Source organism: Prionailurus viverrinus, chromosome C2 (assembly GCF_022837055.1).
Source record: "Prionailurus viverrinus isolate Anna chromosome C2, UM_Priviv_1.0, whole genome shotgun sequence".
Classification (NCBI taxonomy): Eukaryota; Metazoa; Chordata; class Mammalia; order Carnivora; family Felidae; genus Prionailurus; species Prionailurus viverrinus.
Genome location: NC_062569.1, coordinates 155,238,876 through 155,369,946, shown reverse-complemented (window position 1 = coordinate 155,369,946; position 131,071 = coordinate 155,238,876). Strand labels below are relative to the sequence as shown.

Below are 131,071 nucleotides of genomic sequence, written 5' to 3'. Positions count from 1 at the left end.
CAGTTAAGTGACTTGACTGTGGGGTATGCTGTGACTCCTGTGCTATGTATAAATCCTGTCCCTTTGAAGTCCCGATCTTCAAGAGCCCCATGTTGGATTCAACTGGGAGAAATAACAAGGTAGTATTTGGGGCACCACACTTGTGGCAGAAAACAATGCTTTGCACTCCTACCAACCAGTAAACTGTAATTTGGGTTCAGGCCACAGGGATCAGGAAGGTGATGTTACACCTTCAATTATTCCTGTCATCAGTGTTGACAGGTAAGGTGTGTTTGATCAAGGATTTGGCTGGAGGAAAGCTGTTTTCTGAGAGAAACAAAACCAGTAAGTTCTTTCTCACAGTTTGCTCTTGATCTTAGTGAACGAAACAAGTCAGAAGGCCTGGTTAAGAATGCAGAGCAGGGGCGCCTGGGTGGCTCCGTCGGTTAAGCATCCGACTTGGGCTCAGGTCGTGATCTCACGGTTCGTGGGTTTGAGCCCCGCGTCGGGCCCTGTGCTGACAGCTCGGAGCCTGGAGCCTGCTTCGGAGTCTGTGTCTCCGTCTCTCTCTGCCCCTCCCCCACTCATGATCTGTCTCTCTGTCTCAAAAATAAAATAAAACATTAAAAAAGGTTAAAAAAAAAAACGCAAAGCAAAAAGTCCTCGGTCACATTGCCTTAGAGCAGCCGTGCCAAGCAGCCTGGCTTACTTTGTCCCGATAATGGTAAACCTCCTTTGAGATGCGAGCAAAAAAGCTCCTCTTCCTTTCTAGAATGACACAGTGATCGGCAGTGGTTAAATTAAATACGCATGCACACGTCTTGCTTAGAGGTGACGAGAATTTTCAAAACCTGGTTTTTAAATATTTTTTGTTTATTTATTTTTGAGAGAGAAAGAGAGAGAGAGACTGAGAGCGAGGGGGGGAGGGGAAGGGAGAGGGGGGAGACACAGAATCCGAAGCAGGCTCCAGGCTCCGAGCTGACAGCACAGAGCCCAAGGCGGGGCTCGAACTCACAAACCAAGAGATGGTGACCTGAGCTGAAGTCAGATGCTTAACGGACTGAGCCACTCAGGCACCCCACAACCTGTTTAATAAGAACGCCTGCTTTCCTTCTAAAGGGAAAAACAAACGAAGTTTTTACTCTTTCTCTGATTCAACTTCTTCCCATCACCGTGCACCTTCTCTTCCGCCCAGTGTGGTAGAGAGGCCGTGAGTGGATGAATCGACATTTCCTGCAGACCTGTCGCTTCGATGATTTCAATTTACAACCACAACAGTGCAGGAGAGCGAAGCTGCTGTACCCATTTCACAGATGAGGCCGCTGAGGATCAGAGAGGTGCGGTGAGTTGCTCGGTGTCCCACAGCTGGCAGGATGCAGGCTGAGGGTGGCGTTGACGGTCCGCTCCTTTGTGGTCCGCCAGGGGCATCCATCACCCTGCATCGTAAGGATCGGGTCCCCTCATCTGCGTGAGCACGAGCTCTCCAAGCCTTGTTTGTCTGGCCACTGGAAGGATCCTTGGCACACACTGCAGATTTTTCATGCGTCTGAATGAACAAATGAATGAACGAATGAATGACCGCGTGAATGAGCGAACAAATCAATTCTGTGGAAAGTGGAATAACGGTGGAGATTTCATGTGATTCGACCGTATAAGTTCCAGGTTCTGATCCCAGCTCTGCCTGTTTTCTAGGCAGCCCAGCCCGCTCTCCCGTGTGCAACCTCGCCTGTGCAACCACACGAGGATTGTTGTTATTAACCATTCACCCCCTATTTTCATAAAAATGAGGTGAAAACTCCCGTGTAGTGAATGTGCTCCGGGAAGCCAGTCACGGCCAGGGGATGGGGGAAGGGGGCAGCAGGGGACCCGTCAGCTCTCCCCGGGGTGGAGGCTGAGCCCCCCCCCCCCCCACGCACACAGAGTGGCCCTCGGGGTTTTCCCAGGTCCTGACGGAGCAGAGCACAAAACTCGGTTTGTGTTCGGGCTGCTCCACACCCTGGCAGCTGATGTTAGTAAGAACGTGTGCTGTGCAGCCAAGCAGAGGGCGTGTGAAAAGTCCCAAACACCAGCCCTCGCCCCCAGCCCACGGCTTCCATCGCAGCGGTCAGTGCTGGTGGAGGCCTGCTTCTCAGCCGGGGTTGCACAGCGGACCCCCGAGTGCATCTGACAAGTACAGAACCAAGGTCTCACCCCCGAGATTGTGATGTCATGGTCTGGGAGAGACCCCGGGAACCGACATTCTTCGAAGAACCCGAGGTAACTCTCATGTGTCCACGAAATTAGGTCCTACTGAGTCGGGATGTAGGACCCTATTTTCAACCCGGACACTATTGATAGATTCTGTGTCCCCCTCTCTCTCAGCCCCTCTCCTGTTCGTATGCTCTCTCTCTCAAGGATAAATAAACACTAAAAATAGAATGAAGGATGGGAGGAGAGAGACTACCGTGGTATTTGATTCTCAGTGGGCCACCCCAGGTCCTATATCACCTGGGAGCTTGTTAGAACTGCAGACCCCACCCCCACTCCACCTGAAGGGGGATCCTCACATTCTCAAGATCCCTGGTGACTCACGTGCCCGTGAGTGTCTGAGAACGCGGCCAGGGCTCCAATGTTGCGATCGCTGGGAAGTTTGTCCAGTGGCTAAATGTTTGTCCAGTGGCTGGAGACAGGAATGGCAAATAAGGTAGACAGGCATCATGTTGATTTTCATAACTGCGGACGCCGCCTCTTCCTCCTTCCTCCGATGACTTGCTTTTCTTTATATTTCCCTGCTTTTGTGAAGTTAGTTTTAAGTGTTTATTTATTTGAGGGGGAGAGAGAGAGAGAGAAAGAGAGCAAGAAGGGAGGAGGGGGAGAGGGAGACACAGAATCCGAAGCAGGCTCCAGGCTCTGAGCTGTCAGCACAGAACCCGATGCGGGGCTTGAATTCATGAACCATGAGACCATGACCTGAGCCGAAATCGAGTCTGATGCTTACCTGACTGAGCGAGCCAGGCACCCCATTTACCTGCTTTTTAAAAAGTTACTTGAGGGGCGCCTGGGTGGCTCAGTCGGTTGAGCGTCCGACTTCAGCTCAGCTCATGATCTCACAGGTCGTGAGTTCGAGCCCTGCGTCGGGCTCTGTGCTGACAGCTCGGAGCCTGGAGCCTGCTTCGGATTCTGTGTCTCCCTCTCTCTCTGCCCCTCCCACACTCATGCTCTGTCTCTATCTCAAAACTAAATAAACATTAAAAAAAATTAAAAAAAAAAAGTTACTTGGGAGGAGGCACCTGGGTGGCTCAGTAGGTTAAGCATCTGACTTTGGCTCAGGCCATGATCTCACAGTTTGTGGGTTTGAGCCCCAGGGTGGGTTCCCACAGAGCCCACTAGGATCTTCGGTCCCGTTCTCTCCTCTGCCCCTCTCCACCCTTTCTCAAAAATAAACAACTACAATTTTTTTTTAATAAAATAAAAATTTTTAAATAAACAAAATTAATTTTTTAAATAAATTAAAAATTTTTTAATAAAATAAAAGGTTACTTGGGGTTTCCCTAGCAAAGGTGTCTCCATCTTTCTGTTGCCAGGGGCCAGGGGCCGGGGGCCAGGGGTTTGCTTGTATTCATTCTCTTCTCTTTCAGAGACGTTAAAAACTGCTTGTAGGTGCGCCTGGGTGGGCTCAGCCAGTTGAGTCCGACTCTTAATCTCAGCTAGTTCATGATCTCATGGTTCATGGGTTCGAGCCCCGAGCCAGGCTCTGTGCTGACGTCGTGGAACCTGCTTGGGATTCTGTCTCTCCCTCTCTCTGCCCCTCCTCTGCTCTCTTTCTCTCTCGAGCGCTCAAAATAAATAGCTAAAAAAAAAAAACTGCTTGTATTGGGGTGCCTGGGTGGCTCAGTCACTTAGGCATCCGACTCTTGATTGCAGCTCAGGTCATGGTCTCATGCTTGGTAATCTCTCTCTCTCTCTCTCTGCCCCACCCCTGCTCACGTGCAAGCACAGTCTCTTTCTCCCTTTCTCAAAATAAACAAATCCTCTTAAATAAGAACTCCTTATGTCAACACTTCCTATTTCTTCTAAGAGTTCAGCTTAGCAAATGCTTCCATCCATCCATCCGTGTATTCAGTGACAGAATAGGGACAAAGGTGAGGAAAAGCATGCCCCGGGTCACCTACGCCTGAGCCGCCACGGGGAGGCGGGTGTTGTATCCCCATCCTTCAGGGAGGGGTTATCAGACGGGCCGTCCCCTTCCACTCACACAGCTGCTCACCGGGAGCCTGGGAGGCCCAGGCCTGAGGCTTGGAATGGGGGCCAGTTTTAAAGGATGAGGGAAAGAAAGGCCTTATTGACAGCCGAGGCAGGGATCACGACACAGGCCACCGGGGCCATGACAGGCATAGACCCGGGCTCACGGCCTCCTTCCTTCCGGAGGGTTACCTTCAAAGCGCCGATCCCTGCTAGATAGCGGCTGGGTGCGTGGGTGGGCGTGGGGAAGGGGCTGGGGGGTAAGCGGAGTCGTGGGGAGGGCCACAGCTTTTTTTTTTTTTAATTTTTTTTTACGTTTATTTATTTTGGGGACAGAGAGCATGAACGGGCGAGGGGCAGAGAGAGAGGGAGACACAGAATCCGAAGCAGCTCCAGGCTCTGAGCCATCAGCCCAGAGCCCGACGTGGGGCTCGAACTCACGGACCGCGAGATCGTGACCTGAGCTGAAGTTGGACGCTCAACCGACTGAGCCACCCAGGCGCCCCCACAGCGCTTTCAAGAGTGGAACCGACAAGTTTTTGCCAAGTGCGTGGCACAGAAATGGATCTCAACACACGCCCCTAGTCCACTGAGGGTTTTTACCGTCTGGAGACTCAAAACGTTTTAATGAGGTTATAAAAAGCATAGAGAAACCCAGATAAGCTACCATGCACTCACTGATCTAGAAAAGAGGCATCATCTACCCCCAGCCAGGCATGGCGCCCGATGCCGCAGCCTGCCTCCCACCAGGCTGGACACAGGCCCAGCTAATCAACATCCTCCGGGGGGAGGGCTTGGTTTCTGTCCCATCTCAGGTCCTGCCGAGATGGCCTTCCTTCCAGCAGGAGGTGAGACCTGGCCGGGGTCTGAGAATGAGGGGCAGCAGCGTGTTTCCTGAAGGCAGGGTTGGGGGTGAGGGTGTAACCTAGGCCTTGTTACTTAAGGGGGACCCTATCAAGGGAGCTTGTCACAAAGGCCCCGCCCCTCCTGGGTGGCTCAGTTGGGTAAGTGGCTGACTTCAGCTCAGGTCGTGATCTCACGGTCCGTGGGTTGGAGCCCTGCATCCAGCTCTGCACTGACAGCTCGGAGCCTGGAGCCTGCTTCGGATCCTGTGTCTCTCTCTCTCTCTCTCTCTCTGTCCCTCAAAAAAAATGAATGAAAACGTCAAAAAACATTAAAAGAAAAAAAAAAAAGAAAGGCCCCACCCCAGACACAGAATCCAAAGGCGAATTTTAACAAGATCCTGCCACGATTCGCGTCATGTTAAACCCCGAGAAGCTCTGACCCAGAGAATTCTGTGCAAACAGCATCTGCGGTCTTGGGGGTGAGAGAGAGTCTGGGGCCATTATGAGAACGAGCACTCCTGGTGAGTGGCAGCCAGGAGAGGTTTGAAAACCACTGTTTCCTCCATCCGCCCTCCTGAGGGGCCAGCAAGCCGGGGACTGGAGCGTCCCTGCTCCCAGCCAGCTCCCAGATCCTTCTCCTCCTTGGCACGGGTGCTTGCTCCCAGTGCATGGAGTGCAGTCAATAAACAAGATGTGACTTAGCGACTCTGAGCAGAGAGATCTGCTCCTTCCCCGGCCTGCTGGGCTGGGACGTGCACTTCTTGAACGTTCCTTCCTCACACGTGCAGGGCTCAGCCTTCGTGCTCATCCAGCACAGCAAACCTGAGACCCCGAGTAGAAAATGGACCAAGAAGGGGCGCCTGGGGGGCTCAGTCACTTGAGCATCTGACTTTGGCTCAGGTCAGGATCTCATCGTTCGCGCGTTCGAGCCCCGTGCTTCTGATCCTCTGTCCCTGCCCCCCTCTGCCCCTCCTGGCTTGTGCACTCTCTCTGTCTCAAAAAATAAAAAAAGTTAGAAAAAAAGAAATACTAGTTTTAAAAAATGGACCAGTGAAAGGAAGCAACCGTTTGCAAAATACGTGACACACAGAACACAAAATGTAATGTTGCCAACAAGCGGATGCCTCTAAAACTAGGCGGGGCTTGACAGATAATATTAATATATGTCAGGCGACCAGTTTCATCCCACTGCCGAGAGGAGTATGAATTTGGGCATCTTCCCGGAAAAGTATCCAAATACCGACAGAGCGGACAGACCCTCTGTTTCCCAGGACCCAGGGCTGCTGTCTGCACTATCTTACGGCACTGCGAGAGGGATCCAAGGAGAACGTGGGGTCCAGAGAAAACAAGCCCAGAGACGACCGAACACGAGCGTTTCCCGCTAACACGTTCAAACGATCAAAACACGAACTGGGTGCTATAATGGTTGGCACGCAGGAACCTGGCGTTCCTATTCTCCCATGCTTCTAAGTTAGGACAAGTTACCATTTTCTTTTTCTTTTTTTTTTTAATGTTTATTTATTGGGAGGGCGGTGCAGAGAGAGAGGGGGAGACAGAATCCGAATCCAAAGCAGGCTCCAGGCTCCGAGCTGTCAGCACAGACCCTGACGCGGGGCTCGAACCCACGGACCGTGAGGTCACGACCTGAGCCGAAGTCGGACGCTTAACCGACTGAGCCACCCAGGCGCCCCACGACAAATGACCATTTTCTAGCATGGCTTAGAACTGGTTCTGTCTGGACCCGGGTGCTCCGTGCTTCCTGCAATGCCACGACCTCAGTAACAGGTCCTTCCCCTGAGCACCTGTTAGGTTCTCGGCGGGGCAGAGTCAGCCAGCATTGGTTCTGGTTGCTGGGACGGTCACGTGGACCCAGGAGGGTGCCACAGGGCAGGGTATACAGAGATGGGAGTGCAGCGGGTGTGTCATGGGATAGAGATTCGGGTCAGGCTGAGGCTGGCCTTGAGTGCTTGAATTTGCCTTTTTGCTTCCTGCTGCTGCAGTAAGCCAGGGGCAGTGTTTAGGCTGGAGGTGATTCAACCCAGAGAGAAGGCGGTGTCAAGGTGGGACAGGCAGACGGCCAGGGTACAAACAAGGAGACCAACTCAAAAGCCCAGTAGACAGGGGCGCCTGGGTGGCTCGGTCGGTTAGGCATCTGACTTTGGCTGAGATCATGAGCTCGGGGTTTGTGAATTCGAGCCCCTCGTTCGACTCTCTGCGGTCAGCCCAGAGCCCCCTTCGGATCCTCTGTCCCCACCCCCCTCTGCTCCTCCCACACTTGCATTCGCTCTCTCTGTCTCAAACAAACATTGAAAAAAGAAAACCCTAGAAGACAGATCACTGGAGCACCTGAGTGAGAGGGGGATCGATGAGGCCTCTAGAAGGTAGAACCAAGTGACTAATGACCCACCCAGGGTGGGGAATGAAGGACCAAGAGGACAGGAGAATGACTCAGGTTTCCTGCCCAGGCTGTGGTGGGGCTGCCATTGACCAAGACAGAAGGAAGGATCGAGGGAGAGGGACAGCAAGAAATCAATGGGCAAGATTTTCAAATGTATTTTTTCATGGTACTTGCTGATTATAAATATATATTTAGGAAGTACACAACTTGTAAAAGTTTAAATCCCCTGTAATTCCTTTGTCAACGTTTTGGTGTTTTTCTCTCCAGTATTTGGTCTGTCTCTGTCTGTACGTGTGTGTGTGTGTGTGTGTGTGTGTGTATACATTTAAGACGGTGATCTCACTGCATAGACAGTTTATATCATTTTTCTCTTAGTATAATCATTTCCTGACCTTAAAATTATTAAAATAGATTTTTAAAAGTTGCCTTGCATTGTACCCTATGGGTGTATTACAATTACTCTATTCTGTTAGTGCTGGACGCTTGGATCACTGCCATTTTTTTCCACCTTGAAAAACACAACTGGGGGCGCCTGGAGGCTCAGTCAGTTAAGCGTCCAACTCTTGATTTCGGCTCAGGTCATGATCCCAGGGTCGTGAGATCGAGCCCCGCGTCAGGCTCTGCACTGGTGTGGAGCCTGCTCTAAATTCTCTCTTTCTCTCTCTCTCTCTCTCTCTCTCAAAATAAAAAAAAAAGAAAAAGAAAAACACAACAATATGTTTGTAATAAAATCTTTATTTACGTTTCAATAAAAAGGTTTAAAAATATTTAAATAACCAAACGAAAACGTTCCAGTAGTAAAAAACAAAAACAAAAACAACACCTCCCCCCCGCCAAAAAAAACCCCATTGAAATGATATAAAAATATATACAATAAATGGCAAAGGCCAGACTCCCCGGCACGTAAGTCAGCAACTTGTCCTTCTTGTCCTGGGAATCACAGAAGCAACATGAGAAGCACGAAAGAATGGGAGCCACAGAGCTTTGAACTCTGTATTTCTCCGGAAACCAGGAGCGGAGATAAGCCCAAGGAGAGATAAGCTGCCAAGGTTAGAGCCAGGAAACCCAGGAGGCTGTGTGAACTCACATGCTCTGTCCCAGTGGGACCTCCTGTGGACAGCTGGTCCCCTGCTCCCCCGTGAGGGAGTGGTTTGAAAAGGAAATCGAGGTGCGCCTGGGTGGCTCAGCCGGTTGAGCGTCCGACTTCTGCTCAGGTCGTGATCTCTCGGTTCCTGAGTTCAAGCCCCACGTTGGGCTCTCTGCTGTCAGCACAGAGCCTGCTTCAGATCCTCTGTGCGCCCTTCCCCCACTCATACTCTTTCTCTCTCTCTCAAAAAGTAAATTAAAATATAAAAAAAAAAAGAGAAAAAAGAAATAGAGCAGAACCGATGAGCCGATGTTACGAGAAATAACATGTGGGAAAGCTTCCCATCTAACAAAGAACGCTTTCCAGAAAAGGGTCTTCAGAGAGCGGATGACAAATGCGAGCGTGCCTTTCATCACCAATTAAAACAAACAAAACCAAAAACACCTCACGGAAGCAATTCCTCCAGTGAAGGAGACCCGTAATGAAGGAAAGCAAAGCAAACGTTTGAGGAGAGCAAAATAATAGGAAGAAATGAAATCCAAGCTGACCAAACTCAAGAAAGACGCAGGAGAAAAAGACAAAGTCATCAGAAGACACACACGTGGGGGAAACAATGCTTAGGAAAACAGGTGCTTAGGAAAACAGAGTAGGCAACATGGTTGGAGAGAAATGAGGCCGGTAAAAAAAAATTAGGGAAATAAAGCAATATTTTTCAAGTATTATAAAGTGATGGTTATCAAAGACAAGCAAGACAGAGATCCCGTATGTATAACTGAAGTTCACATACAATTGGGGAGGGGCCAAAGCATCGGATCGGAAGAAACATTTAACTTTCCTGGACCCCAAATGGTCAGCATGAGACAGGTCATTATATACACATTAGAGAGCTTTTGAGTTAAGAGTCTTTAGGGTAGCTAGGGAAAAAAATGTCAAGTCATATAAAATAGGAGGGATAAAAAGCTGGTATCGGTTTCCCCCAAAGCCATGTTCAAAGCCAGAAGGCAGCAATGCTGTGCCATAAGTGCTCAAAAAAGAAAGGGGCGCCTGGGTGGTTCCGTCAGTTAAGTGTTAGGACTCTTTTTTTCCCCCCAACATTTATTTTTGAGAGAGAGAGAGAGGCGGAGGGACAGAGAGAGGGAGACACAGAATCTGAAGCAGCTCCAGGCTCCGAGCTTGCAGCACAGAGCCCGACTCAGAACCTCAAGATCATGACCAGAGTCGAAGTCGGTCGGTCACTCAACCCACTGAGCCACCCAGGCGCCCTGGTGTCAGGCCTCTTGCTTCCGCCTCAGGTCATGGTCTCCCAGTGGGAGGTCAGGCGCGCACTGGACATGAAGCCTGGTTAAGATACGATTCCACCCGCACTCAGAGGAAAACGTATTGCCACAAAGCTTCTATCAAGGAAACAGAATGAAAATAAATGCATTAATCATCAATCAAGAAGATATGTAAGCAAAACAAAGAGAAAAGAGATTCATAAAACAGAAATGAATAAGGAGAGTAAACAGTCGAATTAATCGGTAAAACCTTTAGAACAATAAGCCCTTCAAAAAATAAAATGGGTAAGTCATGAGCTAACCTGACATAATAAAAAAAAAGAACACAGGGAGGGGTGCCTGGGCGGCTCAGTGGGTTAAGCATCCCACTTCGGCTCAGGTCATGATCTCACGGTCTGTGGGTGCGAGCCCCGCGTCGGGCTCTGTGCTGACCGCTCGGAGCCTGGAGCCTGCTTCAGATTCTGTGTCTCCCTCTCTCTCTGCTCCTCCCCCATTTGTTCTCTCTTTCTCTCTCTCTCTCTCTCAAAAATAAAGAAACAAAAGTAATTTTAAAAGAAGAGCACAGATACACAAAATGAAGAATAAAGGAAAAACAAGTTACAAAAACAGGCAAAATGGAGAAAGGAACCATAAGACTGTTATGCTTAACTTGTAAGGATAATTTGGCACCCTGAATTAAAATGCATAATTTTATAAGAAGATATAATTTATCAAAACCGATTTTAAGTCAAGAGAGAAAAAATCTAAACAGACTGTTTCCGCAGAAGACACAGAGAAAGGAGTCAAGGTGCTAGTTGGCAAAACACCAGACACAGAGAATTCTAAGGAAAATCTACCAAACGTTTCAAGAGCCAGTAATCCCATTACCACACATAAGCTCTCCCAGAGCGCAGGAAAAGGGTAAACATCCAAATTATCTTTATGAAGTGAGTGCAGCATTGATAACACCTGGCAGGCTGCAGAAAAAGGAAATGATAGACAAAACACAGTTGTGAATATGGTTCAGAAGGTGTTAAGCAAAACACGAGCAAACGGAATCAAAAGAATCAAAAGGAAAAACACGTCACAACCAAATACAGGTTATTCCAGAAGGGCAAATCGTTCACTATCAGGAAATCCGGAAATATAACTCACAATATTATTAAATCTAAGGAGATAAATCACGGCGTCCTCCATAGATGATTAAAAAAAAAGTACCTAACATAATTGTAAAATTTATGATAAACTTCTCAATAAGATAGAAACAGATGGAGGCACTGTGGGTGGCTCAGTCAGTTTAGCATCCAACTCTTGATTTTGGCTCAGGTCATGATCCCAGGGCCATAGGATCGAGCCCCGTGTCGGCTCTGCGCTGAACGCGGAGACTGATTGAGATTCTCTCTACCTCTGCCCCTCCCCAACTTGTGCACACATGCGTACGTCCTCTCTCTCTCTTAAAAAAAAAAAATAGGTGGTATACCAGTTGGGGTTCTCCAGAAAAACAGAACCAAGAGGATGGATAGATACATAGATTTATTTTAAGGAATTGGCTCACATAATCGTGGAGCTTGGCCAAGTCCAAAATCTGGAGGACGACCAGGCAGCCTGAAGACCCAGGAAAGGGTCCATTGGCAGTTTGAGTCTGAAAGCTGTCTGGAGGCAGAATTCCATCTTTTCTCTCTTAAGACCTTCAACTGAGTGGGTGAGGCCCACCCGCAGTATAGAGGGTAATGTGCTTTCCTCAACGTCCACTCATCTAAACGTTAATCTCATCTAAAAAAATACCTCCATAGCCACACTGACACAAATTATGAGAAATGGATACTTCCTCAACATAATAAATCATCTCTTTCTCAAGTAGTATCAGGTTTAAAGTCATGAAAGAGGGGTGCCTGGGTGGCTCAGTGGGTTAGGTGTCTGACCTCGGCCGAGGCCATGATCTCACAGCTCCTGAGTTTGAACCCCGCATCAGGCTTTCTGCTGTCAGCGTGGAGCCCGCGTTGGCCAAACTAAGGAATTCACTACGAAAGCATGATACAAAATCGGTATATAGAAACGAGCAGATTTGGGGGCACCTGGGTGGCTCAGTCAGTTGGGCGTCTGACTTTGGCTCAGGTCACGATCTCACAGTTTGTGGGTTCGAGCCCCACGTCGGGCTCTGTGCTGACAGCTCAGAGCCTGGAGCCTGTTTCAGATTCTGTGTCTCCCTCTCTCTCTGACCGTCCCCCATTCATGCTCTGTCTCTCTCTGTCTCAAAAATAAATAAACGTTAAAAAAAAAATTTAAAAAAAAAAGAAAAAAGAAACGAGCAGATTTCATATTCAAAAATGACAACCGGTTAGGAGATGTAACTGGAGAAAGATCTCATTTGCAGTAACAACGACAAAAGATTAAACACCCAGAAATAAATTTAATAAGAAATTGGCCAAGACTTTTACCAAGGAAACTTTAAAACGTCCCGAAGGAACAAAAAGGGAGAAATTAATGACTAGGAACACATTTCCTCTTCTTGGATAGGATACCTCAACAGCAGAAGGGTGTTGAGTCTCCCTAAGTTCCACTGCAAGTTTATGAGATCCCAATAAAAATTCCAATATACGTTTGGGGGAGGCATCTATACAAACTGATTCAATTGCTCATATGAAAAAATAATAGGAAACGTTTGAAAAAGAAGGGCAGTATGAGGGACTCCTGGGTGGCTCAGTCAGTTAACCATCCGACTTCAGCTCAGGTCACGATCTCACGGTTCGTGAGTTCGAGCCCCGCGTCGGGCTCCGTGCTGACAGCCCAGAGCCTGGATCCTGCTTCGGACTCTGTGTCTCCCTCTCTCTCTCCCCCTCCCTCTCACTCACGGTCTGTCTCTTTGTCTCTCTCAAAAATAAATAAACATTAAAAAAATTTTTTTAAAAAAAGAAGGGCAGTATGAACACAGTAGCCATGACTATGAAAACTTGTGTAAAATTATAATACAGAGGGGGCGCCTGGGTGGCTCAGTCAGTTAAGCATCCAACTCTTGGTTTTGGCTCCGGTCGTGATCTCACAGTTCGTGAGACTGAGCTCCGCACTGGGCTCTGCATTGTCAGAGGTTGGGATCCTCCCTCCCTCTCTCTCTCTCTCTCTCTCTCTCAAAATATATAAACATTTTTTTTTTTAATTCTAAGACTGAAAAAGAAATTGTAACACTGAAACAACCAGGTGCTGGCAAGTCACAGAACAGACTGATGGAAAAGAAACACAGGGGAAAGAAAGAGAACGCACAGCACAGGGAACAGACAGTCCGGAAGGAGGCACAACCCCACGCATCATTGGAGGCACAACCACACACAATGATGCGTGCGATAAAAAGGCATCGTAAGTCAACGGAAAGGGTGAGCTATTGAATAGAGTGAGAACTGGGTGCACCTTCCAATGGAAACGCCACACCTCACACCTTGCATGAGTTTCTTCCAAATGGACTGTAGGTGAAATGTTTACCAAAAAAGCAATCCACAAATATAATCAGAAGAAAACATGTGTATAAGGCTCTTTATAAACACCCAGGTGGGAAGGCTTTTCTAACAGACTTAAATCCAGAAGGCTTATCAGAAAACATTGTGTAAAGTTGAGTATGTGTGAGTGTGCACACCTTTCTCAAAGGCAAAAATAAAACAAAACACAACAACCCAAACCCGTGATATTCAGTCAAAAGATGCGACGAACTGGAAAACAAAATTGCGACTGATGAGAACCCCCCCCCCCGCCAACCTGTCTACTTTATTATTTTATCTTATTTTATTTTCTTTATTTTTAAGTAGGCTTAACACCCAGCACAAAGCCCAATGTGGGGCTTGAACTCACGAGGCTGAGACCTGAGCTGAGATCAAGAGTCGGATGCTTAACCAACTGAGCCACCAGGTGCACACCACCAGCCCCTCCCCTAATATCTTAAAAATGTTAAAAGCCATCATTTTAAAAAACCATCATCCCGGGGGAGGCGAGACTTCTTATGCTACCAAGATTAGCTCAGTTACTTTGTATACCAACCCTGGGAGGGAGCGTTAGTATTAACACCATTTCACAGCTGGGAAATTCAAGCAGGAAGGGTTAGTTTGCCAAAATCACACAGCATGAAGTTAACATGTAAGGAGACTTCGGTATGTAAATCCTGTAATATGCACACCGATACACACGTGATGGTTCCCCAGAAATTGACCAACAAAGAGTTCTATGGAAAAATGGCCAAAAGATGTGAACAGCTCATAGGAAAAGAACTCAGTTGGCTTAACAAAATTTTTTTTAATGTTTATTTTTCAGAGAGACAGAGACAGCACGAGTGGAGGAGGGACAGAAAGAGAGGGAGACACAGAATCCGAAGCAGCCTCCAGGCTCTGAGCCATCAGCACAGAGCCCGATGCAGGGCTCAAACCCATGAACCATGAGATCATGAGCTGAGCCGAAGTCGGCCCTCAACCGACTGAGCCACCCAGGCGCCCCCAAAGAACTCAGTTGGCTTTGAAATGCATAAAAAGATATCAAAGTTGCTCATAATAAAAGACATGCAAACGAGAACTACACTGAAATGTCACCCTCCACCCATCAGCTTGGCAAACATTCTGCAAGTTAAGCTACCAGCTTCCTGATGAGAGAATAGGCACACTCATGCATTACTTGTGGGAGCGTAATCTGGAATAACCCTTCAAAAGGGCAATTCGACAGCGCTTGTGAGGGTGACACATGTAGCTGTCTTCTGACCCAGCAACTTCCCCTCCTGGAAACTCACCGTACACGTGGACCTGCCCACATAACGATGTTTGTACAAGGTTATTCATTGCAGCCACGTTTGTAGAAGCAAAAGAGAGCAAACAGCCCAGATGATGTCACCGAGGGACCAGTTGCATCAGGAATGTACATGCATACTGCAGACGTGGAGCATCTGGGAAATACACGGGAAGCAATCTCCCAAGGTGAGCTACGTGGGGGGCAAAAAAAAAAGAGAAGCAGAATGGCGTATATACTTACCTTTTTATATCAAAAGGAGAGAGAAAATAAAAGCGTGTGCTGATCAATGCCTAAAGAGAAACTGGAAGGCTACACGGCAAACTCCTCTAACAGGTTACGTTGGGAGAGGTGGAGAGCAATACGGAAGAGAAAAACCAGGCGGATGAGGAGTCGGGAGTGGGAAGGAGACTTCTCATCACGCTGTGTTTTGGTTTTTGAACTCTGCGAACATACAACCTATGCAAAAAGTAGGGAAAACGACAGCTCAAACATTGTATTTTATGCCATAACACACACACACAAAAGAACACAGAAGACACAGATCTCAGAAAGGAGATAAGATTACCATCATTTGCAGATGACCTCATCGTCTTCCTGGAAACCCCCCCAGACAAGTCAAAGCAGAACAAAACGTGTGAGAAACAATAAGTTTACTGATGTGGTCAATTATAGGATGAACATAGAAAAACCCCATTCATAATGATGACAGAAAATTCAAAACCCTGGGGAATTAAGTTATCAAGAAATAGGTGTGGATCTACATGAAATAAAGTCTGCTCGGGACGGGACAGAGGACAAGTCGAGACAAAACGACCCGTTCCATTGGGTTCAAGGTCTTCGTTTCGTAACGATGTAAATTCTCCCCAAATTTATCTATACATTTAGCACGGTTCCAAAACAAATCTCAACAGGATAGTTTTAGAAACATCACCCAATATTTCTAAAGGATATCTAGGAGAATCTGTATACAACGTTGAGCAGGATGACTAAGGGAGGGGGGGATATTATATATTAATTCTATATTAATTCCATTAACCATCCTATATGTTAAAACCATATTAATAAGTGTAGGGGTGAGTCGGGGACCACTGCTTTTTGTGAAAAGCCTCCTGAGATTATTTGAATTTTTAATAATGATGCCAATGTAGGACTTGAATAAAAACTAATTAAAAATCCCTAAACTATTCCTTTCACCCAGGATTCCCGATTTTTGAGGTAACAGGTTCGGGTGAATGTCATATACTCACTAGATTCTTACATTTCACACACTCGCGTTCCTATTCGTTTATTTCTCTTGAAAAATGGATGCGATACTGGCATATCATTCAGCAAACCGCCTCTCTCTCTGCATCATTTCCTGGTTTGTCCACATTGCTATTTCTTGAGGATAGATTCCAGAAGTATCCATTCAGAGGGGACGTGGGTATTCTTCAGGCTCACTGGAACGCCTGCCCCAGCTTACACGCTGCCCCAGCACCGTAGATGGCTCACCTCGTAGGCAGCGACTGGTCATTAAAACCTGGGTTCACTAGGGGCGCCCCAGTGGCTCAGTTGGTTGAGCGTCCAACTTCAGCTCAGGTCATGGTCTCGCGGTCTGTGGGTTCAAGGCCCGCGTCGGGCTCTACACTGACAGCTCAGAGCCTGAAGCCTGCTTTGGATTCTGCGTCTCCCTCTCTGTGCCCCTTCCCCACTCATGTTCGGTCTCTCTCGATCTCTCAAAAATAAATAAATGGTTAAAACATTTTTTTAAAAACTGGGTTCACTTGATTCCTAAGTATGTAAACTGCACACATTGTAAGATCGATCAAGCAATTTCACGTTTCGTGACCATCCCCCCCCCCCCCATTTGCCAGCTTTTGTGTGTTTTTCTTCTCGGCTCTCATGTTCTTCTTTGGTGTTTAACGGGTAGCTGAGGTTTGTTTTAATGAGGTATGGTAAGACAGCAGAAGCAGAAGGGGCTGTCATGAAGGAAGAGCCCTGGAGACAGGAGGTGTGGCATGCCATACAGGGCCACAGGGGGAGGCAGAGGGAGGAGGAGGGGAAAACAAGAGCCTTCACTCTGGTTTCCAGAGGAAGGAATGGGCAAGGCAGGGTTAAAAGGGGCTGTCTGGCCAGACTGAATGATCTCAGCAGGCTCTGGGGCACAGAGGTTGTCCTTAATTGTCTGGTGGTACCTGACCCTGGGGTGATCTGGGCGGCAGGGGGGGTGGGGAGAGAGTGGCCCAGAGTGTGGGAACCAGATAAAGGAGACCACTGCGGGGTATGGGCTCTGGCTTGCTTGGGTCACATTTGGAGCCAGTGTCGTTTACTCTGGAGTGAGCTGCTTGCTCCCTCTAGGAACTGGCGAACTCCAGGAGCCCAGTCTCTCCACCGCCAATAAGGTACCACATGTCTGAGCGTCGGAACACAGAAAATAAAGACATGGTTAGTACCTTTGGCTTTACTGGTATGAAATTTTGTATGCGAAGGGCAGCAGGTCTTTTGCTGTTATTACTATTTTTTTTTCTTACCATGATGACACGCTTAAGACCTTGGCCTATGGGCAGCTCTTTCTGCCCACGGGTCCTGTCCCCGTGCTTTAACAAAATCACCCCTTTGCACCCCCCCCCCCCAAAAAAAAGACCTTGGCCTACGGACTCTTCTCCTGTGGGCGAGAGCTTCCTTTCCCCAGACCTCTCAATTTCTGTCATCTGTCCTCTCCGTACCCTTGCCTTCCACGCACAGTTCACAAGATATTTTTAGTAACGATGTGTACCTGCTAGGGCCTGATCTGAGGAAGGAAATGTCAGCTCTCTGATCAGCCAGGCCAGAATTCATCGTCCAATAGATGTTTGCTTCATCCTTGTATTTATAAATACATACATATATGCCAATGTGTAAATACACAAATATTTCTCCCAATATCTACCCAGGTAGCGTTTTTATTTTAGCATACATCAGTTCCCATTTTTAAAAATAGTTTTCTTTTTGATTCTCCATGTTTAACCTCATGAAAACAGTAGCAGAATATGGTTGTGATCACAGGTCTGGTAATCAGACAATGTGGTTTTTCAAATCTGGACGCTGCCACTGACAGCGAGAACCCGGAGAGCTTACGGCACCTGTGACTCAGTTTCCTTCCCTGTGCGGCAGCCAAATAGGCTAGGAGGTGAAAATGCACATGTGGGGATCAACCCCCAAGATGTACTACATTTTCTAGCATCTTTCGAAGATTCTACTTCAGAGTAGAATGGAAGAGTAAACATCCTTGGATAGTTGTGGGGTATAGTTTCATTTCACGCGCACACTTGATGAAATTTGCCAACAAAGGTACACAGAATGAAAAATAAATAACTAAAAGCAGAAATGTTATTTCACAAAGTTTTGCAACAGCACCACCTAGTGATGAGCACACAAAACCACATCTTCAACACCACCCACCGCTTAAGGAAGGGCAAAATATGATAAACCAGCATAGCAAAAAAAACCACACTGAAATCAAATGATCTCTTTCATTATAAGGAAGCAAACGTCCTGTTCTCTTTCTCCAGTGACTATTGCTTCACTTACTAATGGCTTCAAATTCCCTTTCCCCGCCCCCCCCCTCTTGCCTAGGTATCCCCAAACGCATCTATCTAATCATTGAAAGGGGGTCTTTCAAGGTTTGGCGTAGCGGCTAGATCACAGCTCGCAGGTGACATCTGTCTTCGTTCATTACTTCTGCTTCCCCCAAGTTGGCAACATCCCTGTCTGGAAGCTGAACCCACTCGGCTGGCCCCCGATGCTTCTGGAAGCTATGGCTCGGCACCGCACCTGGTGAGACAGTGTGGTGCAGATTTGCTCGGCAGGTGGACAGACCAGGGTCCCTTCCCAGGCGAATACTTTTCTGGCCGTGTGTTCCTGAGCGTGTGACCTGGGGCTGGTTGGTCTGTCGGATTCGGACACCATCTCCTTGCAGGGTGAACAGAGCGGGGTGGCCCGGGGATCCTGTCCAGTCCTTGTGACCCCTTAAACATGCTGATCTATATACATGGTTTAGATGGTTAGATGTGGTCTCACGTCCCGAAGTACTCTATTCTCCGCCAGGTACATCATCCCCCTACCCTCAATTTTATCTTTCACGCTTCCCAGGAACCCATCTGGCAGCAGTGGAGGCGAGCGGAACATGACACGCGCCACGGCCAGCCACGTCGGAAGTGTGACTCGAACAAAAGCATCAAAACGACTCCAAGCCCAGTTAAGTCGAAAGCGGTGTTTATTTAAACAAACCAAGCTCCTCTGTTTCCTTCCCAACGGGATACATCTTAAAGTGGGGGAGCCTACAAGAGTAAAAAAGACAAGGGCTTTAGAAAACCCAACTGTGAGGTGCCCAACCACGTGGACCGTGGCCGGGGCTGCGAAGCCACTTCCAAGGCGGGGCGCGTACCTCCTCCCGCCAACTGCTGGCCTAGCGCGCCCTCGGTTTCAATCACCGTGGCACGCCCCCAACGGAGGGACATCCCAAGAGGGACACAAAAAACAATCTTCAGCCTTGTCAGAAATGCAAGTTGCACGGAGCCGTGCACGGAAGATGTTCATCTGAGACACGCACGCCAATTCGGTCTGCGAAGTGCTACGGTCGGCACCAGTTGAGAATCCGAGGTTTGCAGCTTCCCAGCCAGAGCAGGCACACCCCAAGGCGGCAGCAAAGTCACCCTTCTTACGGAAAAAAAAAAAAAAAGTCACCGCCTCCAGGGACCGGACGTGGAGATTTTAAGCCTGAAGTCTCCCTGACTGTGCAAATGAACAGGAGCAGTAGGAAACACCTCATCGCGGATGGCAAAAATTCACCTTTCATTCACGTGTAGCAGATCCCAGCCATTGCTCCGGGGTTGAAACACGCTTATTACCAAAGTACAGCTGGCCTACGGGCACTCGCTCAGGCCGCCTCCTCCCGGGTTCCAGGTACCTCCCAGGCTAAATAGGGTTGCCAAGCTCACGGATACAGGAATGTTACACGTGACACATTAGATAGATGGTCCATGGCCTCCAACTAGGAAAGTGAAAAAATGATCCCGATTGTGACTCCCAGCCACAAAGCACACACGGTTATTTAGGAAGGCGGATGGACCCTCCCGGCCCAGCCTTTGGCTACGGGCAGATCTTCAAGAGAAAAACGTGCGGCCACATCACCCAGCACGATGTAGTTTAGAAACGCCAGACACGTGTACGTAACACTGACGCTAAGAAACCCAGAGAAGGCTCAGGACTAGGGAGAAACGCTGTACTGATTGGCTGAAGTCACGTGTCTTTATGACACTCGAAATTCACCCCGGGAACTCACGAGACTAGAGGTTCCGCAGACAGGCTGGCCTCACTACAATCCGCCGACCCGCCCCCAGGATGACATTCTCCCCGAGGCAGGGCGTGGGCTCAAGCGGCGGCTGGAGTTCACTAGACACGTGGGGAGCCTACGGAACTGCGCTGATTCTGAACAGAACCAGGGTGAGCTGCGAGATGTATGGCCTGTGAGATGCCACAAGGCCACGCTTGTGCACAGGGTACAGGGGCTGACGCTTCTTTCTGCAAGTGTCTCTGACAGCAGGCGTCCCCAGAGGAGGAGTGCGGTCAGGGACCTGTCGGGATTCTTCCTGAGTCAGGGGGCTGCCCGGCAGGGTTGGGCGGACGTGACTGTGTCGGAGTCGCTCTGGCTTTCAAGGCAACTGTCTGATGCCCACACCCCTAAGGTAACTGCCGACCACCCGCTCTGGCTGCGGCCCCTCGACCCTGCCCTAGGAACATCCCAGTGTACAACCTTGAGTCTACAGCCTAAGGATTAGGTCTTGCTTGGGAGTTCATGTGTCTCTAGTTGCATTAGAATACAGGTGTTCTAATATGGCTGTAAAGCAAGTTTCCCTTTAGAGGTTCCTTTGGAAAATTCTTGGGAAGTATGGGTGCAAAAAAATCATTTCCAGGGGGTGGAAATGAGTTGCCTATGACATCCTGGGACGTCCCCAGTTTGCCCAGCAGATCCTTCACAGCCATCTGCCGACAAAGGATCCGGCTTCCTACCCCACCTCCCTTCTCAGATTCTAGAAGCTTCGAAGTCCCAATCACCCCCTTCCCTGGTCCTCCAATGAACCAATCTTCACCTGGCTTGGGCAATGCGAAGTGTAAGGGGCCGCGTTATCACGTTGCCCATGCTGACACCTGACCCGTGACTCCGGCTTGAATGTTCTTGAAGTTTCGGGCTTGCTGCTGTAGAGAGTAAATCCCGCCCGCCACCGATTCAGCAACTCTAAGGGTAAGAAACGTGAGGACTCCCGGAATTAATGCGAGCAGCTTTTCCCAAACTGCGAATTCCGCTTGTGTGGTCGCCATACTTGGGATTACGTGTTTATTTCCCTTCCCCACTCGCAAAATGTATTTTTCCAGCTTTGCCACGTAATTGGTCAACCGACAGAAGTTCTGATCGGAAATTCTTAAAACCCACTACAAATGTATGCGAGAGCTTCTGCTGTATGGAGTCTTCCTGGCGCTAAAAACCTCGTCCCTCTCTTGGCAAAACCCAAATTCTACATTTTATGATGTTTAGTTGTTTTTCCTAAAACAGAAAAAACAAAAAAACCTCTCTTGGTGGCAAAGTATTGGCTCTGAACAGTTGTGATAGCAATTCTAATGAGTCTGTTCAGGACAAGAACATCTGGGGAGTCCACCCAAGTATCTGGTTTCCACTAAGAAGAATAAGTTGGGGAAACTCTATTATTGATGCTTATGGAACAGGTTTTTGGGCGGGGGGAGGGCAGGGATTTATCTCCCGTGTCATCACGAGGCCCTGGGCCAGAACTCAGAACTGAACTGTGACGGTAACCCACCACACGGGGGACCTGGAGAGAAGAACGTGACAAATTTTCATTTCCACGGGGACCTATTAAACGATCAAACAGTCCTTCCTCACTTCTTAAATAAGACAATGCTAAGTCAGAACCGTTTGCAAGATCTATCACCCACGGCTCTGCGGAGATGTCAGCGGTGGGGGCACTGCTGGGGATCACGTTCGTGATTCTGAGCCGTAACTGACCCCACCTTGATCTCCAACCACAACACTCTGCATTTCACAGGGAGTCTGGTTCCAAGTTTTCAGGAGTGGGCTGCATTCACGAAGGACAGCATTCCCAGAAGTCTCATGTGAGGAACCCGTTTCTTTAATGCCAGATACTGGTTTTTGGTTTAGAAAAAATACAGAATAGTGTGGTACCAATCACTGTGGCGCTTTTTAAAACTCCTGGCGGGGGGGGGGGGGGGCGCCTGGGTGGCGCAGTCGGTTAAGCGTCCGACTTCAGCCAGGTCACGATCTCGCGGTCCGGGAGTTCGAGCCCCGTGTCGGGCTCTGGGCTGATGATGGCTCAGAGCCTGGAGCCTGTTTCCGATTCTGTGTCTCCCTCTCTCTCTGCCCCTCCCCCGTTCATGCTCTGTCTCTCTCTGTCCCAAAAATAAAACAAAAACAAAAACAAAACTCCCGGGGGTGGGTGGGGGGAGGACTCAGTCCTCATCTTGTTTCTTGCTAGTTTTCAAAGAGGTCTAGAGACTGAAGACAGGACTGCATTTGGGGCTTCCAAATAACTTACCGAGAATATAAAATATCACCCTAGTAAAAAAAACAAACAAACAACAAACCTATGGTTCACGAAGAAGTATCCCACTTCTCATGGGAGGGTTGACAAGGTTTGACAAAAGCATAATGCTAAGTTGCAGCTTTCAAGAAAGGACTGTCTTCCAGCATTTTCCATGGTGTGGTATAAGGTAAAAATGACACGGACAGACAATTGCTACTTCCCTTCCTGTTCAAAGCAGGCCTGCTAGAAGGTTTCCCAAGCTCCGTATCAATTTACATAACTCGAGGAGGTGGGTGTCACGAACCAGGGTTTTGACTCAACGTCCAATTTTCGACAGCAAAGCATGCCAGAAAAATGTCCCACATTCCACTGTCTATTTCATTCTGGTTGCTAACTTACACTTTTGTAATCTAAGCATTTCCATTAAAATGTCACATCCCATGACATCTGGGATGAAAAGGTGGCGAAATCTGATAGGAAACCCACAGCATTACAGCAAACTTCATCAGCTACCCTAGAGCTTGAAACTGACTTGCTGTCATCATGCATTCTGGGGACAGTGCCTGCTGGTCTAACACGAGCCCGGAAACCCAACACGAGAGACTGGAACAGAAGATATCCGTGTGAAGGACGAGGCAGCAAAACCGCCCGGGTCACCTCTGTAGTTCCCTCGTTTTAGTGCACGAGCTTGGATTTTCACCGCCAAGGGAAGACCCGGTCTGGGAGGACCGCCATCACTTCCGTGAGAAGCGGACCACAAAGCGGGAACCCATGAAAAAGCCAACAGGACAAGAGAGTTAGGCTTCCAGAGATTTCGAACTCTGAAATGTGCTCTGCAATTACTACCTGTCACCTAGCCGAGACCGGACCTGATGAGTATCCGATAAGGGAACCCCCCTCCTGCCATCCCATCTCTAGAGGGCCTCGTAACCCGCCATGTTCCAGCTGTTTCCTGAACATAGCACAGAAGATTCACGCTCTAAGATCAACTCAAACCTTCTGTTGCTGTAGTGTCCACAAGGACACCACGACATGTATAAGTGGCCCCACATCTCTGTGGTTGTCTATTCCTCAGGACGGATGTGCCCTGGTCCAGTGAGCAGAGCAGATGGCTGATGTAGCCTACCCCATCATGTACCCACCTCGATGTAGCCTATTCTGAATATACGTGACGGTCCAGCCAGAGCAGAAACTCCAGTTAGCCCTCCCAGTAGGATTCCTGCATCCACCCAACTCACCCCAATAGCAATGCAAAGTGAACATGGACTTGGGCACCCAAACAAGAGAGGGGATATTGGCTTTGAACTGTGAACGCTTCTAATTACATCTGATCACAGCAGGCTGACTACAGAGCATGAAGGATTTTTTTTTTTTTTTTGCGAAGAAATTAGTTTATCAAATAAATGATAGCAAGAGGGAGGTTCCCCAAATAAAGATCGCACTGCACACCCACCTCGTCGCCGGAGACCGAACACGCCAAAGGAGAGCAGCGCGCAGGTCACGGATTTGTTCTCGCGGGTTCAGATGGCTACACTGGAGTCTAGGGGTTCTGCGGACGCGGACACATGGTCTGGAAGCACGGGGAAAGCCGAAGTTCCTTCGAGTCCTCCGCGCATCTTGTGTCTTCCTTCCCCCTGAGTGTTGGTCACAAGGACGGGCATTCGGCCATTTCCCTGCCTTCCTAAAAGGTAATAACCCAACCTACCTTCAGAGATCTGGAAGAAACAACCAACCAAGCTGGCGAAATAGGATCTGTTTTTCTCACCCAAACCCCACTTGTTAATTTTAAGTACAAGTATGCCTGTGGGATGATGGCCAGCTGGGTGACAGAACAGCACCTGTCACTCTCACCCAGCGGGATGATGATTCTTCCAGCCGAGGGCAACAAGGGCAGCCAGCAAGCTGCGTGCGGCCCCCACCCGGGCGCGGGGCCCCGGGCCAAGTCTCAGCAGAGGTAGCTTCTTATTTTCAGACCCACGGTACTACACAAGCACGAGCACAAAAGAGGAGGCTTCCATTGCACTCTGCCATGATGGACAATAGGCTTCCCGTCTTCAGAAGAGGCTGGTGAAGACCGTGCAGGGATGTTCTTCTCCCGGGGGATTCGAGCTCCCGTTCAGACCACAGAGAGACCCCGAAAAGGGTTCTGTTTCCAACTCCGAAGCGGGCAGGATGGCCATATCATCAGGCCCCAGGTGGCTCCTCCTGCCGCCATATTGCAAGGCTCTCGTACACTCTGATCCAGGTTGAGGCCCGGTGCCAAATACCCTTCCGTGCAATTAACATGAAAAGCTTCCCATCAGCTAGGAGGAGTTACGAACCATACGTACTCCCTTCTCCAGAGACGGGAGGAAGGGGAGAATGAGCCAAAGCCGGTCTTGGCCGCACACTTAGCCAGTCTGGCATAACCAGTCACATAAAGCCTGAAGCCCAATTCACTCTGTTTTGGTTTAGAATGAGGTGTTTTTTATTATAATTTTTCTTGGAAGTGAGGGAGAAGAAGGAAGCTTTAAAATCAAGAATCAAAATACAGTGAATCTGGAAGGCATCTGGGAGCAGAACAGATTTAAGACTAGTGGTTACAGGAAGGAACCCTGCCTTATGACCCCGGCTGCTGCACCTGAAACGGAATTCTCCTAACAGAGAGTTCAAGGTCGCGCACGAGCTCGGACCCTGCTCTTCATTTCCAGCGATGCCGGACGAGCGAGGACTCATCATTGACAACCTCGGGGTCCGGGGGCAGGCGCCGACACCGGAAAGGAAGTAGCAGCAGGACGATCAGGGTAAGAAGGATGATTCCACACACGCTCATGAGAGTGTAGGAGACAATCCACAAAATGGGCTCGTTCAAAGGCAGGGCGGGGACGCAGTTGCTGGCTATGTCGTCTGTTGAGAAAGGCCCAGAAATTTCAGACACTGGAGCACCGGCAATCTCTGGGGAGACAGAAAGGGGGAAAATCCACAGCTGTGAGGGGCGCAGCCCATCTCCGCCGTGTAACGAGAGAGAGAGAACGCCTGCTCTGCGAGACCACGGCCTCACGGGTCAGGAGCCAGTGGCTCGGGCAGGGGACCTCTGCGTCAGCACGTTGTCACGGCGTTCAGTGCCCGCACCCGAGCACGGCACGTCCCGTGGTCTGCAGGTGCTGCACCCACGTGGGGGAGAGCAATGTGCAGAAGGGCGCATCCAGAAGCCTCGGGGGCCCCGGCGAGGCCTGGCAGGGCCGCGGGGCCCGGCGGGCGAGGGTGCATCGCCCAGCGCCTGGGGAGGACGAGCGAGACGGGGCGGCTGGGAGGGCAGGAGGGGAAGGAAGTAGGAAGGACAGTGGTATCTACGGCGAGGAGCTCGGCAGAGCCTGCCCGAAGCTCGGGGATGTCCCCGGTGCAGTCCACCTGACTTCATGCCGCCTTCACGTCTGCCTGCCCCACACTCCCTCCGGGCTCCAAGACCAGCCGGTCAGACCGGCCTGCCCAAGAGAGTCGTCCCTGCCCCGCGTCCCCCCTGCAGCGTATGAAGGGCCCAGAATCAGGAACGGTATGTGAGTGCAACACTGAATTCGCAGGAAATACGACTTGCAGACATGGGGCTAGAGCTCTTACCACAGACGAGGTCAGGAGGGTTCCTCCCTTCCTCCGTTCGTTCCTTCCTTGCTTCCTCACTCCCTCCCTCCTTCCCTCCTTCCCTTCCTCCCTTCCTTTCTTTTTCTTTTCTTTTCTTTTTTTTTTTAAGTAGGCTCCATGCCCAGGGAGCCCACCCAGGTGGGCTCAGTCAGTTAAGCGACCAACTTCGGCTCAGGTCATGATCTCATGGCTCATGAGTTCGAGCCCCGCGTCGGACCCTGTGCTGACAGCTCGGAGCCTGGAGCCTGCTTCGGATTCTGTGTCTCCCTCTCTCTCTCTGCCCCTCCCCTATTCATGCTCTGTCTCTGTCTCAAGAATAAACATTAAAAAAAAAATTTTTTTTAAACGAAAAAAAATTGTAGGCTCCATGCCCAGAGCAGAACCCAACACGGGGCTTAAACCCATGACCCTGAGATCAAGGCCTGAGCGGAGATCAAGAGTCGGATGCTTAAGGGACCTAGCCACTCGGGCGCCCCGGAGAGGATTTCTCAAAGCAAGTCTGGGGGTTATCAGTACTGCATTTCTCTACCATCAGACTTATCTGCCCCTTTCAGAAGCACAGAATTTATGTGGCATTTTACGTTTTACTTGGAAAAAGAAAACGGTCTTGCGACCCACTTCACCCATGTTTAATCGCAGAAATGAATATTGAGCCCCCAAAAAAACATTGTCACTAAGCACTTGATTTTTCTGTAACTGGAAGCCTCAAGACCCTAAGGTCTGCCACATAACATCTTTTTTTGGTGAGGAAAGAAAAAGTCAAACAAACAATGGAATGATGGCCTTAGATGAAGGGTTTAAAATGGGGGAAGAAACAGACGTGATTGGAACATTTTCCTGCTCATGGGGAGTGTGTGTGTGTGTGTGTGTGTGTGTGTGTGTGTGTGTGGACTCACGGCGTCCTCTGAGTCAGCTGGAAGAGCGCAGCAAGGGACCAGAGCCTGTGTGTACCCAGGAACACAGGGGCACTGGCCTCCTGTCCGTCCAGACGGCAGGTGCCGCGGCTGTGGTCACCATTTAAACAACAAACTCTTGGGCCATTTATATTTCTATTATAATTTCTGCCTTTTTCTCCTGAGCTGTAAGAATCCTTCACGTAGTAGAAACAAGTGGCAAGTGCCTTTCCAGAGCAGGTCGTCTGTCTTTTAAAAAGTGTGTTTACTTTATAAACTGGGAAGCATGCTTAGTGCAGGAACCAAAACCAGCACCAGTGCGGAACGTGAGGCGATGAAAATCACCTAAAACCACTTTTGCTTCAAGATGGAGTAAGAGGGGCCACATTTACCCCCCACACACACACCTGAAGCAACTAAAATACTGGACAAAATATATGATGAAACAAAGATTCTGAAGATATTGCAAACCGCGCAAGGAGCCCAAGTCCCGAGGGATAGAGGAAAGTGGCCTTGAGAACGTTTCTGGGTTGTGGTTCAGGGAGGGGGACACGGGCAGAGGTGGGCAGCCTTCTGGGCGGGGGCGGGGCAGGGCTGGGAGGTCCAGGCAGGACCGAGAGGAGGGGCAGGGCAGAGGGGCAGGGCTGCGGGGACAGGGCAGGGCTGGGAGGTGGGACACAGGGCAGGGCTGGGGGGGTCCGGGCAGGACTGAGAAGAGGGGCAGGGCAGAGGGGCAGGGCTGGGGGCGGGACAGAGCAGGGCTGGGGGTGGGGGGCAAGGCAGGGCTGGGGACTGCTGGGGTTCACAAGGGCAGTGAAGGGCAGGAGGCAGCTGTAGACAGAAATTCCACACACCTCCAGAGGGCCCCCCGCTGAGCCTTCAGCAGAGAGCTGACAAAATTGAGCGGAGGGCCCAAGATCCACTTGAAAGGCCTAGAAGGAACAGGGCTTGGGGCTCCCGTGCAGAGCCGACAACTCTATCTACCACCAACTGCTTTCTGTGTACGCCGTGTCCCAGTGGAAAAAAAACCCAAACCCAACTCGCAGGGCATGAATCAGAGTACTAAGGGTCTCTCCTCCATCACGGGGAAAGGAACCATAGACTGCACAGCGCTCTGGTCTGATCTTAGAGGCTTCAAAGCAACACGGGCCACGGGCGCCTGGGTGGCTCAGTGGGTTGAGCGTCCCACTCTTGGTTTCAGCCCAGGTCATGATCTTGTAACCGCTTTTCTAAAACGCGGAGATCGCGTTCTGGCGGATGGAACCCACGATCAAGGCTGACAGCAGTCCCGGCACCCGGCTGATGAGGTCGAGAATGAAACCAAAGGAGTCTGCTACCCGGGAGGGGCTCCTCCGCAGGAGGCCCGTTTAGACAAACATCCAATATATCCGGAGGCAGTTTATCAGCCTGATTAGTAGCCAAACACATTCCGCAAGAGGCCCTGAGATCGGGAGCCCGCTTTAGGGCCATTCACAGCTGGACGCAGGGTACCTCAGTCTACCTGTTCTGCTGCCTGCAGAAGAGAGGACTTCAGGAGTCAGTAGGGGACTCTGATGAAAAATAGTAAAGGCAGAATTCCATCATGGTCCAAGCCACATTCCGACACACATATAGTCCTTACAGACCACTTCCTAGGAAACAGTCCTTGGCTGGGTTTTAAGTCGGTCGGGTCCTAGTTTCGGCCGGCTCCCAGTGGAGGTCCCAGGGCCAGAAGCAGCCAGACCAGGGATGTGGAGGGGATCACACCAGACCAATGAGGAGGAAATCTCAGATGGCAGTCGTGAAGGTTGGCAGCCGTCCTGGTGACTTAGGTGGCTGTCCCGTGCCCAAGACAGACAACGTCGTACAAGGACAGGGATAAAGAGAGGGCATCCAGCTCCTGGGTCTTACTACCAAATCGGCCGGGGTCCTAACTTCCAGCCAAAGGGCGGGCTTTGTCCTCCCCGTGGAGCAGCCCCGGACTAGAGGATTACAGCCCGAGCGATTGACATCAAAGTGTTCCATTAGGACCAAACTTCTCGAAAAGCCCCTGAAATGAGAGTAAACGAAGAAGAGAGAGGACTCACCTAGTTCGCACCGAGGCGCAGAGCCCAGAGGATGGAAAGACTCACAGCCCCACGTAAGGGCGCCGAAACGATGAAATTACGGAGTGGGGTTCGTGAGCAAACGGCTAAGAAAGAATTCTTGCGACGTCTGGTGCAAAAGGTGATTTTCTTCCAGCTCGGGGACAGGACCCGGGGGCAGAAAGAGCTGCACCGGGCTTGTGAGGAGTGACTGGCGATATACTTCTAAGTTAGTGGGGGTGAGGGGCGGCGTAAGTCTCTAAGGAACTTGGAAGCTAGGCTCTCAGGACCTTGAGGGGCTCGCTGCTGCCAAGATGAGGTTACCTTCGGTCTTTGATAAAACAAAACCACCAAGGCAGTAAGGCAGCCAGGAGGTCCCTGAGCAAGGTCACACTCGGCACGTGTCAGTGTCAGTGGGCTGCGAGCTGTAAGGAGATTTAACTTCAGCTGCATTTCTCTTGCTTTTGTTTCCCTCATCAATCTCGGGGTTCCGGGGATCAAGCCCCACGCTATCAACACAGAGCCTGCTTGGGATTCTCTCTCCCTCTCTCTCTGCCCCTCCCCTGCTCCCGCTCTATCTTCTAAAATAAAAAAAATAAGCATTAAGGAAAAAAAAAAAAAAAAGCAAGACAAGGCAGGACTCTAACTTAAATGTGACCCAGGAACACATCTGAAGCATATTTGCAAGAATACGGGAGTATTCAGCACTGTTTTGGATACCTGGACCCAATTTTAACAAGCTGGGGCTTAAGTCACCAACAGGCAATTCTCACACCCCAGCTGGGTGTCCACGAATTCAACTCAATTCTGACACTGTCTACCCGGAAGCAGCATCAGATCCCACGGGTGAAGGGCTCAAGTCCTACAAAGCTGTCCCCCAACCCCCGACCTTCAGACATCAGTCAAAAGCCCAGGTTGTTACCTATGCTTCTGACCGATGAACTACAGACTGGAGGTACCAACCACCCCCACCTTGAGCTTCACTCATTTGCTAGAGAGGCTCACGGAACTCAGAGAGACTGGGTACTTACTGAATTACTGGTTTACTATAAAAGGACAAAACTCAGGGGCAGCCAGATGGAAGAGGTGGCCAGGGCGAGGTCTGGGGGGAGGGGGAGGAGCCTCCGTGCCTGCAGGTGCCGCCCTCACCATATTTCCACACATCCACCTGCCCCGAACCCTCTCCTTTTGGATTTTCATAGTGGGTTCGCTGCACAGACCTGACGGATGAAGTCACTGGCCAGTGGAGATGGCTTCAGTGACCAGCCCCTCCCTCCCTGGAGGCCAGGGGGAGGGACCGGAAGTTCCAACACTAATCACAGGCCAGCCCCACCCTTAGATGCTTTCCAAAGTCACCTCACTAACATAACAAAAGACAACACTCCTTGTTGGAAATTCCCAGGGTTTTAAGGAGCTCTGTGCCAGAAATGGAGGCAAATACCAAACACATATTTCTTGTAAGCTGTAACATCACAAGCATCCAACAAGGTGAAATTCACAATGTCTGGCCTTCAATTAAAAAAAAAAAAAGAAAAAATCACCAAGTGTGCAAAGGAGCAGGAAAACACAATTCATAATTCACACAGAATTAGAAAAACACAGTTCATAACAAGGGGGGAAAGAATCAATCCTATGAAACTTGGCAAGGAATGACACCCATGGTGGAATTCGTAGACAAGATATTAAAACAGCTACTATAACTACATTCCACTCAGGACGCTGGCGGGAATATCGGGCGTGAATAGAGACACAATAGCTATAATCACGTCAGACGTGTTAAACAGACAGACAGAAGCTACGAGACCTAAGTCAAATTTCTAGAGATGAAAACTGCAGTGTGCAAGAGGGGAAATGCACTGCATGATATTAATAGAATATGTATCCGCAGGAGAAAAAGACCAGTCAACTTGACAACTTGAAACTGACCATGAAACACAGGGAGGGCAAAATCCTGAAAACATAAACAGAGAACGTCGGTAAACTGTAGGGCCACACTCAGAGGACCCAGATGAGGGGAGGGATGGGAAGCAGAAAACATATCTGAAACAATGATACCCCAAACCTTTCCAGACTTCAAGGAACCAGCAAGGTCACAGATCCAAGAGGCTCAGAGATCCCCAAGCGTAAGAAGCACGAAGCAGATTACACCAGTGAACTGCTGAAAACTGGTGACAAAGGGAAAACCTTAAAAGCATAGAAAGCAAAACGACACATTCTGTACAAGGGAACAAACAGAATTAGAGCGACTTTCATGTCAGGAGTAACACAAGCGACAAGACTGTGCGGTGACAGCATTCAAGTGCCAGAAGGGAAAACCTTGTCAATCTAGAATTCGGTACCAAGCAACAGGGTCTTTCAAAGTGGAGATAAAGATGTTTTCCGACATACACCAGCTGCAAGAATTTATCACAAGAAGAGACACGCACAGCCTTAAGAAAGAAGGAAATTCTGGGACACGTGGGTGGCTCAGGCAGTTAAGCATCCTAACTCTTGATTTCAGCTCAGGTCATGATCTCAGGGTCATGAGAACTGAGCCCCCGCATCAGGCTCTGCACTAGCAGCAAGGAGCCTGCTTGGGATTCTCTCTCTTCCTCCCTCCCTCTCTCTCTCTCTCTCTCTCTGCCTGTCCCTGGCTCTCTCTCTCAAAATAAATTTAACACACACACACACGGATAAACCTGGAGGACATTATGTTAAGTGACATAAGCCAGACAGAGAATCTGGCTGGATCTCACCTACACGTGGAATCTAAAATAGTTCAACTCAGCAGCAGAGGGTAGAATTGTGGGGGTAGATCTTAAGTGAAGGAAGGAAGGAAAGAAAGAAGAAAGGAAGAAAAGAGAAAAGAGAAGAAGAAAAGAAGGAAGGAGGGAGGAAGGGAAGGGAAGGGAAGGGAAGGGAAGGGAAGGGAAGGGAAGGGAAGGGAAGGAAGAAGGAAGGAGGGAGGGAGGAAAAAGGGAAGGGAAGGGAAGGAAAGGAAGGAGACAGTACCTTTGTGAGGTAGGTGATGGATATGTTAGCTTCCAGGGATCATTCCACAACATACACATCTATCAAAGCATCAAGTTGTATACCTTAAATGCATATAGCTTTCATCTGTCAATTATATCTCAATAAAGCTGACCAAAAAAGCAGGAAACCATCACAGCCAACTGCACCAAAACCACGGCAAAGCCAGCCCTTCGAGCAGAAATCGGTGATGTCGGATGGAAACTGGGATCCACACAAAGGGAAGACGAGCCCAGACTCGGTGACCACACGGGCAATTATAACGTCTCTCCTTTTCATTTTAAACACTGAAGAAGATAACTGGCTGAAAGCAAAAATAACACCAGTGTAGGGGGCGGTTTCTAACACATGCCTAAGTAAAACGTGTGACAGCAACATCGGGGGACAGGATGGCGAGAGACCATGCAAGAACAGTGTAGGTCCCTTTCCTACCCGAAGCGGTCCCCTGTGTCAATCAAAGCCACGGGCTACGAACCCCGTACCACCACCACCACACAACAGCCACAGCTCATGAACTCGCCGAGCTCAAGAGAAATGAAAATATCCAATCCAAAGGCAGCAGGAAAAGGCGGGGAAGGGAGAGAAGAGGCCAACAGAAAACAGGTAGCAACGCGGGAACGGCATTCATTCCCACATGAATCATCACATTAAATATAATCTAAGCGGGGGGGGTCGGCAAACATTTCTGGGAAGGATCGGAGAGCAAATGTGTTAGGGATTTTGGGGCCGCCTAGGATTCCTGTCCCCTTCCGCCCTGATTATTTTCACACCCCTTTAAAAATGTAAAACCAGGGCGCCGGGGTGGCTCAGTCGGTTAAGCGTCCGACTTCGGCTCAGGTCACGATCTCACGGTCCGTGGGTTCAAGCCCCGCGTCGGGCTCTGTGCTGACAGCTCGGAGTCTGGAGCCTGCTTCGGATTCTGGGTCTCCCTGTCTCTCTCTCTGACCCTCCCCCGTTCATGCTCTGTCTCTCTCGGTCTCAAAAATAAATAAGACATTAAAAAAATAAAAGAAGAGAATAAAAAAAACGTAAAACCATCTTCAGAGGTCGTAGAAAAAACCTCCACCCGCCAGATCCGGCCTGCAGGCTGCCATCTGCCAACCTCGGGTCTCAACGCCCCAGCGACAACGCAGACACCGTGGAATTAGATACGAAGCAAGACCCGACTACTCGCGACCCGTAAGAAGCCCACTTTAAATACAAATACTCAAATACGTTGCAAGTCACCGGGTGGAAAAAAGACGGGTCAGGCTAACGGTAATCAAGAGAAATGCAGTGGCCGTGTCAGTCATCGGACGCCGCAGACTCAGAGCAAAGAGGACTGCCAGGGACGAAGGCACTCATTTCCGAAGGGTTCAGGTTCAACGCATGAACAGGGCACAGCCATACTAAGGGTTTACGCGCCTCCTAAGAATTCTGAAATGTAGGAAACAAGAATAAGGAACCTGCAGAAGTTTAGGGAGACCTGCCCTTATCATTCTCAGCAAGAGCGCACGCGGGCAGGAAGTGAGTGCCGGTAGAGGCCACCCCAGCAGCACGACCCGCCAGCTTGACGTCACTGGCAATTACTCCGCCCACGCGGTGCATATTTTTTTAAATTTTTTTAACGTCTATTTATTTTTGAGAGAGAGGCAGAGAGTGAACAGGAGAAGGACAGAGAGAGAGAGGGAGACACAGAATCGGAAGCAAGCTCCAGGCTCTGAGCCATCAGCACAGAGCCCGATGCGGGGCCCGAACCCACGAACCGCGAGATCATGACCCGAGCTGAGGTCGGACGCTCAACCGACGGAGCCACCCAGGCGCCCCGAAAATACCTTGCTTTCAAGAGCACATTTAACCAACATAGGCTACATTCTGGGCCACGAAACAAGTTTCAAGACATTGAAAAGAATTCATTTCAGGGGCGCTTGGGTGGCTCAGTGGGTTAAGCGTCTGACTTCAGCTCAGGTCATGATCTCAAGGTTGGTGAGTTCGAGCCCTGCGTCTGGAGCCTGCTTCCGATTCTGTGTCTCCCTCTCTCTCTGCCCCTCCCCCACTCATGCTCTGTCTCAAAAATAAATAAAAACACTTAAGAAAGTTTTTTTAATAAAAAAAAAAAAAAAAAGAAAAGCATTCAGTTCATACTGTGTTCTCTGACCACAGTGGAATGAAGTAAGAAGTCAGAAACAGAGGGGCGCCTGGGTGGCTCCGGCAGTTAAGTGTCCAACTCCTGACTTTGGCTCACTCAAGTCACGATCTCACAGTTCGTGAGTTCAAGCCCCACACGGGGCTCTGCTTGGGATTCTGTCTCTCTCTCTCTGCCCCTGCCCCGCTTGTGCACGCGTGCTCTCTCTCTCTCTCTCTCTCTGAAAATAAGCCTAAAAAATTAAAGAAAGAAAAATCAAAAGAACGGGGCAGTCAAAAAAGTATGTCAACGAACAGCACACATGATATGATTTCACTTAGGTTAAAAGAGAAAAACCAAACGACAACAAAACCAAAACCAAGCCCAGATCTCCTAGGTATGGGGAGGGGGGGATGATTAATTGATTCTAGCATTTGCTCTTTGCTCTTCAAGATCATATACATTTTTCATATATACACAGATACAATAAGAATACATAAAAACCCTCAACCAACTCATATTTTCTTCCATGTACACGTATTCCTTTTTTTAATCAAAAAACATTTTTTTAAGTTTTTGAAAAAAACAGCACCAATTTAAGGCGGCCAGTCAAAATGTATCATCTGGGAACAGATGCATCCCCACGTATTCCAAGCAGCTGCTTCACGTTAAAAGTCGGGCGCCCCTCTGGCTCAGCCTGGCTCAGCTGGAAGAGAGTGCAACTCTTGATCTCGAGGTTGTGAGTTGGAGCCCCACGCTAGGTATGGAGATTACTTAAGTAAATCAGTTTTTTTTTTTTTTTAAATGAAGGGACGGGGCACCTGGGTGATGCGGTCGGTTAAGGGTCTGATTCTGGATTTCCGCTCAGGTCACGATCTCATGATTCATGAGTTCAAGGCACACATCAGGCTCCGTGCTGACAGCTCGGAACCTGCTTGGGACTCACTCTCTCCCCCACTCTCTCTCTCTCTCTCTCTCTCTCTCCCCCCCACTCTCTGTTCCTCCCCCACTTGTGCTCTCTCATTCAAAATAAATAAATTAAAGTAGTTTACAAAAATTAAGGGAAAGTTGATTTAAAATTACTTCTGGAGGGTATTTTCCATTCACTGGATGATCTGCACATTTCTTACATATACTAATTATTCTATGACCATGGAATCGATTTTAATTTTTTGTACTGAAATTATGAGGCCATCCTACATACTGGTTAAGAGCACGGACCCTGGGGTCAGACTTCTGGGGTTCAAATCCTACTTCCCACGTATGAGCTGTGTCACCTTAGCCAACTTCCTTAACTTCTTCGCCCCTCAGTTTCCTTATCTGTAAAATGGGAGATGGCAATGGTACCCACAAATCACAGTCTTCGTGAATGGGGACCAAGCTAATAGAAGGCACTTAGTACAGTGCCTGGGGTAAGGGCAGTGCTTCCTAAGCATCACTTGTTAATATCTTGTTATTTTAAATCTTTCATCAATGTCTTGGGTTAAAATTGTAACTATGTGTTTTCTCGGTTCTACCTTCCAGAAGACCCAGTTGATAATGAGCACCTGAGGAAGATCCGTCAACTTACCAACTATAAAAATTATCATGGTTGGGGTCTTTTCTGCCATGGCATATGAAATAAAGTGATGGTACCGAGATGCCTTTCGAGCAGCCGTGGTTCACTTGGAAGAACATTCTGGAGCTCCAGGACAGGCATTCTAGACCCAGGGCCATTTTGTGCTGCAACTACACGAAAACCTCTTACTAACTACCCCAGGCCTCCGTGTTCTTTTTTATAAAACAAGGAACGGAGATGCATGATTCATGTCTCTGGGGCCCCTTGGCTTTGCAATCCTTTGATTATATTCTAAGTAGATGGCAGGGGCCTCGCTCTGAAACTCTGTTCTCAACAGCTAACTTTCCTATTTTTAAACACGAAGATGTACCAGATGATCCACTTTCAACCTGCACAAGGAAATTCACAGCGAAACGACTGCCACAATCCATGGTACGTCTCAAGTTGTAAAAGCTCAACTCTATACAGCTCTTGGGTGTTAAATGTCTCAATCTATAAAAAGACATGAGTGGTATTTCAGAAGCTTTGGATACATTAAGAGAGATCTGTCAATCTTAACGCTCTGTTATCCTTCTAGCTCTAGGACACTTGGCCCAGCCAACACAGAGGCATCTCTGAAAGTGCACCGGCCTTGAACGTCTGTCTGTCTGCTGCTGACTGGTGAGACTATCTGTACGCTGAAGCCCCAGGCCGGCCAGCACTATGACACGCGGTGACCACCGCCGTATTTATCCGGCTCTGATCTGAGACCAGAATAGTGATTCTTTGTAGGGGTTGGGGGGGGGGGTGAGGCGAGGAGAGGCAGGGCAGCACAAAAGAAGCATCTGTAGATCTTTTTCCAAAATAACCATCACCCTCCCACCCACCACCATTCTGATACACCCTGGCTGAAAAAGGAGGGGAGGGTGTGGGCCATCATGTATTTTAAAAAGCTCCCCGGCAAAGTCCTCAAAGAGCTCCCACTCGCTGCTCTCCTGCCCACCCTGTCCCAACCCTCAGAGACAAGCCGAATCCCAGAGCCCCAGAGCAGAGTGTGGTGTGACAAACGCCAATTATTACGGAAACCCAATAAAAGACATCAAGAGAAAAGGGAGGCTCCCAAAGGTTTGGGCTCCACCAAGTGCTAGCTGGCACCGAGAGAGAACATCCTCCTCCTCCCACACATAGAAAAGATGATAAACTCATATTTTTAAATATGTAGATGAGCCCGGAAATAGGTGCTAGAACTGGGGATCCAAAGCCCAGGGACAGGGGTGCGGAGGGGGATGGGCAAAAGACTTGACCCCGGCACCACGGAGATGGCTGGTAGAGGCTGGCTCGCTGGGGGAGGGAGCCGGGAAATTTCTGCCAACCCGGAAGCCGGACTCACTCTGCCCGAGGTCTGAAGGGCAAGGAAGAACCTCCTGTGAGAAGCAGAGCTTCCCTGCCACCGCCTTGGAGCAGGGCTGGCATCGAAATTTACACAGCTTGGTGTAGAAATCCTGAAGTGCTCACCGCCTCACACTCAGCAGAAACAAATGCAAAATTGGTTTATGGCAACATTTTTACAACCCAAGGTGCACTGAACTCTCTCCAAAGGGAAAAAAAAAAAAAAAAGGCTTTCCCACTGAAGATAAGCTCACAACAAGTAGTTGCAAACCAAGTGAGAAGAAAATCTGCCACGAGAGAACAGCAGACACAAAACCAAAGAGATCAGCTCTCCGTAAACGATAGGAAAACAGAATATGCTGGAGATTACACAATAGCGGTGTTTAAAAACTCACTAAAATACTACCAAGGCTTTTTAATCAGGCTGATTGAAAAGTTCATAAAGGAAAATAAAATTGAGAAAGAACAGCAGGGGGGGGGGGGCGCCGGGGTGGCTCAGTCGGTTAAGTGTCTGATGCTTGATTTCGATTCAGGTCATGATCTCACCGTTCATGAGATCAAGCCCCTCATCCAGCTATCGGCGTGGAACTTGTTTGGGATTCTCGGTCGCCCTCTCTGCCCCTTCCCCACTCATGCGTGTGTGAGCACATGCGCACACACTCTCTCCTGCTCTCTCAAGAGCAATAAATTAAAAAAAAAATACTGTAAGATATATCGATTGAACAGAATAGAAAATCCAGACATACAGACCTATCTCCCCAAATACTGGAATTTGGTATGTGATAATATTCAAATCAGTGAAGAAAATGTGGATTATTTGGAAAAATGTTATAGGAACATGGGATAATCATCTGGGGGGGAGGTTTAATCCATACAAACTATGTCAAGGTAAATCAAATATAGAAGTACTTGTACAAATCACGAAATAATTTCAATAAACAAGGTCATTTAAAATGTGGCTTTAAACCTAAGGGACTTAAAGGAAAAGACTGACATATTTAAATCCATGAAAGCATTTCTTCAATAAAATCCATTATCAGGGGCGCCTGGGTGGCTCAGTCGGTTAAGCGGCCAACTTCGGCTCAGGTCATGATCTCGCGGTCCGTGAGTTCGAGCCCCACGTCGGGCTCTGTGCTGACAGCTCAGAGCCTGGAGCCTGCTTCAGATTCTGTGTCTCCCTCTCTCTCTGCCCCTCCCCTGTTCATCCTCTGTCTCTCTCTGTCTCAAAAGTAAATAAACTTTAAAAAAAAAAATTAAACAAAATCCATTATCAGCAAAGTTTCTAAATAATGTAGAATTGAAATATGGATCATAGCTTTTTTCCCTCCAAATAGCTAATTACTCCATTACACCACAGAGATTCTGCAAATCAATAGAAAACAACTAAAAACCCGACAGGAAAAAAAAAATGGGGAAAGGATAGGAGTGCCTAGTTCACAGAAAATGAGAAACAAATGCCCTAGACATTTACTTATAAAAATAAACTCCACCTCACGCATACGAAGTAATACAAATTAAAAACTACACTGAGATAACCTTCATCCATCAGGTTGGCAAAATTCCCAAAGGGGTGACAACACCTTGTTGGTGACGCTGACTGGAGAGTCAGGCCACAGTATACATTGCTAGACAAATGGTACAGCCAACGCAGAAAAGAGCTCTGACGATACCCATCAAGATGACAAAATCTTAGGGCACCTGGGGGGCTCAGTTGGCTGAGCGACTGACTTCGGCTCAGGTCACGATCTCACAGTTCGTGAGCTCGAGCCCTACCTGTATCGGGCTTGTTGCTGGCAGGGCAAAGGCTGCTTCAGATCCTCTGTCCCCCCACCCTCTCTCCCCCTCCCCTGCCTGCACACTCTCTCAAAAATATATAAACATTAAAAAAAAAGATTCTTGTATGTTTATACCCTTTGACCCAGCAATTCTATTCTACTTTCGTATGTGAGAATAAACACAGACAAATGGGATCCACTGCAACACTGTCTATAACAACAGGAGACTGGAAACAACTTCAATGTATCCATAAGGAATTGTTAAATGAATTAGAGAAGAGCAACAGAAGATTACGAGGCTCAAAAAATAATGGGGAGAGGGGGCGCCTGGACGGCCCACTCGGTTAAGTGTCCGACTTCGGCTCAGGTCATGATCTCGCGGTTCAAGAGTTCGAGCCCTGCATTGAGCTCTCTGCTGTCAGTGCGAAACCCACTTTGGATCCCCTGTCCCCCTCTCTCACTGCCCCTCCCCTGCTGGTTCTCTCTCTCTCAAAATAAACAAATTTAAGGAAATAATGAGGGAACACTTGAAGTATTTATAATTGCCTCTAACAGAGCGGGGCACTATATAATGCATTGTAATTTGAACATGATCTGGCCGTTTTCAAAAATTAAATAAAATAATGGAGATAAAGGGAATACAAGTCACAACAATATTTACAGAACAAAACTTACAGAAAAGTAAACTTGTCTACTTGAAAAAGTACACAGTGGAATTGCCAGAAATGAAAAATACAGTCGATGTAATTAAAAGCTCACTGAATAGTTTAAGTGGTCGACCGAACACAGTTGAAGAGAGAACTAGGGCACTATGGGATGTATCTGCGGAAAACTACACAGAATACAGCAAAGATAAAGAGAAGAAAATATGAGTGAAAAGTCAGGGGACATGGAGGAAATAAGGAGACATCTCAAAATTTATCTCAGGAGATCCAAAAGAGGTAAAAATGGCTGTAAGGTAAGAGTGAAGGAGAAACCAGCTGAGAATTCTCTAGGATTGATGATAAAAAACACGAATCCTTAGATTCAGAGAGCACAATGAGTCTTGAGCAAGATGAAAAACAATCTATATCTACATACCTCACGGTGAAACTCCAGAAGACTAAAAATTTAACCTAAGTCTGAACAGCAAGCAGAGGAAACAGAGGACCCTTTTTGGTACAACTGAAAGTGACTTTTCATCAGCAGTAATGTTGGCCAGAAGACGTTGAAACATCATCTTCAAAACACTAAGGGAAAAACGGTCACCCTAGAATTCCACACATAGTTAAATTATGATTCAAGAATTGGGGAAAAATGAGGGCCACCTGGGTGGCTCAATTGGTTGAGCATCCAACATCGGCTCAGGTCGTGATCTCACGGTTTTTGAGTTCGAGCCCCGCATGGGGCTCTGTGCTGACAGCTCAGAGCCTGGAGCCTGCTTCGGGTTCTGTGTCTCCCTCTCTCTCTGCACCTGTCCTGCTCATGCTCTGTGTGGTCTCTCTCTCGAAAGTAAATATTAAAAAATTTTTTTTAATTTTGAATTTTTATTTATTTTTGGAGGAGAGAGAGAAACAGAGCATGAGCGGGGGAGGAGCAGAGAGAGAGGGAGACACAGAATCAGAAGCAGATTGCAGGCTCTGAGCTGTCAGCACAGAGCCCGACATGGGGCTCGAACTCACAAACTGTAAGATCATGACCTGAGCCAAAGTCGGACGCTCAACCGACTGAGCCACCCAGGCGCCCCCTAGAAATTTTTTTTTAACTTGGGGGAAACATGAAATTTAAAAGAAATCCTAAATTACATTCTTCAGCATAAGGAAAACTGCTGTGTCATAATGTTTATCCGTTTTCCTTTGTCGGGCTTTGAACAGCTTTTAGTTTGATGAAAATGGCGGTTTTATGTAATAATGTAATTACTGAATGATGTGCTTTAGTTTGTTTTATGAATAAAGCTGCTTCTGGTCAGGTCTTTGGGTGGAAACACACATTCATTTCCTCACTGCATCTACCTAAGAGTGCCGTTGCTGAGTCATAGAGTAGGAATATGTTTAACATTAGCAGAAAATGTCAAACCGTTTTTCCATTCATACTAAACAATTTCAGCAAAGTGAGAATCCCTTAACGGAGGATTAGAAGGGAACTCCAAGAGCCTACTCCATGCACCAGACTATAGGACTGCTCTCACAAAAAATCCAAGTGCCTCTAACAACTATTTTAAAAGCAGAATTTAGCAACGTGACTGGATAGAAGATTAATATACAAACAAACCCTGTGTTGCCTGTATACCAATCAAAATAGGTATCTGAGCAAGAGGTATATGCATAAGAACTTCTTGAAGAAAACTGCAAAAACTCTGTAGGATATAATAGAAGACCTAAACAAGTAAGACTTAGCACATTCAGGAGGAGAAGACTTGTATAATAAAGATTTGATCTGGGGGCGCCTGGGTGGCTCAGTTCGAGACCCGCGTCGAGGCTCACAGCTCAGAGCCTGGAGCCTGCTTCAGATTCTGCCCCTCCCCTGCTCGCACTCTTCTCTCTCTCTCTCTCTCTCTCTCTCTCTCAAAAATAAATACACATTAAAAAGTAAATAAATAAAGATTTGGTTTCTTCTCAAGTTAATCTGTACATCCAGTGCACTTGCAATCAAAATCTCAATAAGGTTCTTCAGAGATCTTGACAAGCTGAACAAAAGGACAAAAGTAGCCAGGACCATCTAAAGAAGAATAAGGAGAAGAGGTGAGCCCCTGCTGGATATTAGGTCTTATTATAACTATAGATATTAAACTATATGTTATACCACAGGGGCAGGCAGCTACACCAGTGGGATAAAAGAGAATGTTCAGAAATAAGAGATCCAGGGGCACCTGGGGAGCTCAGTTGGTGGAGTGTAAGACTCTTGGTTTCGGCTCAGGTCATGATCTCACAGTTCGTGGGTTCGAGCCCTGAGTTCAGCTCCACACTGACAGCACAGAGCCTGCACAGAATCTCTCTCTCTCTCTGCCCCTCTCCCACTTGCGCTCTCTCTCAAAATAAACAAATAAACTTAAAAAAAAATTAATAGATCCAGATTTATACTGGGTCTTGGTATACAACGAAGATGTTATTAAAATTATTTAATTATTTAACTTGAATCTAAACCAAGCCAAGTTTATAGAAATGTGAGGTTAAATGAACATGTTAAATGATACCATTAGGAAAAATCCAGACAAATCTAAATATATCCTACAAAACAACGGGCTTTTGGGGAAAAAAAAAAAAAGAACAGCTAAGAATGCCATTTGGGGGGTAACTGAGGAAATCTGAATATGGCCTAGATACTACACGATATTACAATGTAAATATTGTTAGCTTTTTTAGGAGTCATAATGGTATTATGGTTATATACGAGCCTGTCCTTAATTTTAAGAGATATTTGTGGATGAGGTATTATGGAGTAAAATATTTAGGAGTAAAATGTCATGATATCTGCAACCTACTTGCAAATGGCTCAAACAAAAACTACATACACACATACTAATATACATCAAAATATAAAATTATTAAATCTAGATAATGTGTATTTAGAATGTCATTATTTTTAGCCTTTTCTGTATATTAAAATTTTTTATAATAAAATATTGAAAATATCAGAGGAGAAAATATATTCCATAAATGGTAGTGAGAAAATTGAATGCCCTTATAAAAATTAGATTCCTACTTCACATTATGAGAAAATGGCGGGGGGGGGGGGAGAGGAGAAGTATATAGTATCTCTAGAAAAAAAAAATCTCTATTTTCTTAGATTAAAGAAAAATTTCTTAAATAAGGTACAGAGTAAAAGCCGTAAAGAAGAGATTGGTACATTTTATTTCCCTAAATGTCAATAAATGTAAGTGAAAGCTAATAAAAACAAGTAAGAGAAATCCAGAGACTAGCAGATATTTACCACACATTAGCCCCCCAGAATTAACGGATCAAATATTAAGACTGTGTAGCCATCGATAAAAAAGATGGTAGAAAAATTCACCATAAGAGAGAAAGCTCAGACACCCCGAAAACATCCAAAGTTGCATCATCTCAGAAGTAATCAAACTGTGACACTATTTCACACATATAGATTGGCCAAAAGCAAAAACAAAAACAAAACGAATAGAATAGAATAGTTTGAGGAAATGAAAACTCTTGTAGAATGCTGATGGTCCAGCTACCTTGAGGACAAATCCAACAGCAGCCAGGAATTCCAAAGACTGGCATACCAAACCATCTAGAAATTCCATTTTCAGAAGATCTCATTCACAGGCAGAAAGATGTTCGCTGCAGTAGTGTTTATAACTGCAAATATTAGAAACGATCCAGATGTTAATCAAGGCAGGACTGGGTAAATAATCTGGGTATATTCATCCAAGAGGATACTATACAGCAGTCAAAATGGGTGATCTCCCATCAACACGGAAAATCTAGTAAATGTAATGCCGACCGATAAAGCAGGTGGACAAAGGATATATATTATTATCTATAGTACTGTGTAGCATTCACATACATTTCATTTTATTATTTTTCAATAATTGTTTCCTTAAATTTTTTTAATGTTTATTTTTGAGTGAGAGAGAGAGAGAGAGAGAGAGAGAAAGAGTGTGAGCAGGGGAGGGTCAGAGAGAGAGGGAGACACAGAATCCGAAGCAGGCTCCAGGCTCCGAGCTGTCAGCGCAGAGCCCCACGTGGGGCTCGAACCCACAGACCGCGAGATCGTGACCTGAGCCGAAGTCTGACGCTTAACCGACTGAGCCACCCAGGCGCCCCCGTATACACTTTAAAACACCAAAACCCCCCAACCAACCAACCTATGTTGGTTGTTATATGGTACTTATTTACAGGTATATGGGAGACAGCTTCTAAGGTGACGCCGACGATCCCCGCTCCCTGGTGTTTACGCTTGTGTAATCCCCCTCCCACAGTGCACCAGGGTGGTTCTGTGCGACCAACAGAATAGGGCGGAAGCGACAGTATGCCCTTTCAACATTGGTTGGGAAAAAGACCGTGGCTTCTGTCTCGGTTGCTCTATCGCCCTTCTATTCCCTGCAATCGCTTGCTCCCGGGTGACCAGACGACCGTCCTAAGTGTGCTCGGGGAAGCCTGGTGTGAGGTCCAAACGGCAAGTAAGGTCCGGTTGGCAAGGTCCGACCACAGGAGGGAGATTCCAAGAGTCCCCTCCAGCCTCACGAGAGACCCTAGACCAGAACCCCCAGCTAAGCCACTCCTCGGCTGCTGACCTTCAGCACCTGCACAAGGTCAAGTACCGCTAAACTGGGGGCTAAGTTGTTACCAAGCAAGAGATGATGAATGCAAGGTACTCATACCTGTGGAGTGAAATGTTACGTGCGTAGTAATTATAAGAACGTACACGGGTTTCAAGCTAAAGGGTAATTCTGGGGAAGGCAGTGGGGTGGGGCTCTAACTCCATTTACTTTGTTTCTATGACACATTTTTGAAGAAAATATGACAAAAACGTTAGCATTTGTTAAATCTGGGTGTTCCAAAAGTGTGTACAAAGCACATGATTTCCTGTGACTTAAATCATTTTCTTTGTTATTTAAAGCAGGTTATGAATTAAAAATAAACACTTCTAGAAAGAGAAAAAAAAAAGCGGTGTCTCTCTTCCATTTATTACAGCCCCATAGACCACTGTCTGGCTCTAATTGCAGCTTGGAGGGAAGGAATTACTTTAATGGCTAAACGGTTTGCACGAGAGAGGAGACATATCTGCGTGTATTCCCATGGCTGGTGAAATCAAATGTTTAAGTACCAAAACCCTAAATATATATTTTTTAAATAGTAACAGAAAAATTTCTATAAGCGCACCTACCAAAGGATTCATGCTGAAATGCAGGAACGAATGTTGCTTTGCCTGGAGACGCTTCATACTAAACTGTTTCCAACAGCAATTCACTTAGGAGACACGGTGATTCCGCTCCCTGCGGAATTAAGTGGACGATATACGGCTGTTGCCATAGCAGCCTCTACTTTAATGGTATTTAACAAGAGAACAGAAATTATAAGGAAAATTGCCTTCGTTCTTAGTTCTCTGGGTTATAAGAAGTAAAACATTCAGGGGCGCCTGGGTGGCTCCGTCAGTTAAGCGTCCGACTTCGGCTCAGGTCACGATCTCGCGGTTCGTGAGTTCGAGCCCCGCGTCGGGCTCCGGGCTGACGGCTCGGAGCCTGGAGCCTGCTTCGGACTCTGTGTCTCTTTCTGTCTCGGCCCCTCCCCCACTTGTGCTCTATCTCTCTGTCTCTCAAAAATAAATAAATGTAAAAAAAAAAAAGTAAAACATTCACATCCAGGAGACAGAGTAGCATCTCAGATTGTACACTCCCAGGTAGTGCCCAGAGAAAGGTCTCCCCCAGGGATACCTCACAGGCTAAAAACAGTTAATGCGCTCTCAAAGATAAACATTATCGCAAGGACTCTGAGCCTGCTCACCAACAAAGTCAGAGGAATCTGCGTTAACGTTTAAGAAGGTATTTGCAACAAATATGTACGTGGTGTTGGGTATTTTCTTACGTTTTATTTTTGAGAGAGAGAGAGAGAGCAAGCGGGGAAGAGAGACGAGGGCAGGGGGGCAGACAGAAAATCCAAAGCGGGCTCCATGCTGAGAGCAGAGAGCCCACTGCGGGGCCCGAACTCACAAAGCATGAGATCATGACCCGAGTCGAGGTCGGACGCTTCACCGACGGAGCCACCCAGGCGCCCCAGGGTGGTTTTTTTTATTTATTTATTTTATTTATTTATTTATTTATTTTTCAACGTTTATTTATTTTTGGGACAGAGAGAGACAGAGCATGAACGGGGAAGGGGCAGAGAGAGAGGGAGACACAGAATCGGAAGCAGGCTCCAGGCTCCGAGCCATCAGCCCAGAGCCTGACGCGGGGCTCGAACTCCCGGACCGCGAGATCGTGACCCGGCTGAAGTCGGACGCTTCACCGACGGCGCCACCCAGGCGCCCCAGGGTGGTTTTCTTTAGACAGCACATGAGTAGGGCCAATATTCCGGATGTAAGTTCTCCTTTCACTATTTCTCTTCACCCACTCTCCAAATTGTTACGTTACCCTTCGAGAACGCCAATGTGTCCAAACGAGGCTGTGAGGCACCGTGACGCATCACTGACCTGCTTTCTTAACCAGGATCCCAATGTTACGACCACGATTTGGGTAGCAAATAATAACTGAAACCTCCCTCTCCGGAATAAATCAGCGGAGATCGTTTGACACTCTCCCCCAAATTCTCCCGTTGGTTTTAGATCCCAGGTAAGGTCTGGTCAGGGTCGAAGCGACCAGCACAGTTAGTCAGCCTTCCTGCCCATCCTGTCGCTACGTCTAGAGCCTAAGGATGCTTTCATCTAACCCACACACCTCCACCCCGGCACTGCATGGTGGTCTTGTATTTCACCCCAGCCTCTAATTTTCTTCGGTTCCACCTCCCTGTTGCCCACTCTTTGGCTGCCTCACGTCTGCTTAGTTTTTTTCCTCTCCCTTGGCACGTTACCCACCAACTCTGAATCCAAAGTGCCAGGATTTGTGAGTTCCCTGGAATCCTACCCAGAAGCACCGTGGCACCCGGCCACTGCCTGCTCACGCGCTCTCCACGCGTCCGGGCGATTCCATCCCATGCCACGTCCAGCCCTGGCCTTTTCCACACCAGCTTGGGCTACTGCTAGACGTACTCGACCCCCCCGCCCCCACCCCGCTAAACCATGCGCTGTGCGGACACCCCATTCTAACAAGTTGTTCGTCTACAGACATTCTCGAGCTTGGGGGGGGATTACCCGCCCATCATCGTCCCTGTCCTCTCCTGGTTTCTCTGAACACCTGCCCCACTCTCTCAAGCTCAGCTCTGCAGAGCCACGCTGCTGACTCACCCTCAAACCAGCTCTCCAAAAGAATTCTAGGAGAAAAACACGCTCCTTGATCTCATTATTTTAGGATTTCAAGAAATAGCAATGATAGGCATTGACTTATCTCACAACGAAGATTTCTTGGAGGGAAAGAAAAACAGCCTACCCACGAATCTGCTTTATTTATTTTGATCTCACTGTCAAAAACCCTGTAATTCATCCCCAAGGCCGCGTATGTTTATTCTATGGTGTGAGATACCCTTTCTTTTAATGTTTATTTATTTTTGAGAGAGAAAGACAGAGCGAGAGTGGGGGTGGGGCAGAGAGCGGGGGAGACACAGAATGCGAAACAGGCTCCAGGCTCCGAGCTGTCAGCCCAGGGCCCGACGCGGGGCTCGAACCCACGAACCGTGAGATCATGACCGGAGCCGAAGTTGGAATCTCAGCTGACTGAGCCAGCCAGGCGCCCCTTTGAGTCACCATTTTAAATTTAACCCGAGAGACAACTATCACACTAACATTTACAAGCACTTCCCATGTGTCAAGCACAGGACTAAACGTCCTACGTGGATTGTCTCGCTTACTCCTCTCCACAATCCTATGGTACGTCTTACTGGTAAGACCGATCAGTGACGACAGGCCCGCACCGAACAATTCAGTAGCAACTGACACGCTACCAAGAATCGCTTCCAATAAAGCGCTCAGGTTAGGGCCCTCTGTCCAACGCACGCGTCGCTTACCTGCGCAGGGGCTTGCCGCAAAGCCCACCCTCTTCCGAGCTCTGTCAAAGACCACGTAGAAGCCCTCCATCACGGTAGCACCGATCACCAGCGCGTTGGTGGAAGGTGAAATGCCGAATCGGTAACATTCGTAGTTCAGGCCAGCCCCCATCATGGGCTGGATGTAAAGCTACATAAGAGGACAGAGCAAACAGACAAGGAGGGGCATGAATCGGGCAGCGTCGCGGAGGTGTCGAGGTCACGCCGCGTTCGGAACGCCCGCCCCCGCCTCCCAGGTGCTGTGGGGAGATACACGGTGGGGTGGGGTGGGGAGGGGTGCGGGGACATCACCCTGCCATCCAGAAGCTGAGAGCACAAGCGTGGTGATAAGCATCGTTGAAAGTGATGAAGGCACGTGCTCCACCTGTAACTCCACGGGGGCGCCACAGTGATGTCCGTCTGTCCGGCCAACCAGCCAGCTGTTATTGACAGAGCACTTGGCATGGCTTAGATACTGCCTCAGGGCCAGCACCACAGGGCTGAAGGACACCCCGTGCCTGCCCCCTTGAAGCTCCCCATCTACGGAGGAGGCAGGAGGTAAATGCGGAGTCGGGGGGAACCGCTCCGACAGGCCCCTCCACGGCAATGTCGCCCAGCGAAGTCTCCCCCTCAGACCTCTTCCTTCGCTTGGCTTCTGAGAAAGGGTTCTCTCCTCTTCCTCCCAACTCACTGGCCACTAATTTCTTCACTGCAAGCATCGGAGAACTCCAGGGCTCTGGGCTCTCCTTCTGGCTGCCCCCCTGGGTGACCCATGTGGCCCCGTGACCCTAAGCACACCCCTGGGCTCTATGCTGACCCCCGAATCTTGACCTCCAGGCAGATCTCTGCTGCCATAGCCACACTCTTACGTCCTCCTGCCCATTCGCCACTCAACCGGCATCTCAAATCTAATATTAAAAAAACTGAACTGGGAACATTTCCCCCAAATGTGCCTTTTGTTTAAGGTCTTCTGTCTCAGTAAATCCGTGATTCACCCAGTTACTCAGGCCCTACAACACCGGGCCAGGTTCTCTTTCCCTACACAGCAGGCCTTCCGCTGAAATGGAATCCGAATGCAATCATCGCTCCCATCCCCATGGCTACCGCCCAGTCTGGACCATCGGCATCATCCTCTCTCCCGAGCAACAGCAAAGGCTCCTCGCTGGCCTAGGGCACTGTCCTTGTCATCCTCTGCCAAAGGGAGCTTCCAAGGAGGCAGCAAGGCAGAAGCAGGAGGATCTATTCCCTCAGTCAAAGAGAGAGAAGCCGTCAGAGTCAGAGAGAAGATATAGCACACCTCGTGGAAGAAGGGTCTGTCCTGGCTGAGGGCCATTTCTTGCAGGGGCTGTGAAGTTCAATAAACACAAACATGGCCCTTGAGGTCCTTGGGGCAGGGGGGGGGGCAGGGCACAGAGGGGTGGGGCACGAGTTCCAGAGGAAATGAGTCAAAACTTAAAACAATCAGAGAGCAAATCATCCTTGCATCAGTAAGAAGGCTCCCTTTGTTCTTTTAACAGCAAAGTATTCAAATGCAGGCAACCGAGAGAATACAGTGGCTTAGTAACACAAAATACCAAACATTTGGAAAATAAAGCGTAAGATTACAACAGGAGTAGGAAGAAGGACCTTCTTGTGAGTACTGAGCGGCCCTAAAGGGCAAAAGCACAAGGAAAGATTTGGAGGGAAAGGTCTCGAGCCCTGGGCTCTGTTGCCAGAAGGAGTGTGTGTGTGTGGGGGGGGGGGTATTTTCAGAGGGTGCAGCAGGGAGGGGCTGTCCCAAGGAAGGAATGGTTTGCCTCCCGGCTGCACCCCGACAGCAGGAGGCAGGACAGAGCACCAGCCACAAGGAGTGACGACACGAGAGCAGGAACGGAAACCAGAAGTCAGGCTGCAGAGAGAGTATCTGATCAAACGGACCCCTGAGGAAGAAGAACATCACTGCCCCGGTCAGTGCAGAGAAGGCAAGAGGGAGGGCGGCTGCAAGGCAGGGAGGCGAGCAAGGACATCGCCTGCAGTGGCTGCTGCGTCCAGGGAACAGCCTTGCCCTTAGAACCCTGCCTGACTGATCTGTCTGTCTCCAAGCCCTCCTTCAAGACAAGGGCCCGTTCATTCTGTTCCTCACTGTATCCTGGTGCCTAGGCTTCTAGGGTACGACAGGCACACAGGAGGACCTCAGGAGGTGTGCGCTACGTTGAGTGAGGGGGGCTAAGCATCATCGGCACCGAATGAAAAGCACGACTTCCCCGGATCAACTTAAATTAGGCAAAGGCAGGGGACAGATACACTTACCTGCCGTCAAAGCACCTTCACCTAAGGTTCTGTAAGCAAGCCCTAGGAAAGTACACGAACACGAGCACACACACTCCCCCAACTGATTCTATAATAAAACCCAATCAATCATCACGTTGTCCTGTAACAGACGCTACCGATACAAAAACACGCAGACTGAATCTGGGATCTTTTACTCTTCCTGCGTGTCTCCCGGACGACTTCCAGTAAAGGTTCCAGACTGTAGATGCTGGAACATGCTAGGAGAGCTGCAGCATTGCTAGATCTCAGAATAAACTGTCTGCCTCACGCGAAAATAGCACCCACAGACCAATCAGGGGTAGACTGGCATTATTTACATTTTTAGGGTTCTGGGGAAAAGAAAACCAGAATTCGCCTGTGGGCTGGGGTTGGGGGCCGCTTTTGAAAACTGGCCAAAACAGATTCAGCCCATGTGCTTTTGGAAAAGAGCGCCGGAGACGGACAAAATTTCAGAGATGCCTCTGACACAACGCTTTCCTGCACTAGCCAGCATATGCCCTCCAGGACTGCTGTTACCGGAGGTCCTAGGCAGGGGCCCCCCATTCTAAAACTTTGGGGACAATGAGCCCTGATGGCTGCCCTAAATGTTAGGAAGTCGGGGGCAGGAGTATTAGGAGATGCTCCCCCCCCACACCCCCAGCGCTGACCCTGAGGGGTGTGTCAGTGGCACCCGGAGCTTGTGAGATTCTCAGCAGGCGACAGTTCACAACTGCCCATCCAACTGCCTGCTGTGGACATAACAGATTTTCCGCCGAATGCCTGTTTTCTTGGTTTCTTAGGAGTCCCTGATGCTGGCAGCCAACCCCATGCCATTAATTTACCATTACGTGCTCACTTTTGTCCTGATCAACTTTAGTTACGAACCACGCTGATGAAATGGTGCCTACCTCTCGAGGTGTGCCCAAAATGCAATCACGGCGCGCAATTATTTTAAAGACACAGAAAACACAGCACCGTATGCAGTGAGAATGTCTCTGGCAAGTATCGTGAATCTTCTTTTATAGTTAAAGGGACAGACGGAGAAAGGGCGAGGCGATCTGCTCAAAGTTACAGTGTGAGTCAGGGGCAGAGCTGAGAACGTAACCGAAGCCTCGGGCTCCGGCCGCGTGCATCCTCTGTGAAGCCTTCTCCCGAGGCTTCTGGGCCCTTCCCCAGTAACCCTCCATTCCTGGAAGGCACGTCCCCCCTCCCCCCATATACAGTCGAGAAGGAAAAAGGCAATATTATCACTTCCTTCTTTCCTCTGAAATGACTCCTCCTGCCTTACCCCCCCCCCCCATCCCATCCTTTATCCCCAATTCACCAAGTCACAACAAAGGCACACTCATCCGGTCTGTTCAAAAAACAGTTACTACCCACTAGCCTCCCCGGCCCAGTCATTCCTGGGAAGGAAGAAGGTCTTCAGTCTCCTGGTTCTTATCTTCGAGGAATTAATGTAGCTGAGGGAGAACTGTAAGGGTGTGTGCGTGTGCTTTTAAAGAAAACAGAAGTCGAATGAAAAAGGCGGCAGCATAAAACACACCCTACAGACGCCACTGCATGCCAGATGAGACGACTAAACAACATGCATTATGAGTCTGAAGGGCAGCCTCACAACGGGTTATTCTGCTCAGCGGAGGGTCAACAAAAGAAGGTTTGTCTGAGTTGGATCTTGAAGGATGGGAAGAATCTGGATATGCAGAGGGAGTGGGGAGGAGAGGGCATTTCAGGCAGGGGCTTGGCAGGAGCAAAGGTTAAGCGATCAGAGCGAGCACAGAGCCCTAGAGGACGGTGACCGGTGAGTGGTGGGTCAAGGGCATAGCAGGGCGCAGGCTGGAGGGCTTCCAGAAAGCCACCAGGAATGAGGAGTCAGTACGCACAGAGCGGGGACCCACTGATGGCTCACGGCAGGCAGAGCAGGCTCAGAGCGGCCACATAGAAGATTATGTACGTGGCAACGTTTTTAGGAGAGAAAGAAGGGGGCTGGGGTACATGGAGGGCACTTGGGAGGTTCCCGAAGGGGGACCAGAGCGAGAGCCAGAGCGAGATGGAGCAGGGCACAAAATGCTGTTCGATTAGAAGCTTAGGAAGAGGAGGAGGCGCCTGGGGGGCTCAGTCGGTTGAGCGTCCGACTTCGGCTCCGGTCATGATCTCATGGTTCGTGAGTTCGAGCCCCGCGACGGGCTCTGTGCTGACAGCTCAGAGCCCGGAGCCTGCTTCGGATTCTGTGTCTCCCTCTCTCTCTGCCCCTCCCAAGCTCATGCTCGGTCTCTCTCTGTCTCTCAATAATAAACATTACAAAAATTGAAAATAAAGTAAAAAAAACAAAAAAAACACCAAAAACCAAAACACGTGCTGGTGCTTTGGTGGATACTGCAAAAATGTCCTCAATTCCCAACCTTCCCTTGTTGCCAGGCCCTTGCGATGGCACTGTGCAGCCCTCTCGTTGGGAGGTGGGCGCACTTCCCCCACCCGGGCCCCCAGGGGCAGCAGTGCACGGGAGGTGATGGCCAGCTGTGCGCCTGCTCCGGGGGCTCCTGCGTGTCTCCCCTCTCTCTCTGAGCCCCGCCACCCCCGTGCGTCAGCCACTGGACGGTGGGAGTCATCTGGGAGCCACTAGACTCGTGAGCGAGGCCACCCTAGACCACCCAAGCGAGGCCCGGCCAAGCACGCCAGCGAGCCTGCGGAGACCAGGCAACCCTCCCAGACTCACGCTCGCGGACGGGGCTGCTGGCTTTTGCGGTCACCTGTCACACGGCATCACGGTGGCGATCGACACCCCACACCGACGTGCTATCTGTAGCGGCACGTCCCGCACCAAGTGCCTGACTTCCGCACGGGACGCGCTCCGGGAGAAAAGCACACGGGCCGGTTCGTACCTGAGGCAGGATGGTTAGGCGGAACGATCGGCTGGAGTTCTCGTCTCTCAGGTAGATGGAGATTTTAGGGAAGTAAGACCAAGGCGTCTCAGAATTCGTCCAGCAAGCCAGCTGGGACCCAGTCCAGAAACCATCAGAGAATTCTGGAATCTGGACAGAAAGAGAGCACGTGAGAAACCATGACTCGTCTGGCGCGTCAAGAGGAAACCGCTCCCAGCTCTCCTCATCCCCTCGCCAGATGCCCGTGGCGGTAAACAACGTTTCCTCGGGACGGCCTGGCCGAGCCAGCAGTCTTCTGGAAGGCGAGCGGTGATGACGAATCCCCAGCTATTAAGATGCCCCAGGCACACGGAGTCCTTACTGGTAGCAGGCGCTGTTCCGAGCCCCCTGCAGCAGTAATTCCTTGAATTCTCAAAAAACCCCACCAGCACAGTATCACCCCACCCCACCCCACCCCACCCCCCAGCACTTTATGGGCGAGGAAACCGGAGCACAGGTGAAGTAACGCGCCCAGGGTCACAGCAGTGGCCAACGACCCTTTAGGAGAGAGAACCTTCCGAGCCTTTCGGGCATCGCCCCTCCTTTGAACTCCAAGCGCGGAACTCATCCCGGTGCGCAGCGCTGTGGGGGGGTCTCTGCTCTCCGGCGATATCGTTCTGCTCCTCCAGACATCAGCTCAGACGCCCTCTTGTCCAGGAAACCCTCCCCACCGTGCCGCTATCCCGTCATGCAGCTCTCCCCCTCGCTCTTTCCTCCTGCGGTGGTTAGAATTTGACATTCGTTGGTGGAACTGCTGAATTTGTTTCCTGCACCACAGTCTGAGTCCTTTAAGGACAGAGGCCTGCTGTCTGTCCCACCTGGCAGTTCTAACACCGGGCCCCCAGGAGAGACTCGGGAAGTATCTGCGGGAAAAGCGAACAGCCAAGGCGACACAGCGTCCACCTGGGCCTCCCGCCCTGGGTCTGGATGGACAACGCCACCGGCACATGCCCACCAGTTGCCGAGTCCACAAGTCAAACGCAACTAACTCCCATCAGCTCACCAGGGCGAGCGTAGGTTCCAGAGGACATCTACCCGCACCTGCCAGCTCAAAGAGGGAAGAACCGTGCCGGGTGTGCCTCTTCGAAAACGGCCAGCAGAGCGAGGGCCCAGCTCAGGTCAGAACGAGAGAAGTGTGCGACAGGAAGAGCTCTAGGAGTGTATGTGACAGGAACAGATCTAGGAGAGCCTGGGACAGGGGCACAGCTGGGACTGAGTGTGATGGAGCAAAGGCAGGAGGGCATGGGAGGGGGCGGAGCCAGGAGGGCAAGGGAGGGGGCGGGGCCAGGAGGGCAAGGAGGGGGCGGGGCCAGGAGGGCATGGGAGGGGTGGAGCCAGGAGGGCAAGGGTGGGGGCGGGGCCAGGACATGGGAGGGGGCGGGGCCACGAGGGCATGGGAGGGGGCTCAGCTAGGAGAGCACCCACTTGGAGTAACAGGTCACTGGGGAGACAGTGGAGAGAGAGCATCTCCAAGAAGCTGAGCTGAGCTAAGGGCGGGGGTGGGGGGCCAGCACGAGATGTGTCTGAGGGAGGACGGGCAGAGAAACTGCCTCAATGGGTAAAACCGAGGTCAGCAGTGGAGGCTGGTGGGGCGGATCGGAAGGAACAGAGGGGAGACAGAGGAAATGATAGTGCCCTGGCATCTTCACCAGAGACCATTAAGAGAGATCTGAGCTTTGTGGCAAGCCAGTAAGGTGTCCAAGTGGGATTTGCACAGGCCACTGGTTCCTGAGTCTCAACTCCAGGGGGCGGGCCTGGCTGGAGTCACCGATGGGCGGTGATGTGGCGTAGATGGAATCCCTCCGAGAGAACACAGGGAGAAGGGAAGGGCCTAGGACCCACCCTGGATCAGGCTGGCAAAGGAGACCCCATGAGGAGGGTGCAGGGACCAGAAGTCCAGGAGGAGGGTGTTATGGAAGCAGAGAGGAGGTAAGACAGGTAAGCAGGGATGGTGTGCAGGCCAGTCGGGGCAAGAACTGAGAAAACTGGGTGTTGCTGCACAAACCCTGAGTGCCGTGTACTACAGGACCACACCCGGCAGGTGCAAGCCCCCCTCCACCCCGTCCTGGGCCACACAGTGGGGAGAAAATGCCCCAAAGTTTTTCGTCCTCCCACGGAACATCCATCATGAAACTTAGTGACTGATGTGTAAAATTTCTAATGTTGGCGTTAATATATTTTCACCTTTTATAAAAGTTAAGTCGAGCTGAACTGCGTATCAGAGGGCAGAATCCCCTGCCAGAGGAGCCGAGAAGGGTGGGGCTGTCATCTGCTGCACCCAGGGATGAGCTAAGACAAGGGAGGCCGGGTCTGCACCCGGGGAAGGGGGCCCCACATCAGTGCTGGGAGCGACACCGATGTGCAGACGGAGGGATCAGGCCCAGGGGGGTGCCCAGTAACTCACCTAAGGGGTATAGCTCTGAATCGGATGGGGGACCATCTACCTCCAAAGAGGTGTCTGTGAGTCCAAGGGCCTCCCGGAAGGCTAAGCTACGTGTCCTCGGGGGACAGTTTTGACCCTCAGAGCACAGAGTTTGGGGTCAGAAGTCATCCACAAGCAGGTGTCGTCCCGCTTCTGGATTTTACAGATGGGGAAGCGCTGGGCAGAACCCAAGGGCACTTCACCTAGGGGGACGGGGAGCCCAGGTCTCTGCCATACGCAGAACTCCCCATGAGGCTCCTCTCAAATTACAGACCTATAAACCACGCATTCCTAAAATCCCAGCTGAACAATCCAGGCCACGAGCCCAACATCTGCACTGCGTCTAACTCCCCAAAGCCGGCCATTTCCCGGGGCGCTTGGGTGGCTCAGTCGGGTAAGCGTCCGACTTCAGCTGAGGTCATGATCTCGCGGTTTGTGGGTTTGAGCCCCACGTCGGGCTCTGCGCCGATGGCGTGGAGCCTGCTTGGGCTTCTCCCTCTCTGCCCCTCCCCCACTTGTTGTGCACTCTCTCTCTCTCAAAAATAAATAAACTTAAAAAAAAAAAGAAGTCAGCCATCCCCTTAACTGGAAAGAAACCCTATGCCACGACAGGCGAGAACACTGGCCATCTGTGGTCCACGTGTGCTGACCCAGGGACCCCGTCTGCTCTCCCTGGACTTTCTCGGCCCAAGACAGAGAGCCGGCCCGGGTCCTCCCCTCCCTGACACAGGCTCTGAGGTCACAGGGTAATTTTAGACAAGGCAAACACATTCTGTAATCTCATTCCTTCTACCTGCTGCTTTTCTCACAAAGTCCGTCGCCGCTGAACGGGGGCTGTGACGCCGTCTGGGGTCCCAGCGCCTGGCAGGCGTGGCCCGCTCTCTCCCCGCGGGGCTCACACAGGGGCTGGGGTCGTGGGCCCCGCACAGGCCGGGGCTGGCCACAGGCTGGCTGGGGTCACACGTACACGCGCATCGGACATTTCTGCAGAATAAGCCCGAACACATTTACGGCCCAGAATACTCCGTCTGAAGAGGCTCATGTCAGGTCTGCTGAGGACATTTTCACTACTGAAGAAAATCAGCATATGGCTCCTTATTTTAAGCATGGTCTGATTTTCAGCCAGCGTTCTGAATTTAGGGCACTAAAAAACTTTACTTGCCACTTTTTTCTGATTCAGCAGATACGAGACAAGAGAGGAGCTTTACTCTGGCTTTTGACCGCTGCTGCCTGGAAATCCTCTCAAGCTCAAAAAGGGCCTCGGCCCTGCGTCTGTTTCACGGCCCCTCTTCGTCCTCTCGGATCACCTGCCGCTCTTCCCATGACGGTCTCGGACTCTTGAAGTCTGGTTCAGGACAACCAAAAGCCCCGTGCTCCTCCCCATGCTTCTGCGAGAAGCTGTCACAAAGCAGCTGCTACGCATGTTCCGGTCACTGGTTCTTCGAATCCGGCCAGTGGAGCAGTGGGACGGTCGGGCCGGCATTCGTTCAGGAGAAAGACTCTGGGTGGGAGACGCGCGCTTTTGGTGACCTTGCAAGCGTGGCCCTGTGCAGACCGAGGCTTATGAAAACACCCAAGAAGCTGAGGGAAACGTTTGGCATGCGTCCGAACAAGGAGCAGCAGCGGCACCGTGGTTTGAACATGAAACAGAGGCTTCCACTCTCCGAGCATCACCGTGTGGGGGCTTTCTACCTCGGCCCTCACGACAGCCCGGCGACGAGGGCATGGAGACTCCGAGGGCCCGAATCCCACCCCGGGCACCTAGCTACGTTCAAGCGCATCAGACCCCTGAAGCTGCGCCCTTCCCCAGTCAATGCCTTTGGTCCATCCCGTTGCCCCGAACCAACTGGAAAGTTGGAGCCATACTGGAACACCCGTCAGCCAGTTTCTCCAAAATGCACGCCGCCCTTGGCCGTGGTTTTAATCATGATTACGCGGGCCTGATTTTGATTGACCTTCGTCTTCTGTGAATTACATTCTTTTACAGAAGGAATTAAAATTCCAGCACAGCTTGGATGAAGGCCAAAAAAAAAAAAAAAGAGTACAATTTTTGGTTTATTTGTTTTGTTTTACAGGCTGCAAATATATCCTTGGTCTACAATGTACTTTATTTATTTATTTATTTTTTTTAAAGCTTTTCAACGTTTATTTATTTTTGAGACAGAGAGAGACAGAGCATGAACGGGGGAGGGGCAGAGAGAGAGGGAGACACAGAATCGGAAACAGGCTCCAGGCTCCGAGCCATCAGCCCAGAGCCCGACGCGGGGCTCGAACTCACGGACCGCGAGATCGTGACCTGGCTGAAGTCGGACGCCCAACCGACTGCGCCACCCAGGCGCCCCTACAATGTACTTTAATATAGAGTATTACCAAGCGGATTTTTTTTTCTTAGATTAAAAAAAAAAAGTCCTACACCCACTACACTATTATTTGAAACACTAAACAGCATTGCACCTTCAAATCCAAGTCCTCTGAGGTTAAAGTGAAGAAATTCTTTGCTGGTTAAGAGTAAGACTGTGAACTTAATAAGTCATAGTTTAAAAAAAAAAAAACCCAACCCCTCAAAATCGTCGGATGACGACTATTGGAGTACAAAGCAGTACCCCTCAGCACGTGGTCATGACCTGGCGGTCCCCGAGATGTATCAGTGCCCCGAGGACTCACCAGAGACGTGCGGGCCACGGCTTCAACAACCGCATCAAACACCTTCTGGGGCAGGCGCAGAAGTGTGGTGCCGCTATCGACGATGGCTTTGTCTGCATTGTACTAGAACAGAGGAGAGTTGGCGGGGAAAAGGCACAGACATGAGACTCCATAATCGACGCGTGGCTGCAGCCCGCTATTGCTGTCATTGCTACATACGCATTCAGGCAGCCGTGGTCCCTCACTGGTGGCTAAATTCCTTTCCTATTCCTGGAACTCGGACACCAGCCCAAATGCTCACTTCCCGGATAAGGAAACTGAGGCCGGGAAAAGGAAGTGCCGTGACCGCCGTCCACAGCTCTCTCCATGCAGAAATTCCCCCATGTGGGGGCGCTCAAATGTCCTTGGAGGAGCCCCCGAGGGCAAAGACCCACTTGTCTTTCCAGACGGGCGCGACATGTTAATTACCACGTATACAAATCATACGAAGTCAAGTGTTAGCCCCCAAATGGAGAAAGAGAAGGACAGAGAGTCTTTATTTAACAGACACCCGCTACCTGCATTTGACGGAAGCACAGCCACGTTCAGGAAAAGGATCTCACACCCACGTGTGGGATTTGTATTTTATTGTAGGCCCTCCCGTTTGGTTCTACCGCCGGATTCTTTGACGGCAGATAAGGGTCTCTGACGACAAACCCGGCTGTGGGGCCTATCGCAGTGCAAGGGAGCACCGCTTTATCGAGCTCTGACGGGTGTGTGTTTGGGAACTGGTGACAGAAGGCACGGACCGTAAGGAAGCGATGGCAGGTGGGGATTTAATGAAATGCTGTGGTTGTTATAAACCATCCTGAAAGCTCGTTTGGTTTTGCATTTTTCATCCTGAACATTCTACAAACCAGGCCGACCTCGTCACGCTGTCCTCCTCATAATGCCATCGTGGCCACAAAGGAGCCAAACGCAGACAGGGTGTGAATATGGCTCACACGTGACTTGGTACCCCAGCTCTACACGTGAGGACAGGCGAGGTGCGCCCCCTCGAGTGACAGCTGAGCGCTGGGGTGGGGGGGCGGGGGGGTGGCGAATGGAGGATTAAGCTGATGATCTGAGGTTCATTTTGCTTATTTCTAGCCCCCCCCGCCCCTCCCACGCCACACTGACGAAACCTGCCCATTCCATTCTCTTCAACAGTCCAGTCACCATCAGGCCCAGATGAACAGTGAAAGACGTGGCCCTTGGGACAGTCCTCCGCACACACCATTTTATGCTAATTTTCCCCTGCGAAGCCAAGTGACTGGAAGGAAACAAATTTTCTGGAAGGAGGAGTTCATTATCATACAAAAAGGCCCTGTAACTTTTAATGTAATGAATCTATGATTTATCTTGTAACGTAACGGACCTTCTATTTTTCTATTCGGGTCCCAGCGGTAGTATTTAAGCGACCCAGCCACACAAGGGTAGACACAAAGAGATCGCGGTGCAAATACCTCTCTGCAGTCCAGATTAAGGCTCTGGCCTCCAATTTCCAATTTCAGAATTTCTATCTGGTAATACCACTCCTCCTTAATAGGGGTATACCAGATGTCTCCTTTGTACAAACTTGGTTCAATTCCACCCAGGACCTGAGAAGAAAAATATTTACGGGGGTAAGAAAAAATACGTAGGCACAGCAACACGCTACACAGAGAAAGCATGCGATCAGAAGGTGAATCCTCACTGGGATCAGTACCTTCACATTATTGTGATGTTACAAAACAGATAGATATGCTTGAAAATTAAACAGGGAACGTTTGGGGGCCATGTATCCAAAGGTCCGACAATATCATACCCTAGTCTAATCGAGATGCCCTGGGGGTTTCCATTATGTAATGGAATGGAATGGAATGGCCTTCTGGTCTCGAGACTTCGCTTCCTCCAAACACATGAAGCGAAATAGTTAACTGCGTTGATTGACGAGAATTTAGTTCCTCAGAGGACTTAGACTGTCTTGCAATTGTGCGTGGAAAGCAGAACAAAAGAGCTTCCCTACCCAAAACTGCATGCTGTCAAACTATAAAACATCGCCCCGTGAATCCTAGGCTGCCCTCTGTCCAGAAAAGGGGGTACATAAGGTATTAAGATCGTGTGTACTCAGGGCGCCTGGGTGGCTCAGTCGGTTGAGCGCCCGACTTCAGCTCAGGTCATGATCTCACAGTTCATGAGTTTGAGCCCCGTGTCAGGCTCTGTGCTGACAGCTCGGAGCCTGGAGCCTGCTTCGGATTCTGTGTCTCCCTCTCTCTCTGCCCTTCCCCCACTCACGCTCTGTCTCTATCAAAAAATGAATAAACGTTAGAAAAAAAAAAAGACTGTGTGTACTGTTAGCAAACGAAAGCAACTGGGCTTGCTTTGATTAGAGGGGTTGTGGGCACGTGCCCAGAGGTGCCCTTCTTGGACATCGTCCCTGTCACTTCCTGCTTTAGACATCGGGGTGCAGGGCTCATTGAGGGGACGCCCAGGCCACAGCATATCCACAGCGCTGACGGCTTTGATCTGTCTGTGTAATAGAAAGCTTTTCGCTGTGTGCGAACGCGTACGCACAGAGAGACAAAGGATATACAGGTGTGCCTGTCTCCCCACCGCACTGATGACATCACCAGCATTTCCCTCTGCTTCCCCAAGGCAGAGAAAAGCCCGCTCACCGCACCCCCTACGGTTCCTCACCTGCCCCTCCCCCACCCGCCAAAAACTGTTACCCTTCAAAGAAAAAAAAATTTTTAAGAAGCTTTAATGGATTTGGGGGAAGCAATGACAACCATCAGCTTTTGGATGGCAAGGTAATTAGGAAAGATAAAAATCATTCCCAACTGGATCCATTTTCTAAAGGTTCTAGAACAAAGGTTATCAAAATTCCACAGGACTTCTGCATGCGCCCACGTCTACTATTCCTATCAGGGTGTCAATGAAACAGAAAAAACTGCCCGACTGATTTGTGATTTTTTTACCCCCCTTTAAGACTAAAAGATACCCACAAGACTACCTCCGTTGGTACCGGATCCAGCGACGGGCAGTCCCGCCCCACACATCTGCATGGAGAAGACGTTGGGGATTCTCGCTTGTGCCACCAGAGAATCAAAGAATGTCTCCAGGGAACTTGACGGCTGTAGGAGGGAAAACGGCGACGGCACAGATGAGTGACCCAAAGCAGACACCACGCGCGACGTACCAACCGTTTTCCTAATTTGTCTCACGGCTAAACAACAAACAAGCTGCAGGAATTCAGAAAAACCTACAACAGACTTCCCACCAGGCGGCATTTTCCCCGCTGCAGCGGCTCTGTTGTAAAAATAAGACAGTATTTCTAAAACTGGAGCGGTACGGCAGATTAGCGAGGCCCCTGCGCGGGGACGGCACGCAAAAAGAAGGGGGTATTTGTAGAGCAACCACGACGCCGTCTCACTTGTCACCACGACTTTCCGGGAGGCAGGGGTGAGACGTGGAAGTAGGTCGCCGAGATGGGTGGTGAACTCTAATCGTGGCCATCTCAGAGTAACAAGAGAGCGGTCTCCAGGTGCGGCCTTCGTGGCTTCAGAAAACGTCACTCGCTCCTTTCAGCCACGGTCGCCTGGCGCGCCGCGAGACATCTCTGATCACAGCACCCACGGAACGCCGGGGAGCAGGAGAGCAGCAGGGAAGGGACAGTCCTGGGATCCTCAGGTTGAAAAGCCCCTATTCCCTGCTGGGCCCAAGCGGCCCGTGCCTCCCTTCCCGTGGCGCTGGCAGTCACTTGGGCACCCCCAAGTCTCCAGGACTCGGAGGAAGAGGCACGGTGTGCGAGCAGCTCTGAGCTGGGGGTGGGCCTCCCCCTGGTGGTCTCAGGGCCGGTCAGGGACCTCCGGGCAGATTTTTGACAACTGGGAGATACCAATCACTTGGAGTTGTTAGTTTCTTATTTCTTTTGAGAGAGAGAGAGAGAGAGAGAGAGAGAGAGAGAGAGAGAGAGAGGGCAAGCTGGGGAAGGGCAGAGAGAGAGGGAGAATCTCAAGCAGGCTCCGTGGGGGTCAGCACAGAGCCCGACGCGGGGCTGGAACCCACAAACCGTGAGATCATGACCTGAGCCGAAACCAAGAGGCAGGCGCTCAACCGACCGAGTCACCCAGGCGCCCCTCGGAGCTGTTGGTTCTTGACGGAAACTCGCCTGTGGTGGCACAGGTGCCATTGGCACATTCTGACCCCCGACGGTCACCGGCAGAACTATTTGCTGCCTGTAAGAATTAAAACTGAAATTCTGGAGGGACTGGGAGAAGAGCCCGCTGGCAAAGAGAAATCTTCCCACGTATTTAACTCTGTTGTCTCTGGCCTCCTGGTCCTGCTGCCACGACTCTCTGCCAGGAGTCGGCACGATCTCTGTACGCGAGGTGGGCAGAGGACTTGGCATCTGGGTCGATGACGGAGAGACAAAGTCCCCTCCCGCAGGAGGCCGGGTGTGGTGCTGACCCAGGCCGCCGTGCCTCCGGTCACCTGCACGGGAGGCAGCAAAGTAAATAAACGCTGCCTGGAACTAAATTCTGGCTCCATCCCTTGCCAGCCGTGTGACTTGTTCCTTTGTTTCTTTATCTGGAAAATGGGGAAATAATAGCCTCCTAGAGCTGTCGTGGGACTCAAATGGGTCCATACGCACAAAGGACTTGGAATAGTGCCTGGTGCCCGGCAAGGGATCCATTGTTACTCTGTCGAGTCACTTTTCAGGAGGACGGCGCCTCGGGATCCCTCTTGAGGTTTACAAACATACAGGTGCCAGGATCAACCAAGAGAACCGGATCCAGGAGGCGTGTAGGGGGACCGAGACACCACACGCTGTGGTGGCCGCTGAGTGGCTCGGCCAGTCTCTTCCAGACCCCAATCCAGACTGCGCCGCCTGGCACGGGTCTCCCGCCACGTGCCTCGTCCCACCCATCCCGCGACTGTCTCCCCCAGGCTGGGACGGGACCCCATCGCTGGTAATCTCGGAATTTCACGCACAAAAAGGTCACCTGGGGAGTCTGGACACCCAAAGGGACCCCGGAGTCATTACTTCCCAGGAAGTTTATTATCAACATTATCAATTCCGGGAAATTCAGCTTCATTCTATCACCCTCCAAATGATCCGCCATGACACCAACCGGGCACACACCTTTCGCGGTCAATGTCAGGTAAACAGGGAATGGTTTGTCCTTGGTCACGCTGTCAGGGAAATCGTATTTAGGAAGGTAGGTGATTGGGGCGCCTGGGTGGCCCAGTCGGTTGTGTGTAGGACTCTTGATCTCGTCGTGGTTCATAGGCTCGGGCCCCGCGTGGGGCTCTGTGCTGACAGCTGGGAGCCTGCTTGGGATCCTCTCTCTCTCTCTTTCTCTCTCTCTCTCTGCTCCTCCCCCACCTCTCTACCTCTCAAAATAAATAAAAATAAACTTAACAAAAAGGAATGTAGGTCAAGAGTCTGCAGATTTCCCATTAAGCTCGCCACACAGTACTGAGAGGAAAAAGGGGGCTCCAGAACCCCCCAGGGTCTGCAGACGGGCTCTGGGCAAGGAAGGTAAGCTTCTCTGACCCTCAGTCTGCACAGCCATAAAATGGGAGAACACGGCCTTCCAAAGTTGGCCTCATGGGGAGGTCTCGAGATTCAAGGGAACCAACATCCCGTGATGTGCCTCACGGGCTGTCTCTCCTTGAGAAGCCACAGGGTTGGGAACCTCCCCCGACCCCTCCCTGCTGCCCCCTCCCCGCCTGGCCCCCCCTGCACCGTTTACTAGTGGGCTTGGGCTGGAATAAACGTCCTTGCAGGGAGAGAAAACAGGCCTCCCCTCCTGGGCCCTCACGGACCACGGGGGGCTCTGCCGTTACTGGGTGGGTAGGTCCCACATGCGTGCGCCTTGTGGTTTCACACTCCGCTCTGGCTCCAAGCCTGGCACCGAACAATGAGCAGGGCAAGGTGTGGTGCCCACCGCAGACTAGGTGGGGTGACCTCCCGCTTTGCTCAGGTGTGCACAGCCCGAGCCCCGGGCACACCCTGGGTCCTAATCTGCTGGCCTCTGGCTCCCTTCCTGGTGGAAATCCCCGGGCCTGTGAGCAAGCCCGCCCCCCCACACTCCTGCACACCAACGTCCCTTCCTTTGGGCCGGCCTGAGTCCAAATGTTTGGAGAACATTCAATTCTGTCTTTCCCATTTTGTGCAGGTTCTGATGCTGAAGAGAGCGAGGGTTCCCCGCTTTCCCCGCGCGCCTCCTGGGCCACTGGCTGGCGGTCCCTAGGACGTGCATTCAGGCCCCACTCGGGCTCCGGGGCAGGGGGGCTCCGCAGGGGTGTCTGCAGCCACAGCAAGAAAGCACGAAGCTCTCCTCCGTGGTGGGGAGCCTCCCGGCTGAGGTTCAGGACCTCCTACAGGCTCCGTGTCTCCACGCGAAGGTGGGAGTTTAATAAATGTCTTTTCGGGGCGCCGGGGTGGCTCAGTCGGTTGGGCATCCGACTTCGGCTCAGGTCATGATCTCACGGTCCGTGAGTTCAGGCCCCGCATCGGGCTCTGTGCTGACCACTCAGAGCCTGGAGCCTGTTTTTCAGATTCTGTGTCTTCCTCTCTCTCTGACCCTCCCCCATTCATGCTGTCTCAAAAGTAAATAAACATTAAAAAAAAAAAAGTGTTTTCTTTTGACCTTACCCAAAGAAAAACCCCTCACCACCATAATTCAAGTGATTCAGGTTCTGTTAACATTTTTACACGGCAGAAGTAAAATAGGCAGAACTAAGACAAATGAGGCAAAGTAACGCTTTGGCTGTATCTTGGCAGGAAAGTTCGAAGGACTGCACCGTTTACCTTAAGCTTCACAGATGCCCAGAAACACGATGCGCTGTGTGACTACGGTCCGCTTCCACCATGGGAGTCTCACGGACCGCCTGTCCCCGCGGCCCGGACCCACCCGCCGCCCGTCCGAGCACTGGACCCAGACGCGTCCCACCTCTGACTCACTCAGGTCCACGCCGGCCTTACCTTGGCCAGGGCAGCATACGCGAGTCCCAGAATCCCGTTCCATTTGACGCCGGGCAGAAAGAAGTTCTCGGATTCGAAGATGGTGGCAATGTTGACAAGAAATGAGCCATTGAAGCCTTTCGGGATGGTGACCACGTCCTCCCCCACGAAGCCCGTCCAGCTCCCTTGCGTGTACTTCACAGTGACGTCAAAGCCCTTGGAGCGGTACGTGCTGGACCTGGCGGAACACGAGGGAAGGCATCGTACTCGTCTGTGAACCCGCGTGCTGACACGGCGGCCGGTCGCCGTGGCAGAGACCGCTGTGCTAAGCGCCGGGGGGGGGCTCTGACGGTCAACTCTTCAGGACTAACAGTGGCCCTGCTGACGAAGCGGCATTTCCCACAAGACGCGATCGCTAACGTTTGGGTGGCAGTGGTTCCGTGCCACGTGCGAGGGAGGTACCGGGGTCGACATCTGCCCCCGTGAAGCCAGTAAGTCAGGGGCTTTACTTAACTGGATGAGCCTTTGAAGGCAGAAATCAAACCTGGGCACCTGCCTGGCCCTCTGGCTTCACGGGGGCCCTGCAGTGGCTTCTCTGTGACACAGGGAGGGGCCGCGGGCAGTGGCCCGGGGTTCAGATTCACACGTACAATCAGTGTGAAAATAGAAAGTGATCCCCTCCACCTCCACGGCCTTCCTCCTGATGTCACAGGCTCCTTCTCCAGGTTGTCCCCAAGGCTCCAAAGCTCATTATACTCATACCAAAACAGGAAGGGATTCAGACGATGGTCAGGGCAGAGGAGAATCCTGCCCTTGGGGAGACCGACAGTAAACAAACGAATACACAAAATTCCAAGTGGTGATAAAGAGCGTTAAGGACTCTCCAGAGAATAAATCGGTGGGGGGAGGAGGGGGGGTTGGCAGTGACGTGGAGGTGACCCAGGCGTCTGCAAAGCAACCACATGTGTGTGAGACATGCACAATGAGCCACGTACGAAGGACATTCGGGAGGGAGGACGGCACGTGTCAAAGCCCTGTGGTGTCCCAACCTGTAAGGTAATTCTCTCACCCAGCTGAGTTTAAAAGCTCTGCTGATTTACAGCAAAGGACCCAAAGAATGTCTCCAGGCAAATATCTGAGCATTCACACCACACTCACCCTAGGAAAACTGTCCACTTCCTCAGAGCAGTGTCAAATCACCAAACAGATCAGTGGAAAGTGCCCCCATTTGCCTGTGGCTTTTATTTCGCTGATTTATCACTGAACACTCAGTCCTTGTTGTAGGATTACACGGACTAATGCAGTCTTGCCTGAGGTCAGGAAGGAAGTTAAATCGGAGATGATGTGACCTCTTTTGGGTGGGGGGTGGGGTGGGGGGTGGTGCGCACATCTCTTAAGCTTTAAATATATTTGACCGTTTTTAATTCGGTAATCGCGCTTCTGAGAATTTGATCCTAAGGAAACGCCCATGATGCAGGTGGAGATTCAGGTACAAAGACAGCCATTATGTTTCATCTATAATAGCAAATGGTTGGAAACAACCTAAGCGCCCAGTAAAAAGGAAACAGTTTAGCAAACCATACTATATCTCTATGATGGAATAGTACATAAAACCGAAACAGACTAAGTCATTTTCAACGACACAGGAATAAGGTACAAGAAAAATGTCGGTGGCTCCCTTGGGTGGTGGGGTTTGCAGGGGAGACTCCCCCCTCATTTTTTAGGCCCATCTACAATTTCTGCATACTTAACTTCCACAATCAGAAAAAAAAAGAGTTATTTTTAAAATGTCTGCAGACATGGGGCACCTGGGTGGCTCAGTCAGTTAAGCATCTGACTCTGGATTTCTGCTCAGGTCACGATCTCGCACTTCGCGGGTTTGAGCCCCGCGTCGGGCTCCGTGCTGACAGGGTGGAGCCTGCTTGGGATTCCCTCTCCCTCTCTCTCTGCCCCTCCCCTGCTGGCATGTGTGGGAGTGCCCTCTCTCTCTCAAATAATAAACTTTACAAACGGGCAGAAGATTTTTGGAGAAATTTGATCTCCGTTAACTTCGTAATGGGATACAAACTGTACAGAATGGCTGCTTTTGACATTTGCCCTCTTAGATCGCTCTGCCATGATCTCTAAGGGGCGGCAGCATTAAGTGACCACCTCGTGTGCACCTGTCTCCTGACAAGGGAGAGCACAGAAGAGTGAGGGTGGAGGGGTCCACGCACGCGGAGAACTAGGGGACCCATCAGAAGTCGCACGTGTAAGGCAGTCAGGTCGCTGAGACGCGGGCACCCGAGGATTGCTGTAATGCCCAGTTTACCGCCAGCACTAATTCAGGTGTGCCTGATGCGTGGCAGGGGCTGCACGCAGTGACGGTGACCCGCAACGAAACCACTGAATTATTCCGGCCCTGCTGACAATCTCGGGTCATTCCTCGAGTCCGCAAATCCACCACTGCTAACGAGATCGGCTACCTAGGATCCGGTCCAGGGTCAGCACACTGTTTCTGGAAAGGGCTAGAAAGCAAGTGCTTTACCTTTGGTGGGTTATGTGATCTGTTCCAACTCCCCAGCTATGCAAATCTAATGAGGACGGAGGCCACAGACGGTACATAAACAAGGCGCTGTTGTATTCTAGGAACGTTTTATGAACAGAAACACAACAGCAGGTTGGGTTGTAGCCTGCGGGTCCTGGTTTGCCAACTTCCGATCTAAAAGATTAATTATCGGGGCGCCTGGGTGGCTCAGTCGGTTAAGCGGCCGACTTCGGCTCAGGTCACGATCTTGCGGTTTGTGAGTTCGAGCCCCGCGTCGGGCTCTGTGCTGACAGCTCAGAGCCTGGAGCCTGTTTCGGATTCTGTGTCTCCCTCTCTCTCTGCCCCTCCCCCGTTCATGCTGTGTCTCTCTCTGTCTCAAAAATAAATAAAAACGTTAAAAAAAATTAAAAATAAATAAAAATAAAAATAAAAGATTAATTATCTCGGGCGCCTGGGTGGCTCAGTGAAGCGTCTGACTTCGGCTCAGGTCAAGATCTCGCGGGTTCATGAGATCGAGCCCCGAGTCGGGCTCTCTGCACTGTCAGGGCAGAACCTGCTTGGGATTCTCTTCTTCCCTCTCTTCTCTCTCTGCTCTTCTGCTGCTCACGCTCTCTCTCTCTCAAAATAAATAAAAAAAATAAAAATTTAGAAATAAAATAAAAAGTCTGCCTTAATAAATGTTAAATGATCAGTTATCTCCCCAAAACCACCTGAAGTACCACAACTGTCTTTTGAGAAGTTGTTTTATTTCTACTGTGCCCAGAGTATAGAACACTCATTAGAATTTGCTAATATCGTCAGAGTCTGAGCCAGCCTCTTACATGTATTAGACGTGTTTTCTACACTATCCTGACCAGCTTGCTACTCCCCTCATGGGGGAGGCATTCTGGATATTTCAGTGCCACCCGCAGAGCTGAGAGGCAGGTGATGTCACGCTGACTGCATTCAACCGCTTATTAGCTGTGTGATACGGGCCAGGTTGCTTAACCTCTCTGTGCCTCTGGCTGAAAGGCGACAACATAGCACCACACCTCGTGCGGTGGTTTAAGTTTGAGGAACAAGAGTTAATACTGGAAAGCGTTTAGAACAAAGTCCCTGGGACACAGCAGGCACGCAACGAAAATAGCTGCCATTATTATAATTATCTAATCACTTGCTATCTTTATTCAATCTAGGAACTACTATTAGAAGAGGTAAGAATTTTTGTTCCCTGAAAACGCTCCTACAGAGTTACTCTTACTGAATACCCAAAACGGTCTCATTTGGAAGTCCAGCCATCCCTCGGAAAGGGGGTTAGTCTGTCGAACGGCTTGGTTAAGGTGGTCAGGAGCGGCGGAGGGGGCTTGGTGTCTAAAGGCAGCGTTCTCCTGTGTCCTAGAGAGGTGCGGTCCAATAGAACTGGCCGCAGATCGGTGCTGTCCAACATGGTAGCCGTAGGGGCCACTGAGCGGTAAAATACGATTGCAGGGTGACTGAAGGGGTAAACTGATTTCACCTGACGTTACGTATTTTCAACAGCCACATGCGGCTAGCAGTCACCCCTGTAGAAAGCACAGCTGTGGACAACGCGAGATAAAGGTAAATGCATGCTGTCTGAGCTCCCCGAAACGAACCTCAAAGGGCAAACACCTCAGGGATGAAGGGTAAGCAACTCTGAGGGTTATGGACACATAGTTTTCGGGACTGAATTAAAAAAGAAAAGTCTTGGGGCGCCTGGGTGGCTCAGTCGGTTGAGCGTCCGACATCAGCCAGGTCACGATCTCACGGTCCGTGAGTTCGAGGCCCGCGTCGGGCTCTGGGCTGATGGCTCGGAGCCTGGAGCCTGCTTCCGATTCTGTGTCTCCTTCTCTCTCTGCCCCTCCCCCGTTCATGCTCTGTCTCTCTCTGTCTCAAAAATAAATAAAAATGTTAAAAAAAAAATTAAAAAAAAATAAAAAAGAAAAATAAAAAAATAAAAAAGAAAAGTCTTCCTCTGCCTTCATGCTCTAACATCCTACTCATTGGCACTAAAATGCTGTGGCTCTCAAGGGCTCCGCTCACTAATTAGCGACACTGAGAGAGAACCCCACATTGGCTCCTCCCGTGGCATCCATTCTGGGCGCTCAGAAACCCCAATCGATCAAGGATACAGGCAGCCAGGAAAAAGTCTGCAATAAAACCCACTTGGAACCGGGGGTGCCTGGGTGGCTCAGCTGGTTGGGCGACTGACTTTAGCTCAGGTCGTGATCTTACAACTCGTGAGTTCGAGCCCCGCGTCGGGCTCTGTGCTGACAGCTCAGAGCCCGGAGCCTGCTTTGGATTCTGGGTCTCCCTCTCTCTCTGCTCCTCCCCCACTCACGCTCTGCCCCCCTCTCTCTGTCAAAAATAAACAAACATTAAAAAAAAAACCCACTTGGAACCCAGTTCAGGAGGCATTCTGCCTCTGAGTGTTGCCCGAACACAGGACTGGAAAGTGAAATCAACGAGCGGAGGAGAAAAGAGCCACAGAACATTGTAGTGTTTTGAAAGAAACCCCCTATTGCTTTCAGAAGACATAAAAAGAGAAGGTGTAAGGGCAGAATTGAAGAGTGGGGTCCTGAGGTCTGATCTGGTTCTCTTAAACCACCGCACCCCGGGAACATGGAACCTCCGGAAGAATGCAGCCAGGGGCTCTTCGGCCTGTTTGGGGGTTTGGAACCTACCTTTGGGGTTGCTGGGCTGGCCCAAGTGACCAGATACTCCCTCCCCTTCTCTGCTTGCTCTGGGAGTGACCGGACCAGAGTGGGTGGGGCCATTGATGGCCCTTGGGGCTGCTCAGCTAGCCTGTCTATCCTGGAGACTCGTCAACACCCTCAACAGTGGCCAAAGCTCATGGGCTCCAACAGTCCCGTCTGGGACAGGCAAACAATGGGTGGGCTTGAGAAATGATCTAAATCATCAAATGTCCGCATCGTCGCACACGGAGACATGAGGCATTTCTTGGGGGCATCAGGGGTCCAGCTCAGCCTCCTTCAGTTGGTCACCGGTAGTCCCCTAACACCCTAATTCTACCGACAGGCATCGACTGCTCCTTTGCCACGACTTCCCTGGGGGCTTCACCCCGCATGGAGTATGGGAGGAGGAGACATTTTAATGGAAAGATGTTTAATTTCCAGAAGAGATTAGTAGAAGGTCAGGGGAATGACTATGTTGGCTCTTTAATCAAGCCAATTGGCCGGAGGCTGTTTTATTGGCTAAAAAAGAAGGACATCTAAAGAAATACACAATCTTCTTTTTGCCATGTAGAAATCCATCGGAACGTTTGCCACCATGAAAGGAGGGCTTCTGATGGGAAAAAGCTACACAAATGATTAATGGTAGTCTGACGGCTCATTCCATAAATCAAAGAACTCTTGTCAAAGAACCCCAAGCCAAAGCTCCAATTACTGGGAAATGTTTCAGGAAGCATTAAACCTGAATATCCAAAGACTGGGGGACTTGAATCAGAGGCTGACAAACCCAACCAGGAACCTTATTATAACTGAGGGAGATCAGAGGGACAGGCAAACACAGAAACATCATAGAGCAGGCAGCTACATCTCAGAAAAGAACCCTTTGTCAGAAACTAAGAAGGGAAGGGAGAACGTTCTCTTGGCATCCATCAAATACAACGGGGGAAAGCATACCGTAGGCCAACTGTAAAGTCAGCTCAAAGCAACAGGCAAATTAGTAATACATAATTTACACAGAAAATGCTCCTATCTTTCCAATATTAAATCTGCGTCAAATAGAAGCCTGGGAGAAACATGGCGGGGCGGGGGGTAGGGGGCACAGAGGAAGGGAGAGAAAAGAACGTTGGCGTAAATCTGAGCGACTGCTTAACCTGCAGACGCCCGCTGTTAGTAGGGACACCTCTGACTGAGCAGAACCGGCCCCAAACTCAGAAATGTGATGCTTCACGGAACAGTCCTCTTAAAAGGCCGGCCAGAGGCCCAAAATGTGGGTGATGTCTTCTGGGTACTGAGAACTTTTCAGCATCACCTGTGAACCAAGAAGGTGGGCTCAGGTCTGGGCGACAGAGCCAGGGGCGTCCCCCGCCCGCTGGTAGGTTCTGTTATCTCTGCTCGTCCACGTGTGGACAGCCCAGGAGACCCTTGAGGGCCCCAAAAGCTGGTAGGGAGCCCTCAGCCCTCCTGGGCTAGTTAGCGGGAGGGAAGGCTTAGCCATCGGGGGAGCTACAGACGTTCTCACGAGTTTCACCTTAAACGAGGCTCAACACCTAAATATGAGAAACAGAAACATCTGCTGCCTGACCACAAACCCGGCCGGCAAGGTTAGCGGCGAGGTTAGAAAGACGTGTCCTCCCGAAGCCTGAGACGGGACCACCGTCCGACCAAACCGTGAACAAAGCAAAAGGTAAACGAGAAAAGACCCCCGCAGGCTACGCTCGGGTAAATACCGTACACGGTATTTGTAACGTTGCCTGCGACCTACCGCGGTTTCAATAACCGCATCTGCGTGGCAGAAGGGACTGGCTTGCAAAGTGCTCTTTTGGCCTTTATTGATCCCTGGCTGTGGGCGCTTGCCCAAGCCCTACCGTCTACCCACTGGGAAGGGAACACTCATCCACAGGGTTAAATCTGCACACTTGAGGGGCGCCTGGGTGGCTCAGTGGGTTGAGCATCCGACTCTTGATCTCAGCTCGGGTCATGATCTCACGGTTCGTGGGTTCGAGCCCCGTGTCGGGCTCTGTGCTGACAGCTCGGAGCCTGGAGCCTGCTTCGGATTCTGTGTCTCCCTCTCTGCCCCTCCCCTGCTCGTGCTCTCTCTCTCTCTCTCTCTTTCAAAAATAAACAAACATTAAAAAAAACTTTTTTGGGGGGCGCCTGGGTGGCGCAGTCGGTTAAGCGTCCGACTTCAGCCAGGTCACGATCTCGCGGTCCGTGAGTTCGAGCCCCGCGTCGGGCTCTGGGCTGATGGCTCCGAGCCTGGAGCCTGTTTCCGATTCTGTGTCTCCCTCTCTCTCTGCCCCTCCCCCGTTCATGCTCTGTCTCTCTCTGTCCCAAAAATAAATAAACGTTGAAAAAAAAAATTTAAAAAAAAAAAAACAAAACTTTTTTTTAAAAATTGCATCCTGGAATCTAATGTGAGTACACACATCTCTCAAATGTTGGCTTTACTCTGCTGAACTTTCTCCTACTGTCTCTCGTGTCTACAGATCCATGATGAAAACCAGAACTACCCCAGGGGAGGAAAGCCACTAAAGACACAGCTGAGCCTCGAATACGAGGTTCAGAGCATAGGGAGTGTGCTGCACATGCGTGTTCTGAGCACAGGGCAGGTGTGGGGACACCAGGTACGTGTCGCGACTACAGCCTGCAGCGTGAAGAAGACGGAGGGCTAAGGTTGCTATGCCACCCAGATACATTTTTTTACGTATTTTTAATATGCATTTGCACTTTCCAGAAACGCGAGCCAACCCGGGGAAGGTGACACTTTTGGGGGAGGGACAACTTTACCAAGATTCTTCGCCTGTTTGTTAAATCACGTCACCAACCCAAGCCGCTCTGGGGGTCTGAGTCCACTTCAACCCTCCTTCTTCCCGTCTGCACTGGCTGCTGCAAGGCCCCCGGGGATGCTCACAGCCTCGTGTGCCCCCACCTCCCAGCCCTCCCACTGCAGCCGACCCAGAGTGTGCACAGACCGAGGTACCGACCACCTCTGTCCACATGACCGCTTTCCATCCTCCCTGTACGGTCCCGGGGCGTCTAGACTTAACACATGCAGGTAAGCGATACTGCCTTTCCAATTCATTCAGCGCATTCCCAAATACTTGCTAGAAAAAGGGGGTGTGCCAGGGCTGAAGGTTCAGGAACTGTTGACCTAGAAGCTTGATCTTGGACAAGTCTCTTGGCCTCCTGGGCCTCCTGTGCTACGTGAATAAAATCAAGGTCTGGACCAAGTCCAAGTCCTGCTCTAGGACGAAACAGTCCAGACTGAGCAGCTGGGGGCAGAGGATGTGGATGGACGGCCCATCAGAAGGGGAAAGGGCAGAGGGTAGCCCCCAGCCCCGTGCACACGCGCACGTGCACACACATACGCCCCCCTGCTGCACATCTGTGGCTACAGCAAAAGCTCTGGGGCACCCACAAGTCTTCTTCTGTCATAAACAGTCACTGGCTGGGAAGTTCGCCCCGGAATTTCAGTAACGACAGGTTCTCGGTGCACGGGGTCGTACACTAAGGCACAGGCTCTTCGAAGGACGGGCCCACGGGGTATCTGGTGGCCCCACGAGGCCTGCCTAGCACCTGCCACCACTGCTCTCCAGCTGTGCCTACAGAGGACCACATCTGTTGTGCCATCAACATGGAGACCGAGTTGTGGCATCGGGAGAAGACAGGCGGGCACTTCTCCCACACGGGGCGACGTCTCCTGCCTTACTATCGACGCCCACAGTTTTCTGAAGCTTCCCAATTGTTATTTTCCCTCAACCAAAGTTGGGGGAACAGAGACTGTAGACGAGGAAAGTGAGCAGGGAGGCATGTAGAGGACGGGCAGCAGGGCACTGAATGTGGAAGCTCAGGGTCTGGCAACGGCTCACCAGCCTGAAGAGCCAACCGCATTCTCCTTATTTGTTTTCTCTATTTAAGGTTAAACTTTAGGGTCACAAAAAGAGACGTGAAATCGAAATGTGCATGGCATTTGGGCAGCAACGGCACCCAGAAGACGGCGACTCTGACCCCGTGGGCTCCTCTGGGGCCCAACGCTGCCACGAGGCCCTGGGGGCCGTCCCGGGAGCCCAGCGGGGGCTGCCCGATGCCATCCAGGCTCCACACTGTTCTCAGGTGCCTGCCCCACAACGGCAGGCTGGGAGCCCTGTCCTCAGACTGAATGTTCTGTGCTCCTTTCTAAGCGAGTCACAGAAGTGGTCCCAGAGAACCACACCTTGACCACCATTGAACTTCGGGACAGCAAAGGTGGCTCTCCGAGGAAGCCCAGGCCGCAGTCCGGAACAGCCTAACGCTGACACCTAACGCTCCCCTCCCGGCTCGAGCCCCCGCCACATCAGGACTAGAGGGGCTCGAGGACCGTCAGAGGACGGTGTGCCGTCTGCAAACCGGGTGTGACTACAAAAAGGCCAGCTGACTCAGATTTTTATCAGGTCAATGCCAGGAGAAGGCACCACAGCTGATAGGAGAATCCTCCTATGGATTCCCCTGGAAGGAGTTCATACCTGTGTGTCCACGCATACCCAGACAAGTACACGACTCACAGGAAAACACACAACCATATACTCACAGCGAGATCGACACATACACAACCGTATACATATATGAAAATATCTACATACACACAGATGTCTACACATGCACACAAAGGACCCACAACCATATGCACGTATGCAAATATCTACATACACACAGATGTCTATATACACACACACAACCATATACACAAATACATACACAACCATACAAATGTATGCAGGTATCTACACATAACACAAAAACATATGCATACACATAAATATACAATAATCACAGACACATACAGATATGTACATATACACAGATGTCTACAAATACACAAGGATACACATCATACAGACACATAAATATACACACAACCATATATACATATGCAGATACCTATACATATACACAAATATATACATATACATACAACCATACACACATATGAATATACACACTATTTACACATCTGCACAGATATCTGCACATATACACAATCATATACACATACACAGATATCTACACATCTACATACCCACAGATATATACACAACCATATACACACATACACGAATATACAATCATATGCACAACTATACACACGTATGCAGCTATCTACATATACAAATAAATATTTACATACACATAAATATACACACATACATACACAGATACACACACACCATATGCTCAAATATACACACAACCATATACACATATGCACAGATATCTACACACATACAACCATATACACATACACAGATATCTGTGCATCTATATACACACAACCACATACACATACCCACAGATATATACACAACTATATACACATATACACATATATAGAACCATACACACATATGCAGATATCTACACACACAAATATTTAGATACATACAAATATACACACAATCATACACACACGATATCTACATATACACACATGTCTACACATACACACAACCATATATGCATACACAGATTCTACAAATACACACACAAATGGACATGCAACCATATACGTATACACACAAATAGATACACAACCATACACACGTATGCAGTAGCTACATGTACACACAAATACGCACACAATTATATACAAATATATACATATACAGATGTCTACAAATACAAATACACACAACCACACACACAGACGAGTACATACAGAACCATATACTGATATCTACACCTACACAAATATATACACACAAATACACACAACCATATACACAAACATACAAATATACACACCCATCTACACATACACAGATATCTACACATATACATACACATAGATATATATACAACCATATAAATATAAACACAAATACACACAATCATACAAATGTCTATACATACAGAAATATGTACACACACACAAATATACACACAGCCATATACACAAATGTCTACACAAATAGACGCATGCACACAGGTCTACATACACACAGATATCTAGGCATACAAAAATACATGCAGATGTCTACACAGACACACGAATACATACATACACAGATCCCCCTTTAAACAACACAGCCTTTCGGCTTCTCTTATTGCCAGTGTCTGCTCAGTATTCACGCGGTGCCCCGAAACCCTGCCGCGCCCAGCCACGCACCCGTCACTCACCTCTCCGTGTCAAAGTACGAGTCTATGTAAGAATGCGGGGCACCTGCCACGGCGAAGTTGCTGCTTCCAGTGTCCACGAGAATCTGCAGCTTTTATTTTGAAGGGGAAAAAATAGAAACTATCAGGTTACTGGAAGAAGGCAATGCTCTCGAAGAATTCTTTCTAAAACTAAGCACCAAGAACAAGGTATTGCTTGGGAAAAAAAACTTGTATCAATGAGAAATTTGTGTTAAAAGTCGTTATGAAATTGAAATCTGAACAGTCCATTAAGAAGCTAACAGCAGGGAGGGGCACCTGGGGGGCTCAGTCGGTTAAGCGTCTGACTTCGGCTCAGGTCATGATCTCACAGTTTGCGGGTTCAAGCCCTGTGTCGGGCTCTGTGCTGACGTCTCAGAGCCCGGAGCCTGCTTTGGATTCTGTGTCTCCCTCTCTTTCTGACCCTCCCCCACTCACACTCTGTGTGTGTGTGTGTCTCTCTCTCTCTTGAAAATAAACATTAAAAAAAATTTTTTTAATACACAAACCTTAAAAAAAAAACTGCTAAAAAACATAAGCTATTGATGAGATAACCCAGGTGGGTAAGTATTTACCTAGAATTCCCTCAACACTTACACAGCTGCTCTGGGAAAAACCCTCAGTTTTGCCAAATCCAGTGTTTTCCACACTTCTCTCACTTGACCCCCTCCCTCAGCAGAGTCTTGCCCAGTCAGCCACCCTGTCCTGGAAATACGGTCTTCGTTCTGGATTCCGGGACTCTACGCTCCCAGTTTTCCTCCGACTTCCTGCCTGCCCACTTCAGTCTCACTGCCGGGTGCCTCTCCTCTGCCCCGTGTGCGGGAGTCCCCCACAGGTTGGCCCTGCAGCCGCCAGGCACCAGCCACACTCGCCCCGTGGCAGCGACCTCATCAGTCTCACGGCTTTGCCCTCCACATGCCCGTGACTCCCCTACGTCTCCCACGCGGGCACCCCCAGGCCTTCCCCGCTCAACACCTCCACTTGGATGCCCAACAGCCATCCGTTAGGGGTTGAAATGTGTCCCCCAGAAAGTCACACCGCGGTCCTAACCCCCCAGAACCTGTGACTGTGACCTGACTTGGAAACAGGGTCTTTTCGGATGCCATTAAGATGAGGTCATTAGGGTGGCCGTCATCCGACAGGACTGCGGTCCTTACAAGAGGAAAACACCATGGGAAGATACAGACGCACAGGAAGAAGGCCAGGGGACAGGGGCAGAGACTGGACAGAGGCAGGTGCAGCCAAGGGGCACCAGAGACTAACGGCCACCACCGGCAGCCAGCAGACGCAAGGAAGGACTCGACCCAGAGTCCCAGAGGGAGGGCAGGCCGGCCGCCACCCTGACCTCAGACTTCTGGCCTCCAGACTGTGAGAAGAGGCATTTCTGTTTCAGACCACTCGGTCTGTGCTTCACGATGGCTGCCCCAGGAAACAAACACACTGTCTCAAGTCTGACGTGTCCAGAAGCGAGCCCCCGGCACCCCCAGGCCTGCCGCGTCAGCTCAGGCCAGACAGCGTGGCGACACCTTCACCGCTTCTCTCCCCCATGCCCCACATCCAGACCCCCTCCTCCGGGCCGTATTCCGCGCCTGCCCGTCTCTCATCACCTCTGCTGGGACCAATGTGGCCAGTAGCATGACCGTCTCCCGCCTTTCCCAACCAGCGTCCCCGTTTCCTGCCTCGGTCCGCTCCACCCAGTGGCCACCGTGACACTACAAAAGTGTAAGTCAGAGTGCACCACCCCCTGCCCTCCCTCGGCTCGAAAACCTCAGTCCTTGCACTGGCTGCCAAGTCCCCGGCGCCCCGAATTCACTCCACCCCCACCATGCTGTTCCGTGGACATTCCAGACTGGGGCCGTCCCTGCCCCCTGACCCGCTGCCTGTGCCGAAGTGGACTGCCCTCCCGGGGGGACCCGGAACGCGGCGTGCCCTCCTGGGGGGGAACCGGGACACGGAGTGCCCTCCCGGGGGGACCCGGGACACAGCATGCCCTCCCGGGGGCACCCGGGACACAGAGTGCCCTCCCAGGGAACCCGCAGTGCACATCCCCCCATGTCCTCCAAGGCTTTACTCAATGGGCACCTCTCAATGTACCCTTCTGAATGGCAACTCTCTGCCTCTGCTGGGCACCCCCTTCCCTTCCTCCCTCTGCTCCCATGACGCTCATGCCCTCCTGGGGTAACAACAGCAATGGCAGGCATCTAGCAGCACCTACTATGTGCCAAGGACTCAGCACCTACTATGTGCCAGGGACTCCTTACAGTGCTGCACACACACTAACGTGAACCCTCACAAGGGCCTTCTGAGGGCAGCGTCGACACCCTTATTCACAGATAGGGCAAGCAGGTGCAGAGGGGCTGACCAACCCGGTCATGCACGGGTGTGTGCGTGGCAGGGCCGGGTCTGAACCCACGCCGTCTTACTCCAAACACATTATTTTAACCCACCTACCCACTTCCTGGCTCTAGGAGCTACCCCTAGAGTGTGAGCTCTCAGGCAGGGATATGTGCTATTTTGTTCGCTGCTCTGTCCCCGTGCCCGGAACGGGGCCAGGCACAGAGTAGACGCTCAAATATGTGTTGAGCGAACAGCTAAATGATTCTCCAAGGTTAAAAAAAATCAAAGACACCAACTTTTCCTTTGAAAGACAATACAGATACGGGAAAAAATAAACAAGGTACAGTTGGGGCGCCTGAACGTGCTGTGGGCAGGCTCCGCGGAGGCCCCTGTTTTAGGCTGCCAGGCAGGCAGCAATTCTGGCTCCTGCTTCCCCGATCGAAGTGCCCTGGCCTTCCCCTGCAGGAGGCTGTGGAAATGGCCGGGAGTAACGACCCGTCCTGGGAGCACCTGCCCTGGAGCTGTGGGCACAGCGAATGCACTGCCCATGTTTTCCCAAACAAGAGCCAATTCTGTGACCTCAGAGGGTGCCCTTCCCAGCACTGAAGATCCCATCCACGACACTTGGCGGAATGGCGGACAGATCTGGGGCCTGAGGCCTGACGTGACTCTAAAACGTACTGAATAAAGAGATGATAAAAATCACTCGATACGCCTTAACTTTAGGAAGTGAATTCTGCCCTTCGTCTGCATCTACTAACACGGAGTCACTGGAAAAGGTGCAAAATCTCACTCCCCTACAGAGAGGAGATGTCAGACAGCCTGTAGTTTGAGTAAAAATCATCTGGTTCCCCGTTCAAGCATGTGATGCCCAACAGCCCCGCGGCTGTCGCCAAGTCTGCGTGTACTTGGGCTGGACCGGAAAGGAGCTGCAGAGACCTCGCGTGCCTCCAGCAGTCAGGGCAGGTGCGCCCGGGGGAGGAGTTCGTGCGCAGGTCAGCCGGGAGGGCCGGATATTCCTACAGGGCAGAGCTCTCCGCTCCCACTCTCAGTGTCAGTGATTCAACACAACATGATCCTCAAAGCAGGCTTATCAGAATCTCTGTGCAGGTTTTCAAAAAGCCCCTTCACATTGGGGCACCTGGGTGGCTCAGTCAGTTAAGCGTCCGACTCCGGCTCAGGTCATGATCTCCAGGCTCATGTGCTGACAGCTCGGAGCCTGGAGCCTGCTTCCGATTCTGTCTCCCTCTCTCTCTGCCCCTCCCCCACTCGTGCTCGTGCTCTCTCTCTCTCTCTCTCTCTCTCTCAAAAATAAACGTAAAAAAACTTAAAAAATAAAATAAAAATAATAAATAAATAAACGTAAAAGCAATCCCCTCAAAATCAGTTCTTTTAAGACAGGAGCCCATCCCACATACGTCCGACTCAATACATTTTTCTTAATCCTATGGCTTCCCATGTCCCATTTCCATTTTGATCCTGTAGTTCACGTTTTCATGGAGGCCTCACACTTAGGATGGCTGATGAAATCATCGGCCACTGGTGACTGGGTCAACCTCCAGCCCGTCTGCCCTCCCGAGGCGAGCCTGAACTCCCAACTCTCCTCCCAGGTTGGTTCCCCATCCCAAGAGCAAGCTCATTAACGTCACTCAGGTGTGGGCGGACGGGGGCTTGCTCTGAATAGCAGTCCTATCCCTGGGGGAGCTCCTCGGGTTTCAGGAGCTCTGCCAGGAACTGGACCAAGATCAAACATAGATTTCTTCTAGTAAGTCGCAGTATCACATATGGCCAATGTGACAACAGCAAGGATGGCACCTTTACCCATCCTGGGAACGAACTGCCAAAATGCAACCTGTCAAGCACCAAGGCTTTTGTCCCAGCGGCAGACACTGGGTCCAAGCTGACACACGCTCAGCCGTGCAACACACGGGATCCCGCTTCCAGATTTAAATGGTTCCTGAGGACAAGAAGAGCTTCTCAAGTTGCTTGGAGGAAAGCAGCAGAGAAACAAAGGAGAAGGGTAAAACCCCGGGACTCCTCCATGAGGCCAATCGGGGAATTCGACACCTTTAAAAACAGGGAGTGAGGGGCGCCTGGGTGGCTCGGTCAGTGAAGCATCCGACTCTTGATTTCAGCTCAGATCATGATCTCGTGGTTCACGGGTTGAGGCCCCACGTGGAGCTGTGTGCTGACAGCGCAGACCCTGCTTGGATTCTCTCTCGGCCTCTCTCTCTGCCCCTCCCTTGCTCATGCTCTCGCGCCCTCTCAAATAAATAAAAGAAGAAAGTGTGGCAAGACATATCAATCACCCGAAAAATAAAACAACAAAAAACAATTTCACAACAGTGAGGAATACTTCATCTGTCATTAAATCACAGGTGAGAAAACTCTAGAATCCTGAACATGAGCATCCTTCCTGCCCACACTCATGGTCGGTCAGGAAAAGCGTGCCATCTTTACGAGCGCTTCTGGGTCTCCAAGCACCCAGCCACCCAGCAGGAAAGGCCGGCTGCCTGGGGGCATCCCACCTCCACACCAAGTGCTTTTTCACAACAAGCGTGGTCAGAGGCACAATCGCCTAGGAGAATTTCTGGGTAGACATCCACCCCCCAACAGCCTCCGCATCTTGCCAGAACTTTCACACACCCCTGCGCTTACGTCTACCGCAACAAACAAAGCCCCGCTTTGCAGAGGCAGGGGGACACGAAAGCAGAAAAAAGCTGCACCAGAATACAGACTCCATTCTTTTACACAGCTGACTCCTAACCGTCCAGGCATCTGGTTCGACCCTCTCTTTCCCAGCGAGTTCAGCAGGGCTCAGCTTGCAAGAAAATTCAATTCGAGTCATGGCTCGGCAAAGCCGGCCACCTCAGTCGTTCCTGGAGCAAAGGATCTGAGGAGAGAAATCACCCCAATAAATGAGGCAGTCCAAAGTCAGGCAAGGGATGGATGTCCAGGGAAACCACCGTGGGTTTGTGTTTCAAGTAACGTCTCTGCACAGCAACAAGCCAACACTTTTTGCTGTGCGACGATGCTGGAGACAGACGTCGTGTGTGCTGACGTCCCGCCATAGCTCCCCTTTTGGGAGGAATCCAAGCCACAAGGGAAAAAAGGTAGTGCCACTCGCCCCGTACCTCTGCTCTGCAACAAGCTGAACCTCCGAGGCTCAGGGTACCGGTTTCTTAGCCTCACTCCACGCATTCACACCGCCTTCTGCGGCATCCTTCATCCTGAACTTCCAAAAGCATTTTCTGCCTCCTTGGGTTCAAGTCCACACACCCATGATGGTCTAAACCTCAGGACGCTCAGCCCCATCAAGAGACGTTGAAGACGCAGATAGATGAACATTAAAAAAAAAAAAAAGGTCCAGAACTGCAGGAATTGACAGGACAAATTTTTTGTCGCTCCGTAAAAACAATAAAAACTCCAAACACTCCCTGGTGTCACTGCCCTGTGCCTCCCAGCACAGCCAGGCATCACTGAGCTAAACTTCCGTCTCGATTACAAGCCTGTAAGCAGCAACTACTGACCAGTGCCCCCTGGAAGCTCCAGGAACATCACCTTCCTGGTTTTCCCACCACAGCCCTCCTTTCTCATCCCCCCTGCAGATACTTCCCTCCTCTGTGCTCTTGGAAACGCCGTACACGTTGTTCCTAGGAATTCTGTGTCCCCAGCCCCTGGTGCACCATTTCCACACTGGACGGCGCCCCACGGTCTTCTCCAGGGGACATCCCAGCACGGGGCACCCTGCAGGGGAGCAGGGCCTGGGTGGGATTCGCCGCTTCGGCCCCAGTACCTTGGACAGCGCCCGGGGCATCTTGGCCGCTCGATAAAGTTGTGAAAGCCGTGAACAAGTCGCTGCATATTCTGGGCAAAAGAAACTTGTTTATTCATTTACAAGACAAGTCGGTATTGCACACCCACCAATAATACACAAAATATCAAGAAGGCAAAAGATCTGAGACCGTCTATTCTAGAAGACGAGAGAGAAGACGTAGGAGACTCCTAGTACCCCTAAAGCAAACACTTTCCCCTTTGGCTGTACTTCTTCAACGATATTCTCCAAGCCCAGCAGCCCCGGCTAAAGCCGCGCAATGCCATTCTACAAAATAATCCTGAAGCAAGGACACCATTCGGCACACTGGCGGGTGAGGACTGGACAGGTTTCGACATGTGAACGGCCAGTGTCTTCACGACAACGCACTTCTGAGCCACTTTGCTGAGCGGTGACAGAGCCCCGGATCCAGGGGGCCCCACCTCTCACAAGCCGGCGTCTGGGCAGGACTCCACCTCGCTCTCGCTGCCTGTGCCTCGCTACTCCCTGGTGCAGACTCTCAGTGAGCCAGCAATACCTGCTTGTGCCAATCACACATGCAACTCTCTGCAGGAGGTGGGAAGACTGAGGTCAGTCCTCAGTGGCCACCACCACAAACTCCAGGACATCCCAAGGGACCTCTGGCCAAGGGCTGGTTCCAGAGCAGTTTGAATCTAACGGGTTCTTCAGGACGTTCCCTTTAGGAGTGTCCTTGGGGACAGTCAGGACTTTATCCTCACGCCCTGGCCTGCCTAGACAAAGCTTACTCATTTTTAAAATGGCACCTGCTGTGGGGTTTTATTTTCCTCATTGTGTGTTGGTGCGATGCTGACGGAGTCCTGGCTGTCTGGGTCTTTACTGGCCTTCCTTTTCTCCAAGTAGCTTTCCTTTCAAAGAGCTTGAAAATTGCTTGAGGGCAAAACAGATTTTCCTGTCTCCTTTTGTCATTCCCCACAACGACCACCTCAGGCATCCGCTAATCAGCTGACCTGTAGGGGTAAGAACACACCTGGGAGAAGGAGCACCTGCCAAGAAGCTGGAGGGAGATCGAGATCAAACTCCTGATATGTGTGTGCAAAGTATTTAGGTTTTCTAGAAATGGCTAGGGGGGGTTCACTTCATGTCCCAGGTGCTCTACAAAATAACCACATGTTTACCTCTTAAATATCCAAGGATAACCAATGTTAGAACAAGATGATGGGGGCACCTGGGTGGCTCAGTCGGTTAAGCATCTGACTTCGGCTCAGGTCATAGATATCACGGTTCATGGGTTCGAGCCGCGCGACGGGCTCTGGGCTGACAGCTCGGAGCCTGGAGCCCGCTTCGGATTCTGTGTCTCCCTCTCTCTCTGCCCCTCCCCTGCTCGCACTCTGTCTCTCTCAAAAATAAATAAACATTAAAACATTTTTAAAGGAATTAAGACAACAGCAGAGGTTTTGGTGCCCACCCATGTGCCCTGGTATTTACTGGAGCTTCCGGTACATTCTCTAGCATGCAAAGACCCTTCAAGCATCCAGAGCGGCATGAAGTGCCAGGAAGTGAACAGAGCATCGGATGGCCTGAGACCTCCACCTGCCGGCTCCTTACCTGGACAGCTGGACAGCGCGCTCTGCCGCCTCCCAGAAGTCCGGGCAGCCCCAGACCCAGCTGTTCCCTGCAGTCACGGGCTCCTCCCTGCCTCACTGCCTTGCCCCCACCAGTGTCTCAGGGCAGGGAGAAACTCGAGAAGGGTGACTCTGGCAAACCTTGCCTTATGTGCCCCAGAGACCAAATATGCTTAAACTCAGAGACCCTGAACGGAACGAAAGCCAAGTGTGGTCAGGAAAGCGAAGAGCCCTCCAAGACGACGACCCACCTGACCATTCTACCACCAGCCGAAACCTACATCCAGACTGTGCGTGTCTCCCACTGTCTGTCCCTCCTTAATCTTCTGCTGATGCATGGGGCAATCACCCTGCAGAAAGTCATTTGCTCGTCGCTGCAGGAGGGCAAAACATCGCGTTAAAGGAAAGAACTGGGTGACGCGTCCAGTTAGCGATTAGCAGCTGGAGATCTCTCAGATATCACTGTCTCTTTTTCAGCAGGTTAATAGATAGGAAAATGAGCAGATCGTTTAAATAATGGCTCATTGAACACAACGATTCCTAATTACATTAGCCGCCCATCTGCTGAAGTCGGCCGGCAAGCAGAACCCGCAAGCAGCGGCATTTTCCGGCCCAGCTACGCGGGCTGTTTGCCCACAGTTATTACGCGTGATTATAGGCGCTGATCTTGTTAACCAGGTTCTTTCTCCGCTTTGGTTCTGGAGATGAATCTCATTTACTTAAACACATCTTGTTGAAGAAAGCAAAAATAATTGCCACGCACCATTTCTCCACAATCTAAAATTAAGGTTGTTTTATAAAGAACGGGGTGGGGGGTGGGGAATCACTTTCAAAGGGCCCCACTTAACACAAACAGATGTTACCGAACTCAGCTAAGAGGAGCTTGATTATACGATTTATTCAGGCTCCGCGCTCACGCTCGCTTGGGCTTTCACTACTGCAACGAGGCTCCTACTAGAAAAACACACGTCAAGGGCCACATGGATTCCTCAGCTCCTTTTGGAGGAAAAAAACAAAACAAAACCAGCAGTGAAGGTTTTCCACAGGGTGCTCAGGGCTTGGCAGGTTAATTCTGGCCGTACAGGTGGAGGTTAGGAGCGCAGGATCTGGGGTGCGGAAGGGTTGATGCGGGGGTCCCTGTTTTAAGAACCGAAGTGAACCCCAGATCAGACACGGCTGATCTCCTTCCGGACACAGGAGTTACGGTTCCCTCTGCAGTGAAAACCAATCCCCGGGACCACAGGGAGGGAGTGGTCCCTGAGTTTTGAAACTTTCCAGACACAACCCCCCCTGGTAGCAAGACTGGAGAGGCGAAGGGTGGGGGAGATTTCATCACACATCCAGAGCCCGGGCCCTTAATGGTGTCCATTCATAGGCTGCTGGCTTCAGGTTCATTTTCCGCCAACGGTCCCAGGATACGCTCTGCACTTTCTCTAAAGCAGAGCAGCATGACAATATAGTGGCTTCAGGGTCTGTGACGCCTGGATTTGGGCGCCGGCTTAGCCTCCTACTGGCTGGCTGTGGGGGCTCAGGTAAATGACACACCCTCTCCGGGCGTTGGCGTCCTCATCCACCCGTGAAGCGGAAGGCTAAAGGCTGCTGTTCTGAGGGGCACCTGAGATCGTTCATGTGTGATGCGCCCAGAATTGTGCCCTGCTCACCGGGATGTTTTAACTTCTCAAAGGGGTTGGAGCGACTCTGTCCGCCCTCGTCTGCGGGCTGACTTGCATCGCGGTGTATCAGTGCCAGAACTGGTACGGGGTCCCCAGCAGCCCTCCCCGGGGAGGGCACTGCGGCCACTCCCCTGCAGCAGGCGGTGCCCACGTGAACGCGGCCATGTACCAAAACACCGGGGTGGTGGCCCGGGCGCCAGGAGCACCCACACTCGGCTCAGACTCTAAACCCCAGGGCCAGCGAGGCCGCATCACTCCACCAGTCCTTCTTCCACACTCGGTCCCCTGGGGGACTGGGACCCTCCACCTCCTTTCCTCTTCCCTCTGCCTCCATTTCCACAAGTCTCTGTGTCCCGTATGTTCCACGCGCCGGACCTTTCCTCAAGCTGTTCCGCTTCCTCTGCCTCCTTGGGTCACCCCAGCGGCTTCGATGCACTAGCCCTGAGCACAGGGCTCAATAAAGGTTTGCTGAGTCAATGAATGAGTGGTGCCTTCTGTACTCAGAGCTGGAGCCAGTTAATTTCCGCCCTCCGGATGGGTTTTCCTAGGGTCTGATGCCCTCAGGGCTTCGGGGTTTGGTTTCTCTCCCACGGCGCCTCTAGTGGCCATCCTTACCCTCTGGGGCCACCGCGGAGTGGAACTCACACTTGGGTGATGGGTGACGGGGGAGGGGGGCTGTGGCAGGACCCGCGGGGCCCGCGCCCCACCCTCAGCAGCCTGACCGCCCTTCACACCTCAAGGCTAACCAGCAAAGGTGATGTTGGTGAACAAGATCCTGGTGAACAGCCTGCACAACTCTGAAGCTCCGAGTTCTTGCGCACGCTTCTCCCAGCCAGCCCCCGGGAGCGCAGGAGGGCGGCAGAGAGATGGGCTTTCCCGCTGATGGGAAGTCCACGTGCCCTGGCCCCGGCCCCACAAGGCAAAAGAACCCTCTAAGCACCTAGGGTCTCAAATACCCTTTTGTCCCCCGTGGAAGACGCAATGGCGGTGGAGTGTGCGGGCGCAGCCCGGATTCCCCACTGCCCGGCTGCGAGAGGTCACCTGGCCTCTTCCCCCAAGGCCACGCCCTTCCTGGGGACAGCCACAGATAATGACGAGTGACACTGGATAACAAAGGCCTGGCCACGTCTGCCCAACTCGGGAGGGCTCTGCAGGGCCCTCCTAGCGCCCGAGTGTCCCGGGTGGGGGGGGACAGTCGAGGCCACCTTTGGGCTTCATCGGCCCCCTCTGCCCACTCCTGCTTCCTCAGCCCCTCGTGGACCCTAAGAGCACTACCATGAACATCCCGCAGCTACACTCTGCTCAGAGCCTGCTCCCCGGAGCCCAGCCCACACCGGCCCTCTCGGCTGGACACGTGCTCCAGGAGCACTTCTCCAAGGGCTTCCCAGTGAACAGAACCTCAGTAGGTGCCTCGGCCTGGTTCGTAAGTGGGGAGTCTCCAAAGCAGAGGCCTGGGCCTGTCTCCCAAAGCAGACAGAGCCAGATGCCTCCCCAAGCGTCAAAGGCCAGGGACAGAGGCCCCCCCAGTGAAGCGGTGAGATCTGGTCTCCACTTGGCCACTAGCTGGCTGTACAGTCACTTTTAAGTTCTGTGTAGTTAAGTAATCTCTACACCCGACGTGGGGCTCCAATTCACGAGCCTGAGATCAAGAGTCGGAAGCAATTCTAGCTGAACCAGCCAGGCGCCCCGGGAACAGTCAGCCCTCTTTGGCCCGGAGTTTGCTCATCTATAAAACGGGAGGGAATAGTTTCAGCCTTCGAAATCCGCGCACCTAAGTCTAGCTGTTGCCCACAGAATTCAGACTAGGAAGGACATTTGGAGGCTGGGTCTCCCCCAGTGTGCAGGGGTACCCCACAAGGCTGGGCTTCCTCCGGGCAGAGTTGGCCTAAGGCTCAGCCCCCGGCAGCCCGGAAAGGGCATCAGCCTCCCGGGTCCAAGGACAGCTTTCATTGTGAGTAGCAACGGCCTCAGAGCACACTTGGAAAGAGGCAACAGAACCCTCTAAACCCACCTCCAAGCCCTGAGGAAGCTGTGTCTGTGGGTTTCCGGCTCTTGCTCTCAGCCTCACCTATGAACGTGGTGTTCTAGGCCTCCGCCTGTGCTTCAGGCTGCAGACACTCGACACAACATCCACACGCCAAGCCCTGGGAGTGGTCAGGCACGCAGGGCTGCCCTGACCGGTGACCAGCAGGGCCAGGGCCAGGATCAGGAGCCCATGTGTCACTGGGCTCACCGTAGCCGGTGTCACGCCCGAAGAAGGGTGGGCTGTTGGCTACATCTTCAGGAATCAAAACAGTCCGGGGGTCTGGTTCTCTGCCCCTTGGACACAGAAGTCAAGCACAGACTCCTGGGGGCACTGCCATAAGCAGCCTCACATCGACCAAGCTTCTGGAAGAAAGTTGGAAGCCACAACGCTCGCTTGTTTGCAAAGGGACATTCCGTGACAGGTGGCCTGGATGATTCCATTTGCTTGCCCGGCCCCTCCCTCTGTGTAGGTAAACTGGGGAGGGGGCTGGGGAGGTGGAGGCCTCTCTTCTATGGAGATGTCACAGCCCTGGACACCTCCCAGGCTGGAGTCTCCCTTGGCCTCTGGGCTTATGTAAGCTACCTGTTGTCAGGATGCAATTACACTGACAGAGGAAGGCGGATATTTAAGCAGTCACGTGTCCGAGTTACAAGGCTAGACCTCGTTTACTGAGGCCAATGATAATAATGATTCTCTTTGCCATGGAGAAGAAAATTCACGCTAAATGGTGCTTTTTAAAGAAAGCACTATTAAAAAGTTCAAAAGCAGTGGCTGGCTCAGTGACTTTGGCTCAGGTTATGACCTCACGGTTCGTGGGTTCAAGCCGCGCATCAGGCTCTGTGCTGACAGCTCAGAGCTGGAGCCTGCTTAAGATTCTGTGTCTCCCTCTTTCTCTGCTCCCTTCCCCACTCACTCTCTATCTGTCTCTCTCAAAAATACACATTAAAAAAAAATTTTTTTTAAAGAAAATCATTAAACAAAATAAAATAAATAAAAAGCTCAGAAGCAGGTATGTCCCATATTCGGGTGACTGTGGAGGGAGGGAAACTTTTATTTCCAGAAGGCAAGGTAGCCTCTTCCTTCCCAAAGAGACAACTAAACGCTCAGTCCCCAAAATCCATTATAGGTTTCCAGGGATCTTAGGAGACATCGTTTTAGCTTAAAATCAGCCCTTTCTGCACATTTTCCGAAGGAGTTTAAGCAGACTCTCATCAAAGGTATGACGTCTTAACTCTCAGGATATTTCCGGAGTTTCACTAAATGCTCCCTTGTGCTCAAGAGTTGGTAACCACAATTGAAAAGCCATTTCAGATCTGAACTTTCCGAAAAGAGACACGGGATTAACTTCGCCCAGGTTCCCACGTCCAAGTACTGCCAGTTTTTAGTCAACGTTAGGAAGAAAGACAAAGCGTTTACACTTTTACTGCAGCAACGGGCAGGACCGTCAAGTTACTGTTATTATAAAACGGCTACTTTTGGCCATTATTCTAGACAGCAAGAGTCATGTTCTTAATCGCGGTGAAATACACATAACGTTTGCCATCTTAACCATTCTGGAGTCTGCAGGTCAGCGCTGTTAAGTCCATTCACACTGTTGTAACAGCCGCCCCCCGCCGTCCACCTTCAGAACTTACTCATCTTCCCCAAACTGAAACTCTGTCGGCTGGAAACACTAACGCCTCATTCCCTCCTCCAGCCCCCACCACCCTACCTGCCGACGCTGTGACTCTGACCCTCTAGTGGGATCCCACAGTTTTTCTCTGTGTCTGTCAGATTTCGCTCAGCATCACGTCCCCAAGGTTCATCCACATTGTAACCGGTGTCAGAATGTCCAGAATGTCCTTCCTTTTTAGGGCCGAATAATAATCCACCGTACGGATATATCACATCGTGGTGATCACTCGTCCACCAACAGACACCCACACTGCTTGCACCTGTTGGCTATGGCGACTAAGGCTGCTGAGAACACGGGTGTGCAAATACCTCTTCGAAATTCTGTTTCAAGTCTTTGGGGAAGATTATTTTTTCCGATAAATATTTAGTGAGCAGCTACCATGTGCCCGAAGAAGATTGGGTGTGCATTCCAGATTTCACCACCTAACGTTGAGACAACAAACAAAACAAAACAACAACAACAACAACAAAAACCAAACAGCTTTCTCTGGACGCCTGGGTGGCTCAGTTGGTTAAGCGTCCGACTTCAGCTCAGGTTATGTCCTCGCGGTTCATGAGTCTGAGCCCCGCATCGGGCTCTGTGCGGACAGCTCGGAGCCTGGAGCCTGCTTCCGATTCTGTGTCTCCCTCTCTCTGCCCCTCCCCTGCTCACACTCTGTATCTCTCTCTCTCTCTCAAAAATAAATAGGCATTAAAAAAAATTGTCTTTTAAAAACAGCTTTCTCTTTTATGATGGCCTTCAGTCTCTGCTGAATCAGCTGTAGGACGGGAAATGAATGAAGCACACACAATCAGAGATTAATTACTTGAGGTTTATCCACTGAATTAAAAGTTTAATGTCTAAGTCCCTTCCCTGCTACACAACACACTTAAGAAAAATAACTCCCTCTGTTTTATGATGCTGTTTGTCACAGGTACTGTAGTCAATGTTAAGTGTGTGAAACACAAAAGAATGAGACTAGGGACGTGAAATGCCGACTTACACAACCTGTTACTGTACTGTGAATAAACAGCGCTGAACTCGAGTTAAAACTCACCGGCCATGGGAACGCAAGCTGGTGCAGCCACTCTGGGAAACAGTACGGAGGTTCCTCAGAAAACTAAAAATAGAACCACCCTACGACCCAGCAATGGCACTACTAGGCATTTATCCCCGGGATACCGGTGTGCTGTTTCGAAGGGACACAGGCACCCCCATGTTTATGTGTTTATAGCAGCATTATCAACAATAGCCAAAGTCTGGAAAGAGCCCAAATGTCCATCGATGGGTGAATGGATAAAGAAGATGTGGTATATGTGTGTGTGTGTGTATGTGTATACATACACACACACACACACACACACACACACACATACACACACACACACACACACAATGGAGTATTACTCGGTAATCAAAAAGAATGAAATCTTGCCATTTGCAACTACATGGATGGAACTGGATGGTATTATGCTAAGAGAAATTAGTCAGAGAAAGACAAAAATCATATGACTTCACTCATATGAGGACTTTAAGAGACAAAACAGATGAACATAAGGGAAGGGAAGGAAAAAGAATACGAAAACAGGGAGGGGGACAAAACAGAAGAGACTCCTAAATATGGAGAACAAAGGGAGGGTTACCGGAGGGGTTGTGGGAGGGGGGATAAGCTAAATGGGGGAGGGGCACTAAGGAATCTACTCCTGAAATCATTGTTGCACTAGATGCTAACTTGGATGTAAATTTTTAAAAAATAAAAAAAACAAAATTGAAACAAAAAGCAATAAATATAAAGATCAAAAAAACAAAACCAAAAACAAAAAACCCTCACCGGCCAAACGGACTGGCCAGGTTAGCCTCACACGGTTTTATGAAAATACACGTTCAATACGATCATGGAAGTGCTTTGGAAGCAGACAGTGTGACTTAAACCCTAAGCGTCGCAAAGGCACGAAAGCCATCTAGCAACACTGATGCTTCTACGTAAGGGGTAAGGGTAAGGGTAAGAATCCTTGTACTCAGCTTACCGTGGAATGGGACCGAGCCTTTGCAACGACACCTTCTCAAAACCGAAAGCATTAAGTCCGTTTTGCATCATGTCTTTGCACTGCTGTCTGATGGGCCCAAACCGGGAAGGTGTCACCCAGAAAGGCCATTGTTTTGGGTTTGCTGGCCTTTGCTAATTTCAGGCCAGCCATTTAAGAAACAGGCTACTTCTATGTGATTTGTAAAAGGCTTTGATGGTCTTTTCTTGTGAAACCCACGAGGGGAAAAAAGTGTTTTAATAGGCATATGGCGATCAAAGAGATCATTCTCCGCTAAAAAGATTTTTTAAAGCCCTTCCAAGTAAATTCCTCTCAGGAAAGACATTAAATCTCCATTGATCTCCACATTTTTACGGTGTCCAGATATTTTGAAAGAATGCTAACCCAAAAGAGAAGTGACAGATGCCTCCCTCTTTTGTCTCCACGCCAGAGAAATACAGATATTTCCCTAATTAGGGTACAGAACAGCCGCACACAAATCTTCCAGAATATTCTAGAGGCAGGAAAAACTAAGACTTGGCTAAAAAAGAATGCAACATACTAACCTTGGCAAGATCTCCGACATACGTGTGAGAGAACCCTTCTGTATGACACCTAAATGCCCTTGATGCAGCAAAGGTAGAGACAGATCCCACCCACCCCTCCCAACTCCCACCACCACCCACTCAGGATGGCACACCACCGATGCCCCCGACTCTCTTCCGCATCGTCAGCACATCCCCCCAGGATCGCTCCCACCTGCTTACAAACAGGCTGTTCCATTTCCCATCTGGACAAACACAACAACCCACAACTGTCTTCGCCTGAGAGCTTCCTACAACCGCGGCCCCTGCGCACCTGTAGGGAAACCCCTTGCAAGAGGTGACTGTGCTTGGGGTGCCTGGGGGGCTCGGTGGGGTAAGCGTAGGACTCTAGGTTTTGGCTCAGGTCACGATCTCAGGGTTCGTGGGTTCAAGCCCCACGTGGGGCTCTGTGCTGACGGCGCGGAGCCTGCTTGGGATTCTCTCTCTCTGCCCCTCCCCTCCTGTCTCTCTCAAAAATAAATAAATAAACTTAAAACATTTCAAAGAATGAGGTGACTGTACTTATTCACGGCTTCAAAGTCCTCTGCTTCCTTCTCTCTTGAACCGCCGGGGACAGCTCTTACCCACATCACACGCCAAGACCAACCGCTAGACCTCCCGCCCCTTGGCCATCAGGGCATTTGGACCTTTCCTGAGTCCCCACCTCCCCCCCCCCCCCCCCCCCCCCGGACACGACCACTTTCCTGTTCCCCTCCCATCCCCCTACTGCTCCTCCTCGGGCCCCCAGCCCATTCCTCCTCACTTCCCCAGCCTCCAAGTTCTGGGGTGTCTCAGGGCCCGTCCTCGGACCTCACCTCTGCGTCCAGGCTCACGCTGCGGGAGACCACGTCTAATCTCCTGGCTTCACAAGGCTGCTCTCACGGTGACGCTCTGCCTGGGACCCCTTGTGGAACCCCACGTGCATATTCAGCTGACACCAGCGTGCTCCACATGGGGCCTCCTGGGGGCACCTCCAACACGCAAGCACACATCCTCCTCAGGGCCTTTGCCCTGGCTGTTCCCTCCGCCTGGAACACCCTTCCCCACATACCTCACTCCCTCTGTCTTCAGGCCTCTGCTCCAGGGCTGCCTCATTGAAGACCCCTCCCCTGACCACCCCGCAGCACCCAAGAACACCCCCCCATGCCCAGCATGCCTTTGTCTGCGTTTCAATCCACCTTCCAAGTAGTAGTGTATTTACTGGATCGGTCTCTTCTCCCTAAATGTGACACCAGATGTACTGTGGCTGTGGCTCACTGCTGTACCCTCCGTGCCTGGGTGGGGGGGTCACATGACCATTGACATGTGTCAATGCGCATCAAACATCTGCTGAGTGTGTTTTGTCACAAGTGAGTTAGAGTAACTGCCTTACCAGTTAACCAGACTCGGACACCAGGCTGCATTTTATTGAGAAACATAAAAACAGAAGAACTAAATCTAAGGGGTCATTGTTTTGTCCACTGGAATCACCCCAGGGACCACTAGATATAATCTCCAACCCAGAGAACAGAACCTGGAATCCATACCATTCTTTGAATGTTTATTTATTTTTAGGAGACAGCGCATGAGTGGGGTGGGGGGTAGAGAGAGAGGGAGACACAGGATCTGAAGCGGGCTCCAGGCTCGGAGCTGTCAGCCCAGAGCCTGACGCGGGGCTCGAACTCATGGACCGCGAGATCACGACCTGAGCCGAAGTCGGACGCTTAACCAACTGGGCCCCCCCCAGGCGCCCCTAAAGTGTTCCTTCTCTTTAATACAGGAAGGATGCAGAGGACACTCATCATCATGGGCCCTGAGTGACGTACCGAATGGCTGCATTGCTCTACAGCACACCAGAAACTAATATAACACTGTGTTAACTATACTTCAGTAAGAACACCTGACTCTCGACTACAATACGCGTCCACCGCACATCCGTGCCACAATACACACAACACTGGATGACAGTCCCCCCGCCCACTTACCACAAACGCCTGTGCAAACAATTCACAGGCAAAGCCGTCTTACGTGATTTCACTATTCCTTACGACATTAAAAACTGCATGAAAGCCAACATCAGCCCAAGACCGGATTTGTGCCTGAGAAAGACCCGCACACTCCCAAGCACGCTGTCCTGTCCGGAGCGTGGAACTGTTAGCATCCACTGCAACTTTTAAAACAATCACCTTTTAGGGGCGTCTGGGTGGCTCAGCCGGTTAAGTGTCGGACTCTTGGTTTCAGCTCAGGGCGTGAGGTCACTGTTTTGTGGGTTCGAGTCCCGCGTCGGGCTCCGGGCTGACAGTGTGGGGCCTGCTTGGGACTCTCTCCCTCTCTCTCTGCTCTTTTTCCCTGCTCATGCTCTCTCTCTCAAAAATGAAGAAATAAACTTAAAAAAAGAGAAAAACGATCAATTTTTGGTGTTAGTCACTAACAACAGGCCTAAAGGATGCCGTGAGAATACAGATGAGTGCTTGCGATTGCAGAAACTGACACACTTTTTCTCCTCCGCTGTCAGAAGAGCTAGGCCTCAGAGAGGAGTGTGAACACACACTTGGGAAAAGCATTCCACCTCCCGATCTCCTGCTCTGACTTACACGAGAGCCCGCGGCCGTGGCCCACAGCTCCCACCCGGCGCCCAGGCACACCTCGCAGCTCCCGCACAAAGCGGACGTTCGCACCGGCCGTTCTGTCTTAAATCTCCTCTCCCCGGAGGCTGCCTCTGCCAGGTTTGAGATCAATGAACTGCGAGACAGGCGAGACGGTTAAGAGTCCAAGCTGAAAGCCTCATACGCTTAAGTGCCAGGCCTCGTACAAAACATTCCAGTCCTCTGGTTTCAACTGCTCAGAAAGGCAGGTGGCTGGCTGGCCCCGGCCCCCGGATCGCTGGCCATAAAAGAAGCCGTAATTTTCTGATGCACCTGAATGTCACAATTTCTCCCAAGTGGATGTGTCTTGATTTGCGAAAAATAAATAAGCTTAACTCTATTAAATGTGCTTCTCCTGGGCGCCAGGGGCGGCTCAGGCATTAGCATCTGACTTTGGCTCGGGTCGTAATCTCACAGTTTGTGAGTTCGAGCCCGCATGGGTGAGCCCTTGCCCCATGAGCGGTGAGCTCGTGCCCTGGGTGAGACCAAATCTCTCCTTCCCTCTCTCTCTGCCCATCGGGGGATTCTTCCTCTCTCTCTCTCTCTCTCTCTCTGACCCTCTCTCTCAAAAAACATGTTTCTCTTAAATCTGCCATTAGTGCGGTAAGAACAGTCGTATGACCTGCAGCGTGCTATCTTAGCATTCACTGATTGAAGAATAAAAGACTTAATAGGAGCTGGGGTTTTTTATTTGTTATTTTGAGGGAGAAAGAGAGAACACCAGCAGGGGAGGAGCAGAGAAAAGGAAAGAAAGAACCCCAAGCTGGCTCCGCACCATCAGCACAGAGCCCCATGCGGGGCTCGAACTCTCGAACCACACGATCATGACCTGAGCCCAGAATGAGAGTCGATGTTTAACCGATGGAGCCACCCAGGTGCCCCAGACCTGTTTTTTATGGTCCAGAAAATAAAGCCTGATGGGATATCACAGCAAAAGAACATTTCTATCAGGGAAGGCCCGCCCCCCGTCCTCCTTCCTTGCCCGGTGACCAAGGGCAGCGTGGGAAAGCGGGGAGACCTCCAGACGGCCACGTGCGCTAGGACCCCATCGTGCACTGGGACCCCATCCTGCGCTGGGACGGAGGCAGGGCGCGTCAGTTGGCTCAGTCTAGTGTCTTAACAGAAATTCATCTCCTCATAGCTCTGGAGGCTGGAAGTCCAAGGTCAAGGAGTCAGCAGAGCCGGTTTCCTCTGCGGCCTCTCTCCTGGGTGCGTGGATGGCCACCTTCCTGCTGCCTCTCCAGGTGGCTGGTCCTCTGTGCCCGTGCACCCTGCCACCGACGCCCTCACCTCTCAGAAGGTCATGGGGCAAAGACAGCTAGGGCCTGACAGCCTCTTTTACGGAGGCACCTTTCAAAGGCCCCACCTCCAAATACAGTCACATTCGGAGGTACTGGGTTTAAGGGGGGCATGCAGGGGAGACACACAATGCAGCCCTAACAGAGGCCAGGCCCACAGAGCGCTGGGACACGGCCCGAAGATCACACGGTTTCAGTCCAAGTCCCCATGCGCAAGCATGCACAGATATCCAAACCCAGAGTAAGACGGGAAGGACAGATGGGATGACCCTTGTCTTCTCTGCTTCCCGGAGCTTCTGCAGCTCAGGACACTTGCCAGAGACCAACTGAGGCACGCGGTGCCTGAATTTAAAGTTCCAAAGATTTGCCTTTTGTTTTTCCTTTTTTTTTTAAGTAGGCTCCACGACCAAAGCGGGGTTTGAACTCACAACCCTGAGATCGAGGGTTGCACACTCTACCGACTGAGCCAGCCAGGCGCCCCTCGAGTTCCAAAGATTTGGACAGACTCATGCAGTAAGCAAAGTGCTTTCCGTGTCCCCCTCACCAGCTGCAGGAAGCTGAGCACACATAACAGGAGAGGGGATTCTACTCAGGGTTCACAAGAGGAGGCTGTCTGCAGGGGTGTGGGGGGTAGGGAGAGACTGTCCACAGGGGTGTGGAGAGGGGAGGGGCCGTCCACAGGGTATGGAGATGGGAGGGGCTGTCTGCAGGGATGTGGGGGGTTGTCCACAGGGGGAGGGGAGGCTGTCAGCAGAGGTGACGGGGGAGGGCAATCTGCTGGGGTGTAGGGGGTAGGGAGGGGCTGTCCACAGGAGTGGGGAGGCGGGAGGGGCTGTCTGCAGGGATGTGGGGGGGGTGTGCGCAGGGGGTGGGGGCTGTCTGCAGGAGTGGGGGGGAGGGGCTGTCTGCTGGGGTGTGGGGGGGTAGGGAGGGGCTGTCTGCAGGGGTATGGAGGGGGGAGGGGCTGTCCACAGGGGTGTGGAGGTGGGAAGGGCTGTCTGCAGGGATGTGGGGGGGTGTCCGCGGGGGGGGAGGGGGGCTGTCTGCAGGGGTGGTGGGGAGAGGCTGTCTGCTGGGGTGTGGACGGGGAGGAGGGGCTGTCGGCAGGGGTGTGGGAAGGGGTAGGATCACAGAGCCAGGTGTCCAGCGGCCTGTGGCCCAGGGAGGAGGGACAGGGTGGGCCGGGTCCTGGAAGAGGTCAGGGCTCGGCAGCTGCCGTGCTGGAGGGAAGCCCAGCCACCCTGAACCCGGAGGGGAGAGGGGGTGGGATTTCCACACCAGCTTCTCTCACCCCTCACCCCAAGCCAAGGGAAAAGGGAGCCTGAGCAGTGCAGTTCATAGAAGCTGGCCCCCAGACCGCGTCCCAGGAAAACCAGCTCCTCCTTGGGGCCCCCCGTGTGGTGCCATGTGCACTCAGTCACCCAGACCAGATGCCACCCGCACAGGCGTCCCTAGCACCTTGCTCCTAGCCGGCCTCCTCCCCCTCCTCCCCTTTCCAGCAGCATCCACCAGAAGGAGGCAGGGAGGCGGGCAGGAGTGAGAACCAGAGGGAGGACGGACGGGAGCCAGCAGGCTGGGGGGGGGGGGGGATGCCCACACGCCTCCCCACCTACGCAGGTGGGAAAAGTCAAGCAAATCCAAGCTGCACCCTGACTTCTGCGGTTGCCCGTAAAAAAGCGGACAGTGCCACAACTCAGGCGGGCGTAAGTGACACCCGCCGATGGGAAAGGGGAGACACCGCACGCAGGCTCTGTCCGGCCATCGCTGCTGGGAGTTGATATTTATGGTTTAGATAAAGCTTCCGACCGCCCGGTGCGATCCTGGGGCTGCTCTCCGGGAGAAGCGCTTATTAAACAAGGCAGCCCGCACATCTTCCAGAAGGCCGGGCGTCCGAACAGGCTGGCGGATGAACCAATGAATGCCTCTTTCCTAGGCGTCTATCTATGCTATTCTAAGACACCCACGAACTCAGCTCATCGATGAGCAGTTTCTCTTGAATCGAACCAGCCCCACCCCCCCTTACAGGGCACCCGAATTCTCACGGACTAGTGACTCTGAAAATTGGTGGAGAAACTAGTCTGCCAAGAAAAATATTCTTGGGGCGCCTGGGTGGCTCAGTGGGTTGAGCCTCCGACTTCAGCTCAGCTCATGATCTCACAGCTCGTGAGTTCGAGCCCTGCGTCAGGCCCTGTGCTGACAGCTCGGAGCCCGGCGCCTGCTTCGGATTGTGTCTCCTTCTCTCTCTGCCCCTCCCCCGCTTGCACTCGGTCCCTCTCTGTCTCTCTCAAAAATAAACATTAAAAACAGTTTTTTAAAAAAGAAAAAGTTTTGAGTACTCAGCCCCATGCATGTATATATCTAGGACTTGCATGCTAAGAGCGAGTTTAGCGGTGGTTCAGGGCACAAGATAGGGGCCCAGACCAGCTGTTTTCAAATCCTGGCTCTGCTCGCCCACCAGCTATGCCTCAGGTTCCTCATCTGTGAAATGGGGATGATGAATCCTAAACTTTCACCTTCCCTAATGTCAATCAGCAGTTCTAGCAAACGAACCAGAAGGTGCTACTTTTCTCTAGGTGGTTGGGTTTTTTTTTTTTTCTTAAGTAATTAAAATTCCTTGGAAGATTTCTACACAGGTAATAAATGGTCTCCAAGGGTTCAAAAGTGTTTATGTACATAGCAAACATACCTTTCTGGTGGCAGAAGTTAAATAATGATGGAAACATTTAAAGATATCATCTTTGGGGGTGTGCCTGAGTGGCTCAGTCAGTGAAGCGTCTGACTCTTGATTGTGGCTCAGGTCATGATCCCAGGGTCGTGGGACTGAGCCCCACATCGGGCTCCACACACAGCACGGAGTCTGCTTGGGTTTCTCTCTTTCTCTCCCCTTCTCCCCCGTTCATGTTCCCACTCTCTCTAAACAAGTAAATTCAATCTCTCCTTAGGAGTTTCTTACGAAAAAGCCGTTTCTAATGCGGTGTGAAAATACCACCTTAAAGGGACCTGTTTTAATTGCTTATTATTTTTTTTCAGTATCTGCTAAGTAGCAAACCACTGCCAGTCACCCTGTAATCACAGTAAAAGCCAGCCAGTCTGCAACGGTGGCTTTCTGGGAAGTGAAAGCACGTAACTTATCTTTAGAGGTCTTGATCTTTCCAACTTACCAGACGGATAATGTGCTGGAGCCTGGAGAATGTTCTGCGGGCTGTCAGCAGAGAACAGGTGACGGAACAAAGGCAGCGCTCACGGAGCCGCACAGTCACCCAGCTCTGGGGGCCTCTGTCCCGCACCATCGAGGGGGGGTGGGGGGAGGGGAGACAGGCGCCTACACACGCCTACCTGCTTTCCTAGACGCATGCTACCCTCTTTTCTCCATCTGGCTTTCCTGACTTGAAGGTGTTTTGTTGTTGTTGTTGTTTTTTAGCTTATTTATTGATGTTGAGAGAGAGAGAGAGAGAGCACAAGCAGGGGAGAGGCGGAGACAGAGGGAGAGGGAGAATCCCAAGCAGCCTTGCACTGCCAGCACGGAGCCTGATGTGGGGCTCGAACTCAAGAACCGGGGAGATCACGACCTGGGCCGAAATCAAGGGTCTTAACGGACTGAGCCACCCAGGAGCCCCTCCTCACTTGAAGTTCTGAACGACAGTCCTCACTCACAGCTGCATCGCGTCCCACAGTGTAGACCAACACTTCCCTCCGCGAGTCCCCTTTCCACAAACATCCGGGTCCCCTTTCCACAAACATCCGGGTCCCCTTTCCACAAACATCCGGGTCCCCTTTCCACAAACATCCGGGTTGTCTCCAATGGTTTGCGGCTGCAGGTGACATCACCATAGCCTTGGGGGATGCTTTTCATGCCCTCCCCCCATAACCTGTGTAAACCCGCGGAAGCAAATTTGTGAGTCAAAGGGCAAATGCGTACATAATTCTGAGACATTTCCCAACCCCCCTCCAGAGCCTTTGTATGATGGCGTCATGTTTTGGTAGAACATGGTCGTCACACCACTGCCTTCAAACACGCTCTGAAACTTGTTCTTCCCCATCCTTGAATGAAGTCTTGGGCAAAGGCTGCATTCTTCCAAAAGCTTTGTGGGAATTCATTCATTTTCGGGCATGATCGGCCGAGCCCTGTCTAAGGACAAAACTCAAGCTCGTCCAGTATGGTAGACCCGCCTTAGGCTCAGAAATCCACCCTGGGGAAGGGGAGGCATGACTGGATGTACTTCTGTTTCCCTACCTGGTTCACAATAATGCCTGTGATTTCCCCAGGACTGGAGCCAAAGGAAAGGCGGGTTGAGGGAAGAACGTGTTCATCCGACTTCACGACTGGTAGGTACATCCTGGAGGTGGCCGATGTCTACACCTTCAACTCTCATCCTGCGGGGTATTCAGTGGGATCCTCAGAGAGCCGGGAGCTCCCCCGCCCCCATGCCCACACAGAGAGCTCCCACCTGCCGGTGTGAGCAAAACCACCGCCAGCCAGCTGGCCACCTAGGCCCCCTCATCTCAACTCTGCCACTGTAGGGTGAGACGACTTACAACACATAATCCACAATCCATATGGCCGCATTCCAATAAAACTTTACAGAAACAGGCGGATTTGGCCCATGGGCCTTGGTCGGCTTGCCCTCTCACTCCTCCTGGTGGTCCTAAGCGTCTTGCCAATAACAGCAATAAAGACATTAAGGAGAAGACTTTTTTAGACTCGTCCTCCTCTTCTCGGGAGAGGTTAAGAAGAATGACAAATTGCATTAAGTAACTTTTTAATTTTTATCTTAGAGAGCATACAAGCAAGCGAGAGGGGCAGAGGGAGGGAGGGAAGGAGGGAGGGAGGGAGGGAGGGAGGGAGGGAGGGAGGGAGAGAGAGAATATCTTAAGCAGGCTCCATGCTTGGCGTGGAGCCCAAAGCACGGCTTGATCCCACAACCCTTGGATCATGACCTGAGCTGAAATCAAGCGTCGGGACACAACCCGCTGAGCCACCCGGGGGCCCATCAAGTATTTTTTTTTTTAATTAGTAAGCTATTTTTTTCCCAAAAACTTCTGATGGCACATCATTTGGAACATTTTTGGCTGCAAGTAAAAGCTAGATTTCAAGCGGCTCAAACAAGTGGGGATTATTCTCCACGTCCAGAAGTGTCTAGAGAGAACTGGTATTAGATCAACACCTCACAGAAAACCAGCGTCAAATCTCTGCCGCTCCCCCCAAACCCGTCTCTCAAGGTCAGACACTGGCTACCTGTTGACAGGCTTTCACCTTCATCAATGGCAGGAAGGAGCAGGAATTATAATCCCAGCCACATCCATTGTTCTAATCAGGAGAAGCTTCCCAGAAATCCTCCAGGAGACCCCAATTTACGTCCCACTGTCCACCGCTATGGGCTGAGTCACACAGGCCACCGCAGGCCAGAGAGGAGAGGATTGGGAAGGTGTTCTGATCTGACCACCCAAGTGAAAGTATCGCTCACTGGTCAGGTAACAGGGTCACTGTCACCGCCATGTTTCAAAACCTAGGCACGCATGTAAATGACAAAAACTCACTCTATACGCGGTCCACACACACAGCCTTCCTTTTGGTCTTTTAATGCTTCCCTTTAATGGATTTACTTAAAAAAAATTTTTTTTTAATCTTTATTTATTTTTGAGAGAGAGAGAAACAGAGTGTGAGCAGGGGAGGGGCAGAGAGAGACAGGGAGACACAGAATCCGAAGCAGGCTCCAGGCCCTGAGCTGTCGGCACAGAGCCTGACACGGGGCTCAAACCCACGAACCAGGAGATCATGACCTGAGCCCGATTCGGACACTCAACCGACTGAGCCCCCCAGGAGCCCCTACATGATTTACTTTTTTAAAGTAGGCTCCACGCCCAGCGTGGGGCTTGAACTCCCAACCCTGAGACCGTGAGTCACATGCTCTACCGACTGAGCCAGGCACTCGTAACACTTGCCTTTTAAATATGAACAGTCAGCCACTCATCCCCAGACATCTGAGGAAAGAAAGTCTGTGGCCTGTAACACAGACCAGACCAGGCCCCTAAGGGCAGGATTCAGGGGCAGCAGAGAAAGGGCAGGAAGCGGGAAGAAAATTCAAAAAAAAAAAAAAAAAAAATCGCAGTAATTTCCTCAGAGAAATAGCAGATATGCAGTTTTGGAACAGGAATAAAGTACAAGCAGGAAATGGAACATTCAGAGGAACAAGAAAGCGCTCTCGAAAGTGAAAGTGAAGGTGGCAGCCGTGAATCTGCCATAGAAGCAAAGACCAAGGGATGGGGACAGGAGACGGAACCAGAAGTTCAACATCTGGGTAACTCTTCTTGGTCCCCCAAAAAAGAGAGCGGACGTTTTACTAGAAAATCCCTCAGAACTGCACATCCTGAGCTTCTAGACCGAAAAGACCACGTGCCCAACATTAAAGAACCAACCAACCAACAAAAACAGCCATTCGAAGGCACACTGCCATGAAATTTCAGACCACCAGACCTCAGAACGCACTTTTCCGGTATCTCCCTTAGCTCACTATCTCACACGTGGTTCGCTTACAACGAATCAGAGACCAGAGTGCCTGGGGGGGGGCTCAGTCGGTTGAGGGTCCAACCTCGGCTCAGGTCATGACCTCACGGTTCGTGGGTTCGAGCCCCGCGTCGGGCTCTGTGCTGACAGCTCAGAGCTTGGAGCCTTGCCTCCGAGTCTGTGTCTCCCTCTCTCTCTGCCCCTCCCCTGCTCGTGCTCTGTCCCTCTCTCTCTCTCTGTCAAAAATAAACAAACATTCAAAGAAAGAAAAACAAAGAATCACAAACCACAGCTGCAACAGCATCCGTGTGGAAGGCAAGGTGACACTGCATGTTGCAGAGGGATGCTGTCTGTCCGGCTGGAGGGGCCAGAACTGCTGGGTCTGTATTCACTCCTGGGGCGGGGGGCAGAGGGGACCTGGGGCGGGGCCGGCCCCCAAGCAGCCACAGGAATTGTGTGCCGCTGACTGGGAGCCCCACGCACAGCACCGGCAGAGCTGGGCTGGAGCGTGAGGCTGAGATTTGAGGCTGGGCAGGCCCCCGCCTCCCTGGAGGCCTGAACACGAACACTAGGATGTTTCACTTGTCCGGCCAGCGGCATGGCTCACAAACCCAGGACAGCGAGGCTGGTGTTCACAGAAAACCCAGGACTGGGATGAACAGGTCCCCTAGTGAGTGAGCCAGCGAGGCACCAGCTCAGAGGTGGAGGGGAAGGTGGGGATGGTCTCCGCCCTCTATAAAGAGCCCAGCAGGAGGCCTGCAACCCCACCCACCCAAAGACCACCAGTCTCTCCCATCTGGGTGGGGCAGATGGGGTCACAGAAACTACCAGGTCCCGCGCAGGGGTAAGGAGCCAAAATGCACATATGTCTACAGACTTTAGGGCGACAGAACATATCTTAGGTATTTCTGAAATGAGTGTACATTCGAGGACTGGTGTCAGACAGGGTGCCTGGGTGGCTCAGTGGAGCCCGACTCTTGATTTCAGCTCGGGTCATGAGCTCACAGTTTGTGGGTTCAAGCCCCACGTCGGGCTCTGCACTGGCAGCCCGGAGCCTGCTTGGGATTCTCTCTCTGCCCCTCCCCTGCTTGCCCGCCTCCCCCACCCCGCAAAATAAATAAATGAACTTAAAAAAAAAAAAGGAGAAAAGAATCGGTGGTGGGGCACCTGGGTGGGTGGCTCAGTTGGTTAAGAGTCTGACTTCAGCTCAGGTCATGATCTCACCGTTCATGAGTTCAAGCCCCGCGTCAGGCCCTGTACCGAAAAGCTCAGAGCCTGGAGCCTGCTTTGGAATCTGTGTCTCCCTCTCTCTCTGCCCCTTCTCTGCTCGAGCTCTGTCTCTGTCTTTCAAAAATGAATAAACGTTAAAAAAAAATTTTTAATTGGTGTTATATACACTATAAGCGCACAGCTGGGATGATAAATCCTTAGGCTTCCGTAAGCTTGTGGATTTCACGAGAGTGTCAGGGTGTCTGGGACCTGACCCTGTCCTGTACCCCTTGCTTCACTGCCTTCAGACATCGCAAGGCACCTGGCACGCAAAAGTGCTGGAAGTCTCGGGTTCAGAGCACTCAACCTTCAAAGGAGGTTTTGTGGTTGTTTTTAACCTCAAAACATCATCTCCCTTTGCCCTCCCCCCCGCCCCCCAACCAAGCATTCTCCCTTGCTCAGTGCCCACACATCACATCCTCCTCTTCTGGAAAAAAGTTCAAAGTACGCGTCTCAATGAGAAGCACACTCTGGACTGACTCACAGAGGCTTCCGTGAGTTAGATTCTAGAGCGCTTTAGGAAGTTAGGATTTTAAAGCAGCGTTTCCAAACTGCTTTGTGAAAGGCCGAAATGATGCCCTCAAGTACGTTCAGTGACAGAACGTATTCCTTCTTTCCTTGCCCAGATATTAGCCTAACCGGTGCCAGCCACAGCTCCAGCGGGAGGGCTGCAGCGGCCGCAGCAAACCCCATGCTGAGCCAACCGTTCCGTGTATCTGACCCTCAAAGCCCCAAGGGCGCGGCCCCTGTGACCGCCTGGTGGCCTGCTCTAACCAGCTGTAGGACCACAAATGTCAAAGGTTAGCCATTGGTTTGCCCACTCTGGAGCAGCCTCGGGCACACACCTGCAGAAGCAGGGGTGGGGGTGGGGGGAGGGGGACCCCAGCGTCCTTGGCCTTCACCTGGGACCCCTAGTCCGTTGGGCATCCTCTCAGAGACCCTCAGGGGGCTCGTGTACCGCTGCCCACACCTGCAACCTCTCCCCGCACGCTCCCCTTCCCTTCTCCCCTCCCCCACCCTCTACACATGAATCCCGGGATCACCTGCCAAATACAGCACCCATCCACACGCTTAGCTCCTTCTGTCCCTGGGGAACCTGACCGAAGGCACTGCTAGACAAGCATCGGTCGTCTGGCGTCCCACCTCCCTTGGGCACACTGAGCGTCATTTTCCTTTCTTTTTTTAATTTTGTTTCTAAGTTTTATTTATTTATTTTGAGGGAGAGCATACAAGCAGGGGAGGGGCAGAGGGAGAGAGAAAGAGGGAGGAGAGGGGGGGATCCCAAGCAGGCTCCGTGCTGTCAGCGCAGAGCCGGACGCGGGACTCCCCGCGAACCGTGAGATCATGACCTGCGCTGAAATCAAGAGTCGGACGCGCGTTGAAAAAAAAAAAAAAAAAAAAAAAAGAGTCGGACGCGTAACTGACCAAGCCACCGAGGCGCCCCCGTAATTTTCTTTTTTAATTCAGAAATTCCTGGCTAACCATGGTTAGCTCGCCCCACCCACTCTTCACTCCCTACGCGCGCGCACACACGCACACGCACGCATACACACACACACACTGCCTCTCTAAGGACTCTGTTCTAATAAAATCTAACCCCAAAGCACAATTTTAAAATAGAGGAAAGACGGGGGCGCCTGGGTGGCTCAGTCGATTAAGTGCCGGGCTTCGGCTCAGGTCATGATCTCACAGTTCGTGGGTTCGAGCCCCGCATCAGGCTCTGACAGCTCGGAGCCTGGAGTCTGCTTCGGATTCTGTGTCTCCCTCTCTCTCTGCCCCACCCCCACTCATGCTCTGTCGGTCTCTCTCTCAAAAATAAACCAACATTAAAAAAATTAAAAAAAGAAAACAGAGGAAAGATGAGCTACTCCCAAGGCCGATGCATCCGTCGGCAGCACCCAGGGCCCACGTGCATTCGCGGTGAGGGACACTGCCCAGTGCACAGCCCTTGCCTTCGCCTGCCTGGCCTCACCTGGTTCCCTCCACGTCTTCCCACGCTGCTGGCCGCAGCCAAACTGCACTCACCCCCCCCCCCCCCCGCCCCGCCCGAAGAACAGGGCCTGGCACACAGTAGTCACTCAATAAATGTGCCCAAGGAGGAGACCCGCAGTGCTGGAACAAGACAGGGCTTTGAAGATCACGGGAGGTCCACGGGCGTCACGAGCAGCCACCGCTGGCTCGTGCCCACGGCAGATGCTTCTCGCGGGCATTCTCCCCTCACTGCTCCCAGGCCGGCGCGGGTGGCAGGCCGAATTACCAGGATTTCTCACCCTTGGCATCGGTGACAGTTCAGACCAGACCGTCATCTGCCATGGGGAGCCGTCCCGTGCCTTCCTTGCAGGATGTTCAACAGCATCCCTGGCTTCCACCGGATGCTGGTGGCACCACCCAAGTTGTAACAACCAAAAAACATCGCAAGACAGTGCCCAATGTCCCCGAGAAGGCACAACATCCTGGGAGAGAAAACCTCTGGGTTAGACCTATTTGCTGCCGGGTGTAAAAGCTCTCTTCCCACCCCCGCTGGAGAGGGGCTGGGAAGCACAGAAACCAGCACCACCATATTCCCTTTTCACTTTAGCAAAAATAACCACCGTCCCACTAAAGGGAGGGACAGCAAAACAAAATCAGTGGCTGGAACCATTTCTAATAACTCCTGACTTGCCCCGCGTCTTACAGAGCAAGCTTTCCAGAGCACGTGTATCAGTGAGAAGTCTGGCCTCCCCAGACTGCCCGATCCACAAGCCCAACAGTTAGGGCTGATCGGCAACGAGGTAGCCACAGGATGGGAGAGGAAGCCTTGAAACAGACATCAGCCCGACCAGGAAACCGGATGTCTGCTGCACCCAGGACCTGAAGAAGGAGCGCTTGTATTTACGCACTTTTTAATTTCCATTTTGTTTTTCTACTAACTCATTTTTATCACTTTACAAATTATCGCCCCGTGACAGACTGAAAAGTTAAAAAGGACACCGTCAGCACACGTGCCGTGAGAGCACGGTCCCTGGAGAAAACGCTCTCCTCGTTTCCAACCTGCCAAACACAAAGAAGTTTCTGGAAGGCAGTCTGCTTGAGGTTGCTGAACCCGCAGAGGAGACACTGACCAAATAACATTTAGGAAGATGAAAAAAGCTACTCATGCCAGGTTCCACGCAGCCAACCACCACGCAGAGGAGAATCTGGCCTCTGTCCTGCTAGCAAACAGCGTCCCCGGGCTGGGGCCGAGTGCCTGCTTAAGGGGGACCAGGGCAAAATGCAGAGGACTCACCCAGTACACGGGGGCTGGGTCCTGGGAAACTACTTCGACCCAGCCCTACCAGGCACTCTTAGTCCCTCCCGGCCAGCTGTGAGCTGTGACCTGTGACCCATGCCCTCCCCTCCCCCCAGGGTGCGGAGCCAGATTCTGCATTTTAACAGATGCCCGGGTGACTGCACACAGCTGAATATTAGAGCTTTCGAGAGCACTCAGAACTAAAACAGATTGTAAACGCTGCGTGTTAGAGCCTCTGAAGGGATCTCAAGTCACCGGGTAGAATTTACAGATGAAGAAACTGAGGCTCTGAGAGGTTCTCCCACACCACTTGGCAAGCAGCACCTCTACGGTCAGCACCCAAACACCTGCTTCCCAAATGACTGCACAGCTCTGCCGGCTCCCCAGGGGCCTGTCTGGCTGGAAAAAGCTTATGGTTTCCGGGCGCGGCCTGATGTAGCGGAAAGGGCCCTGGATGCCCACGGAGGCTTCTGGAATCCACACCTACCTTCCCCGAGGAGCTTGTCTTCTCACCAGGGTCCTGGCTGTCCTAACCTCTCTGCTCCCGGGAAAACTTTCTGATTCGGTACCTTCCCCCGTTTTCCTCCACGGCACCACTTTCTGAGGGCCTGGCTTGTGGGCTGACTTTTTGTTTGTTTCTGGGGTGGGTTGCAGGGCTGGCAAACTGAAGCAGTCCCCCCACATACCGCCAATAAGGCCACTTATTCAGTGCGCGTGCGCTTTGGAGGCGCTCCTGGCACTGGGGAGCGCGAGCCTGGCCTTAGCGAAGCCAGGTATAAATCGTGGTGCTGGAAGGAGAGAAGTTTCCCACCGCCCTTTACGGCTCCCTGGAATGATGAAGCTGGCCCAGGGCAGCACTGCTTTACTCTTCAGACAGTGCTCTCTATCTTCCTAAAACGGCAGTGCTGAGATTGTGTATTACCAGGTACAGGTATATGACGTGCCATATAATAAAGATCCCAAAACGTCCAACCTGTGACCGGTGCTGGCTGGTGTGCACGAACTCATAAACAAACCTTCTAGTTGAGTGTCTTGAATGCGGTTACACCAGCAAGCCAGGAGCATTTTGTCCTCTTTGGGGATCCCAGGGGCGAAAAAAGCTACCGAATAGCAATGGGCAATAAATAAATAAATAAATAAATAATCAAATCGTCCGTTTGGGCCAGAAGACAAAGGGCCCCCAAGGGGTGGCCAATCCAGCCACGCATCACACACCAGTTCTCCACGGCTCAGGAAAGGAGCTCAGAATATGGGCACACACCCTTACACTCTACCCGTAAATATGCACACACGACGTCACAGAAGCTAAGCGGGGCCATCCACCTGCCTCACAGCCATTCTGCTTCCAGGTAGTATCCACGGTCACTAGCATACGATGAGCCCTGCTGTCAACATCGAACCCAGGCTGGGCAGGCAGAACAGAGTGAGCGGAGGAATCCACGGCATATGGCAATGGAGCCAAGTGTGAGTAGAGGCCTCACTGATGGTCATACAAGGAGGCTCTTGGGTTGGAGACAGAAGTGCCCATCGTTGTGAGAAGGGAGAGGATTCACTGTTAGAAATACCAAGGGACACCTGGGTGGCTCAGTCGGCTAAGCATCTTCTGACTCTTGATTTCTGCTCGGGTCATGATCTCACGGTTTGTGAGTTGAAGCCCTGCATTGGGTTCAGCACTGACAGTGTAGAACCTGCTTGGGATTCTCTCTCTCACTCTCTGCCCCTTGCCCAGTCTCTCTCTTATCTCTCTCTCTAAATAAATAAACTTAAAAAAAATTTTTAAAGAAATACCAAATAAATGCCATGCTGTCTAGTTAAATAGTAGGTTTATAACCTATCGGAAATATGTACAACCCCCCCTCCCCACAATGGAGTTCCAAACCCTTAGACATTTCACTTCCTGGTTCTTCTTCCCTTCTCTGTCTCACGGGCTTATTTTCAGGGGCTTTGCAATGAGCATGCACCAAAGAACAAAGGGAGGAGGGACTGAAAGTCTCTGTGTCACCTCAGGGAATGTACGTTTGTTCCAACCAGACCACTTTTGGCTTTCCGTGGGCATAGGCGACTTCCCGGTAAGGCTGTAACCCCCGTAGTGCTCAGCCAATGGGGAACCAGGGGAGGGACTCACTTCTGTAGTGCTCAGCCAATGAGGAACCAGGGGAGGGACTCACTTCTGTAGTGCTCAGCCAATGAGGAACCAGGGGAGGGACTTGCACGCGAGGAGATAAACTGTCTGCTGTAACTGCCCTGAGTGTGCCTGTCCGTCAGACACCTGCTCTTGCAAGAATGTTGATTAAAGCCTCGCTTCACTGTGCTTGAGTCTCCGCATCGCATCCCTCCTTTGATTGGGTCAGTGGGCTTATTTCTAACATCATCGCAATGGAAGCACCAGCTACTCCTGCTGCACTCTGCCTGGGGCTGGAGCAAAAGTCAGCGCCCACCAACCCCCACCCTCAGCCTAGGTGGGCCCGAAACCCAGGGCCAAAGGCTTGACCTGCTCATACCGTGTCTGTGATATAAAATAAACCCAAGGGCTGCCAGGCGCCACAGGGAAGGGAAAAAGCCACCGCCTTGAAACTCCTGTCCTCGGGTTCAACACAGCATGGACTACCACCGGGGAGAAATCACTCATCTCGCGAGCTAACCTTAAACCTCCCCTTTTCAAGTTTTAGTTAGGAGACGCCAGCAATCATTCCAGGAGGAAGCAGGAAGCCCAAAGGAGGTTAAGCCCACCTATCTGCAACAAAGGAAGTCAGAAGTTGAGACAGGGCTAGATATGACAGGGAGGAGTACTACAAGTGAAAGGTGTGTATTCTGTATCAAATATGTTCAATAAAGACGGGTGACAGATGCCTTATAGTCTTTAAAACATGAAATACAAGCTTTCAAGCCTTTTACATCTTTGTTGTTCCCAACATGAGTATTTCTTAGTCATAGGTATTTAAAATACCAGTGATCCGAGCTTACACAAATGGACTTTGCTCAAGTTAGGCAATGATTCTGGCAACTCGAGAATTTGTGCAACGTGACAAGAAATGTTTAAAAAATATGTTGAGTCCTGGGGCACCTGGGTGGCTCAGTCAGTTGGGCCTCAGACTTCGGCTCAGGTCATGATCTCACAATTCCAGAGTTCGAGCCCCGCGTCGGGCTCTGTGCTGGCAGCTCAGAGCCTGGAGTGTGCTTCGGATTCTGTGTCTCCCTCTCTCTCTGCCCCTGCCCCGCTTACACTCTGTCTCTCTCTCAAAAATAAATGAACACTTAAAAATAAATAAATACATAAAAAAAAATTATTGGCAACTGAAACATGGGATAGAATGAAAGAAAATACACAGAATGACAAACTCAGAATGAACTTCTGGATTAAAACTCGTGTCCCACTGGGGCGCCTGGGTGGCTCAGTCGGTTTCCCCCACAAAAATTACGTAGAAATCCTAACCCCTGGCGCCTGTCTTTACAGATGTGAAGAAACTAAGATGAGGTCAGACCGGATCAGGGTGAACCCTAATGCAATGACCGGTGTCATTCTAAGAAGCAGCAAATTTGGACACAGAGACATACACGGCGGGGGATTTCCTGTGAAGACGGAGGCAGAGGCTGGCTGCTGGGGGAGGCAGGAGAGGGAACGGGATCCTGGCGACACCTTGATTCCGGATGGCCGCCCTCCAGAGCAGTGAGCGAATGTATTTCTGCTGTTTAAAGTCACCTAGTTTGCGACCATTTGTCACAGCAGCTGCAGAAAACTAAGAACTCAAAAGATCGCCAACCGATAAGAGCAGGGCAGCACAGGGCGGCCGATCGCCTGTCCTCGGTCACGAGTGTGTGATGCCACAGCGTCCTGGAGGCTCCCTGCAAAACCTAGGTCATCCATGGGTAAATTAAAACGGGTATTTTTTTGAAAGTCCAGATGCAAAAGAGGGGTAGTGGCCCGGGGAGCTGGGCAGACCCCACGGATCGATACCCCAGCTGGGCCTCTCACCAGTGGGACCACGGACAGATTTGCTGGGCCTCTCGGGATCTCGCTCTCTCTAACTGAAAACTACTAAGTCAAGTAACCTACCCGCCCTTTGCAGGGCTGTTTGCAGGATTAGAGGAGGTGACCTGTGCAAAATGCTTAGCGTGGGCCCAACATCCAGTGAGCCTGAAATAAAGGTTAGCTATTAATATTAACGGTTGCTAGCGACTTCTCAGACGGTCCCTCTAAGGTGCTTTGCGCAGATGTCTCGGCCTGGCCTTTCCATCTTCTGCAGGAGGACTTGGATCTTAATTCTTTCTCTAGAGCTCAGGAGCTGGCACCTTCCACTCACAGAAGCTGGTAGGAACCTAGCCTTGACTTTCTTGTTCTTTTAACCCCAGACACGTCATTGTCCATAATATTTACCATCTCACTGTGTTCCAGCAAATGTATTCTCGGGGGACGCCGGGGCGGCTCAGTGGGTTAAGCGTCCGACTCTTCATTTCGGCTCAGGTCATGATCTCCTGGTTTGTGGGTTTGAGCCCCGCGTCAGGCTCTACGCTGACAGCCCAGAGCCTGAGCTCAGAGCCTGCTTGGATTTCTGTCTCTCTCTCTCTCTTTGCCCTATTCTCTGCACACACGAACACGTGCTCTCTCTCTGTCTCTCTAAAAAATAGATAAACATTAAAAAAAACAACAACACTTATTCTCGGTGCCCATCCCTTTTTCCAGCCTTGCCTGCAGTGAGGCTTAATGTAATTCAGGGACACTGGATTGCTTGTTCTAAAAAAGACAAACTCCTAAATTGCATATCCTTGGCACATATTTTCAATCCAAAGTCTTCCAAACAATTGTGTACTAAGAAGTGATAAGCCAACATGCCGTGATTAAAATGGGAGTCCCCAAAATAATTTTGTAGCTCTTTACATTCGAATGGTTAAGTATGAAGATCGTATTTCTGTCTGTTTCATCCCTATTGGTGGAGAGAGGACAGAACAATCCTTCAACAGAAACCCCGAGGCCTTTTGAGGCCATTACCAGGTACAGAGCTGCAGACCCCCTAGCATTTCCAGTGGGTTTATCGTGTCAGCATGGAAGCCTTTTTTTGGTTTGTTTAAATAATGGAAATTGCTATAATTATCATCATTTTAGCACGCCATTATTATTATTAATACGACCAAACCGTATGGTTCAAGCAGAGGCGGGTTCTCTACTGTTCGAACGAGGTCACATGATGGTATCCAACACCTGGCCCGCATCCCCATGCCCACGTGGTCCTGCTCTCCCACGGGCTTCTGGGAAGATGCCCGTGATGTCTTGAAGAGTATCAGGCAGAACGACAGACCCCCCCCCCCCCCCCCCCCAGTTCTTGATTAAGGCATGCGGGGACCGAGCACGTGTGCGCGTGTCCAACAGTTGGCTCTCCCTTGGGAGAGCAGGGACCTGCGTGGCTCTGGTTCCTGTTGACCTGTGGCTCTCCCCCAGGCACACCTGGGTCCAACTCTTCATCATGTCGCCCTGAAGGAAGGGAAAGGACGAAGGGGCTGCGGGGGTTGGAGTCCCTCTTTGGTCACGTTATTAAGTCCCTGACACCTTGGGGTTTAAGGTCCAGGGACCTCTGGCTGGACAGGGAGGGTACTTGGAGGCCAAATTTTTCTTTTTAAAGGGAAACGGAGGGGTGCCTGGGTGCCTCTGGCTGTTGCGCGTCTGGCTCTTGCTTTTTTGGCTCAGGTCAGGATCTCACAGTTTGTGAGTTTGAGCCCCGAGTTGGGCTCTGTGCTGTCAGCCCAGATTCTCTCTCTCTCTCTCCCTCCCTCTTTGCCCCTCCCCTGCTCTCTCTCAAAAATAAACAAACTTGAAAAAGGGAAAAGTAAAATAAAGGAGGCGGGAAGGAAAGGGAGCAGGTAGGCAGGGGCCCAGTGGTCCGGAACTCGGCTTCTGGACTCCAGCTACCTGGGCCCGATTTCTGGCTCTCTTTCTTGTCCCATCCCCTGGGCCAGCCATTCAACCTCCTCAGGTTTGTTGTCCCATCCCCTAAATGGGTATCAGAACTGGGAGGTGGTTGTGAGAACCCCCAAGGAGAGCACCCGTGAGACACGCAGCAGGCTGCTTGCAGGGGAGCCCTCCGAACGATCTGCGACTGTTACTTCTCCAAAAATTCTTGGTTATTTAATGCTTGAATTTACAATTTCATTTTTCTCTCCACCTAAGCAAGTTTTATTTTAGGCTTAGGAGAATCAGCAGAGAATAAATGCATAACTCTTGGCCATTAATAGAGCAGGAAACCTCACTCCAAGTTCAGAAGTCACCCCAGGGCCTGCTGCAAACACCCTGCTGGTGGCCAGAGACATTTCGGGAGGAGACAGGGAAGAAATGAATCCCAGTGCACTTGTCACTAACACCTATAGTAGGCATTTGGAAAGATCGTACACACGGATGTTGCTATAAAACAGCTTATTACTAAATCAGGCCAAGAAGGAGGAACAGAATATTTCATTCCCCGTCAAATGTAAAAATTAAAATCTGGATTGTTAAAAACAGCCTTCCCTGGAAACATGCTAATCTTTAACTGAGACATAACCTTGAATGAACTACTCCCTTGGCCAAGGTAAGGATACAAACACGAGGCATTCAATACATTCCTGTTATTTAAACTTCATCATTTTAAAGTAAAGGTCACCGGGGCGCCTGGCTGGCTCAGCCTGTAGAGCACGCGACTCTTGATCTCGGGGTCGTGAGTGCAAGGGTCACGTTGGACCCAGAGCTTACTTAAAAAAGTAATAAAATACAGGAAAGGTCACTGCATTAATTAATAAAGAAAAGCTATCATTTATGAAAGTTTTTGTTGTGAGAGCCCCAGAGGAAGCTTTTTTTTTTTTTTTTAAGCTTTTCTTGAGACTTTTTTTTTTCCCCCCATCCCCCCTTCTCGCTGGCCGGAGGCAGACTTCACACCCCCTTTTATCACAGCACCCAAACGGCCCTCCTCTTTACTTCAGTACAAAGAATTCCTTTCCACTCAAAAAATTAACAGGAGCTCTTGCCCTCAAGGCACACATTCCCAAGAGGAGAGTCATTTCCGGTCCCAAAACGTCATCCTTAGGCCACAAAAGAGGTTGATCGTCAATATCTTGTGAAATCTTGGGAAGGCAGAAAAGTACAAAGTTCCCACTACCAGCTGGAGTATTCACGTGGTGGCTTTGAACCAGCACCAGCCTCCGCGGTCAAGTTAAGCTTCCTCAGCTGACTCCTTCCCCCTCCTCCCTCCCCACCATCCACCCCGGGAGGCACCACTTAGATGAAAGGCAAAAAGCAGAGTCAAAGTTTTGAGCTGAACACATTTCTGAAGGGTTTTGTTTTTTTTTTTTTTAAACTAATTAAGCAAGTATAGAAGTTATTCTGCAGAGTTTCTTTTTTTAAAAGAATTAGCATGGCGCATCTTTCCTCTTCAGAAAAGTCTTGAATAATTTAATTAGAATTACACCCAAGTCATGAGTATGTTCTATTTATGGAGGAATCATAGCTGAATTAAAACCCAAATGACAACGTTAAAAATAAAAATAAAGTATCTTGAGACTGTACTCAATTGATAAGAAAAACCTGACTTCACATCACACTTGGATTAGGTAATGTGTTAGGAGGAGGACAGCCAACTCGACTCCTGAAATTTTCCTGTTCTTCAGATTACCGAGCCTGGGGCCACTGGGTTCTCGTTACAAAAAAAAAAAAAAAAAAAAAGTGCTAATAAATGAAAATCAGATTAAGAGAAAAAGAATGCCGCTTGGTTTTATTTTTATTTTGTCCTCGGGAGGCCACTCGGTCCCCGGCAGCCTGGCTCAGCCCCTGTTTGCTCCGCAGGCGCCCGACTGCGTTTTCAGACATTCGGCAGCCACGTGTGCGGACGCCGGGCTCGGTGCAGAGAGGCTGGGCGGCCGGACCGGCGAGAGCACGCCGGCGAGCCAACTCCGGGAGAGGGACGCGGCCACGCGGCCCCCTCCGCCGGGCGCACGCACACATCCTTCTCCCCGGGCGCTGCGCCGCCGGGGCCGGCCACGGGCTCCCGTGGCCATGAGACAGCATGGGGGTGGGGGGATCGTGGGGAGCAGAAGAGGAACCCGAAGTGAGCCCCTTGGCGGCCTCGGCATCGCGCCCGAGGCCCACGGCGCCGGCTCCCCGCTCGCCAGGAGGGCTGCCCCTTAGAGGCGCTCGCCGCCCGGCGGCTCGGAGCGGAGGACGCACAAGTTCTGAAACACTCGCGCACGCCCTCGGCAGCGCCCCGGGGCAGGACGCCCGGCCGCCCCGCGTCCCCAGGGCGCGCGCCCCGCTCCCGGCCCGGCGGGGGCCCCTCGGCGTCCCGCCCCGCCCCCAGCTCTGCCCTGCCGGCGTGCGGTCGGGGGCGACGCTAAACCGCGCGCGGGCACCGCCGGGCGCCCCCCGCCCCACCTCCCCCACGGGCCCCCCGGGAAACCCGCGGCTGCAGCCTGGGGGACCGCAGGGGCGGTGGGGAGCGGGCGAGCGCCCACCAACCTACCTTCTGCGGGGGGGTCCCGATCAGCATCTCCAGGTAGTAGCCGCGGCCAGAGTCCCCCTGCAGGTTGTCCACCATGGCCAAGAAGTTGGCCGCGCCGCCGGCGGGCTCCAGGGCGAGCGCCAGGCCGTCGGCTCGGGGCGCGGCGCGGGGCGCGGCGGGGGTCCCGGGCCCGGGGGTGGGCGCGGCCACGCGGAGGGGCAGCGTGAGGGGTGCGGGGGCCGGCGCCGGGGCTGCGCGCAGGAGCCAGTGGGCCAGCAGCGGCAGCAGCAGCGCCCGGGCCTGCGCGCCCATGCCCGCGGCGGGGCCCGGGGGGCGCGCGCGGCCCGGCCCGTCCCGTCCGGCGGTGGCGGCGGCGGCGGCGGCTCGGAGGTTCGGCGCGGGGCTGCGGGCAGGGCCGGGCGCGCACGGGGCGGGCGGGCGGGCGGCGGCGGCGGCGGCGGCGGCTGGGAGGAGCACCGCGGGAGGAGGACTGCAGGAGCGGGAGGAGGCGCCGGAGCCGGAGCCGCCCCAGCCCGCGCCGCCAACTTGAGCAAGTTGGTCGCCGCTGCCCCCTCTGGCGGGCGGCGGCTGCCCCGCAGGGGCCGGGCCCCTCCCCCGCGGCCAAGGTCACGGCGGAGCGCGGGGTCCGCGGGAGCGCCCCGGGCGCACCCCACCCGCCCTCGCTCGTCTCGGGCCGCGCCTCTTCCCCGGGAAACTCGAGTCCCGAATTTCCTCGGAACGCGCCCCGCTGCTACGGCCAACGGATGTGACGAGGCTCATCTGATACCAGGGGGAAAGTTTCGGGAACCCTTAAAGGGGCAGCAAGGGCCTGAACTGGCCCCGGGACCCCGCGCGCGAGGGGGCCCCGCAGGGGCGGGGGGGTGAGTGGAGGGTCAGAGAGGAGAGTGGGGAATCGTCAAAGAGCCGCGAGCGTCACCAGGAGTCAGCGCCTCCCCTCGCCAAGTTCCTCCCCGCCGCACTTCAGCCCGGCGGAGTCTGGCTGCCTCTCTGGGCATTTTCCGTGCGCTGAACACCCACCCCCATCCCCACCCCCATGCCTGCTCACTCCCGCTTCCATGTCCCCACTTCGGCCCCCCGGCAGATTTGGAAGAAATCTGAGTGGAGGCGGGGGTGGGGGAGGCAGGGAGGACGCGAGAGCTTTGGAGACTTCTCCCTAGAAATCTTGGGGGTGGAGGGGATGGGGCTTGGATGCCTCTGCTGGCTGCCCGAGCCTCGGCTCCCCCTGGCGCCCACCGTCACCGCCCGGGAGGTGGTGTCCGCTTCTGGCTTTGAGCTTGGGCTTCTCCGCCCCACGCTTGTCCGTAATGCAGATGGAAAGCTGGCGGGAGCTGCTCCCTCACCTCCCCCAGGACTCCCTCAGTCCACCAAGCGAGTTGCAGTCACGATGCAAAAATCAGGGCCGCCAAGGCTGCACGTTGCCTTTCAACCCTCCGCTTCCCCCTCCGCCAGCTCCCGGCGGATTATCTAATTAATACTTGTTTAGCCGCAGACACCAAGACCAAAGAAGGGGCTCAGCAGTGCCAGCAACGAGGGTTATTTTATTTTAGGTACTAGACGCGGGGGGCGGGGAACAGTTCCACAAACTAAGGTCCATTGATTTCCACTGAAACAAGTTGCAGGCGAATCTTTTCTACCTCCTCCAGCTGAAATATGCTGGCTGTTTTAAAAAACAAACAAGCCGTCTTCAAACAGTGGGAAGGTTGGAGCAAAGCTTCGCTCCTCGCTGTAATTTCCAGCTACTTCTATCCAAGATTTGATTTTTATTCCTGTCTTCTCGATTTTAGAATCAGGTCTCGCTCTGCAAGAGACCCATATGTCAGAGATCTTCGGTTGTGCGTATAAAAATCACATCTTCCCCAGACTGTATCCCAACTTTAACAAATCCCCAGCCTCAAAAAAGAAAGGCCTGGTAGGGCCTGTGATATAACCTAAATTGATATCCCCATAAATCTGCATAGTAATTCCAGAGCTATTATATGCATATATTCACATTTCGAATTCAAGGTTGTAGACGAAGTATAATTTTTAAAGAATGATTATTTATACTCCTTGGTGTCCAGTCTTGAGGGGGTCCAAAAAAAAGTGCAGACAGTTGTCGGAAGAACACAACCTTGGGGGAAAAAAAAAAAAAAGCACATGCAATTTATTAAGGACGTTGGCATAGGGGCTACCTGACTGGAAGTTCAACATCAGAGACATTTGCTCTCATTATTAAAAACCACCAGGGAAAATTTTGAAAATCAAGTCTAATTAAGGTGTGTCCTTTGTGGGACTCCGGCCCCGGCCTAGCGTGAGCATTCATGAGCTTTTCACTTTGAAAACGCCAGTTTAAGTTTACGGGAAACAGACGCATTAAGATCTGGTCACAGGGGACCTCATGTAGTTTTCATGGACGCTGGAGCTGTCTTCTCAGAAAGGAATAGGGCTGAAGGGCATCTGATGACTGTCCCCATGGCCGTCTCTGTTACGAATGGTCTTGCAGTTCTTGACCCAACCCCTACTCACAACGAGGGTGCAGCCTGGGTCTGGGAAGCAATAGTTTTACCTCCCAGGTGTTCTCCCTGGAACCTTATGTGGCAGGCCTGTCATTCCGGAGCTAATTAGGGGTTCTTTATACACTCCCCGAAGCCCTTCTCTAAGAAAGAAGCTGTGTCCCAAAGCATTGGTGAGCGGCCGGGAGAAGGTGGACCCCTCACACCCCCTGCAGCACCCCAGCATTCCCCAAGAATCTCTGTAAGAGCCACCATTTCAGCCACACTTTCTGGGTCCACATGGGGAAACCGAGGCCTACGAGTGAGACTGGCCCACGCCGCCTTGCAAAGAGCAAACGTCCTCCCAGAAATGCCTGGCCCAGCTGAGGGTGAGAAAGGGTCTTGCCCTCCTGCCCCAGGAGCCAACCAAGGATTCCTTCCAGGAATACGTGTTGCTTGGTCACGAAGATCGTCACCGATGTGTTTGTTGAGGTTCATTGGTTCTCAGTACTAACTCTGAGTTCCTTCTATACCAACAATTCTCACACTTTTGGGTCTGAGGACCCTCTTACTCCCTTAAAAACTAAAGACCCTAGGGGCGCCTGGCTGGCTCAGTCAGTGGCGCATACGACTCTTGACCTGGGGGTTGTGAGTTCGAGCCCCACACTGGGTGTAGAGATTGCTTAAAAATAAAATCTTTTAATATTTTAAGTAATCTCTGGACCATCTCGAGTTGTGGGGCTCGAACTCACAACCCGGAGATCAGGAGTGGCATGCTCCCCGGCCTGAGCCAGGCAGGCGCCCCAGGAACTTTTGTTTATGAAGATCATACCTATCAATAGTTACCAAATTAGGAATTAAAACAAATGTTAACAATATGTAATAATGCACTTAAAAAATAATGTAACAAACCCATTATACAACAACATAAAATAACATTTTAATTTTTTTTAATATTTATTTATTTTTGAGAGAGAGACAGAGAGACAGTGTGAGCAGGGGAGGGGCAGAGAGAGAGGGAGACACAGAATCCGAAACAGGCTCCAGGCTCCAAGCTGTCAGCACAGAGCCCCACGCGGGGCTCAAGCCCACGGAACATGAGATCATGACCCGAGTTGACGTCGGACGCTTAGCCGGCGGAGCCACCCAAGGTGCCCCCATCAAATACCATTTTAACGAAAACTAACTTTTTCAAAACGTGAGAAGAATGATTATTTTTCATTTTTGCAAGTCTCTTTATCTGGCTTAACGGGAGGCAGCTGGATTCTCATATACCCTTCTGCATTCCGTCCATTCGGAAACCTCTGGAAAATTCCACCCAGCCCGCAGAACCGAAGGAAAGTGAGAAAGACAAGTAACACTTTACTGTCATCATGAAAATAGCGTTGAGGTAAAGGGCCCTCTGAAAGGGTCAGACCATGCTCGGAGAATCAAAGGGCCCTTTCCTGTGTCTCTCCCAGGGCCTCCCAGACAGAGTAAGACGCCAACCCCCTACAGCCCAGGGGAATCTTATCAGCTCATCTCTTTAGTATCCTGTGGTTTCCTTTTCTGTCTGCCTCATGGTTCCTTCTCAGAAACTTACAAACATGCAGACAGCCCCCACTTCCCTTTTGGTAAAACCCATCTTGACCCCACTTGTGAAGGCTGCTGGCTTATCTCCCTCCCCGTACAGCCACCCTTCTGGAAGGTGCTGTCTGCCTCCTTATCTCTACTTCTACCTCCTTGCACTCCTCACCCTAACAGAGCTTCACTCCTGGATGGACGGGCTTGTAGACAGGTCTCCAGCTTTATTCCTACCCAGCCCCCGGGCGGCCCCGAGCACTGGTTCCTGCGCACCAAGCCTGGCTGCTCCGTGAGGCACCTGTGGGATCCCACCTGGCAATTGGTTTGGGGCCGGCCTCCGGAACGGCTGGTTTTAAAAGCTCCCCAGGTGAACCAGGAATTAGAGCCTGGGAGAAAGGGAATAAGGTGTCCGACTGAAGAGGTCTGGAGACTTGTGGTCCTGAATTGATTTGGAAATTCCAGTAGGTACTCCTGAGGTCGTTCTTACTTAAAAAAGTAAATAAATAAACCTTGGGGCGCCTGGGTGGCTCAGTGATTAAGCATCTGACTTCTGCTCAGGTCACGATCTCATGGTTCGTGAATTCGAGCCCTGCATCGGCCTCTGTGCTGACCGTGTGGAGCCTGCTTGGGACTCTCTCTCTCTCTCTCTCTCTCTCTCTCTCTCTCAAAAAAAACTTAAAAAAAAAAAAAAGAAGAAGAAGCCTTACTGTGTCTACTGGAAACACCTACATACGATGAACATCTGTAGTGCCTACATTAGGGCTTCTAAATATCACATCCCCCACCCCCTCCCCGTAAAGCAAACGGTGGCTCCCCAGAGAAGGCTGATCCCAGGTCTGGGGACGAAACTGAGCATCGTGACCCTGGAGCGTCTTGTCTTACCAGGAAGCAAGGATGTAACCAAAGGCTCTGGAGGCTCTGTCCAGAGCTAAGGCAGAGCCTGGACGATTCAAACAGCATTCGAAGTGGTAACTGCAATGGCTCAAAACACTTCAATTATCTTGAAACCTATTCGATCATAATGTTCTTTGAAAAAGTACATTGATTGTTTTGGAAGCATGCTAAGGAACCCAATGTGTTATTTTCAAAAACTGGCAGAGAGGGGCTCCTGGGTGGCTCAGTCGGTTGAGCATCCAACTCTTTTATTTTTGGGGGGGGGATTTTTTTTAAGTTTATTTATTTATTTTGAGAGAGAAAGCACAAGCAGGGGAAGGAAGAGAGAGAGAGAGAGAGAGAGAGATAATCCCAAGGAAGCTATGCACTGTCCACGCAGAGCCTGATGCAGGGCTCAAACCCAGGGACCACGAGATCATGACCTGAGCCGAAGCCAAGAGTTAGACTCTTAACTGACTGAGCCACCCAGGCGACCTGCATCTGACTCTTGATTTCACTTCAGGTCATGACCTCAGGGTTCATGGGACCAAGCCCTGGGTCGGGCTCTGTGCTGACAGCATGGAGCCTGCTTGGGATTCTTTCTCTCCCTCTCTCTCTGCCTCTCTCTCAATCTCTCTCCTCTCTCTCTCAAAAAATAAATAAATAAACTTAAAAAAAAAACTGGGAAGGGAGAAGGGAAAAGAATCATGCATCTATTGTCTTGACTTTCCTGTACAAACTACACCTCAGTATAGCCAAATAATTGGTGAGGGGAAACTTCTCTTCATAGAAGGTTTGCAGCTGATACACGAAGAAGAAAGATGATGGGCTTGGAACACTGTCACTGAGCAGCCCTTAAGGGGTTAATGGATCTGGGCACTGAGCATCCCTGGCTGAGAACTTCACAGACAAAGCAGAGGGACCACCCAGCATTCCGTGCTTCCTCGTGGAAGTCCACGATTTTTCTCGCTGGAAAATCGAACCCGAATCTGATTAAGCCTCTACGTCGAGGGTTGGCACATGACATCGGGGGACCAATTCAGCCCTGCTGCCTGTTTTTGTGAATAAAGCTTTATTGAAACGTAGCCGTGTCTGTTTCAGTAGTTGCTACAGGGACCATGTGGCTTCGAAGGCTAACATGTTTACCATCTAACCCTTTGCAGAAAGTTTGCCAAGTCTTGTTATAGATCAAAAGAGTCCCAAGACCCTTATCAGTCATTTGCAGCACAGGGATCTTCTTTGGCTCATGACTAAACAAAAAGGAAAAGTTACTTGTAAGACAATTAGAGAAATTTGAACACTGGTTGGATGATGTTATGGAACTATTATTGATATTTTTAGAGTATTTTAGGGTAATATTTTTAGAGTAATGGCATTGAGAGTGTGTGTGTGTGTGTTTAACAGATATTATTTAGATCAGACATGCTGCAATATTTATGAATGAAACGAGATTTATTTCAAAATAGTATCGGTTGGTAGAAAACATGCCAGTCCTCTCAGTGAAAAATATACTCCTAATAATAACTGTTAGCAGGCACCATGATCAACGATCATTTTACAAATGAGATATTGAGGCAGAGTTGATATGTTTTTTGTGTGGGTTTTTTTCTTTTTTCTTTTTTTTTTTTTTTTTTTGAGAGATCGTGCGAGCAGGGGAGAGGGGCAGAGGGAGAGAGAGAATCTCAAGCAGGCTCCGGGCCCAGCACAGAGCCCAACACAAGGGCTCCCACGGGGCTCCCACCCACGCCCCTGGGATCGTGACCTGAGCCGAAATCAAGAGTCAGCAGCTCAACCAACTGAGCCTCCCAGGCGCCCCCAGAGTTGATATTTGACTGCTGAGTGGTGAAAGTGGGATTCAGATTCTGGAGACCTCACAGCCTGTGTTCCTTATCATGTGACCTTTCTGAGAGACCACAGGATGGTCTAGCTGGAGAGGACCCCAGAACACTGGCCCGGGGAGCGTACAGAAGGTGGGGAGGGCCAGGTGATCCTGCAGACGGCATCCCCGTGGCTCGTGCCACTGACCGCATCAGAGCTGGAGCCACCTGGGACAAATAGCCCCTTCCATCAGAGATGACAGGTTAGCAAGGTCACACCACAAATACATTTTCTTTTTGGAAACACGACTCCAGCTCAGGTGGAGGAGAGATGGGTGGTGGTGAGCCCGGAGACAGAGGGACCGATTAGGAGGCTGCTGCAAGAATCCGTGAGGAGGGGACAAGGGGCACAGAGAGGGAGCAGTTAGCATTTAGCGTGGAGAGGGTAGGACTCACCAGCGCTGTCCAGACAGGTGCACAGCGGCTCCTTCCGTGTGCTCAGTGCCCACTCACTGCTGCTAAGTTTTTGCAGCGATGTGACTCTTGCACAGTGAGAAGCAGGCAGGGCAGATGTCCCCGTTTCGGAGGGACAGCGAAGGACAGCGGCGCTGAGGTCCCACCGCGTCCTGGGCACTGACTGCGTCCTCTGTCGCTCCGGGGCAGGCGTCCTGTGCCCGTGCCGCAGTGGGGGCGCTGAGGATCTGCCTTAGATCCCAGCAGACAACGATGGGCTGGATCTGAAGCCTTCACCGGCCGCCGAAGCCTGGGTTCTTCTACCTGGACGAGGTTCCCTTCTCAAAGGGACGAATCAGGCACATTTTAGCACAGGAGGAAATAAGACTCACGTCAGGCTTCTCTTTAAATACCAACTATCCTGGGGCGCCTGGGTGGCTCGGTCGGTCAAGTGTCTGACTCTCGGTTTCAGCTCAGGTGATGATCTCACGGTTCGTGAGTTCGAGCCCTGCGTCGGGCTCTGTGCTGACAGCGTGGAGCCTGCTTGGGATTCTCTGTCTCTCTCTGGTCTCTCTCTCTCTGCCCCTCCCCTGCTCAAGCTCTTTCTCTCTCTCTCCCCAAATAAGTGAATAAACATTTAAAAATTTAGAGAAAGGAATAACTCACCAGTCTATTTCACCTATATTTTATGTTCACACAGGAATGGCCAAGTAGGACTATAAACCTCTTTCAAAGATACAAAACAAAACCCCTAAGTGATAAGGAAGCCTCATGTCATGGGGTAATGGTAACATATCTTTCTCTTTGTGGTTCACGAAATGATGGTTCTTTCTGCTCAGGTGTGTATTTGACCATCGTGAGAGTCACCGGCACAGAACAACCTATGTGGGCGTACTCGCTGGGTAGGAATCAGTCAACGTTTACCTTCCCTGAACATGTCTTGGATGTTAAGACTTGCCCCCAGGTTGTGTGTTTCTGGGATCTGGGGGGTGCCTACCCGAGCTGTCAGCCTTCCTCAGCTCCAGGGCTTGGTCAGAATGGCCTCGTTCCCTCCCTGTAACCACACGGCTCCGTCCTTCCCATTGTTCTGGGAACTGCTTCCAGTCCTCATTCTGGAGACTGGGGTTTGGTTGGGATCCCACAGGTGATGCTGGGGGGGGGGGGGGACAGTGGGGGGGGGAGCGGGAATCCTCTTTGCCAGAGTTAGCATCCTTCCGGAGTTCACAGCTCTCCTGCGTACTTGGTATTTTACATCATCACGATTCATTGATATTAACACCAAGGCAGGCGGAGTCCCTGAGGGGCGGAATCAGAAGCGGGTTGGTGGCCACAGACGACTCGTTCGGCTGCAAGCACGTCTTCTTTACTGTGTCGTATTTGTTTTGGTCAGCCTCTGAAAGCCTCTTTGCGTCCCTTTCCCGGTGAAAGTCTGGAGGAAGACAAATTCGAGCATCTGTTTGGACAGGGGCCATTTGGAGAACGGGACTGTCCTCTGTGTGGATTTATGAGTTTGTCGGAGCACAGAATAGGAGTGCAGAAGGGAGGCAGCGAAGGAGACACACAAGGAAGAAGGTGCAGAGAAGAGGCAGGCGCGTCTCTGCACCCCTCCCCCCCCCCCCAACCTCCCACCCCGCTCCCAGGGTCTTGAGCTCGGCGGGGTTTCAGAGCCCCTGGCTGGTCCAGTGTCAGTCAGATCTGGGTCATCTCCGCTGGAAGGAGAAGTAACGTGGCCTGGAAACCACCCCCTCAAGGTCGGGGTACAGAAGCCCATCCCCAACCAACAAGCTCAGGGTATGACGGCTCACGGGGGGTGGTCCGGGCAGAGTCGGAGGAGAAGGCAGGTGGTCCCCTAGACCACAAAGAGGCAGGGCCCTCCCTGTACCTAAAGTAGCCAAGCCTAACATCTGACCTGCTTGCCCCTGTGGGCTGCCTGCTGGGGGGTGGGGGTACAACTCCTGGTCTGGCAGGTCCCTTAGTGAACAGCCAGGACCCAGAGGGGAGAGGACAGGGCTGCAGGTCACGTGGGGATCCCATAACAAAAAGGAGGGGGAGGGAGGCTGGGGCAGCCCCGAAAGGCCCAAGCTTGTCTGGCCCCTGCCAAGAGCTTCTCTGGTGTTTCCCTGTGACCGCTTAGAGACAGGCCTGGAGTCCCATCAGCAGAGGGAGGCTGGAAGGGTGGGTGGGCAGATCTGGAGCAGCTATGGGAGCACTCATTAGAAACATCAGAAATCCCATCGAAGTGTTGCGCACAGGGTGGCCGGCAGCCTTTGCCTGCAGAGTCAAGGGCTCAGGACCACCCGCTGGGCTCAAAATGGCAGCCACTCTTAGCCGTTGCCCACCTGTCTCCATGCTGTCCCTGCACCATTTCCAAGGAGAAGCATGTCAGCTCACCCCACCCCCAGGTTCATTCTCCGTCCTCCCCTGGAGACCCCCACTGGTTACAGAGAGAGTCCAGGCTGGCCCCCCAGTTGCGTCCGTCTTAGCGTTTGCTTATGTGCGCAGACAATAAGAAGCTCCCAGACTCACGAGGAGAGTCTGGCTGAAAAGAGGGCCATGGAGCCAATACTTCCTGAGCTAATTTTGAGCTAACATTGTTTCCCCCTCAGGGAAGTCTCAGAACCTATTACATGAAGGAAAGAAGAGATTTTACTGTGTTTATTATTTTTTTTGTTATTTTTTAAAAAATTTCTTTTAATGTTTATTTTTGAGAGACAGAGCATGAGCAGGGGAGGGGCGGAGAGAGAGGGAGACACAGAAAGTGAAGCAGGCTCGAGGCTCTGAACCGTCAGCCCAGAGCCCGACGCGGGGCTCGAACTCAAGAACTGCGAGATCGTGACCCGAGCCGAAGTCGGACGCTCAACCGACGGAGCCACCCAGGCACCCCGAGATTTTAGTGTTTTGAAAAGAATGAGCACTTGGAGCTCCAAGAAGAGTTTTCGGAGAAAGAGGCATAATGTTTGAGAAGAAATGAAAAGCTGAGCAGGGACAGCAGCAGGCAGAAAGGAGAGAGCTGAAGCCCGTTGTGCTAGATCAGCCGGTCAACAACTCTCGTAACTTGGGGAATTGTTACAACCCCAGAGCCAAAGGGCCGGGGAGGGAGAGCCACGAAAGGCAGTATTTACGACCGAGGGAAACCCACCAGATCTTGTCTTTGACTTTGCAGAAGTCCAGGGAGAAGGAAGCTAGCTGAGGTGAAGAGACCTACGAGAGTTCCTTGAGCTGGAGACGTCAGACCACAAGGGTTCACCAACGTCCGGGTGGGGTGATTTCAAAAGGCACTTGGGAATTCCAAAGATACACAGGAAATTGTTTGCACTGTGTACCCCACGACAGGGGCTCCTCTGTCGAATACTGAGTGGCGGGAGACAGGCGCAGAAGGCACCCAAGGTAAAAAGAGATCGGTCCCAGGTTCTGTCCTTCCCGCGGGAGGGAGGGGAGGACGGCACGGGGTGCGGGGAGGGGAGGCGTACAAGCGAGAGTGACCTAGGGTAGCGTTGAGCTTGCGGTTGAATCTGGACAGCTGTGGATAATATGACCAGAAGACGTGAGTCGTGTGACGGTTGAGAAAGAATTCTTGAAACAAGGCTGGTGGAGAACCAAACTGCTGGAAGTTTCACCTAGCCCTCCTAATTGGGTGGGACGGGGGTGGAAAATGGGGGAAGGAGGAGGAAGAGCCCTAAGTCTGGCCTGGGTGGGGCGGGGCCGGATGGGGCTGGTGGCAGGGAGGGTGGGGAAGGTTATCTGAAGAGGGAGGGACACCACCCTGGTCACACTGGGGCTGAATTCGGAATCTGTTTTGCCTCCTGACACGGCCTTCCCCGTCTGTGAGGGGGGAGATAAAGCCTATTTCGTTGGACCCTGGGAAATTAAGACAGAACACATGCCAATCATCTCACACAGGGCTGGCACATTTTAAGCGCTTTAGCTGTTATTTTGTTTTTTTAAAAAAATTTTTTTAACTTTTTTTTCATTTTAGAGAGACAGAGTGTGAGCAGGGGAGGGGCAGAGAGAGAGAGAGGGAGACACAGAATCCGAAGCAGGCTCCAGGCTCTGAGCCATCAGCACAGAGCCCGACGCAGGGCTCGAACTCACAAGCAGTGAGATCACGACCTGAGCCGAAGTCACACGCGTACCCAACTGAGCCACCCAAGCGCCCCGTTACAGTTATTGTTATTGATGGTGATAGGGAAACATTGGTCAAACCATATTTTAAAAATTTTTTTTAATTTAAAAACCTAGGGTTTCAGTGATGTCATTATGAAAAGTTATCAGAAACTTGGGGAACCCGCTGGCTCAGTCCGTAGAGCACACAACTCTTGGCCTCGGGGTCATGAGTTCAGGCCCCATGTTGGACATAGAGCTTACTTTAAAAAAAAAAAAAAAGTTACCAGAAACTCTTTCAATGTACCCTTCTGGGCGTGTGCGGGCCTGGTCCTGTGGAAGGATCCACCTTCCGGAAGCCCTGGGAGAAGAGGGTGGAGTTGGAGCCTGGCTGACCAGGGCTGGGTTGGGTCAGTTATGGTGGGTGGGGTTCGTTTGCTGTTTTTCTGGAAGGTTGGGGCTCTTTCCCCTCAGGTGGGTGGGGGCCGAGTCCAGAGCCAACAAGAAAGTCACAGGAAAGTTATGCTTCCTGCAAAGAGCAGGATGGAGGCCTGTTTACACAGCGGGATGGCAAGTATTCGTTTTTAAACCATAGTCACAGGATTTGAATGACAAGCCAACGGGGTACACAGCTGCTCCCTTCAGCCATCCAATCTCCAGCAAAGGCCCACCCATACTCTTGCCTGATGCGGAGAAAGGGGCCAGGGTGGCCGCTCCCAGAGACCCGGGCACCTGGGGCTCTCACCTGGACATCCCTCCCTTGGGTCACTTGGGACAGTGGGGGTTTGGTTCCAGCAGGCAGACCTGCTGCTTGCCATTAGGACTGGACTTTGGGACTTTGGGGCTTCCTGGGGGTTTGGGGGGACGAGCCCTCTGGGAGAAGTTTATCTTCTTAAAAAAAAAAAGTTTATCTTCTTGGGACTCGACTTTAAAGGTGGCCGATCTCCATTATTTATCAGCGGCCATAAGCCAGGCTCTTACACGCTTTCTGTCATCTACTCCCTAAGCAGCTGTGGGCAGTGAGCATCAGCACCCTCAGTTTACAAGCACCCCCAGGCCACTGAGACTCGGAGAACAAGGAGCTTGCCCCATACTAAGTGAAGGGGTTGCTGCACCCCAGTCCTGGATCCTGCAGGAACTTCAGAAAGAATTTGAGGGCTTTTCCTTCATCAATATTTTTAGAGCATGTCCACGTAAGTGAAGTTTTTCTTTGGTTTTGAAAGAAAATCCTCTAATGCATCTGTACTGGACAAGGGCAGGGAACAGTAGTGTTCCAGTCACGAAATGGAAACAATCTTGCCCTACTGGTTCTGGAAGGCTGGAGGCTGGCAGCTTTCTATTTCCGAATGTCGCCATTGGGTGGTGAACTCGCCTTTCCGGCAAGTGACGGCTGCAATGTTTTTATTTTTCCAGCTCTTGGTGATAACCTTGGGCAGGGGCATTTTGTACTTGAAGGTGGAGGCTAAATAACTAAGTTCCTATCCTTGAGGACCTGTTGTCACCACATGGGACACTGAGCCTGATGGAGTCCCTTGATGGAAACCACGTGTGGACCCTGGGGACGGGCTTGCACAACCCAGGGAAGGACAGTCAAGGTTATGAAAATCATTTTTGGCTCGGCGCCCCAGAATGGAGTCTGGGGGCTCCCGCCTGACCTGAGCCCTCGGTAGCATTTGATCCAGGGCTGACCATCCCGCCTCCGGTCTCTTTTCTCCGGACTGTCTTCCACCCCTGCCCCGGTTTCCCTCTGTCCTCGGGCCTCAAGCCCAGGAGTTGCCGGCTCCAAGTGGTACTTGGTCCGTCCTGTGGGGCTCTCCCAGAACCTTGAAGAAGGTGGCCTTGAAGTGTCCCATCAGTGAGCAGGAGTCACCAGCTCAGCCCAGCCGTCTCTGCCTCAGCTCCCAACACGGAGACCCTGCGGCCTCTGCCCCCAATGGGACACCTCCAATTCAACATGGCGGTCACAATGGGGACTTCTTCCGCTCCCTCTGGACCTGCCCCTGTGACGACACCCACACGTCACCCCCTCACTTCCCACAGGCCCTGCTCAGAGGGTGCCTGTCTCTGTTTCCAGTCCCAGCCAGCCAGCCCCCTCCCCACCCTGCCCAGGGGCCCCCAGACCCTGAGGCTCCCCTGCCATTTTGTGTTGCAACCTCCCTTCCCAACTTCCTCAATTTACCCCCTCCCTCCCTCTCCCTACTCCCCCTACTTCCTCCTCCCCACCCCTGCCCCTCACCCCTCTCCCTTCCTTCTTACTCTCCCCTCCCTCCCCCTTCCTTTACTTCCTCTAACCCTTTCCCTCCCTCCTCACTCTCCTCTACCTCCTCCTATTATCCCCTGTCCCTCCCTCCTTTCCTTCCCTCTTCCTTTCCCTCCACAGCACTTACACTTTACAATAAACCATACAGATGACTCCCTCATTCTCTTTGCAATCCACTGTCCCCTGTCTCTCTCTGGGGCACACCTCCCTCCCGCAGCACATAAGGTCCACGCGGGCCGCAGTCTTTGCCTGTTCTGTGTACAACGCATCCCAAAGGCCCAGGACAGAGGTTGGCGCGCTGAGGTGCTCAGCGCATATTTATTGAACTAGTGAAGGAAGGAAGGAATTACAGGGGCCCCCAGATCCCCCCAGGTCTTCTCCTGCTTCCTGGAGTCCCAGCATATCCTGTTCCCCGGGTGGTCCTTAGAAGTCCTCTTGGACCCTGTGGGCTGTGCTGGGTGCACCACCGTCTGCTCTCGGGAGTGGGAGGCCGCGTCCCTCCTGGTGGGGTGCGAGGCCCTCTACTCTAGAACGAGGCAGAGCCTTGGGCCCAGCACCTGTGGTTGGAAACTGTTCTTCATCTTCTGGAAGGAGAACAAAAGAAAAGACTGTCAAGGAAAGGCTAGAAGCACAAGCTGAGGACAGCGGGGCCTTGCTCCCTTCCTTCCTGCAGATGTTAACAAGAGTATCCTGGTAAATAAAACTTTTATTAAACATAACGTCTTGGAGGGGGTGGGGAGGGCACCTGGGGGGCTCTGGCAGTTGAGCGTCAGACTCTTGATTTGGGCTGGGGTCATGATCCCAGGGTCACGGGATTGAGTCCCGCCCGAGTGGGGCTCCGCACTGAGCGTGGACCAGGCTTGAAATTCTCTCTCTCTCCCTCTGACCCTCTCCCTCACTTGTACTCTCTTGTGCTTTCTCTCTCTCTCTCTCTCAAAATAAATAAATAAATAACGCCATAGGAGTTTAAGTGATTTGCTTTAAAAAATTTTTTTTTCAACGTTTATTTATTTTTTGGGACAGAGAGAGACAGAGCATGAACGGGGGAGGGGCAGAGAGAGAGGGAGACACAGAATCGGAAACAGGCTCCAGGCTCTGAGCCATCAGCCCAGAGCCCGACGCGGGGCTTGAACTCACGGACCGCGAGATCGTGACCTGGCTGAAGTCCGACGCTTAACTGACTGCGCCACCCAGGCGCCCCAGTGATTTGCTTTTAAATATTTCTTTATTTGCTTATTTTAAATGTTTATTTGAGAGAGACTGGGCGATAGTGGGAGTGGGAGAGGGGCAGAGAGAGGAGGAGAGAGAGAATCCCAGGCAGGCTCCGCACTGTCAGCACGGAGCCAGACTCAAGGCTCAAACCCACAAACCGTGAGATCCTGACCTGAGCCGGAATCAAGAATTGGACACTTAGCCAACTGAGCCACCCAGGCGCCCTTAAGTGATTTTCAGGTGAGTGGGCATGGAAAGTTAATTTTTGGTGGAAGAGTGATACAATCTCTCACCACTTTCTCACTAAATATTAAGGGTATTCTGTAGCTCCTGTCTTACACGTTCCTACAAATGCGATTGATTCACAGGTTCTGTATGGGAAACACTTTTCCTTTTTTTTTAAATGTGTTCTTATTTTGAGAGAGAGAGGGGTAGGCCAACAGGGGAGGGGCAGAGATAGAGGGGGACAGAGGATCCCAAGCAGGCTCCAGGCTGTCAGCACAGAGCCCGATGGGGGGCTCGAACTCACAAACCGTGAGATCATGACCTGAACCAAAGTCATATATTTAACTGACCAAGACACCCAGGTGGCCCAGGAAACACTTTTCTAAGTCATGGTTCTTTTAAGTCTATTTATTTCTTACTCTGACGATTTCTCATAGGATATACGTTTGTCTTATACACTTTAAGTATACTTTATATACTTTAAAATATCTTTTAAAAAGTTCTTGGGACACCTGGGTGGCTCAGTTGGTTGAGCGTCCGACATCAGCTCAGATCATGATTTCGAGGTCCGTGGGTTCAAGCCCCGCGTCGGGCTCTGGGCTGACGGCTCGGAGCCTGGATCCTGCTTCCGATTCTGTGTCTCCCTCTCTCTCTGCCCCTCCCCTGTTCTCACTCTCTCTCTCTTGCTCTCAAAAATAAACATTAAAAAAATAAAATAAAAAGTCCTTATGTTCTTTTGGAATTAAGATACGCAAGCTCTGTGAGTGGGTCTGGTCATGGAATCTCCGGGTACAAGTTTTTCGACTGTACCTGCTGCGGGAGAGAACACAGGAAGATGCTACGTGTACCCAGAGTGCCGTGTGCCTGGAAATCCTGCCGGGAAGGAAGCAGAAGGGGAAAACAGAGACGCACTACATTGCATATGGGCCCATTCCCAGTCTGTTTATCTGTCCCGTACGTGGCCCAGCTGTCTTCTTCCCTTTTCACTCCTTGGCACGTTCTGAGGCTCGAGTGGGTATCTTCTATCAACCAGACCAACCGGCCCTACGTGCAAACATCTGAAGGAAAGCCGAGAACCCGTGCGACGGAGGCGGGCTTGGGAGGCTGGCCAGCGTTTACTGGGGGGCCTCACCTTTACCGCGTCATTTACAAACCATCGACCCGGTGTTCCAGAAGAGGAAATTGTGGGGC

General features: G+C 51.2%; 1 protein-coding gene across 4 annotated transcripts; it reads right to left on the bottom strand.

The window, feature by feature from the left end:
- Positions 1-13,296: 13,296 nt before the first annotated feature.
- On the bottom strand, positions 13,297-115,222 carry BACE2 (beta-secretase 2). Of its 4 annotated transcripts, none has more exons than XR_007155637.1 (10): positions 114,906-115,222; positions 75,734-75,822; positions 64,385-64,601; positions 60,396-60,524; positions 58,875-59,009; positions 57,412-57,513; positions 52,287-52,436; positions 24,890-25,052; positions 15,023-15,027; positions 13,297-13,308 (listed from the first exon to the last, which is right to left on the bottom strand). XR_007155637.1 is itself a non-coding variant. In XM_047875273.1 (9 exons), the coding sequence occupies exons 1-9, from the start codon at positions 115,194-115,196 to the stop codon at positions 24,799-24,801; spliced, it is 1,536 nt and encodes a 511-aa protein (XP_047731229.1). In that variant the 5' UTR covers positions 115,197-115,222; the 3' UTR covers positions 24,562-24,798. The 4 variants fall into 4 exon arrangements, 2 of the variants coding, with proteins under 2 accessions (XP_047731229.1, XP_047731230.1); XR_007155636.1 differs by lacking the exons at positions 13,297-13,308; positions 15,023-15,027 and adding exons at positions 44,333-44,441; positions 47,101-47,269 and having other exon boundaries at positions 24,940-25,052; XM_047875273.1 differs by lacking the exons at positions 13,297-13,308; positions 15,023-15,027 and adding an exon at positions 47,101-47,269 and having other exon boundaries at positions 24,562-25,052.
- Between the last annotated feature and the right edge of the window lie 15,849 nt (positions 115,223-131,071).

Coding starts and splice junctions, on each gene's coding strand:
- BACE2 (XM_047875273.1), bottom strand. CDS start 115,196: ATGGGCGCGCAGGCCCGGGCGCTGCTGCTGCCGCTGCTGGCCCACTGG. Junction 75,823..114,905: donor TCGGGACCCCCCCGCAGAAG/GTAGGTTGGTGG, acceptor TCAAAATAAAAG/CTGCAGATTCTCGTGGACAC. Junction 60,525..64,384: donor CGTATGCTGCCCTGGCCAAG/GTAAGGCCGGCG, acceptor TCCCTCCTACAG/CCGTCAAGTTCCCTGGAGAC.